At 41.1% G+C, this 141,030-nt stretch overlaps 7 protein-coding genes and 1 long non-coding RNA gene across 16 annotated transcripts; 6 read left to right on the top strand and 2 right to left on the bottom strand.

The window, feature by feature from the left end:
* Positions 1-3,151: 3,151 nt before the first annotated feature.
* Positions 3,152-18,790, bottom strand: SAR1B (secretion associated Ras related GTPase 1B). 6 transcript variants are annotated; one of them, XM_042789952.1, is made up of 8 exons: positions 18,545-18,642; positions 13,921-13,994; positions 10,233-10,352; positions 9,367-9,432; positions 8,730-8,833; positions 8,441-8,572; positions 6,888-7,020; positions 3,152-3,663 (listed from the first exon to the last, which is right to left on the bottom strand). In XM_042789952.1, exons 2-7 carry the CDS (start codon positions 13,976-13,978, stop codon positions 6,904-6,906), a joined length of 597 nt encoding a protein of 198 aa, XP_042645886.1. In that variant the 5' UTR covers positions 13,979-13,994; positions 18,545-18,642; the 3' UTR covers positions 3,152-3,663; positions 6,888-6,903. The 6 variants fall into 6 exon arrangements, with proteins under 6 accessions (XP_042645886.1, XP_042645885.1, XP_042645883.1 ...); XM_042789951.1 differs by having other exon boundaries at positions 3,152-6,659; XM_042789949.1 differs by lacking the exon at positions 18,545-18,642 and adding an exon at positions 18,723-18,790 and having other exon boundaries at positions 3,152-7,020.
* A 53-nt stretch (positions 18,791-18,843) lies between these two features.
* On the top strand, positions 18,844-44,782 carry SEC24A (SEC24 homolog A, COPII coat complex component). 2 transcript variants are annotated; one of them, XR_006165080.1, is made up of 24 exons: positions 18,844-19,010; positions 24,312-24,833; positions 27,153-27,320; positions 28,770-28,847; positions 29,180-29,343; positions 29,930-30,102; positions 31,119-31,221; positions 32,033-32,159; positions 32,509-32,618; positions 33,012-33,124; positions 33,791-33,909; positions 34,552-34,607; positions 34,922-35,128; positions 35,481-35,601; positions 36,139-36,297; positions 36,799-36,972; positions 37,346-37,456; positions 37,840-38,015; positions 39,520-39,657; positions 40,325-40,429; positions 40,570-40,662; positions 41,220-41,323; positions 41,694-42,062; positions 42,200-44,782. XR_006165080.1 is itself a non-coding variant. In XM_042789946.1 (23 exons), exons 1-23 carry the CDS (start codon positions 18,938-18,940, stop codon positions 41,806-41,808), a joined length of 3,309 nt encoding a protein of 1,102 aa, XP_042645880.1. In that variant the 5' UTR covers positions 18,844-18,937; the 3' UTR covers positions 41,809-42,158. The 2 variants fall into 2 exon arrangements, 1 of the variants encoding a protein (XP_042645880.1); XM_042789946.1 differs by lacking the exon at positions 42,200-44,782 and having other exon boundaries at positions 41,694-42,158.
* Positions 44,783-46,906: 2,124 nt separating this feature from the next.
* CAMLG (calcium modulating ligand) lies at positions 46,907-54,018 on the top strand. Its single transcript, XM_042790384.1, has 4 exons — positions 46,907-47,130; positions 48,498-48,952; positions 49,706-49,771; positions 51,409-54,018. The coding sequence occupies exons 1-4, from the start codon at positions 46,971-46,973 to the stop codon at positions 51,598-51,600; spliced, it is 873 nt and encodes a 290-aa protein (XP_042646318.1). The 5' UTR covers positions 46,907-46,970; the 3' UTR covers positions 51,601-54,018.
* Positions 54,019-54,452: 434 nt separating this feature from the next.
* DDX46 (DEAD-box helicase 46) lies at positions 54,453-80,265 on the top strand. 2 transcript variants are annotated; one of them, XM_033006131.2, is made up of 24 exons: positions 54,453-54,559; positions 57,099-57,287; positions 57,560-57,700; positions 60,668-60,785; positions 61,668-61,833; positions 62,133-62,284; positions 62,620-62,733; positions 64,362-64,527; positions 64,882-65,002; positions 65,355-65,530; positions 65,968-66,089; positions 66,923-67,001; positions 68,811-68,893; positions 69,592-69,756; positions 70,121-70,283; positions 71,254-71,447; positions 72,021-72,158; positions 72,819-72,968; positions 73,611-73,808; positions 74,355-74,573; positions 76,645-76,789; positions 77,461-77,534; positions 78,302-78,380; positions 79,979-80,265. In XM_033006131.2, the coding sequence occupies exons 1-23, from the start codon at positions 54,543-54,545 to the stop codon at positions 78,347-78,349; spliced, it is 3,138 nt and encodes a 1,045-aa protein (XP_032862022.1). In that variant the 5' UTR covers positions 54,453-54,542; the 3' UTR covers positions 78,350-78,380; positions 79,979-80,265. The 2 variants fall into 2 exon arrangements, with proteins under 2 accessions (XP_032862022.1, XP_032862021.1); XM_033006130.2 differs by lacking the exon at positions 79,979-80,265 and having other exon boundaries at positions 78,302-78,787.
* A 5,161-nt stretch (positions 80,266-85,426) lies between these two features.
* On the top strand, positions 85,427-98,614 carry CUNH5orf24 (chromosome unknown C5orf24 homolog). Of its 2 annotated transcripts, XM_042790257.1 has the most exons (3): positions 85,427-85,551; positions 93,917-94,346; positions 96,235-98,614. In XM_042790257.1, exons 2-3 carry the CDS (start codon positions 93,920-93,922, stop codon positions 96,273-96,275), a joined length of 468 nt encoding a protein of 155 aa, XP_042646191.1. In that variant the 5' UTR covers positions 85,427-85,551; positions 93,917-93,919; the 3' UTR covers positions 96,276-98,614. The 2 variants fall into 2 exon arrangements, with proteins under 2 accessions (XP_042646191.1, XP_042646190.1); XM_042790256.1 differs by lacking the exon at positions 96,235-98,614 and having other exon boundaries at positions 93,917-96,228.
* Positions 98,615-102,363: 3,749 nt separating this feature from the next.
* LOC116964930 lies at positions 102,364-103,521 on the bottom strand. Its single transcript, XR_004409038.2, has 2 exons — positions 103,159-103,521; positions 102,364-103,028 (listed from the first exon to the last, which is right to left on the bottom strand). It is a non-coding gene; the product is annotated as an uncharacterized LOC116964930 (long non-coding RNA).
* A 267-nt stretch (positions 103,522-103,788) lies between these two features.
* Positions 103,789-107,993, top strand: TXNDC15 (thioredoxin domain containing 15). The gene is made up of 5 exons (XM_042790457.1): positions 103,789-103,898; positions 103,992-104,377; positions 104,997-105,160; positions 105,361-105,491; positions 106,346-107,993. Exons 1-5 carry the CDS (start codon positions 103,847-103,849, stop codon positions 106,540-106,542), a joined length of 930 nt encoding a protein of 309 aa, XP_042646391.1. The 5' UTR covers positions 103,789-103,846; the 3' UTR covers positions 106,543-107,993.
* A 471-nt stretch (positions 107,994-108,464) lies between these two features.
* On the top strand, positions 108,465-133,471 carry PCBD2 (pterin-4 alpha-carbinolamine dehydratase 2). The gene is made up of 4 exons (XM_042790441.1): positions 108,465-108,542; positions 111,301-111,432; positions 129,922-130,002; positions 131,492-133,471. Exons 1-4 carry the CDS (start codon positions 108,540-108,542, stop codon positions 131,585-131,587), a joined length of 312 nt encoding a protein of 103 aa, XP_042646375.1. The 5' UTR covers positions 108,465-108,539; the 3' UTR covers positions 131,588-133,471.
* The last annotated feature ends 7,559 nt before the right edge of the window (positions 133,472-141,030 follow it).

Genomic DNA, 141,030 nt, shown 5'->3' on the forward strand with positions numbered 1-141,030 from the left:
GAGAACTAAAAAAAAAAAAAAAAACAGACTATAAATCAAAAAGAAAATCTTTTAGGGATGTTCATCAGAGCTCTTCAGAGCCAGCTGTCAACAGAGAGCAGTGAGTAGGAGCAAGCGGATGGGACACACTTTTTAAAAAACACTGAGTAAACATCTCATTTTGCAGGAACACCCAAACTTCTTTACACCAATGCTAAAAGTGTCTCTGATGCCAGTAACAAAGTATAAGCTCTAAAAAAAGGCAAACTATATTATTAGCTCTGCCTCCTTCTGTTCTGCCTAAATGCTGTTTCTCCAGGCAGCACCCAGAACTCCAGCTGCTCTCCCTACTGTAGCTGCACATCTGAATTTCTCCCACAGTATCTCCTGTAATTATTTATTCACCAGCAAAGCAAAAGCTACTAATTTTCTCTACTGCAAACTCCTTCTGATTTTTTCAGCCTTCGAAACCTACTATGAGCTCAGACTTTCACGAAATGTCCTCTGCAATTTCATGCTAATGCATCTCAGTAACAATATTTTGAAAAGATTTATTTTAAACATCTTGTGTGTGTATATATGTATACATATCTATTTACATATTATTGATATATTACATACATACACACACACAGAGCATAGAACAGAAGAGTTAAGTGGCACATACAGGAGCCTTCCTTTCCCAATTCCAATTTATTTGAACGTCAAGGAAAACTCTGCTCCAAGAAAGCAGAGAGAAAACAGCATTCAGGCACTGGGGCTGCGACTAATGGTCTAGGCTGAACTCAAAATCCAGCTCTGAGATTCAACAGGCATGAGAGCGCTTAAAACACGGGTTTAAGTTTTACAGCTCATGTTTATCTCTGGTCAGAAGTCAAGTGTATTAAACAAGTGACCTCCGCTTTGTCCTTGGCGAGCAATCGACTGAGGATCAGCAGTTTTCAGTGACTTAGCAAAAAGCAGTTTAACTGTAGGATACTGGGTGGATTTGAAAGTGGCCTACCAAACTCTGGCATTACCATAGCACGCACAGAGTGACTGAAGTACAGCTCCTATCACTAGGTAATTTCTCTCTCTCCCCTCTGCTTTCACAAGAACCAGTGTTTCCAAACACCAGCCCTGGGGTCAGCCCACAAACAGGCTGTGGCAGAGCAGCATTAGTAGCCCTGTTTATAATCGTTCTCCCACTTATCTTGCTGGCAAGTGAACATTTTTCAACCCAATTAATTTTTCCCTTCCTCCACTGCACAGCCAGGAACTCAGTCAAGTATTCCCTAGAGATGCTCGCACAAGCCTCAGGGCAGCCGCTGCGCCCCGGTCCCCGGTGCTGACCCGCTCCCTCCAGCCTGCTCCCTGCCTGATTTCCTGCCACTAGCAAAGATTTCAAGTTTCAGCAAAACTTTAGCAACGATTTTTAACAAACTCTAACTTAAAATGAATTCCAACCCTTGTCTCAAGAGCTACATTCTCACTGAAAAGCAGTTTCTTTGCTCATAAACCCCGTGTGCTACAAAACCTGAACCACTTCAGATCCTCTTGACAGGGTAAGATCAGGTTCCCCTCATTAGCTCAGCTTCCCCATCTGCACATACTACTGTGAGTGCCAGTCCTGTCCCTTCCCAGAGCAGCAGCTTGTCACAGTACACCCCTTGTCAACAAACCAGCTCTATCCCCTTCTGGGTTGGGGTGCTCAAGTATCATTACATTGCTAAGATCAGGTCTCCAACAGCTCATCTCTGCCCAAGTTACTGTCAGGGGTTTGCTCCAGCTAGCGTTGCTCCTGGGTTTAATCAAACTACCCTGACAGTAAAGTAACGCCTTCGTGGGGGCAAAATCTAACCAAACAATATAAATTCTTATTTGCCTCTGCCACAGCCAGGCAGTCGGACCCAATAGAAAGTATGATTTTAAATTCTCTGTTTACAATGACAACGTTTATTTACATTGCACATTTAGGAAAGAGAATCAGAAATTACAAGTAGATCCAAGCCTTGCACCCACTCTACACATTGCAAGTTTTTGTGCTGTTCTTTTAACTTGCTACCTACTAAATATTGTCATAGTCGGGTGCAACACAGCTGATGGAACAGTACACGCTTAGAGCAGCTTTTTTGCTGTAAATGCAGAGGAGGTGACCCAAAATGCCACCCATTTACACGTGGTTTGTGCAGTATGTTCAGCAGCTTGCATGTGATGAAGGCTTCTGTCACCACTCTAGGACACGGGCAAACGGTGCCCAGGTTAAGGGAGGCATTGCTTCCTTTGGTGTTGCTGCAAGAGCTCTTCTCATTCAAGCAGTGACCAAGTACGACCTAATCCCTCCGGACCTCACCTTCATCACAGGTTAAACAAGGTCAACATGATCCTTCTGCCTCGTAACAATATTGAGGGGGCATTAGGAGGTAGAAAGCTTCAAGATCCTGGAATGAAAGGCACAAGAGGCTCTAAAATATTATTAAAAATTTCTTACTATGGTGGGACACATTCCATAAGAAATGGGGTCATAAGAAAAACCAGGGATATGGGGTCATTAATGATTATTTTACCATAACTGCTTACCACTGAACAAATTTCTCATTCTAGTTCAAAAGGAGTCAAGAAGTAATTGGAAAAATGTAAACTAAGGAGAACATATACTTAGGATTGGAAAATAGTTCTCTATCACAGTAGGTTAACAGGCTTTCCCATGGGCTGTGTCAAACGGGGCTGAGTGGACTGTTTGATAAGCACCTACACTCAGTCGCACAGTCCCAACAGTGCAGATCCTAGAGGGCTGCTGGATTCTAAGGCAGTATCATTCCCCTGCGAGATCGGATCCTTCCATCTCATTTTAAAATTGCAACAAAGGAAACATCATCTTTTCCATGCTCAATGAATGTTCTGAGTAGAGGATTTGCTTCCATGCACACATGAACAGAAATCCTAGCAAAGAAGAGACTGAATTATTATTACACCCAGCTGAAAAAACCCAAACTCACTACCAGACCATGTATTAAGTCAGCACACTTTTTTCCTGGTTTTGTTAATTTGACAAGAATTACCTGTTTCAAACTCCTTTCAAATTCCAAGACAGAATTTTATTTTCTATTCTTGAAACTTAAATTTCAGGCATGGGATGGGACAACATAATAACAAACACCACATTAAGAACATGTGTAAGAACACTTTCATCTTTAGGTTTTCTTCTGCAGTTTATTGTATAAATGATGCTTTTAAACATGTAGAGCACTCACATTTCAAAACAGAAAATGTTTCACACTGAGATACTAGTGCAAAGAGTGGTTTATCTAAGTGCAAATAAGTTACATGTCCCCACTGACAGCCAGTGGATTAGGCTGTTTTTAATATAACTCCTAAGTCCATAACTAACAATTACATTACCTATACCAAATCTGAGCACGTTGTAGTCAATAGAAATACTGGACTTTGGTTGGTAACAACCAAATATTCTGACAGTACAAACAAAAGAACAACAATTTGACTCCAGGCAGACGTGTGAGTTCATGGGGATTGGACACCACCACCATCATTCTCCTGGCCTGACTTTAGTTATAAATAAGTGAATGACACATGTTCTATTTGACATTCAATTCTAATTATTAAAATACAATAGAGCTCACATGCACGCAGGTACTGTATTCCAGTGAATGACATAGGTCATCTTTGGCACATCACAGACAGTACCTGAATATGAAATACAGAAATATTAATGAAATAATCTTGATCTGGCAAGAGGATAAATGAAAAAGCTCAAAGATCCTTCCTATCTCCAATACCAATAGTTGCTGAAAAATGTATTAAACCAAGACTGAAATACAGCAGTGCCTCTTAGTTACACAATACATCCTAAACTCCAAGTTTAATTAAATCAAAGCAAAATAAATATTACTCAACCCAGAGATGCTAGTGTATGGGGGTCACTGCAGTGAAATACAGGCCACTTTGTCAGATGTAGTTATCTTAGAAATCTGTGTTCATTTCTCTTAAAGAACTGTTGCAATGTAAAAACAAAATGAGACGCTTCATAAATAACATTTTTTATTAACAAGTTTTCTTTTTCACATTCTTTAGAGTGATGTTTTATTGAAATCTGCATAGTCAAGAGTGAAAAAAAAATCATAGAAGTCGGACCCAAATGTGAATGTTGCTTTTTTAAAATTAAGTAAGCTGGTCACAATCATAGGAATGAGCAACCTCCATAAATAAATGACTGGGGAGACGTGGAGGGAATGAGGATGGAAACCACTAGAAAAAACTCTCATCGGTATATTTGTCTATTAATGAAGTCTTTACACAAAGACACACAACACCCATTCACATATGCACAAACAGAATGTAAACTACAGAAGATACTTCCTCTACTAAATGAAATGAAACAGAGCGAGATTATTTGTGTATTTAACTGAGTGTTGATCAGCTGTTCCCACAACAGGAACCATTACAATATCCAGGTGGATAAACACAAGGTCCAGATTTCTTCATGCCCTTATTACAACCACATTTAAACTAGCATCCTACAGTAGGAAACATGAAATCTGAGTGTTTCCATAAAACTAAAAATGACTTTTAACGCGCTATCACCTCTCTTCTTTTTCAATTCTTAATACTATCATCCATTTCCTTACTGCTAATGTTATTCACAGTTGGTTAGAAGAGCAGGTGAAGAGGACCTCTCGGTGCCCCCATAATGGCTCAGCCTGTGGAAGTGGTCTGCAGCAGAACACCTCCACCTCCAGCTTCATTTCCATAAGCACAGGCAACACAGTCCCAAGTCTCCCACATCAACACCACAATGTGATTCTGCAGGTAATATTTTTAATATTTACACCTTCTACTGATTCAGCTGTTGTTCTCTGCATTCTAACCATCATCAGAAAAGTCTAGAGGAAAAGAGGCAGGTCCCCTACGTAATGGCTGTAGGTAGTAAAGACTCATGTATTGTCCACATGCTGGTGAGGCCATTTCTTACCTCCAGTTTTGATTTACGCAACAGAGACACTAATCCACAGCTGAGAACTAGTTTAAATGCAGAATTTTCTTATGTTGGTCATTTGGAAAAGCTATCTGAAACCATCACTCTGAACTTCACCATGCACAAACTAGGCTTAACACTTTGCAAGTAGATTGTGCAGTAATAAACTTCAGTTACAATTTACATTAGTTAGGTTCTGAATTATTCATCTTATTCAGATGCACAATCTAGGACTGGGGGCAACTTATTATCAATATTCCATCATACAAGTTCAGATCTGGGCAAGGAATAAGTCTCATTTATTTGCTATGAGCCTATAGGTTTTAAATTGGATTCAAGCCCAGAAGGTCAACAGAGAAAGTTATTTACGAAATGAAACCAGTCAGAAATATATTTGCTGCCATGGATATTGGAAGCAAAAGGCCTAAAGTATTTTGGAGAAGACCTACAACAGTAAGTAAAAGGGATTACAGTAAAAAACACTTGCAGCAGAGTTTGTACTTGTACAAGGAGAAAACAAACTACACAGCGAAACTCAAACCCATCACGGTGAAATGGTGACTCCAGGGCTGAAACCCTACCCTTGTTTGACAGATTAGAGTAAAACATCCCCAGCACATGGAAGCACCAACCACAGCTCCACGGCAGCGTCAGCCAGCACCAACAAGATGTTGACAGACACATGTGCTTCAACACCCTTCCCTCAAAAATAACCTGCTTTCTCTTCAGGGAACTAATGCACTCAAAGACGGGAAAAAAACAGGCAGAAGTCTGGAAACAAGGACTGCAGATAACCAAATTTGACCCCAGAAAAATTTTACACCTGGGCAGCCAGCAGCTGCCACACTGGCTAGGTTTCAGGATAAAACCACAGAAAAGAATTCATCTTGTCCCAGTGCAAAACACCAAAAATAAGACTGTCCAATTGGGTGTGGCCTGATAAATTTTCACAAGCAGCACTGGTAATATTTTTTTTTTCCCCCAGCAATTTCACAGGCAAATCTTCTGGCAGACCCCAAATCTAATTGGGAACAGAATATTTAGTGCGATGGTATTCTTAATTTTTTCAGAAAAAAACTATTTCTTGTGTCACTTCAGGGGTTTAATTCAAGAGACCAGTAGAGTAAGACCACTTTTGACATTAGTTCAAGATTTACATTGGCACAGCTGACTGACATTATTTGTACTTTTTGAAGGTGGCGGTTACAAAGGCATCAGATTAGATTTTTCTTTTACTAATGCAAAATCCTTAAATAAATGCAATTTGGTAGTCTGAAAAAAACACCTTACTCTAACATACAAGAAAACTACTTTGTGGCCTTCTGTGTTTCAGGACAACATCCCACATGTACAGATCATGAGGCAGCCTCACTAGTTAAGACACGTTAAAATGAAACATATTCCATTAAAGTTGCCAAAAACTGGATTTAAATTTATTGCATGACGTTGCATAAGAAAGTGTATTATTGAAAACTGTAAGGCATCATGCAATTATCCATCAGCTAATTATTTATTATTCCTTGAAAGATGGTTATATACTCTAAAGTTATAAAACCAGTTTCAAAAAAGTACATAAAAAAAAATTTAACATAAGCATTAAATATTTTTCACGTTTGTAGTTTTTAGCTGTTAAAAAGTGCATTCAAACATACTGTACTGGAAAGTTGTTCTGACCAAAAATGGAGCCGGAGACTTGTTAAATTAAAAGCTGCAAAAGAATGTTGCATGGGATTAGAAAGCTCACAGGTTGTGGTACTTAAACTTACAAACTTGCTTGAAATAATTTTTCAATCCTCACACTTAGAGTTTAGCATACATGATATAATTACCTAAAAACGTGTATTTTTATAACTAAACAGTCAAATGAATTCAAGTTACGTACACTGAGTGATCAAATAAGGAGCAGACTTAATATCTGACATGGGACAGAACGTACTGATGCGATTTTGGCTTTAATCAATGTACTGTGCCATCCAGCGGAAGCCTTCTCCGTAGCCTTGTCTCTTTAGCACACTGCACATAAACACTTCTAGCGGCCTTGCGTTCAATTCTTTCAATGGTATACTGCCCTGCAGAGAGACAGAGGAATTCCAAGTTACAGTATGCTTATAAAAAGACCGCTGCTTCACAAAGACCTTTGCTTCTATGGAATGCCATTATTTAACTTGTGTTGTATACTGGAACTTTAGAAAATAAATTAATCTAAAATGTGTACGTGTTACTAAGATAAGGGTCACACAGGAAGCATATTTCCACGTGCATCCACATTTGGAGAGGGTGAAGTATGTGAAACCAGAATGCAACAGCAAGCATGTGCACAGAGAATTTGAGAGCTTATACTTGGTTTTCAGTTGCAATTCTCTGCTCTGTTTTTAATAGCTTTTCAACTAGATAAAAAGAGCATTCGCTACCAACTGTAGGAGTGACCATAGCAGGAGTGTGTGCCAAGATCAGCACAGTGCAATAAAGCTCTTGCTCAACTGGAGAGTCACAATGGTATTCATACTTCATAGACTACATGCAGTGTTGTTAAAACCAGGGTGAGATACTAAAAAAAAATAAAAATAATCAGTAGTAACTCTTTATAGCCCACTACAACTATTCTAAAACTAACTTGTGCAATTCTCTCTCATGCAGGAAACAAACAGGTAAAGATTTGTTCCCGCCCAGCCTAAACTCTGGCACAGAAGTTTAAGAGAAGCATCTAAGATTGAATAAACAAAGAGAATTAGAGGATCAGGTGCCCTCCTCAGCAGAGCCATGCTGCTGGTCAGCTAATGGGGACTGGGACAGCAGCCACACCGAATGGCTTTGTCAGCCGCACACAGGTGTCTTTCCAAGGGCAAGTGACAACTGAGCAACTTGTTTCTAGTGCCCTGTATCCAAATGTCTCCTACAAGTAGTACACTGTATTTACTTTAAAGTAAGAAGAGTTGAAGTATCACAAAGATCCATAACAGAAATCTGACTTGGTGCTACAGATGCCAGTAGGAACTTTTTATCCTCTCACAACCTACAAACTCGGACTTCTACAATGGTGTAAAACTGTTTCTAAGATTAAATAATAAATCGTACCAAGTCTGCACTTTAAATGAGAAAAGTCACTTACTGAAAGACTTTATCCAGTTTTCTGTTACAGTTCTCACTAGAACTATAGCCTCTGAAAACTTGCTCATAGTTTAAAAATACCACATAGGAAAGTTGAAATATTAAAAATTATCCTAAGTACAATTCAGTTTTATCTGAAAAAAATGTGGCATTGAATAGGATGTAAAAAAGTTGTAGTAGAGATGCATTAAACGTGTACACACACGAAGAGGCTCCAGAGTTCATTCCATATACAGTTATGTACCAAGTACTTTATAAATTAAAAACCATTTATTTTGTGTAGCTTGAATAAACTGGAGTCAAACAACATAAGGCAAATGAAGTCCCTAACAAAAAACCCAAAACCACAAAAAAGGGGGAAAAAAAAAAAAGGGGCATTACCTTTCCTGTTGTCTGGCCATACAGACCAAACATCTCTCGTAACCGCTCTTCACTGATGGCTTCAGGTCTGTCAATCTTGTTACCAAGAATTAGGATAGGCACATTAGCAATAGTTTCATCTGTCATTAGTGACTACAAAGGAAAGGAGAAAGGAGGAGACATTAATTTAGAAACTAGAAAGTCAAATAGCTACTACTCATGTCCAGGTGGCAGCAGAGCTCTGTTGGACACTGTGAGTTTAAGCTTATTTCTTAGAAGTTAAAACTTTCAAAAACTTATTTAAACTTACATCAAGTTCTTCTTTTGATTCAAGCAATCTTTCATGATCTGCACAGTCCACCAAGAACACAATGCCATTAATTGCAGGCAGATAGTTTTTCCACACTCTGCGAGCTACAGGGAAGATGTGAATTAAAAACAGAAGGAAATTATCCCAAAAGTCAGAGTGATGCACATCAATAATTAAGAAGCAACAGGGGTTTTTTTTTGAAGTCTTAGCTTATGTTGCCAGTCTTCAGGATGCAATTTCGTGTTTTACAAAGCTTGAAATAATGGAGCAAAAGTATCATTCCCTTTACTGTTATCACCACTCTATTCACCCCCCCCACAGTGATGTACCGAAAGTTTTTATGTTTCACCAAGAATTACGTCAATAAAGGTAAGTTTGAAGCATAAAACTTAAACGTAAGTGTAAGCAAATCAAAGTACAGAATCCTCTTCAAAATACAGGTATTAATCAAAAATTTCCGCTCTACTGCAGCTCTTGCCAAATTGTATTTGGAATTTGTGATAAGTGGTAGAGACGGACAAAAGAGCAGTGAATGTTTCTTATGCTGTCAAAGAGTGTGAGAAGTCAATATCTGCAGCAGAGTCATATTCCTGATCTGAAATAAATGGACTGTGGACAAGCCAATGTATTCACTTACCTTGAGCATGTCCGCCCAGATCAAAGGTAGTGAAAGTCATGCCAGCAATTGTCAGCTCTTCTGAAGCTAGAAATACACAGAATTATGTTCTCTGTGAAGATTATGCAGTGCATTGGAACAGCCTAACCTTCTAGCATGTAGATTTTACTTTCTTGGTTCTTCTCAGTATTTTGTTATTCAAAAAGCAAATCAGAGTAATACATTTTCTCTCTAAATCAATGACACGTTTGTTTAACAACAAAATGTTATTAACCATTAAAGCACATGTGAAATATCTACAATGCTAAGAATAGCAGAGAATATTCATACATTATTTATCCCTACACATTACACAAACAACAGTTGGCTCTGGCATCTGGTTTGCCACAAAGATGGCATTGCATGTATAATACTGTTCAGGGTTTCTCCTCTTCACATCCTTTCCCAATTTCTCACCTCCTACTGGGACTTCCCCAATCCACATTTTAAACCTCTGTTGAACTTCTGTGAGGCTACCAGGGAAACAACTACACAGTATCCACTGAACCAAAAAAAGTCAGAACAGTGGACATAAATGCTAATCTTCCAGCTTCATGGAGAAGCTTCTCCCAAACACTGCAACCCCCAATTTCCCACAGCTTCTGTAATCTAGGCTCTCAGGTCCATCATTCTGCTTGTTACTTGCTTCTGAATTTTTAATACAACACATTGAAATATCCTACAGACATCTTTTTGAATATGACTTGAACTATCTACAAACTGCAATCCCAGAAATTCCTTTGTTTCTCCCCAATTACACGGTTGGTTTTATGATGTATAGTCAGATCCTGCTTTTCCTGCAACACTTGAAATACTTCCTTGCTATGGAACCAGCAATATTAACTTACTGGGATGTAACGTGGGGACGTGTTGTCCCAGTCTGTCATCTTTGAGCATGTGCAGCAGTGTAGTTTTTCCAGCATTGTCCAGACCAAGAAACACTAGTTTGCCTGATTTCTTGTACAGTCCTAGAACAAAGAAGGACCTAATGAATAATCAGTTAAGTCAGCGGGAGTTCATTTCTAACACTAGAGATGATTTTGCTCCCAGGAACAAAGTGTTACAGTCATGGTACAAAATACAGACCAGCCAAGCTCCACTGTGCACTTTATCAGTGCCCTTTATCCATGTTCTCCTACTCGCACAAACACTTGCTCACACTTGCTCACGTGTCTGCCACACTACGTGCACCATGGCAGTTTACGGGGTGCTTAGCAGGATGGGGAGAGGCACATAATTCGTGCAAACGTGTCACTCATAAATGCATTTACATTATCTTAGGAAAACCACAGCAGAACAGGACTAAATTTTGCCAGTGTAGCTTACTTGACCCCAGCAAAAGGACAGTTTTGCTCACAGGTGGTGGAGAGGGGGGTGTGTGGGTACAGTGCTAACAGCAGGCTCTAAAATAGGGACCATCCTGGACCTGAGCAGAAGGTGTTTTGTTCAGCTCCCTCCAATTATGACAAAAAACTTGCTAGAGGCAGAACGAAAGTTCAGGCCTCAATCAGCATATTACAGAGAAAATGATTTCGACATCAATAGTCATAGTTAGTATAGGCATTAATTCTTTTATGTTGGTTCATATATTATTTTGGCAAAAAGTAACATTCACCCATACCCCCAGCTAAATTGTATGAATATATCCTAAAGGCATTGTCAGGGCAATTCTGACACACTTGCTGTCATGTGATAATGCTTTCATAACAGGAATAAGAAATTTTATTTTCACTGATTGTCATCTTTATAAAAATGCCTTTTCCCTCCCTTTTTTTTTTTTTTCCTCCTCTATTTGTAACCCAGTAAATGCAACAGTTGGTGCGAAGTAGAGGAAGGATGTTTAAAACATGAACACCGTATTTTCTTAAGTTTGAGATTATCAAAGGGCAATTCTCTTATAACTTGCCAACACTACATCCTATGCCAGGATTATTTTTCACTGCTTCAAACTGATTGACATTCAAAGTAAAACATTTTAAAGACAAATTAAATTTACAAAAAACACGTTATGTACTGAAAAAAATATTGAAGAGTTTCTTAGCTTTGCCTTTTTTAAGCAGAAAATCTTCCCTTATTCCCTCTTCAAAGACCTGGGGCTGGATATTACACACTGCACATCTCCTTAGGAGCCACTACTGACCCCACAACCTTCACGAGTGCTGAAGAGGGCAGAACACTTACAACAGAGGGTGAGGAAATATATATATACATATATGCTGAAATTACATTTCTTCAAAAGCAACACTGAGCTACAATCCTAACAGAATTCTCTCTTCTTTCTGTGTAAAAAGAATTGCAGAATACAGCCAGATATTGCAATGTGGGAGGTTTTTACATCACCAGGATGTTTTGCTATATAATGTCATAGTATTACAGTACTTTGCAATATGCTGAAGAAAAAAAATCTATTTTACCACCACTGCAATGATACAGAAACATTCTGTGGAGCACATAACCAGATTTTACTGTTAAAACTCAACTGTCCCAGTGCTGCAGTCCCTATGCTTAACTGCATCTTCCCCAGCACGACCACCACTGCAAACTATGCGCCAACACCCTGCGCTGCGCCTCGGGGCCGCGGGCGAGGGGCTGGTGGTGGCCAAAAGGGCACATCAACAGTCTCCCTGCGCGAGATGGGCAGAGGGAGCCAGTAACATCAACTTCTGGAGCCTGATTTTTTTCTTCTTATCTAATGTGTTATCCTCACAGGGGTTTTACTTGGTGGGATTTTAAGCAACGCTGCTGCAGAGGTGGCTGCTCAGACTGTTACAGGGGCATACGTGCCTCTGCCCCGCCGACCTTTACACCGCTGCTGTTTGCTCACCTCTGCCTTTAAACTAATCTCTGGGATCGCATTCCAGCGGGACATGTTTTGTAACTTGCAGGAATGAATATTCTTTAATATTCCTCAGCTTATTTAATTAATGATCTTTATTACTACAGGTACTGTAGAGTGTCTTCACAGGTTTTTCAAATATAACAACTCTTACTTCCCAAACTCACCCTCCCACATACCCAAATATGTATTAACTATTAAACAACAGAGTAGAGGAGAAAGTATTAATGCTTACACTGAAAGAAGGAGTGGGAAAACATTTCCATATATTAACTTATGTTACAGGAGAAACTCCAGTTCACACTTACCTTACGAGTTAAACAGAATTCTATTAAACCATAGTAAAACAATGATATTTTTATCACAGTCAGCCTGGAAATCCAGGAGCCTTTGCTCCCAAATCAGGTGGTGCTGCTTTCTCAGAAATATTTCACATTTTCCAAGTATCTTCCATAGAAACACAAAATGAAGAAACAGCAATGTTTCAGCTATTAGCTACACCAAGACCAGAGATTCTTTGTGCAATCTAAAAGTGTATGCGTGCAAAGATGTACTTGATAAAGTGATCTTATCAGCCTGCTGACAGGACAGCAGAGGGAACTGCAGGGAGTTTCCCAAATGTTATAATCAGCCTTCTTTAACTGCAAATGTAAATGAGAATTAAGTGAGAAAGTGTTTCATCTAGAAGAGGGACATATTGAAAGTAATTCTCCTTCCTCCTTCAAGCTCTGGTATCTTTTGCCAGAATTAGACTTTGCATGCACAGGAATGGGAAAGCGGGCTAGGGTGCAGTAATCACTGCTCAGCTAAGTAAGAGGAGATAAGAAAGTTTAGTCAACTTAGTTAAAATTTCACTGGCTAATATTTTAATAGTAGGCCAAGGGTCTAACATTCAGCAAAAAAGTTTAAACTTTCAACTGATAAAAGGCAGGTGGCACAGCTTACCATGCTTCCTTAATCTCAGACGCTTTTTATCCACTTCAGTAAAAATCCTTCAAACTTGTAAACTGCATCTTTTACCTATGTGATCTGCAACTCTGGTTCCTTTTTTTAATATCCTAATACCCCTTTTCCTCCTGGTTGTGCTTCCCCCCCCCCCCCCCCTTGTTTTGCACAAGGTCATATTTCACCTTGGATTGATAGGGATTGCAGACTCTTTTGGACAGGGAATACTTTCCCGAGGCTCTTCAGCAGATGCCAGTGAAGTTTCACACTGATCTGAGGGACAGCAGTCACAGAATAATGTGCTGCTGAACATGAGCAAGGGCTTCAATACCTGGCACTGATTTTTTTGTAGACAGTCCTTCATATTTGGATTCTCAAGTGATATCTTTAAGTGCAAAAGAACTGAACTAAAATAACTGAGTTCAGTTCTTTACAGCAGAGAAAAATCAGGAGAAACTCCACAGAAGTCAACTGAATTATACCAGCTTAAATGTGTTATGATTAGAAAAATCAAACCTATTATGTTCATGAAAGAAAATGTAATTTTTTCAGGAAGTTAAGGATTAACTTGAGTGGAGAGCATGCTCTGGAAATACTCAGTATTGATAAGCGAAGCCCTTGTTTGAGTGTTACTGAATATACATCAAAATAAATATTATTATTTAACCAGCATCTAGGTTTGAAGATAAGAGAGGTGAACAGGCATTTTATACAAGAATAGCAGAAAGGAAAAACCCCAAACAATAAAAACTTACCTAAAAACTGTAATACACTACTGAAACCACTGTAAATCCAATCAAATATGAAGGACATATCTGAATATTATCGTCTGAAAAAAACAGAAAAGATAATGCATTTAAGATCTGTCAGAACAGCACATTAAACATTGTAAGATATTTATAGGTAACAAAAGTAATTCACAGTCCTGAGTGAAAAATAAAAAACAATGCAGTTTTGGTAAACTGTACCAGGGACTAATTAAGTGACCCCACAGCACATTAAAAAATTAGTGTAGAGGCGGAAAACAGAATCCAGACCTTCTGATTCAACAGCAAAGACCTCTTCCTCCTCTTGGAAAATGCTAAGTGGACAGAAGCCTTTGCAAGAAGTAAAAATAATTTTCTTAAGTACAGTTTGGTGGATGTGTGCAACGTCCTACTGAAGATTTCAAATGGGATCTTCGCAACTGGGAAAAGTGGTGAAGAAGAGGACAATAGAGAGATGTCAGTGCAGAGTCAGTGCTCCAGCTGCCCTTGGGAGTTGCTGGGGTTTGAAGCAGAGGCAGTAAGAAGTGAAGAAGTTTTGTGAAGTTGAATCCAGAGAGGTTTGATACAAAATAAATCCCTTTTGTCTGCACGGAACCTGTCTGTTTGGCTCGTAATGGGAAACAACTACTTAGCACAAAGCACTGAAATTGTCGTTCAGACTGTGATCTCCTGTACTGTCCTGCACAGGCTGCCACAACTTAAACCTTAAATGCAAAATGTATGTTTAAAAGAAGGACTCTAGAATACCTTGTTTCCCACGGAATTCCTTCAGCTTAGATTAAAGAACAGGTTGAGCCAAGAGTGGTCAGGATGACTATAACCAACACTCTAGTTGTGCCATACAACCATCAGCCAACCATCACAGGCAGGACATCCCTTGCTACAGGGATGAAGCTCTGCTACTCCACAAATACTCCTTCTTTGTGGTATGGTTAAAAAAATATAAGGCTGCTATGCTCCTCCCTGGGAAAGAAGCAAGTTGCCAGGATAGACTGCACAGACTGATGAATTCAGTTGTTCCTGCCCTGGAAAAAAAAACCTCTGCCACCACCAGCAGGGCTGCTTCCGAACAAGGAGCCACGACGGAGGTGTCGGGGTAGCGCTGGCACACGTTGGGTGCCCAGGAGGACAGGCAGCACAGAGGAGGAACCACCGCTACTGTCGAAGCGATGCTTTGAGGTGCAAGAATAAAGCTCACAGGTTTACTAGACAGTCAGCAATTAATTTCTTAGTGTTCATCTTAATTTTCTCATTATCTAAAGTGAGGATAATCCCACTGCAAGCACCAGTTGGACAAGTGAATTAGTATCTAGAGTGAAAACCTCTTGAAAGACTAAAGGGCAACATCCTCAGAAGCATTTAGGCAGCTAATTCCTACTGGAGCGCACAACCCATGCTAACATCAGGGGACGGTGGAGTCCAACTATCCTCGAGAAAGTGGACTGTCCTGCTAAGTGCAGCTGGCAGAGGCACCCATGCTGGTGAGGGCTGTCTTGCCCCATTTATTTTGATGCTGCAGCAGTGCCTCGAGGGATCACAAGATGACTTCAGGGCAGCTCTGACCCTGGAATACAACACCCTAGTTAAAACATAGGTCAGAACCAGACCAAAATCCAGGCGTCTGTCACAGCAGTTACACTTGTGACAATGAACAGAGTTTCTTCACTACACAACAACAGGTATATAGGATAATATGGAAAGAGGAGGAAATAATATTTTAATTATGTTTGCTTACACTGGAACAAAATCTGTTCAGACAACGAAGCACTAGACTCTTGGTTTCTCCATGACTAACCCCGAAACCCTTACCCACATCCTACATTATGATCAGCTGCAACAGGCACAAGTTTTAAGAATACAAATCAAATACGCTTGTCAATGCATAAACACCCAGTTACACAATGTCATGACTGAAACTGTCCCTTGCATGGCTAAAAAGCAAAGGTCAAGAATAAGCAAACACGGCAGAACATACACGTCAGCAGATTTATTTATTGCTTGAGCAAAATACCCATCGAGGAAAGCCTCTATGGGGCTTAAAAAAACGATCGACTCAAATAACCTGCAAATCAGGGCAATCAGCGTGATGTAAGAGAAGCGCTCAGATTACTGAGGTGAGAATAACTTCACAGCCTTTAGTTGTATTAACCTTTTCCATCTATTAAACTTATGGAGAAAACAAAAAATCTTTACGCATTACAGAAAAGACTATAAGGAGCAAAATTCAAATGATTAAAGTGAGAACAGATTACTCTGCAAACACTTTAATCATTTGAAGTGGCATTAATATAGGTTAAATTCCCATCACCACAAGAAAAGTGGTGTTAGAAACCAAGCTATCCAAATACACCCAGAACAGCCTCCGTATCAGCTGACAGCACTTGAAGAAAAATACTTTTAAAATGGGGGAAGAATGGACAGCTAATTGTAAAGGCACACTGGTAATATTTGAATAGAGATATTAAATCTACTCTTACCACACAGGAAAAGTAACTACATAATTCACAGCAGTGTCAAATCAAAGCATTAAAAGGCCATAGTTGCTCTGCAGTGGTATCAAGAGCTGCTATGCTGCGAACACGTCCGAGTCAGAGAGCTGCACCGAACTGAGGGGAGAGCCAAGGCTGCTCGACAGACACAGACTCAAACTCTCAGGCTAGTGTTAAAAATAGCATAAAAGCAGAACAATGAAAACTCTGGCAATCGCTGTTCACAAGCCACAGTGAAGACAAAAATACCATTTTAGGGTTATTTCAAGGGTTCCCTTGAAAATAATGTTGCAAGCAGACACAAGGTTTTAAGGAAGAATTGTACCGGACACAACACAATCTTGCGATACCAACTATTTTTACAGACATCACCAACTTACTCATGCCTCCTTAACAAAAATACGAAAGTTAATTTTCTAGCATCACATCAACAACAGATGGTTATCACTTCAAAATGTCTCCAACAACTCTGGCTAATGTTATTTCATCAGCAATCATTCAGTAACTCCCGTGGAGCCCTGTGAGCCACTCCATGGACTAAGGAGATGTGTTTGCTTACTGAGGACCACTTCTGACTGTGGGGATGTGGAATTCCCACCCAGTGGCTTTGTCAACATCTTGAGCCAGACTCCTGAAGGAAACATTGCTGACAGCAAGAATTGGCAAGCAAACTCACTCACACTTCTTTTATATTCTGAAAAACAGGACATTTTTTCCTCTAGTTTTGACCTGCATTTTTCTAGCTAAAAATGCATCATTTCACTTCTGAACCAGTAAGAATAACACTTACTTCCAAAGTCTGTGAAACTTTAGATAAGAGAGGATATCAGGCTTTAAAAGACAGTTTTGAATCCCTTTATGGAATAATTAGGAAACAAACCAGTGACACTCATGCTGAACAGCTCTTGCAGTAACTGGAAACACGCTGTGCTGTGCCTGGGTGGGTACTGGTGGGTAGTTTCTCAGCAAGAGCTAGGAAAGAAACCTCTGTCCAACCTAACTGCACCAACCCTGCACCCCAGACAGTTAAGCCTGAATACAGGACCTGCGAGTAAGAGCTTAAAGTCTACTGCTAAGGGTCTATTTGAAGTTTTCCAAGTTATAATTTCACAGATGAACATTTTAACATTGTAAAATGTTACCACGGACAGCAAAAATCAAAATCCCTAAGAAACTCAGTGAATAAACTGGTATCTGCATTCTATAGTACAGTTTATTCTATGATATGAAATTGCACTTTGATGTAGTATTTCAAAAGTTGAAGAAAGGGACAGAGTTTGAAAATGAGGTAACAGCGCAGATTTTCTTTGGGTATTTTAAGTATTTTTTTGACAGCAAGTCGCCTTTGAGATTTCAGAAAGAGTAATCATCATACAGGTCCATTACTAATTGGGCTGAAACCCAGAACGATTACATGTTGAACGGTGGATGACTTCAATTTAATTATATTGCACCTTTTACTCTGAGACAGCCTATCTGAATTTTGCAAAGACCTCAGGCACACCTGAAACAGCCACCAGTTTCTGTGCGAGGACAGCACCACGACACCGGTTCCAGAGGGCACCTCACGCAGCTGTTCAGCCGGCTGCCAGAGCCCCACTGTAGCGATTTATTTATTAAAAAGAAAATAAAAATAATATAAAACCCGAAAAGTCATCATTTCTGAAGGAATACTAATAGTTATAATAAGCGTTGACAGCTGGGTCCAACGTGACAGCGGCAGCAGGCAGAGCTCCCGCAGGCTCCGGGCGATGCTCAAACGCTCCCCCCGAGACCCCAGGCCCCGCGGGGGCCGAGTCCGCGGCCACAGCGGAACTGCCGAGCACCCACCCGTGAAATGTTCAGGCACCGGCCAGTGCTCCCAGCCCCAGAGTGCTGCGCCAGGGGCGAGGGAGGAGAAAGAACAGAAAGCAGCATGGCCCCCCTCACCCCCACCTCGCAGCGCGCTGCCCACCCACCCACGCAGGGACCCGCGGGCAGGCCCAGCCGCGGCCGCTGCCGGCCCGGCGCCATGCGGAGCTCTCCCGAGCCCCCTCCGCCGCCCACTGAAGGCGAAGCAGCAAACCGGGACGGGGACCCCCTCCGCCCCGTTCCTCCATCACCTCCCCCCCCTCCGCGCTCACCCGCCGCCGCCACCGAGCCTGAGGTGCTGACGCTCCGCCCACGCGCGGCTCCTTCCGGGCCCGGTTCTCCGCTCCGCCCGCCCGCCCCACGGCCGCGGGGGCTCCCTCGACACCGCCTCTTCCCCCCACCCTTCCCCCGCACACACACGCGCGCACACCCCCACGGGCCCACCCGCACCCCAGCTGCGTTCCTGCCCCTTTAAGGCGCCGAGCTCCGCCCACTGCCGCAGAGCGCCGCTCCCGGAAGTGCCACGTGTACTCAGTGCGCCTGCGCGCCGCCCGGTACTTCCGGTGCGGGGCCTTTCCCCCCCCGCCCCGTTCTCCCCCCCCCCCCCTCCCCGGGCCGGCACCGTCAGACGGGCGGCACTGCCGAGCCCAGCCCAGCCCGCCGCCATGGCCCAGCCCGCCAGGCCCTCCGCTGGCTACCCCAGCCAAAACGGTGCCGGCCAGCAGCCCTATAGCAACGGTGAGTGCGACGCTGGGCTGTCCCGGTGGCGGCGGAGAGCCGCCGGGCCTAACCGCGGTGGTGGTGGTGGTGTGTGTGTGTGTGGGGGGGCTGGTGAGGGACGGATTCCCGCTCCACGGCGCTTCCCACGGCCCCTGCGCTCATTCTCCCCCGGTGCTGCGGGGGCTGTGGAGCAGGCCTCGGTGTTTTGGGTGGGGGGGAGGGTGACGGGAGGGGGAGAACCGGCAACTCCCGGAGTGGGAGCTGCTCGGCTGGGTGAGGTACAGCCGGGGGGAGCGGGCAGGGCCCGGGAACGGGTCAGTACCCCGGTTCCAGCGACGCCCTCCCCGCGTCCCGGCCGGCCGGTGTCAGGAGGGGAAGCGCGGCTGAATTAGGAGAAAAAAAGAATAAATAAATCGATTTAAAAAAACGCTTTCTGTCACCACCCGCAGGAGTGCGAGGACACGGGGGCGGCCGGCTCCGGTTCTGGGGGTCCCGAGGGGCCATGGGGGTTACCGAGGGAGGAGCAGAGAGGTTTATCAGCCAGAGTAAATCTTCATTCCAGCCTTTTTTTTTTTTTCTTTTTTTCATGACAGCTATCGCTGAGTTATTTGTGTGTGTCTGGGCCTACCAATTGACTAAGGTCCCTTTCAGAACCAGCAGTGTTTATGCTGCCAGGGGAAAAGGCCTGGCCTGAGCCCCCCGGGTGCCACCGCCGAGGCGACGGCCGCAGCCCCTGACCTCTGGGCGTGGGGCTGTACATGTGGCACTGTGGTCAGCGCTGGCGGCGGACACCTCGCTGAGCACAAGCTGCAGTGCAACAGGAATTTTTTTTTTTTTTTATCTTGTCGTTTATGTGAAAGTGATATTATCTTCTTCCGTGTGCTACAGTCCGGGAGTGTCTTGATGATTTTCTCCCCTCAAAATATTTTTTTTTTTTTTTTCAAAACAAGATATCAAAGGTGAAACTGAGTAACTTACTAGCCAGCCTTTTAAGCTAGGAAGAAAGAAATACAAGGCAAGCCTTGTCCTCCTATTTGTTTTCTTTGTACGTGTGGAAATCTGTGCTGTTGGAAGCATTTCCTGATTTCACATATACAGACGGCATCCTCTGCACTTGGTTCCTTAATTATACACTTGTGTGTTTCAATAGTTGTGCTGCATCATAAGCGATTCAGTCATAATGAGATCTTTTGATTTTTCTGTTTTATGCATGAGTAATTAAATGGCTTGACTTGTCTTCCCTCTCTTCCATCGCAGTGTGCTTATTACTTTTCCTTAAAGTCATCTGCAAAATGACATTTTACAAACAACTGGATGGTTGCTTGTAGAGTTAAGAAAGTGGGAAGCGTATGAATACAGTCTGAAGAGAGAGCCTCTATTCTGGAGAGCTTACAGTCTAAGCAGAAAATGTACAAAGAAAACGTTAGCTAATGGAGTGATCGAGTGGGATGATTTACAGACTGGCATCACTTTATGTTTGCTGATTTCCCTGTAGTCGGATTAAGCACATAATGGAAGTTCTGGAGAGGCAGTTGGAGGAGGAGGAAGAATTTCAGGCTACCCGGCTGTCAGGTGTATAAAAGAAATAAAGAACTGAAATTTAGAATTACGCAAATAGAAGGTAATAAAATTTAACAGTTGTTATGGTATGTTAGAGATAAGGTTTGGGTTGCTGACCTTTTGAATAAATTAGATTATTCAAGCATGGACTGTTCTTAGCATTGTTTAAAATATATGTTGAGAAGGTGCTTGCAAGCCTTGATCTTTACAGTAAAAACAAAGCTTTTAAAACAATCTAGAGGGTACTGAGCGCGCTACTGTGGTACTTATAGTGGTCTGCAAGGAAAGCAAGTGTCGACAGAATGATTAAATTGTTATATGGCTGTCAACTCTTCCTCTCAACTTGTTGCTTGCTTTACTGTTTGCAGGTAACTCACTGAGCTCATGTGTCCATGAAGGCAGTAAATTCTCACAGCAGCACCGTGTGCTGACCGGGAAATTGTTTAGCACGGAGCATCGGGTTGCTTAGCAGCAACCTTCCTCTACTTCATTTGTGTTTTTCTTTTAATAGGACCAGTATTCTATATTCATTTAACTGGAGGTTACTAATTTGCTTTCCAGTTAATAGTGCAAACAAGGAAGAGAAACAGTTCTTTTAGGACTGTTTTGCTCTCCCCATGTGGTATCTTAGTGTGGCACTTGGAGGTCATGAGATGCTTGGGAAACAGTTGTGTTTGGAAACCAGTGGGTCAAATTCAGTCGAGGTGGGTCCTGGTGGTGACCATGGCAGTTTGGTTGGGCTGTAGCTTTTCGGTGTGTTTCTCCTTGCATCTTCCTGGAGGTTGGAGAGGTGGTGGCTGGTGAAAGTGATGTACTAAATAACTGGCTTGGAGTAGGAGATACTGAAATTCTGTATGGCAGAAAATGCAACTTGAATCCTAGCCTGCACTAATATTTTGACACATTTTATAAAACCATCAGGCAACCTTTATATACATTCTGGTGCCATCCTGATCTCTTAAAAATGTTAAATGACCTTGTGTTCCTGTATAGGTGTCTTCACTGTTAAGTAGGTGGCCTTTCTTGTATTAGTAACTCATCTCTGTAGTCTCTAAGTGTTAGTCGTTTTGCTGGCTGCCATGCAAGTGATCTAGCGCTTCAGTCTACCCTGAACTCCTTGTTGGCTTTTGGCTTCACAGAGCAGAAAACCAGCAGCAGTGTTTGGGGAAAACTGGAGAGCCTGTATGCTCTCTGACAGGCCTTGGTAAAGAGGTCAGGTCAAAACGTGTACCTGTTAGCAGCAAAACAGCAAGGTCTGGGAAGTCTTTGTGGACTGTGAAGCCTTTTGGAAAGAGTTTGTGCCCCACAATGCTGTTGCTTTAGTTTTGTTGGCAGCTTTATGCAGGCTTGTCTTGAAAACCTGAACTGCGTGTTGGTTATTGAGACTTTTTGCTGTGCTTTTGACTTTAAAAATTAAAATTTGGAACACTGTGCTGTGGTGAGTTTGATTTTTAAAGCAAAATGCCATAGAAAATACCTGGTCAGTCAGTTCTGGGTTTCACCTCACTTCCATTGCAATATCCTCAAACTTATCCCTCACGCAGGGAAAACGGTGCGCTGGAGAATAATCCAAGTACACTAATTCTTGCTAGAGCTAGAGAGTCATGCTCTAAGGTGAATAATCAAGTTATGAAATTAATTTGTATTTGTTCTGTATTTTCCATATGGCTTATAGAAATGTTGTTATATCAGTGTACATGCTGATGCAGTCAGAAGGCCTGCTATCACATAAGAATTCTTCATCATCCTTAGAGTTAGCAAGTTTAATTTACAACGGATTTTGCAAATCGATTGTTGAAAACCCATCTGATACACTGCAGGGTAATTTGCGAAGGTGAGTCATAATTGTTAGCATTTTCATCTTTGCAAGCTTTTTGTTTAGACACCATTGATTTTAGAGAATTATCAATTACTAAAATTTATGAGCAGCATTGTAAGGACAGTCGAGTATAACTGGATTTCCTAACTGAACGATAAGTAGCATATTGAGATTAATGGGTGGAGAATAACATGGTATGTACTTTTTATGCACAAATAACAGAGGCAGTGAGGATGAGATCACTGGCACTGTAGTATTGCCTTGGCTGTGTAGTTAGTGTGGATAGGTACAATATTCAGTGAAGTAACAGCTGCCTGTGAACCGTAGCCTAAGGCTTTCTAGGGAATGAGGAGCTGAATGACTGGTGTAGTATTTGTCCTAAGTATTTCAATGTATTCTGCATTTAGCTTGATTTATTAGCAGAAAGGCCCAAGTTCAAAGTTATTTTAACTTGGAAATGTGAACTACCTCACCTTTTGAAATTTAACTAGAGTGAGAGTTTCAATAGGAAACCAGCTGTCTTTGTTTTAATGTTCAGTGAAATTCTGTGACTTCATTCTGGTGGCAGCTGTTTCCAGTACTTGTATGGTAAATATATATCCAGTCTCCAAGCTAATCTCTCTGGCATGTTTTTGAAAATTTAAGTGTTGAATCCCGCAGGCATTTCTGGTCTGGAAAATTAAGTGCTTTTGTTTATATAGGTTCAAAAAAATTGTCCAAATCTTAACTAATTCTGGAAATCTGGAAAGTAGTACAGGATTGCAAAGAAAAGAATCTTAACTCTAAACCATGAAGAGAATCTTCTCTCCTTTCAGATGTTTAACTGTGTATGTGGAATGTCTCCAGTATTCAAACTGTGTGCTTAGGGGGTGAGGGAAGCCACAATGTGACTGGCTAAAATAAGTGATACAACATTGGAAAGCGTTTTAGCCATTTTTAAGGAGTCGTGGCTGGCTGTGGCATGTATCATCTGGTATGTTCTGCTCAGAAGGATTTCACTTGAAAATTTATGGTCTCCCTTCAGAATGTCCATTTTGTAGCAATAGTACAAACAACCTCTAGTAGTGGCTTTTTTATCACACTGGAAATCTCACTACCAGTATTCTGTCTCTGTGTTCCCATGAAAAGCAGAAATCTGATGATGCTCTTGCCAATGTTGTTTACTGTTTGGAGTGTTATTAACCTTATTTCATTTTTTTTTTTCCTTCAAATGAGTAAACCGTAGTTTAACTATACCAGCCAACAAATACATAAATAGCACCATTAACCTATTAAGTTTTATTTTACTGATTGGTGAATTATTTTATGATGATACCCTACATTCCACATTTGTAACCAGTTGGCTGTTCACATGAGCGGTATGTGTATGAATAATTCTCTTACTAAAATTAACTGCAGAAACTTTCATAGATTAACTCTGTCACCTGAGAAATAGTCTAGTGACATGCTGAAACTGGCTGTCTGTGTCTTTGCCATAAGCTGAAGTTTAAGTTGCTGTCAATTGTCAAGTGAAACTGAGTTATTACGTAATGTATGTTTCCATTCTTTCTTCTTGCCTGTACTACTGCCATTTGTGTGGGAGAGTGCTCCTCTTTGGTCAACTTGCTTTTGGGTGTTTATGAAGATAGAAATAGTATTGTGTACGAATTTCAAGCCAGGAGGATGGATTGCGCTCAGTCACTGGAATGCTTAGTGATTTTGAGGCTACTGTAAAACAAAACAAAGATCTAAGTGTTGATAACAAAATGCTACCAAATTGATGCTCCCTGCAGCGGTACATCTGTGATACCTGATTAAAAAAAAAAAAAAAAAAAATTACGTTTATGCCTTGGAGACTTAATAAAATCCAAAGGAAGGCAGTTCCCAGGAGCATCTCTTATTTTTGGAATTAATATACAACACTGACTTTCTAAAGGGTTTGTTGTATTTCCTTCTTCCAGGTCCGGTTCCAAATCAGCTGATGCATTCATCAGACGGCCAGCGATATAGTCCTTTGGTTCCAGGATCATACTCTCATCAGATGCCAGCAAAGGTTCCTCCCCACCAGTCCTCTGGACAGTACAACTATAGTGGCTCTCAGAATGTTTCTCAATTAAACAATTATCAGGGACCCGGGCAGACTCTCAACAGACCACCAGTGGCACCTTTCTCTGGGTCGCCAGTACAACAGACAGGTCCTGGTCCACAAGTGCTGCTGCCTGCATTGCAAAACTCAGCTGCTATCTCATCTGCTGGTAGCTTTCCTCCTGGAGCTAGCCCACCAGTGCTTTCAAACTGGCAGTACAGCCAGACTCCTGTGAGTCAGCCAGTTGGGTCTCAAACAAGCCATTTGGCTCATGTGACGGGGACAGGGTCAGCTCAGCCACCGTCATCTTTATCAGGAAATACAAATCCTCCAGGAAATTATCAATATGCTGCTTCTCCGGGAGGTCCTCCACTTCAGAACAGCTATATGAAGCCAGGTAACCATAACTTTTCGATATTTTACCAGTGTGCATTTTTCAGTGTCCTTTTTAAAAAAAAAATATAGAATTGACTCTGCAGTAGCATTTTGCTTGTGGAACAAGATTGTCAAAGCAGCTAATTTGAGAAAATATACCTCACAAATACTGGGGTGGTTTCTTTGGATTAGAAAGGGAAGTTCTGTGCACAAGTCCAGGATTTCAGTTGGCTGAAGCAGGTAACTCCTGAACTGTGTCTCGTTGTTTTGGGAAGCTGTGTGTGGGTAATGTTGTTTCTGTGACTTTCACCATTCCTTGGGGTGGCTGTTGGAGCATTGGCATGCTTCAGTCAAGTGGGCACTTTGAGATTTCATGGTTGAAAACTGTAGTCCTGTTTAGTCAGTGTGGTCTTCTGCAGTTTAAAACTTGTTAGCCTTTCTGCTAATCACTTGATTCAGTTAGTTCTCTGAACAGCATCAGTTAGGTTGATGTAAACAACTTGAGCACAGCATGGAAAGAAAACTGAAAAGCATTCTGTGCCATTGAAATAGAGGCCAGTTCAATGGAAAGCTTCTTTCCTCCAAACTTGTCATTTTCACTATCTAATAATAATTGTCAATCTTTAGAAAGTATTCTGAAAGCATGAGACTTTGGTTCCTGCTGCTTGTGTGCTGGTATCTGCAGTGGTGAAAAGATTTTCTAACACAAACCAGCTCTATTATGCAACTTGTGATTATTATGGAAACAAAGTTAATACTCAGGTTTCTCTTCACCAAACTCCTGTTTGTTGTTATAGAGGTTTTTCTAACTGAGCATGCAAATACAAGTCACGTACAGAAATATTTTAAATGTTAAAGCAAATATTTTTTTCTTGTGAAGTGCTTTGAGCCTCATTAGAAATTTTTCTTGATGCTAGTTTTTTTTGTTATATGCCTGACTAATTTTGTTATGATATTCAAACTGTCTTAAACGCACGGAATTTAGGAAACTATTTCTGGCAGTTTATTGGAATAAACAATTAGTACTTCGGAGTTAATGAGGAAAATGCTGAGAAATTTTAGAAAATGGCATGGGAAATGAGAGCGAATGTCTGGAATGAGGGAATTCTTATATCCATTCAATGGTGAATCCTCCTGAGCAATTTCCCTAATAGTGTTTGTTTTTTTTGTTTTTTTTTTTTTTTTGGTAGAACTGTGATCACCAAATGAGCTAAATTCATTTTTAAACTCAGAACAAAGCTTTGCCAGCTCATTGCCTGCGTGGCCAACTTTGGACAGCTTCTTCGACACAGACTCTCTTCCAAGTTCTGTGATAGTGTTGCCTACATACAGCAATTATTAATTAGCTTTGCAGTATCAAACACTAACTGAACAAATGTAACTTCACTGGATGTGATTTTATTTTTCCCTTTTTTTCTTTCCCTCCTCCCTTAAATGTGACCATACTGTGCAGGTTCATGAAGTTGCATATTTTGTGCAGTGGGGAATTTGTCAGTATGCTTTTGTGTTTGGCTTATAGGCTTCTTTCTGTACTGTGTTGAGACCTGGTGATAATGGACAATTTGGCCTTATCTTTTGAAAGATAACTTTTATATTAAAATGCATTGGTGACTTCCTAGAGTTACAGGGCAGTTATACTGGCCTCTGGAATAATAGGGAACAAAGGGGTGGAAGAGCTCTTAGGATTTGGCATTACTTGAAGGGAAGAAAAGCAATTGGGTTTCTAAATGTATTGACTTGAGAAAGTCCTAGAATTTTAAAACAGAAGCAATTAAAAACTTCGCTGTGATTTCTAACATGGAGGGTTAAACATTTCAGAGCAAAACACCTCACATGCACAGCAAGTTTATTCAAATGGCACATTGCTGATGCTTTCCTGAGTGAAATCTTTTTCCCAAGTAATTTTACTAACTGTAGAATCTGTACGTTGCTGTTTTGCATCAGATTATTGAAATGGAAGATGAGCATCCTGTCAGAAGGAATCTGTTTAGACTCTTACTAGTTCACTATTCTCTGTTTAATATGGGGCTGTACTATAACTTTATAAAGTCTAGACTTAGTAATTGAAATTGGGATGCTTTCTGTACCTCTTGAAATTCATACCAATAATAGCCACAAAAAGCTGAAAGAGATCGTGGGTAATAGGTATAAGAACCCAGAATGAGAAAAGCATGACAGAAACAATCTGAAGTTTTGAAACCTTCTACACGTATGTTAGGATTTATGTATCTCATGCTGTTTATCATTTGAATAAGAAGAGTTCAAGCTGTGTGCTTTTGTGACAAAACTTGTGATGTTTTCAGTTGAGTGAAACTCCTCCTAGAAATTAATCTCTTTACAGGATCTGCACCTCCACCAGTGACTCAGCCTTTAACTCCACTCCACCCCCCTGCAAGGCCACCTTTAGGACCTCCACCAGTTGGTGGTCCACCTTTAATTAGGCCATCAACACTGATAGCAGGACCACCTAATACACAGTCTCTGCTAAATTCAGCTGCAAATCAAGAAGGTAAGAAATAATTTGCTCTTTTTACTGAATTTGAACATTACAACTTGATCTAATATGCAACCTTTAAAGTCAAGTACACTGTTCTATTAGACACTCAAATAATAAAATTGATACTAATGCAGCATAATTCTGTCTGAAAGGAGCAGGTAAGGACCTTGAAGGAAGTAAAATATTTCTTGTTGATGGTTGTTAATAAAATAAAAATAATTAACATTTCAGAATAGATTTTTAAGTGCCATTTGACATGTCCACAGTTGTCATCTCTTTTTAATTTGTAGTGTTTTAAAAGGATATTGAAATCCTGATTTCTCTGCATCCCTGACTGCTGTAGAGGACATAATCTGCATATAACTTCCTGTATTGTTTTATTCTGCAGGGAAAGCTAAAATATGGACCCTGCAATTCCTTGCCTGTTTACGTAGCTGTACCTTATTCTTCCCTTCTCTGTAAAATCACTGAAACATATCTTGGCTTTGTTCATTTTCTGAAGGTTGTTACTAGAGGCTGTTAAGTGTCAGCTGTTGAAGACAGATACCGGACTTTCTCGATGTCCTGTGGGCCCTGCACAGATATGTCATTGTTTAAGAACTCATCAGGGCTCTGTATCAGACCTGCAGTTGTATTGCGTTTAGTGCTTATGCTAGATGAGGCCAAGTGGTAGTTGGCAGTTTTATTTTTACATACATAGTTTGTTCTGTCAAAACTGTTGGTTCCTTGCATGTTCGGGTTGACGGTTCCTCGTATGTGGTAGCTGTGTGAGTGCAAGAATAGTATATTCAGATTTAGCTTAGTTTTGAACATATGAAATGCATTAGGAACTGCTTTTGCTTAGAAAGTCTTTTCTTCATAACGAAGAGAAACATTTCCAGGGCCCTGGAGGGATAGAAATGTTTAGTCTGTGAAGTAGGTTGACTGCTGCATACTAGCAAGATTCAGACCCTTTAATTGGGTCATCTTTGAAGAATTTAGTGATAATAAAATTAAATTGAGTACCTACTTTTCCTTAGCAATAGATAATTGGTTTTGTATATTTAGATATAGTTAGCTTACAAAAAGCTGTCCTTTGGGAGCACCCTCTCAATTTCAAAGTTTTCCTTATCTCAGCTGGAATTTACATCTTGACTGGCATGTGACCATGTCAGAACTGTTGGTGTTTGTTGAGCAGTAATCTTAAAAGATAATTCAACTGGGAGCATAAGGACTTCTGTTTTCCTTGAAAAAAGATTGTGGGACTTTATGAATGTCCTTTGAGGTCACATCAGCAGGACAAGTGTGTGTGAGAAAGAGGCTAGGATGTATATTTAATTCAGTTTGGTCCTTGAACAGAAACAAAGTAGATTCAAACTATGCTAATCATAATACCCAGCATGTAGGATTTCTTTGCAGTTACCTCATTACAACTTCTTAGTAACTTGTGAAAATTTTTACTGGGACTGTTTGTCTTAATAGGCGATACTACATCTGCTGCCAGTGATGGGTCTGTGGTCCAAAACAGCTACGATGCAATAGAAGGTGGTGGCCTTATGGGTAAGGCTTTGGAATTAAAAATGTTTGCTATTACCTACCTTTTTGTAAGAGTCTGGGAAAGACGGAAGTTTAGGTATTTATGTACAAACATATATACTTGGTTTGAAGTCTGTCTTGAAACTAAATATGAAATTAGAAGCATTGACAATAGACATGTCTGCCTGTAAGTATGGTAAAGCAGTTAAGAGCATTTTGCAAAGTTGGCTGCAGTTGTCAGCTGTTTACACCTAGAAACTAAATAACAAGAAAACCCCCTCCTGCTGTATTAATGCATTGAGCAAGCTGCTGTTACTCAGCAGTTAATTTTCAGTATTTGTCTTATCTGCCTTTAGCAACTCCACATCCTTCTCCTGCACCCCCAAATCTTAAGATGAATAGAAGTGTTGGATATTCTTACCCTACCTTACCTCCAGGCTACCAAAATACTTCACCTGGAGCACCAGGGATGCAAGCGTCTGCTTTGCAATATCCAGATGGATCAAAACATTTCCACCAGGTACAGATTGTCTGGTTTTTATCTCAGTACTACCCATGGTGTGTGTGGGTAAAGAAAAGTGATGGTTGGTGTGTGTTACGGGGTGCTGCTTCTACAGTTCACTGTTTGGTGCGCCCTTTGTTTGATATGGTAGACATAGTCTGAAAGGAAGGCTTTTGTTGGCGCCTTGGTACCAGTCTGGAAAAGCTGTGTGCCAGCTCTTTCTGAAGTGTTCTATCCTTGAATCTGTTCAAAATATTTTTCTTAACGCTTTCAGCTGCTTTTGGCATCTTTTTCTTTCCTTGGGCTGCTATTGTTACCTGAAGTATTTGGGTTTTTTTCGTGAAATTTCAAAGCTAACTGACCAACGCTTTTGCCACCTGAGCCTCTGTATTTCAAGAGCTTTGTAGCAAATGTATGCTAGGATTTACCTCTGTGTTATGTGCCCAAGTTCAAATTTATGTAAATATATAATTTTAATACAATGTCAGTTAATACACAAGCAACACAAAAAAAGAATCAAAGGGAAATAAGTTTGCTTTTTAAATGAACTGTGGGTTTCATCCAAATAATTGGTGTAAATTTCTGAAATTTTATTTGACTCTAGCCTGCCCTGGGCACTAATCACTTAACTGCATCTATGGGTGGCCTGAGTCTACAGCAAGAAGGATTAAGACCTGTGAACCTTCTTCAAGAAAGAAATATTCTTCCTACGACCCTCTTGAAGGCTCCTGTCCCAAACTTGCATGAAGACATCCAGAAGCTCAATTGTAACCCTGAGTAAGATTATCCATTTGCTATAATTCATCAAAATAGATAGAAATTCCTGCTTGTAAATATAACTCTTCACAAAGTATTTCCTTAATTTTGTGAGTAGAAAACATTGAAAATGGGCTTCACTGTGTTATGATGAAGGCAGTAAGTGGTTTAAACTTTGAAGTGGGGAAAATTATCTGTGTAGAAAGTACAGGGAAAAATACGTTGCTTGCAAGGCAGCTATAGATAGGTACAATACAAAAACTTTAGAATGTAGCTGGCAATGAGTATGATTGAGAGAAGATATAAAATGGGAGTTAAATCACTTTGAGGTACACCAAAAAGATTGTGAAGGCAGAAACATGAGTGACCTCTGTATTGAAGTAACCATTTAAAACAATGGAGTAAATATAATGTCAAACAAGGGGCTGGCAGTTGGTTATTCAAGTCATCTCTGAGGAGACCCACCAAACTGTATAACCAGGTACTCCTGCTTTGCAAGTCTTATGATAGATAAAGGAAATAACAGCATCTTTGTGAAGCTGATCATACAAACGAGCTGGGTGGGATTTGCAGAAGTACTGTGCACACCTGCACTTGTGGAAACCACTGAGTTCTGAGGTTCCTGAAATGACTGTGGGGTTGATTGTTATTTTTGTGTAGTTTCAAGACAACTTTTTAAACTTCGCTGGTTTAGATTTGTATGTAAGGCAACCTCAAAATGGTATTCCAGAATAGGACTTAGCGCATAAAGGTTTGGTGGAACTTTGAACATTGTTAGACTTAACCGTGAGTGGCTAAAATGGCACTCAATTCTGTGTAAAGAGCATGGATAAAAAAAATAAGAACTCAAAGTATGTATTGTGGGACAAGCTCAGACTGAAACAGAATGATTTGACAGAGTTGGAGAAGATCCTTTATCTGGAAACAGAAATTCATCATTATCAGCTCTAGAAAAATATAAAGGATGCTCTGTGCTACTGAAATCATCATTCTATTATCTGTAAGCATCTGAAAATAACCCTTTGTCCTCCATGTAGGTTGTTCCGCTGTACCCTGACTAACATTCCTCAAACTCAGGCCTTACTGAATAAAGCCAAGCTTCCTCTGGGGCTCCTGCTTCATCCTTTCAAAGACTTATCGGTATGACAAATATTAAAAACTTTAATTGCTGAAATGTCAGCTATGCCTGTATTAAAGTCCAGAGCTGGACAGTGAATTACAAAAGAAGGGCAAGTACGTTGGCTAATCTTGGCCCAGAAGAATTAACCTGGTAACTGACATTTCCTTGTTCCATACAGATCATTGTAACTTTTCTGATTTTTTTTCTGCCATTTTTGAACTTTCAAACCTTATTTTTTACGCAAAAAAACCCTCCCAAACCTCAAAAAGCCAGCAGCTTAGAGGCAGCACAACACTTGGACTGTGACAGAAGGCAACACATCTAAATTCCAATATTACTTAGCTTTATCTTACCACATATCAGCTGTAGTTATTGATTCCCTATACCAAACCTAGTACTAATTCTTAATTAAGAATTTAAAAAGTTAAAAGGGTTTGTATGTTCTCAGGTAGCCAGGAGACTTTGTGAATTTGGCAGTGCCTCTTCTAAAGATTATTTTTCACAATTTAAGGAATTTTTCTAAGATGTTGGGTTTTTTCTGGTTTTGGATCTGTATTGGTTGTAGGACTTGAATTTCAGACTCATGGTTTAAGACCAAGACACTAGAGTCTTGGAAAGGGAACCTGCGCAGTCAAATAGGTTAGAGCTCGGTTCTGACCAGTCATTTTATTAAGGAATTGTAGGGGTGCTGTGAGGATACGGAAATACTTCTTCCTTCAACAAGTATGCTTGGACTAGCTAACCAGGAAGCACAGTGTAGATAATGCTGGTATAGTAGGTGAATAGCTGGAGTGTGATGATGCTTTAAAACAGGAAGCTTTTCTTTTCCAGCAATTACCAGTGGTGACTTCAAGTACCATTGTGAGATGCCGTTCCTGCCGAACATACATTAACCCTTTTGTCAGCTTTCTAGACCAAAGGAGATGGAAATGCAATTTGTGCTATAGAGTGAATGATGGTAGGTTTTAAATGTGCTTATTGCTTCAAACTGTGAAGGTTAACCTTTCCCATCTTGGCTTTTGAGACTGTAATATTGTTGGCCATATCAGTACTAGGGATCATGGTCAGTCATGCTGGGACTGTGAGACATGAGAAATGTTTTCCCATGGGCAAAGACAGTGTTGTCACTAATGAAGCACAGTGGTCTCCTAAGGTACCCTGGGAGGTGACAAAGTGGCTGTCCCTACCTAGTGTAGTTCTCCAAGAAGTGTTTCCCAACAGGCACAAAAGAGTTGATTTATTTGTTTTTAAAATGCAGCACAGCTAATACTAGTGTGAAGTAATAATATATAAACTTTTCTGTGTAGTTCCTGAAGAATTCATGTATAATCCTGTGACAAGAGTTTATGGAGAGCCTCATAAAAGACCTGAAGTCCAGAATGCTACTATTGAGTTTATGGCTCCATCTGAATACATGGTAAGGCTTTATTTTTACTTTTAGTTATTCTCTCTTCATTTTATTTCCAGAGGGAAGTCAGAAAAAGCCTAGTTACAGAGGATGCTTTCCAGCTCAGTAGAACAGTTGCTGCCTCAGAGAGTCTGAGAACTCTTGGGAAGAACTTCAGACAGTTCTTCATTTCTGAACTTCTATGATGTCAAATTTCTTCTGTGTTTAGAATATGTTGGTGTTTGTAGGTCTTCTGGAAGAAGATTATAGTTCTAGAATTACCCAACAAGAGACAAATGCATTCAGAAGTTTGAGCTATCATCTGTGTGCTGTTTTAATAGAGTTTAAACTTGCAGTGGAATAAATAAATCCAACCTAATAAATGTCGTTTTGAAAATTAAAGGTAATCTTTTCTTTGCCCAGCTACGTCCGCCTCAGCCACCTGTGTACCTCTTTGTGTTTGATGTCTCTCATAATGCAATAGAGACAGGATACTTGAATACAGTCTGCCAGACCTTGTTAGACAATCTTGACTTGTAAGTACCTTTTTCTTAGAATCTCCTATTTTTGTTCCTCTTATGAAACTCGTGATAGACATCAACATGCCAGTACTTCCTGTCTAGAAAAGAAATTTCCTAACTCTGGCCAGCAATGGCTAAATTTGTATTAAAACATAGCATAAAGCTGTAGTCTTTTTTGCCATCACAACTGCACTGGTATAAAAGGTAATTTTGAGGCTTGTTTCTTAGTCTGACTCTTTCTTACCTGCTTCACCAGTCCTAAAAAGGAATAAACATCACATTTGTGATGTCTTTTGAACTCTATTTTTAAAAGCTGACATTTAGAGAAGTATTTGCTGAATGGAATGTGTACATCTAATAAACTTCTCATAAAATACATGCTGTTTGGACTTACATAAATGCTGCTTAGTATTTTTCAGCTTGTTTCTTCCTTTTCTCCCATTTCTTGTTACTGTCTTAAAAATTTGAGTGTCTGCTAGATGACTCTACTATGAGCTCCTTTTTGTTTTGTTTGTTTTTTCCTCCAAAATGACTTAGTCAAGCTGTTGCAGTGTAGCTGTTAAGCTAACTACTTGGTAACAACCTTGGACAGGTGCAGTGGATTGAAAAAAAAAAAAAAAAAAAAAAAAGCCTGCAGAAATGAAATTTCATCTTGCTGAACACCATATGTCTCATTTTTAGGCTTCCTGGGAACACTAGAACGAAAATAGGCTTCATAACGTTTGACAGCACAATCCATTTCTACAGTCTTCAGGAAGGTCTCTCTCAGCCTCAGATGCTTATAGTTTCAGATATTGAAGGTATGCAGAAATAAATTCTGTGATTAGTATCTAGTAATAACTGTTGGTTTTGACAGCCTTTTGAAAAAATGTATCTGGTGAGAATTTCTAGATCAGATCATTAGCATTTCTAGTAATGGCTTTAGAAGTAGCATATGTCTGTTCGTTTATGAAGCCCCTGATGTCTGAGCAATGCTGTGGCTGTTCATGACTTAAAACATGAATCCAGTCTTCCGAACTTCTAGTTTAATTTGTACAATTATCTAGATTTCTCTTATGATCCCAAATACTGATGCTTGGTAAATTGCTATAGATTCTGCAGTGACTGCAGCTTAGTGCTTGTTCTTCTGCCTTTAGTTTCAAGTCACCTTTCACTGTATGTTATAGGGCAGGGCAGAATGAATAGCAGAAAATCTTCACTATACGATTTTACTTCATAGTCTTGATTATCCTTCAACCCTGTTGATTTCTACTCTAGCATGGCATTCTAGCCACAGGTATGCTTTTGACCAAAAAAAAGAAATCCACATAATTACGTTTGAATGAGTTTACACACTGATACTGTGTTCTTTTTTAAATAGGTATAATGGTTGGCAAATACAACTGGGGGGAAGCTTGATGTGTGTTTAAAAAATAACTTAAATACTTTTATTTTCCTTCCAGATGTATTTATACCAATGCCAGAAAACTTATTAGTAAATTTAAATGAAAATAAAGAGGTAAGAACTACCTTAAATAACTAGTGACATTCACATATTTTGGCTTGATAATTTCTAGATTACTTAATGCTCTTTAACACCTACAGTTTAAATGCCAAGTCTGAAGTGGAAAAAAGTGGTATTTTAATTTATCTATGTGACTAAACTTTTGCCAACCTAAAGCAAGACAGTACTTGACTTTTGCTAGGGCTTTTTCTTTATCACTTTAGTATTGGAAGTGTTAATGCATGTTCATGTATGTTCAGCAGTCAGCTCTATAAAGAAGAAAACTCCAAAGATTCCTAGTCTTAATGCTTTTGTTTTCTCAATTGTAGCTAATTCAAGATCTGTTGAAGACCTTGCCACAGATGTTTACCAAGTCCCTGGAAACTCAGAGTGCTCTGGGGCCTGCATTACAGGCTGCCTTTAAACTGATGTCCCCCACTGGAGGTAGAATCTCTGTCTTCCAGACTCAGCTTCCGTCTGTGGGAATGGGAGCACTAAAGTCACGAGAAGAGCCAAACCAAAGAGCAACTGCAAAGGTTAGAGAAGCAAAAAGGTTGAGAGAACTGACTACCCTGTTCTGTACATCTTGGTGATTCTGGAATTGCCTGTTCTGGGTTAATGTTGTGGTTCTCTTGTTCAGCTAACCTTCCTTTGTTAAAGTAGTAGAAGGAACAAAAAACCCCCAAGCAATATAAATACAGATTAGTGAACTGTTTGTTTTTGTCAGGTTGGGTTTGGGTTTTTTTTGTTTTTGTTTTTTTTTTTTTTTTTTAGATACCAGTGTAATCAGTGATGGAGAATCTATTACTGTCCCTGAAAACAGGCAATAAATGTGTTTGATCTGTTTGAATTTCCATTGTATTTTGTAATACTCCACTGTATTAACAGGACATACATCTGACACCATCGACTGATTTTTATAAGAAATTAGCCTTGGACTGCTCAGGGCAACAGGTTGCAGTGGATTTATTTCTCCTTAGTGGACAATATTCTGATTTGGCTTCCCTAGGTAAGTCATATTAAGCTGTTTTGGGGCATGTAACTCTTGTACTTCTGGCAAACGCATAGAATCTACATTAACATTTAGTACATGAACCTAATTTGAATGAATCTAGTGTGTCAAGATGCAAATTCATCCTTGATGAGCAGTGACAGTGAATAGAATGTAATCTTTCAGTCTTTGCTGATTTAACCTAGCTGCTTTCATATTCTCCTTTAGTGAGTCAGGATTCTTGTGATCCTGGAATAAGTGGCTGAAATACTTTCCTTCTTTTATGTCTTTTAAACATCATTGTAAACATCTTTAGTCTAAACTTCATTAGCATTTTAATTATTTTTTCTCCATTTGACCAAACTTCCAAGTAACAAAGTACCTGTAATTTCAGGCCAATGGACATATAGTTGTGTTATATCTGTGTGTGTGTAACAGCTATTGGCAGGTGTGAACAGTTTAATGATTAAAGGAAATAATGCATTCAACTGGTGTATTTAAAGACCACAGCAACAACTGTCTGCACTCTGCCAACATATGTTGGTTTTGTTTCAGGTTGTATATCAAGATATTCTGCAGGTAGTGTCTATTACTACCAGTCTTACCATCATAAACACAACCCTGTCCAGGTGGAGAAATTGCAAAAGGAACTGAAACGCTATTTAACTAGAAAGATTGGGTTTGAGGCTGTCATGAGGATAAGATGCACCAAAGGTTTGAACGCAGTATTTTGGGGGGCGGGGGTGGGGAGGGGAGTGGATGTCTTCCGTTATTTGGGAATGTTTTGATTGGTGTTTTGGCTGTTATGCAAGCTTAAATGGTTAAAAGACAAAGATTAGAAAAGTAAAATTCAGTACTAGGAATGAGACCATTTATTTAAGACTATATTTGCAGGATCTTTACTGGCATCCAAGTGCCATTTTACAACTGTTAAAACTGGAAATTCAACAGGGGACTGTTTTTACAGTCTAGAGATTTACTACTATTCTGCATTGATTTGACTTTCAAATTCCTGCTTTCTGCTAGGCTTTGTGGATTCTGTGGATTAGTTGTCTGTTTGGGATATTTACCTTTCCTGAAGATACTTTTATTTCACTGAGAAGGATCTTAACATTCTGATACAGACCCATATAACGGTGATGGCAGATGTGTAAATGGTGTCTGTACGTCATGACTATAGAAATAAAACTGATTCAATACATGCTTATCTTGTAGGTCTCTCCATTCATACTTTCCATGGGAACTTCTTCGTACGATCTACAGACTTGTTGTCATTACCCAACGTAAACCCAGATGCGGGATATGCTGTGCAGATGTCAGTGGAAGAGAGTCTTACTGATATGCAAGTTGTTTCTTTTCAGTCAGCTCTCCTGTACACATCCAGCAAAGGTAAGACACACAGGTTGTGTTTGCTGCATTAACAGTACAGTATTCAGATGAGTCTCTTTGTGTCCATTTATCAGTTGCAATTCAGTTGCCATAACTTACACAAACTATTTTATCTAGTATCAAGGTTACAGTTGTGATGTGTTATTGCTTCTTCCAGTTTCTCGGGAAACTTAGTTCTGGTCTGAAAATAAGTAGACTTAACCTGGAAACTGAGACCTAACTCTTAGTAAAAGTTACTGGAAATGGCCTGAACCACCACTTGTATGATAAATTAGATTTTTTTTTTTTTTTGCTATTAAGTGAACGGTGGCATTTCTTGTATTGTTTCATAAAACAAGTTACGTCTGGAGACTACAGTTTTCTTTTCTTCCAGGTGAAAGGCGAATTCGTGTCCACACTATGTGCCTACCTGTTGTAACAACACTGAGTGATGTCTACCTAGGGGCAGATGTGCAAGCCATCACTGGGCTGCTAGCCAATATGGGTAAGCATGATAAGAGCTGGTTTGGATATGTGTGGATGATATCCCTAAAGCTCTGAGCAGTAATCCTCTGGGAAGTAATGTTAGAAGAAAAGAATCTCTCTGAGTGCTTTCTGAGTTGCAAACATAAGAGGTTTTTCTTTAATGCTTGGCTTAGGTAAAGTATCAGTACAGCTGTATGTAGTCACCTGGACTTAGTCTTAGTCTGGTGCATCATCATGGGCCCCCAGCTTTTTTTCTGCTTCACTTGTCTTCCTCTATAGTGTAGCAAAAGCTTATTGAGATACATGGAAGTATATTCTCAAATGAGAAAAGTTAACATATGTGACTGTATTCCTACCAAGGGAGGAGAAGCCTCTTATTTGAGATTTGCACTCTATTTTTAGCTGTGGACCGATCAGTTTCTGCTACTTTAAGTGATGCTCGGGATGCCTTGGTCAACGCAGTGATAGATTCTTTATCTGCTTACCGTTCATCAGTCCTAAGCATTCAACAACCTGGTCTCATGGCCCCCTACTCACTACGACTCTTTCCACTTTATGTCCTGGCACTCTTAAAACAGGTAAGAGTTAAAAGGAAGCCGTGCAACGGGATGATTGTCTGTTTGGCTGTCAACCTGAAGTAAAAGCTGTTTCTTTGATGTACAAAATAGCATCTATATTCTTTTTCAGCATTTTTGTATGACTCAATTTTGAGAAGTTGCTTGATTTAGATTTTTTTTTTTTTTTTTTTTTAATAAAACCTGCAATTTGCAATTGGAGTACTGAGATATTTTACAGATTTGAGGTCCTTTTTGCACAGAAAGTTCTCTCAGGATAACAATTAATTTCTCTGCACCTCAGAATTTGATGACTTGAAAGGTCAATGTAAAACAAAACCTATTTAATTGTTTTTCAGGCCTGGGTAGATAACACACAATTTTACAGGTGGTGAATATGTGTTTTTATCATGGAGTCTGTTACATTATAAAAAATTGAAGGATTTGAAGATTTTTATGGAGCAAATGTATCAGAGTAATGGACAGGCCTTCTGCTCTTGCCTGCAGAGGAGAGTGATAGGGTGCAGAGATGATGTTTAAAGGGTATCACTATGAAGAATGATGTAGTTGAGAAGCGGGAGTTTGGAATTGTGTATAAAAACAAAAGTATAAATGTTTTAAACAAAGGAATAGGAAAATACTAGAGACACTGACTGGTCTAGAGAATGTAGCAGGGTACTGATAGAGTGTTTTTTGAGGAATCTAATTTTTTTGTGTTTCTGGAGATGTAGACCCACACAGCAGTTCAGTGTGGATAAAAGAGAACTAGTTGGCTGGCAGAGGTAGGTAGCTGGCTCTTTCTTGCAAAAGGTTTAAAGCATTTCACAATATTTGCTCAATGTTAAGTATTTTTTGATTGGATTTTCCTGAACTGATACTAGAAATCATTTTGAGTGTTGGACAAGTTGGCTTTCTGTTCTAAAGATAATCTTCTGATTCATACCTCTTGATAAAGAATTAACCAGCATGTTGCTACTAGCATGTTCATACTGACATTGGAGGTTTTCCACGTAGAAGACTGTGTTTGACCCAGTCAAGTGGGAGGAGTGAGCCCTTGTTTCAGTTATAGCTGGGTTTTTTTTTGTCTCAACAAGCCAGGACTATATCTTTATTGTAAATCCAGAATTACCTAAGATTCTGTGCACTGAAGCCAATCGTAAACTGCTCCAATATTTTCTCTTTTAAATTCCATCAAGTAGCATTTTTGAGGTGTATGTTAGAAGAGGCATATTTCAAGACGCTTTCATCTCGGCTGTACTGCTCACTAGAAAGGACTGATGGTGCAAAGTCATGGTTAATTCTAGAACCCAGAAGTGGGAATAAGGAGACTTGTATGATTTGTATGTGAAACACTGAAGAGAACTATGGAGAAGTAAATTAGCAGTGAAAAAATACCATACCGTGAGAAAATACTTAGGGCTCATCTCTTAAGACTTAAGTAAGTTAGAAATAAACACTAGATGGTGTGCTAAATTCAGTTTATCTCACTTTGCTTTAACGGTCAAATTAAATGCCTGATCATTTGCAGAAAGCATTTCAAACTGGGACGAATGCACGTTTAGATGAACGCATTTTTACCATGTGTCAAGTGAAAAACCAGCCCCTTGTTTACCTCATGCTTATGACACATCCCAGTCTGTACAGAGTTGATAATCTCACAGATGAGGTGAGTATTTTCATTGCTACATGGTCTGTTTTTCTGATCCCAAAGACTTGTATGATGTGAAAATAAATTTTGTTTAATCTCACAGGTTTTCCACGTTAAAGCCACGTATTTAAAATTCATTGTTTCATATTTTCCCACTTGTTGCATTTATCCATTTGTTATTTGGGACTGGATTGAATTCTGAAGAGAAGCTGTGCTCTGGCTAGGGATAGATGGGGAAAGTTTTTTCCTAACTTATTTTACTTTTTGCCTTGTGTCATTATGTTGCACTATAAATCACATGTATGTGTGAAGACAGTATAACAGATGCTTTAACTTTTTGTCCCTCTGTAACTTCCTTTATTTTAAAATGTCGAAGTAGTTCTGTGAAGAGTAAGAGAACATAAGAGTCTGAATAACTTTAGAGATCACATCTTTTGTACATAACAAATCTGATACTCCAGTTCTAGAACTAATTAAGTTGAAGTACACCCTCTCTAAATAAAACATTAAGAGATTTATTAGTAAATTATGCACTTGAAGCATGACTTGAACTAAACTGAGAAAAAAGGTCCAGCTTCAGTATTGAGTGCATATGTCCTATTCTTATTTAACCTTCCCTTCTTGTGCCTGTTTTGATGCATCAAGATATGAACCAGTGTTTTTTTCTTTTTGCTTTTTGCTTTAGGGGGCTCTTAACATAAATGATAAAACTATACCTCAGCCACCCATTCTCCAGCTGTCAGTGGAGAAGTTGAGTAGGGATGGTGCTTACCTGATGGATGCTGGCTCTGTAAGTTGTGTGGTGGTGGTGATTTTAAAAAGTATCAAAATTTACTTGACGTGCTCTTTATGAGAACTCAAAATGGGTAGGAGACTGCTGGGGTATAGTTTTGCATTGGATTAATGTTGTTATCACTGGGTATCTTTCAGGTAATGTTCCTGTGGATTGGGAAGAACTGTGGGCAGAGCTTTATCAGCCAAGTCCTTGGAGTTCCAAATTATGGCTCAATACCGCAAAATATGGTACGTGCTTGCTTTGCTGTACACCAGTTGTACAGTGCTGCCAGAAAATTATTTTCACAAGAACTAAAATACCACTAATCAAATGTCAGCTCTCCAGTTATTATTCTCTAGAAATTCAGATTTAGGGAAGGAAATAATTTCTCTTACCACTCTTGGAGTTTTTCCAGGCTAAAACTTTACAGGTCTTCCCATGAAAACACAGTAAGAAGAGGCTGGCAATGATTAAGTTTCTCAGAACTGTGGGAGCAGACTGAGAATACCTGTGAATAGTAAGCGCAGTGGGTTAGTGGGAAATCCTTTGGTTTCTGTAATAAAATGGGTATTGATCACAGCTCAGTCATCACCGTTCTGATAGCCAATTGCTGATATCAGTTTAGTGCGCTTGACTGTTTCAAGCTGTTTCCAAGGAGACTGGACTAAAACTGTACATCACAAAATGTATCAGCTTGTGTTTCCTTTATACCTGATTAGGATAGAGTTTGGCTATTTTAAGTGTTTCTTTTACTGTTTTTCTGAAAAATATCGCATATGTATTAATGATACTCTTTGCCTCTTAGACTCATCTCCCAGAACTTGAAACTGCAGAATCCATCAGAACAGTAGCTTTCATTTCCTGGCTGAGAGAGCAGAGACCTTTCTTTCCTATACTATATATAATAAAGTAAGTATTTTTTAACAGTCTTTGTGCTTCTTTAGGGACCTCTTAATGATACATATTTGGATATCATATACTGAACTTTCTTAATGGAGTTTTTAACAATGATGCATGCTGTGCATAACAGATATGACTTGTTTTAAGTTGTCTCCAATTAGAATTTCACAGACTAAAAGTCACAGAACAATCTTCAGTTGAAGTAAATGCTAAGTATACTTGTTAGGATTAATCACAAGGGTTATTTGAGATCCACTTTTCATACGTCCTTAAGCTCCTGAAATATCTTGCCACTTGACCTGTACCTTTATTAATGCATTGCACTGTAGATCTTGGCAAATGTTTCTTTCACTTAAACAGTTGTATTTTTATTTTTAAGGGACGACAGTCCATTGAAATCAAGTTTTCTGCAAAATATGATTGAAGACAGAACAGAATCAGCCTTATCATACTATGAATTCCTCCTTCATATACAGCAGCAAGTGAATAAATGAAACACTAGCCTTTGGCTCACTTCTTTAAGGAAAGATTTTGCAGTAAAGAACGATTGTGCTTGTAATATCTTCATTTAAATCTGTGGCCTGAGGCAGTTGATGAGAAGTTCTCACTGTGATTTCAACGAACTAAAGCAAATAAAGGACCACATCTGAGAATCAAATGTGCAACTACATAATATTGTACCTTAAAAAAAATCAAACTGTTGGAACTGGTTGAGCACCTTTAATTTGCTGCAAATCATGTTTTTACTGTAAGTAGTTGCAGCATGAAGTACATTTACAAAGGCAATACTGAAAAGGTGAAATACATTTTGTAAAATAAAGAGTTCTTTGTTGTTCAAAATGTATATTTCTGTAACTCTTTGCATTTTTTTTTTTTTGCTGCTAGATATAAAACCTCACAAAATGATAATGATTTGCAGGGAAATTCTTTCTAAGTGCATCCAGTGATTACAGACAGAGCATCTCAATGTTCAACTTAATGCTTAAAGTAGCAATGAAGCAACTGTTCATTGGGAAACGAACAAATACTTATGAAGCATAGAATCCAGTGCTTGGATTGGATTATGGCTAATAGGACTAAAGGTAAGCTTAACCTGGACAAGATGGCTAAATTTGTTAAAGCTTTTAATTAGTCAGTATTTTAATTAAAAAATAGTGGGGAGCAGCCAGCCCTATGCGAAACACTTCTTTAAAAGTCAGTGGCTGAGTCAGCAGCAAAAGTAGACTTAGGTAGATGGCAAGCTTTGTTTTTATTCAGTAAAAGGAATAGTTTTAATTTCAGTTTTTGAATGATGTGGGAGGGGAAGGGCAAGGAAGGTTCCCTCATTTTTTGGTTTACTTATAGTAGACTTCTGGCTCTCGTTTACATTAACTGAACCTTAGGCCCCTAAAATCTTAGTGCATTTCTGAATCATGTATGACAGCACTTCAAACGTAACGTTTTGAGACAACATTGAATATTCTGATGTTAAAATTGGAAAAAAAAAAAAAAAAATGTCCAAAGACAAAAATATTATATTGCGTTTGAAGCTTTGTTTATGGTTTGAGACATGCTTGAAGTTTTCAAAAATTATTTTTTTTTACTGCAGCTATGTAATAAGTGTAGCTCCAAAGCCAGTGTGTACCAAATAAAAGCTTTAAATATACTCAGATCCCTGCCAGAGCTACAGATGGAAGTTGACATTGGACTTGGAAGTGAAAATTTATATACAAAAATATTTGAATCATTTTATAGAAGTGTATTGATAATTGTTCTGGTTTTGAGATTAAGCTATCATTGATAGCTACCAACATAGAGTATTTAAGTTACTGTATCCCTATGCCCATGAAAGTATTACATATGGAAAAACTTTGGTTTGTTTTTTTGTTCACCAGTGGTAAACTTAAAGGTCTTGCAAAACCTACTTCCCGGGGCAAGTAACTTGAACAGGTAAAACACAAGTGGTGAAACATGAACTGTGATTAGGCTAGTTAACTTACATTTTGTGATACAAATGTCAAAGGACATCATAGGGTAATCATTTGCTGCCATTTCAGGATGTAGCTGCATGTGACTGTCAGGAGTTGCCTTACTTCAAGGGAGGAGTTTCTTTGGGGAAATTGTTCTTGTCACTTGAGCACAAGAAGCTGAAGTTCAGAACAATGTCTAAAATAGCATGAAAATACTATTATAGAACCAATTTAAGCTTCCCTGTCTGCTGTCTTCATAGCAAACAGGAGTATTCTTACTTGAACAGCTTTTCAGAGAATTGCACAGTTTCTAGTCATAGTGAAGAGGTTTTTTAAGTTTTAACAGTCTGATTTTTTTTTTTTTTTTTCTGGGGGAAATGGGCTCATCATTTAAATCATAAATGGAAGCTATGCACTTGCATAGGTTATGACTTAAAACTTGTGTTTTGGCTATGTTATCACTCGGATGTTGAAAATCATCCTTGCATCCTTTGCCCACCCAAAGTCTGTTTCTTACTATGACTGTATTTTGCTACTATATCCCTTATTTTTTTTTTAAATCATAAACATTGGAGATGGCTTCATTGCTTTATGTACACCAGACTAATGGGTAAAGGTATCAGTCTTTGTGGCAATTAACAACTCGGAAGAAGAGTCCCTAAGTTTTACAGAGCAAAACATTATAAACAAGAATCAGATGAACCCTCTTGGAGTTCTCTTCATTTGGAAGAAATTCTGTACTGAACTATGTTAGTTTATTCCCTCACAGAGGGAAAGGCTAGCTGGTTCACCTTGTATTGCTGTAAGGGCAGTATGGGACAGACGAAGACACAAACCTACCTATGATGTGTCATTTTTACCTACAATTTAAAAATGAGGACACTGAAGATGAACTGCAAGAATAGGCAAGAGTGGCTCTGGTACTTAGATCTCAGCACGACAACTCTACCACTGCAAATGTACTCTATTTTTCTAGTTGAAAACTTTTTTTTTTTTAAACTATTTCTGTATTTGACACATTAGTGTTCGGCCAACATTGTTACCATCCATTTTCCTTTGCTTTCATTATCTTTTTTAATTTAATATATTTGAGTCTTAAGTCCATGTAGATTGTGTTGCAATAACTCGAATGATTCTCTTTTATTTAGAATTAATTTCTTAACAGAATTTAATCAAAGATACAGAATGGCTGTTAAATATAAGGGACCATTAAATGTGATTTTAAAGTTCTGTTTACTATTATGGATGTAATCCTTATAGTAAATTTAATTTTGTAAAGTAGTGTATAATATTGTAATATTAAATCTTTGTTTTCTGAACTCAAACATTTGATCTTCAGTATGAAGTTATAAATCTTCCCCCTTCTGAATTTGAGACAGGATTTACTTGTCCTCCTTTTTACAGTTTGTAATTTTCACTGTTTTATTCCTGTAAAAAGTCATTTGTAACACATGCAAATGCTTATTTTATCTGTGCTAATTTATCAGATTTGGCTACTCAATAAAATTAATTGAAAGAACTCATGCAAGTCCATCACTCCTTTCTTATATGTAAAAATAGAATAATGTATTTGATCACTTGAGATAAATACCATGTACCAACAAGTGATAAATTCTACTTTTAGCTAAAATGTAATACTTAGATGATACAAACTGAGAGGGGAATTTGAGAAAATTAATTCTAGGTGACTCAAACTTTTTTTCTGTCACTGGCATTTTTTTTGTCCCTCCAGAGCATCTCTGTCACTATTGTTGTTCAGTCCTACTGTGGGGTTTGATCTTTCAGTAAGCCCACAGTGGTGCGGTACCCCGTCATCTGGCTGGGAGTTGGTGTCAAGAGCCAGCTGACATTGATGGTTGGAATTTAACCCTCAGCAGAGTTCCCAAGATGGTGATCAATTTTGTTGTAGGTAATCCTGTATCTTCATCTAACACCCTATTCTTTCAACACCATTTTGTAAAAGTCATTCTATCTTATGCTTGCCGATTTTTTTATGAGCGGTCATCACTGCTGCTTCTGGTTCATCATACATAAGTTAATGCATGAGCTTGGTACTTCTGTAACTAATACTTCTGTATTTAATAGTTTTTGAATACAGAATTCTATCATTCTCTAAATCACTTAGTATCGTAGAAATACTAACTGGACTTGTCAGCACAAAGTTTTTCCCCAATACATGCATCATTCTGTCCTGCTGCTGCTGAATTTCACCGCTCTGGCTGGGCTCGGCGTTCCATGGGCAGCCATGCTAGCACCCGTCTTTGGAACTCCCAAATACAGGATCTTGACGCCGTGTACTGCTTCTCATGGAAGAGCCTGTGGCGCAGTCTGTCAGTTAAGGAGTGCAAGTCATTTGTTGTCAAGGATGTTGAAGGTAATTAGTTTGAAGTATTGATAGAAAGTATCCATGTCCCTGTCTTCAATTTGGTTTGCCTTTCAGGTACTTTTGCTATGCCTCTTAGCTATGTGAATGTTCAGCTGAGGGAAGAGTACTGTGGCCCAGTTTTATCACTTTGCGATGCAAGTAGAGATGTGATGGACTTTGTTGTACATAAATATTAATATTATGCCAACTCTTTCTTGCTAGAAAGAACCAAAGATGGTCCCTGGTTTATGATGTTACGGTAATTCTGAAATCTGCAAGAGGTCCTTGTTCCCTTGGGTTTTTTTCTGCAGTATGCATAGTCAATCTCTTCAGCTGCTTACTGTGTTACCAGCAGTGCAGTGACACTACACTGGGAATACGATTTCAGAAGCTGACCTGTGCTGCCTAACAGTCCCCTACGAGGCTTTTCCCTACACTGTGTACTCCTTTCATGGATGTGTAAAAACATCTGTGTATTGGAGTGCCAGCAAACAGCATATTCTCTTTGCCTGTTTGGAGTGTGCTCAGAGGTGACAAATTAACTTCCTAAATTCAGCTTTTCCAACAGAAAAATCTCAAAACCTGGCAGTGGGCTCCTCTGTGCAGTGATCTCTTCTGAGGAGCACAGATGGGGCTAGAAATGAAACAGCTCTGTGCACTTAACCTTGTGAATACATCTGATATTCTGCTGCTTTTGTATGATCACAATTCTAACTTTGTCGCTTTTCTAGTTATGGAGTGTTAGGTAACTACTACTTTGGTTAGAAACATAAACGTTCACTTAGAGTATAAGTTTCTACACAGAACACTGCTTTCAGATCCGCAGGGTAAGGAAAATGTTACCATCCTGGGCTAGCTTTTATACTGAAGTGTCAAGCAGAGTCGCCTCACCGCACGGAAAGTGGCTTTCCCAGGTTTACAGACATCAGAATTTTAAGCAAATGATGGCAGGAGCTGGCACCCGCGACCTAAGTCACGTCGCAACCGGGGTGTTTTTCCCATATCCAGCCTCTCCCCTTCACCTGGCAGGAACCCTCCCGCTACCCCGCCTCCCACTCAGCCAGCGGGAGCCGCCATCGCCCCTTCACGGCGCGGTCACCCTTGCCTCTCGCGACGTCACTTCCGAGGCCGGAGCGGCCATCTTCAGTGAGGGCGCCCTCCCTCAGCGAGCACGGCGCGCCAAGGCCGCTCCCGCTGCGCGGCCCGCTGTTTTCCTGCCCTGAAGCAAGGTGGCGGCGCTTGCTTCAGCGGCTGGGTGGCGGGAGGCGGGCGCCTGCGCGCTGAGGCCGGGCGGCCCCATTGTGCGGCGCTGAGGGAAACGCCGCGGCCTTTCCTGGCGGGGATGGAGGAGGGCGGCGGGGCGGCAGCGGCGGCCCTGGGGGCACCCGCCGGCCTCTCGGCCTCCCAGCGCCGAGCCGAGCTGCGGCGGAGGAAGCTGCTGATGAACTCGGAGGAGCGGATCAACCGCATCATGGGCTTCCACCGGCCCGCGGCGGGCAAGGGTGAGCCTTGTGGCGGGAGGCGGCGGGGCTGCGGCGGCGGCGTGAGGGCTCCCGGCCGCGGGGCTGGCCGCAGTGTCCGGCCGCGGCTTCCTTCTGCTGTAACCGCTCCCTGCGGGCTCCTCGTGGGACGGGAGCGGCTCTGGTGCGGCCTTTCAGTGAAGCACGACCTTCGCTGGTCCTCGAGAGGCCCGCGGATAAAATACATGTGTCATCAGAAACGTGCTGAAATCGGGTCTTGGGGCCTGTTGCTGTTCTTACATAGCGAGTAGACAAGCTGTCACTTCAAGTAGTTTTTCTCAGTTGAAGAAACAATCAGCCTCCCCCGCATTTTCATTCAGTAACTGCTTGCTTTCATAGCTGTGTTTTTTAAATCAAAGTTTTCTTGCATTTGGATAATGAGCAGTTATTGGGTGTTTGCGGTTGGCAGGCAGAATTTTCTTGCGGTTTCATAGGTAGGCCGTTTATATTTCTGTATGTACTTTGAGAAAGCTGTGTTGTCAGACAGTTCTCTGATTTTGGTTTATTGCCCATAAGCCATAAATCAGTCTCCTTTAATACTGAAAAATACTCCTTAAGAGTTGGTCCTTCCTATCCAGTAGGACCAGACCTGTTCTGCATGCTTCTTGGTTTGGTTTTGTTCTCTGGCATCACGTCTTTCACTGCAAAATGGGGGTTGACACTGCTTTGCCTCTGACAGTGGGGAAGAACAAGCCAAAGTACACTTCTATTGTCTGCTTATTTGTCAGTCTTTAATGCTCCTTCTGTGTGATTCACTTTCTGTAAATATTCTGTCTTTTTTTATGTTGCTCCATGTATTTGGAGCATCTTTCCTCTTGCACATACAATGTTTGCTTAAGGAAGTCCAGTGTTTCCATTTCTCCATTGCTGACTGACAGCTTCAAATTCCCACTTCTGTTGCACAGCTTTCTGTTTCGTGTCTGCCCCATTTCTAAAGACTGCCGTGCAATGCATGTGGTACATGTTGGGTTCTTTATAGGCTGGTGGAGGGGAGCCTAAAAGTATAATTCTGGTGAAGTTGATGAGCATTTTCAGTCTGGTCTGTTGTGTGTCCTTCCCTTTTCGTTACCGGAATCTGTGGTGTAACCTGAGTGTAAACCTTTCCTTTGATATGCAAGCAGGTTGTGCATCAGCTGAGCCTATTCCTTTTTAAAATGGGATTGCTTGTGTTCAGGTGTGTCAGATGGGTTTGTGATTAACAATTAGCACATTTATTAATCATAAATCTGTCTTTTCACTTTGGAAGTGGAGACATCAAGTCAGGATCCCAATCCAGTACGGTTAAAGTATTGTTTCATGTACCTGGTGTGCATAACTTTTTTTTTTTTTTTTTTTCCCCTCTTCTTTAGATGATGAAAGTCACACAGAATCAAAGCTTCATCACGAACAAGATAAATCAAACTCCCTTCCCATTCCTTCCGTTTCCAAGCGAATTGTGCTTGGTGATTCTGTCTGTAACATGGCAGGCACGGCTGACCATGCAGGCAGCATGTTAGACCTCAAAGGGGATAAGGACTTGTTCAGTAAAACTCCAGAGCTTGTCAATGAGGGTACAAGTGAACTGCGTCACCGTAACAGAGGGGAACTGCCATCTGAAGCTGCACCACGGCCACCTAGACATGGATTAGACCAGTACTTATCCAGGTTTGATGAAGCTCTGAAGCTGAGGAACCAGCTGATGCATGAGAAGCCAAGCCAAGAGAATGGGAATGCAGTGGAGGAGTTTGACTCTTTCCGCATTTTTAGATTGGTGGGATGTGCTTTGCTCGCCATCGCAGTCAGGGCTTTTGTGTGCAAGTACCTGGTGAGTTCAGGAAAATAAACAGTCCTATTCTGTTTTGCTAGTTTACTGCAAGCCTACCGTGAAGTACCCTTTATCTAGGGCTGAAGGCTGTCAGTAATAACTGAGTTGGGAACTTAAGAAACTATACGTTTCTGACAACTGTATTAAACATTAAAAAAAAATCCAACCTCTGAATTCTTTGAAATGGTGTTACCTAACATAGCCTCTGTATAACATCTGAGAGTAGCGCACTGGTCCATAGTGTTTGAGGAGCAGAAGCACTGGAACAGTTGCTGCAGCTTGAGTCCCCTGCAAGGTTATTCCCATCTTTGTGAGCGTGAGTCAACTGCTTTTCTAGTTCGAAGTCTACAAAAGAATAACAGGGTAAGAATAACAATAGTTTTCCTAAGATAAGCAGATCCTACTCATTTATCAATCTTCTGAAAAAAGCAGTTCCTCAGTACTCCAGAGGCGTGTGGCTGGTGCAGCCTGCCACCTCCTGGATCACTCCACTCATTTTTACACACTGCTGTATGCTGCTGCGATTTGAGGGTTTTAGGCTCAAGGAAAATAAGGCAGAACCTTATTTTTGACATTTAACTTGTCTAATTAGGCTTGTAGTATTCATAAATACTATTGCTGTTGTTCACAAATTATTTTTTTACCTACCTAATTTTCTTTTATGACTTGGGAAAGCATTCAATTTCTTTGTTTTCTTAGCTATTACTTACTATGACCAAGTTAATTTTCGTATATTCTTTTCTGTTTCTTCAGTCAATATTTGCACCATTTCTTACTCTACAACTTGCTTACATGGGACTGTCCAAGTACTTTCCAAAGGTAAAGTATTTTTTTAGAATAAGATTAATTTGAAATGTTTTAAATTTAAACTTGTGCTTAGATTGTATTGTTTTAGGACCAATGCATGTGAAGTATTATTCCCTTGTTTTAAACTGTAGAATTGAGAGTTATCAAATGCTCATAATTGATACTAGTTTCTAATCTTTCCAGATTTAGTACAAATCTTTTCTAGTAACTTGTTTAGCTGTAGCCTAATTAAAAGCATCTGACGAGGAAAGCCGGGTAGTTCTTTCATGTCTTTAGGAAACTTGCTTTTCTCTTAGACCATGCTCTTCTGTGGTTAATTTGCTCTGTCAGCAGCTGTTTTGTATGTGATACCTGGAGGAAATCTGGGAAGGTGTTCATTAAAAAATGAGACAGCCCTTGGGTTTTAAGGGCCCTGCATTCCATTGCTAGTATCAGTTTGAATGGCAGCTTGAAATGAGACATTTATTTGTGTGTGCAGCTTGAGGCTTATTAGCAAGATTTGCTGTATCACTTCCTTTATGTATTTAGACCAGTTAATTGTGCTGAACTATTTGTTTGGGTGATGGTTTTGTCAAGTCTACAGTGCAAAGTGGCTTTGAATGATGCTCAATCCATAGTTGAAAGGGAAAATTTGCATTTTAAAAGGAATAATAGATTACCTGTAGAGAATCAGAATGAATTGGCAGTACTTTTTTAGTTAAGCGTATCATTGAAAACTGAACTTCATAGTAGTAATTCTAAGGTGACATGTCCAAACACAAAAGACTAGAATTAGCCTTAGATTTGCACCAGCTCATCTGCTAGATCTTTTTGATCTTGTTTCTGCTGTCTTTAAAATCAGCTCTTCAGTTTCAGAATTTAAAGAGGTGGTTCCTTTCCACATCTTGATTTTATTGCACTTAGCCCTAGATGAGGTCAATCAGCTTGTTAGCCTTCATTTTTCTCTCATGAAACCTAGAAAGATTCTTGAAAGCTTAATTTAGATTGGATTAAGATACCCAGCAAGTGTCTGGAAATTACCAACATTTTCAGCTACTATCACCTTTTCCTGCCTCCCACACTTTGCATCCTTGGGATTCTTCATTTTAAGGACAGAAGAACGGCTTTCAAAAGGGCTTTTAGGCATTTCTGAGTTCAGCAGATAAAATTGCCAAATTGAGTCATACTAAAACAGAAAGAAACAGTTTTCAATTCTAAATATTTTTGTGTGTGTGTGTTAGAAAAGTAACTGGTTTTTGCCAAGTAGTGTGAAGAGATTAATCCTGTCCTGCCAGCAGAGGATGCCTGGCTTTGCTTCATACAGCCAGGTTGCCCTTGTCTGTAACTTCCCACTCCTGCAGAAGCTGCTGCACAGCCCCACTTTACAGCCTGGGTGAAGTAGGGATGATATCTGTGATTAATTTTACCCATTGTTAACCAGCTTCTCACTCAGCTCCCTTGGATCCATCACAGCATGAATCTGTAGCTACGATAAGTGTTGTGAATCCTGGAGCTTGTCTGGAGAGAATCAATCCAAACCTGCTACTCTTACCAATGAATTTGGAATGTGACTGGCTGTGTGTGAAATTGGCACAATATTTGTGACAGGTAAAGCAGAAGTGGATTATAACAGAAGGACTAACCTAATACTCTTTTTTTTTTTCTTTTAGTGTGAGAAGAAGGTGAAAACGACAGTATTAACTGCAGCTCTTTTACTGTCTGGAATCCCTGCAGAAGTGATTAGTCGCTCCATGGACACCTACAGCAAAATGGGAGATGTTTTCACAGACCTTTGTGTCTATTTCTTTACTTTTATCTTTTGTCATGAACTTATCCTGGTTTTTGGTTCTGAAGTACCATGATGTCTGTAGAATTCAACACAGTTACACTAAAGCTTTCTGGACTATATATCCTTTAGCATCTGACTGGGCAGACAGGTTTAAACCTTCATTAAAATTCTTACCTGTTCAAATGCTTGAAAGGAGCCTTAAATTCAGTGAGTTTGGGAAAGGAAGAGCAGAGTCCCAGACTGCCAGTTGTTGGTTCAGTTTATTTAAATACTGTGTCTACCTATTACAAATGTGAAGAATAGGATGCAAGTGTCAGTGGATGATTTATTTGGTCTAGATGATGCCCTTCTCAGCCTCCTTCATAAACATCTACAAAGCTGCCTTTGTTCTTTTCAGTGAGAACAAAGATAAGAGACTTCCTATCAGCAGAACCATATATATATATACATATATCCAGTATGACTATAGCTGACAAGAACTGCTCGTTTTGTGATGTTCCCATTTTTTAAAGAAAGCTCTACATAAAAGAAATCCTTGTATTCTGTTTAAATTCAGAATGTTGAACAAAGTAGCTGCTTCTGGAGAATGTTGGTGAAACATGCCACTGTTGTCCTAACGCTTGCCTTGCTATACATTATTTGTTGTGATTGTGATTAATTTCATTTGATGATTATAGTGCTAAACAGCTAAGCAAAACCAACAACAAAAAAGTCCTTTTGCTTCCAAATGTAATTAATCAAAAAGTAGGAGGAAACAAAATCATTCATCTCACCTGTTTGTGAGTTTCCAGCAGCCTAACCCTAGTGTAGCTCATACATGTGCTTCCATTCTGATGCCTTTTCATTATTACTGTTCATCTCATGAGGAGAAAGTTGTATATATTGGCAACCAACCTCCAGTATCAAAAGTTTGCTCTAGTATATGTAAAACTTACAAGGGAATTTTTTTTTTTTTCTAGCTCCTTGCAGGATTGCATAGCACAACTTTCAATACAACATTAATTTTTTCAGTTTGTCTCTATTACCAGACATTTCCATGTAAACAGAATCTTAACTCCAGAGGAGTTCTGCTCCTGCTGTGCAGTACTACAACCCAACAGTATACAGTCTTTGATTCAGCAGTTACTTAATTTAACCTTTTTGGTGTGTTCTTGAAATTGCCCCAGTGAAATCACAGTAGACATTCCTGTTTAAATCCTATATACTACAAGTTTCAGTGAAATAAAGCAGTGCACCGAGTTGACTTCCACATGAAGATCTATGTGTGAAGCGAGAATATAATTTTGAATTTCTTTCTGTGGATGTCCAACCGCATGGGTGACAAGACAAGTAGAGATGAGTCCTGTCACTGGATAAAGCTGCAAGCTAGTGAGTGCTTTTGTTTTCATTCTCATACGAATTTTGCACAGTGAGAGGAAGGAAGTGTCATTCCAAATAGTCAGTATAGACACTGATAATTGTGAAAATTTCCATTGAAGCTAAATTTGATATTATTTTCAACTTGTAGTTTTCTGCCTAGAATCTGTACTTTCAGGTATTCTAGGCCAATGCCTTTTCTTAGCGTAGAGAAACACCTATGTATCTTGGTATTTATCTGCATAAATTTTTTTAGGGAGCAAAAGTGTTTGATTATTCCTCTTTAAAGTAAATAGCCCTGCTTTTTAATCCTTTCTGTTAAAGCTTCCTGCTGTAATTTTAGCACTGCATTTCTGCCTCTTAAGTTAGGTATGTTTGTTTGTGGCATGAAAACAAGAAGCTTACATTTGGATTTGACCATTTTTATGTTTTTACTGATTATTTTACAGTGAATATCATGTTACAAGTGTCCAGGACTGGGCTGCAAAAGAGTCTGACTTAGGTCTATTAGCACCAATATTTATTCAGAAGCTTTAAATTTGTTTATATTAGACAGGAATTTCAGCAAATTGAAATAGTGGTCATTTAAATTAAGATTGAGATATGTAAATAATGAGTTTGCTCAAAAGTTGTTCTCTCTATTTATACACTCAAACGTAATACAAATTAATCGCAAAAATACCATGTACTAACATCTGGAAAAGCAATGAATTTTTAATCTGCAACATAAAAATCTGAATCCTTATCAGCTAAATACTAAAAAACTAGCTGACCCCACCAGCTGTATGTTCACTCAACCTTTTGCACTATCCTTCTGTTCGAGGAAAGATGAAGCGGGTTTTCTTACGCGGTGAAAGAAATCTTGCTGTGAAGACCTAACCTCAAACTTTTCAGCCCGTAAACACTGGGATTTGTTCGATGATGTCAGGGTGGGCTGGAGGAATTCTGCCTGCCCCTGGGTGAAGAGGCGTGGTGCCTGGAGGGGCTCATGCCAAATGATGCTTCTTCCCCTTTGGTCAAGAAATTATTCCTTTTAATTCCATTTTTAACTTATCTCTGTTCAGGTACATAATTCTATTTAATGTTTATTGCCAAACTGATTGTTTTCTATTAAAAGTATATTTGTTACCCCCTTCCTTGGCCGTTTGTCCTGGCTGGGGAAGAGGGCTAGGGGGTGTGATGGGTCGCCTCTCTCCTGGGCTGGGCTGTGAGGACGGGGCTGGTGCCTTTCCTCGGGCGATTGCAACAAGTGTGTTGGCGGGCAGCTGCCCGTTTTTGGGGTGCTGCCTGTCACTGCCTGTTGCTGACCGTTTTTGGGGCGCTGCCCAGTTTGGGGTGCTGCCTGTCACTGTCTGGTTTTAGGTGCTGCACGTTTCAGCGTGCAGCCTGTTTTTGAGGCGCTGCCTGTGTTGGGGTGCTGCCCGTTTTAGGGGCACTGCCTGTTTTTGGGGTGCTGCCCGTTTTGGGGGCACTGCCTGTTTCTGGGGCACTGCCATTTTCGGGGGCGCTGCGCCCTCCAGGCCGCCAGGGGGCGCAGCAGCCAGGCGGCGGGCAGGAAGCGGGGGGGGCGGCAACTTCCCGCCGCTCCTCTCGTCGTCCCGGGCTCTGGGGCGCGGAATGGCCGCCGCTGTTTAGCGCAGGGACCGCGCCGCCGCCGCCATGGGCCGGGAGTCCAGGTGAGGGCAGCGAGGGCACCGCCGCTGCGGTCGGCCTGGCCCCGTTCCGGCACTCGCGGCTCCCTCAGGTGGCGGCGCGATGCGGGTGGCTGCGTGAGGGGGGGAACAAAGGGCGGTGGCGGCGGGGCCTCCTGGCTGGTGGGCACGGTGAGGGCCCCGGGCCCGGCGCGGGAGCGAGGGGCTCGCTGTGAGGGTAGGACCGGGCTGGGCGGCTCTGGACTGCGGGCCGGGCTTTGGGCAAGCTCCCCTCCGTGCTCCCCGGCTCCCCTCCGCGCTGCCGCGCTCGTCCCCGCCGCCCACCCCTCGCAGCAGCCGCCGGGGGGTCGTGGCCGCGGGTCTGGGCTCGGCGCGGGGTACACACGCTTGGTTGCGGTGCTTGGCGTTGGGTCCCGAGTGCCGGGGCTAGCGGGCACGGACCCCCGAGCCTCTCCGAGCCCACCCGCCCTTCGCTGGCTTGCTTTGAAATAACGGCAACGGTACAGTTCGCCGGGAGGCTGTTTTTACCTGGATTAGACGTTTTTGCTTGTTCTTTTTAAGTTTATGCAGGATCACGTATCTTTTGTCCTCTCGCAACGGGTATAAACACCTGATAAGGTGCTGTAACTAACTCAGCAGTAATGTGATCGTGTGCTTTGTGTGTTTCGGATCAAGCCTATGCTGCCAGATGATTTGGAGCTGCTCACACATACCAGGCTTTAAACCCAACTCCCTAATTTGCAAAGTGCTGTTGTGGCATGTCTCTCTTTCCTAGTTTAATCTAACCATCAGATTTTAACACTAAAACTGTGACACAGTAGTCCCCACATGCAGTTGTCCCTACACTGTAACACCTTCCTAGATCCCTACCTGAGATTTATCTTGAGAGGCAGATGAATTGAAATTTTTAACAGCTGGCTTGGGTTCAAAATTAGTGATTCATTGAGGAGCTGGGTACTCCCATAAATATGTCTAAATTGGTTTAAAACTAGCTAGGGCAGCAGTTGTTGCCAGCAGGACACCGTTAGAGACTCGGGCTCTGCAAAATCTCCTGGGAACTGAACGTCAAACTGCTGACACTCAAGCTAGCAGGACACCCTTGCTTATCACAGTACAGCTTCTCTTCTGATAGTGACAAGTTTTTTTTATGTTTGGGTTAAAAATAATGTAAAAAGTGAGTTTAAACTTGTACTAATCTTCTGTTTTAATACCTCCAAAAAGTTTTAAAAGTGAAGAAGTAGTAAGGAGGTGAGAGTGAATGATGGGTGAGGTGGGCTGCATGTGCTGGAATTGATGTAAAGAAATGTTCATCAGGCTGGGGCTTTTGAAACCTGAAATCATGTACTCAGCTTTATTGCACACTGTAGAGGAAGACTTAAAAAAAAAAATTAGTTTTCTAAAACTAAAAGATTAGAAAGAGGGGAAGTATGGAGCAGCTCTTGTGGCATTTTGTGACTGAGATGGGAAAGAAATTAGAGCTATCGCTGACGGATGTTCTTTGCATTCAGTTGTACTGCTGATAGGCAGTATATTGATATGCTGCTACTGTACTGATTCTAAGTGTACATGGCACCTAAATATACCAAAGTGCTGAAATAATCTGTATTATTTTTAGTGCTGGTACTGTTGTAATACAGCCCTGGGTGACTGGTGGGAGGGAAAGAAGGAGGTGGGTGCTTGAGGTCTTACCTTCTCTGCTTCTTCCTGCTTCCCTAGCCTGGCTACTAGGCTTGTCTGGAGAAATGGTGTGCAGGTCCTGGGCTACAGAGGGGTGAACAAGGGAATTATTCTGGTGTAGTGACTGAAAATGAGGAGTGGGAGGAAGAGGAGATGGTCACAGTTGAGGTCCCTCTGTGACATTTACACTCAGTTGAAGAGTTTCCTAGAGAATTCCTAGCCCTACTGTCTGCCACAGTGTGGTTGGGATAACAGAGCATTAATGAGGGGAGAAAAAAAGACTCCCATCTTCATCACACACCCCTCAAGCTAACTTCTTAAAGCTTCTGTTGTGACATTTGATGATGTGGTATAATTTCTTGTGATGTGAATATCGTAACACTGACCACAGCTGTGTCACATATGCTCAGGGTTTTATGCTTATTTATTTGCAGTTTGGCAGCTTTTCCGTTGAGCAGAGGTATAATTTGCCTAGCTTACATTAAAATTTATATATTGCAAAAAAGATTTTTTAATTTGTTCAACAAATTTTGAGATGACTTCAGAGAGTCTTCGTCTTTTCCTGTGTATAATGGAAATCAGTGAATTTCTAAAAAGGAAATTGTTATTAATGTTCTAGTGTTCTCATGATGTGCTTATATAGTAGTACTCCAAAACCAAAACAAAAATATAACAAAGTAATCCCTCTAATTTCAGCATCATTAGGCATATGCGTATATTTGTTAGTTTGGCAAAAGGGTTACAAATGTTTAGAAATTTTAAAAGTCCCAAGAAATTAAGATAAGTAATTATTTTTGGCCTGTCCACCTCAATATGACAAATATCCTTTAACTGCAAATTGTTCTCACATTCATGTTCATCACGTTTTTGTGAATTTCCGATGCAGGCATTATCGGAAGCGCTCTGCGTCACGTGGGCGCTCTGGTAGCCGTTCTAGAAGTCGTTCTCCATCTGACAAAAGAGGAAAACGTGGAGAAGACAGACGCTCTAGAAGTAGAGATCGAGAACGTAGACGTGAGAGGTCACGCAGTCGGGACAAGAGAAGGTCTCGATCGCGTGACAGAAAACGTCAAAGGTATGACTTATCAGTTCCTATCAAAGCAGATAAAGATGCCTGTCATCTGAATATTGAGGACTATAATTAGTTACTTTACTGTTGTTTATGATAGATTTTACTGTGCTCAACGTTTTTCCTTGTTAAATGGTTTCTAGCTGCTACTGCTGGAGCTTGTAAGCTCTTAATGGTCTTGATGATTGTTGGATTCCCTTTACAACCTGTTCATCAACAGCAGACTAAAGTTATACTATGATCACGTGCTAAATAAATACAAATTTGTTCTGTGGCAGACGGTCAAGAAGTAGAGAAAGGGAGCGGAGCCGAGAGAGAAGAAGATCCCGGAGCCGAGAGAGGAGGCGCTCCAGAAGCAGAAGTAGAGGTAGACGGTCTCGATCCTCTAGTCCAAGCAAGAACAGGAAAACAGAAAACAGGTATCTGTGTTCTCTAATTACAATCAAAGTCATAGTGACAAAATATCATAAAACTGTTGGTAGCATGGAGGAAATCATCAGGCAGAGCTATGTAAAGCTTTGGTTTGTAGAACAAGGAGAGTATTATGTGAGTGTACTGTTACGATCTTTTCCCTTTGCTTAATGTTCTAACATAGTTTGTTGTGAGAACGTCTCTGTAAAAAAAAAAAGATCCAAGTTGTAGCAGCTAAAAAAAGCAGTTAACTTTAAAATTAAGACTGAATTTAATTCTGGAAGTTTTGTAGTGCTTCATTGTTATCTGAGGTTCCAGTATCAATAAGTAATATTTTGTGCCCCAGCATGTATGCCCAAATTAATAAAGTACAGGTACTCTCTAGCACAGGCGTTACATTGAAGTATAACTTTCTTTAAACTTGTAAGTTAGTGGAGAATAGTAAGTTTTGGTTACCAGACCTGCTCCAGTGCAGTGTTCTCAGTGATGCACTATATCATCTTTTTTCTCAGATAAAGCGCTTTATTTTTTTGGAAACATCCAGGGGTTTTAAAAAATGCAGGTGGGTAGCAGCAGAGGATCTATAAACAGCCTCATGGCTACATCTGTAACAGGAATTTCTAACCTGTTAAAAGTGCCACTGACTGTACCTGAACTCAGTGTTCACAAAAGGTGTTCTAAAGAATGTAAACCAATCGTGTTTGGAATCTGCTTTTTTAAGTTATATTCTGCTTTTTTAAGTTATATTTGTGCAGAAAAACAAAGCATATAGAGTAACACTTCAGAGAAGCTCAGGAAGTCTGCTTTGGTAAAGCCACTGCCTGTTTATCTGCTGCTTGTTGAATTCTGTGGGTGTGTTTAGTGCTGCAATCAATATGGATTTGACAAGTACTGGTCTTAGGGGTTTACAATCGAATATAAACTGTCTAGTAAATAGACTTAGTAAAGAGCTGAAGCTTAAACTCTTTTAGATGTTGACTTCAGAAATGTTTAAAGGTTTACTAGAGGTCATGTTCTTTTTAACGTATTTTAATGGAATTTTCAGATATAATTACAAACAGTATATAATCATGCTATACTGTAAAATGAGTGGGAAGTCCGTAAGTTATAACAGCAGTCTATATAAAGAATAAGCAGGTTGATGACAATCTAGAATTTGTGAGAAGCTGGAATCACAGTCTTTCGGAATAAGCGTATAGTTTGTATTAGAATAGCCCAATGAAAAAGGCTTGATGAGATTTAACTGGCTAAAGTGAATTTTACATTTATTATCATGAGTTAGTGCATGTCTGGTTTAGATGCTTTTTTTTTTCTTTGTTTTAATTGGAAGCAAGTAGGTATAAAAAAAGAATCTGTGATAAATGGGTTTTGTATTAAATGCAAGTCTGCACGTTACATTTGAGTTACGTAAGTAGCTTTTCCCAGGGTGAGGTGTTTTTCTGTCTTTCAGCCAGTACTGTATGCTCAGGGGGGATGTTCAAACTTCTATGGCAAGATGCTAGATCACTTTACCTTTCTCTAGAAATTAAACAAGAAATTTTTAGTGTCTCTTAACTGCTTTTTTCAAGGAGGTGTAAAATAAACAGCAGAACCATTGGAGTATCAATTGTAAGTGTTCTGGAAATAAAGTCTTCAACTTCCCCCCTGTGTAGAAGTGAAAAGAACAGAACCAAAAGCATGTGAACTGGTGGCTTGCAATAGATTCTACATTTCTAGTAGTTAAAGGGAATATTTCCATGGCATGGAAAGATTCTCTGGGTGGCAGTGTGCTTTGCAGCATATTTGAAAACTGTTGTGGTTTAGGCCTGATTGGCAGCCAACCACAATGCAGCAGCTCTCTCTCCCTTCCCCTCCGGCAATGAGAAGGGACAGAGAGCCAGGCTTGGGGTTCAAGATAGGACTGGGATGGGGGAAAATCCCCCTTTTATGGTCACGAGCAAAAGGCAGACTCGTTAGGGGAAGAAAAAACAAACATACATTTATTACAGACACTAACAACACATAACAGAGTAGGACAGTGAGAAGCATTGCCACATCTTGAGAACACCTTCCCCCCACCCCTCCCTTCTTCCCGGGCTCAGTTCTGCTCCCGATATCTCTACCTCCTCCCCCAGTGACGCAGGGGCAGGGAATGGGGGGTGCAGTCAGCGCTGCCACTTCCTTCATGTTCGGTGAGGGGAGTGTCCGGAACTTGTTCCTCCTGCTCCATCGTGGTCCCCCTCTCACAGGAGACAGTCCTCCACAAACTTTCTCCGACTTGAATTCCTCCCATGGGCCGCAGCGTTCCCCACACTGCTCCATCATGGGTCACTAACTTCCTCCGACTGGATTCCCTCCCACGGCTGCAGCCCTTCCCGAGCTGCTCCGGCGTGGGACTCCCCCACATGCTGCAATCCTCCCAGCACTGAATTACAGCAGCGGGGCTACCTTTTCCCATGAGACCCCGGCCTTCTTTGGGCACAGACCCTTGATCATCTGAGCAGGAGCAACAGGCCACAAATCAATGTCTGCTCCACCGTAGATCTTCATGGGTGGCAGGGGGGGGCCGCCCTGCCGTCTCACCACAGGATACAGGGGGGGTCTGTGCTCTGGCACACCTCCCCCCTCCTTTCTTCCTCCGTTCCTCCACTGACCTTGGTGTTCATGCAGCTGCAGCAACTCCTCCTCACAAGTCCCCCTGCCCATCACCACGTCCCTTCTTAAATACGTTATCGCAGAGGCACAGCCGATTGGCTCAATTTCCCAAACAGAAGTGGAGCTGACGTGGAGCTGGGGGAGCTTCGAGAAGCTTCTCCCAGGGGGCCGCCCCTATAGCCCCCTCCCCTGCCACCAAAAAACTCCACCACTCACTCAACCCAGAACAAAAACATAAACTGTAAAGGGTGTTTGTAGTTTTCGTTCTGTCTAGCACATGTGTATCCCCCACCCTGAGAAAAGCTGTAATGTTCTAAGAAATCTTTGATCTTACCTTCCAGATCAAGATCTAAAGAAAAGACAGAAGGTGTGGAAGTTTCTAAAGAAAAGAAAAAGGACAAAGAAGACAAAGAAGAAGAGAAGGATAAAGATGCTACCACAAATACTGTGGCCACTGAGGTAGAAGCTTTTAACACTTATGAATTCAAAAGATAAGAATTTAAACCAGGAATTAAGTTAGCCATAGATTACTGCATTAACAAAAGAAAATCTGTTTTTTGAGCTGGACAAAATCCCCACTGAATGAGAGAGTATTCTCTTCAGTAACACAGACTCCTGTCACGGGGTATGTTTCCAGTTCTTGGCATAAGAAACATTCTTCTCAATTCAAGGTTTCAAACTGCTTAGACTGTGAACCACAGACAAGTGTGAAGGATCTGTTATTTTTCACATATTAGGTGTCAGTAAAGGAGCTGAAAATTTTTTTGGCCTCTAGACCCAGGCAGGGATCAAAGAACGAAGGGAGAGGGAAGCTCACTTTTCCTTGTTCGTTGTCATGAAAAGGTGTGCCTAGATGAAGAATTCCCAAACTAGCAGTTTCAGCTAACTTCTAAACCAGCACATTGTCACTAACCCTCTTTTGGTAATAGTGGCCGTGCTGTCAGTGAGGGCTCTCTGGGCATAAGCCACTCACAGGTTTCTGTAGTAGAAGGACTTTTGGAAGTAGAGGGTAACACGGTAATTCTTTAGTCTGTTATGGATCAATGGCTAAAATGAGTTGAACCTCACTGGTGTGTGTTACAATACTTTTCCTAGTAAATAAAAGAAAGTTTAATTTGCTGTTATCTTAAAAATTATATACCAGCTACTATCATGAAAAGTAAAATAGTCACTGCATTTCTTACTTGAAAATGTTATCGTTAGAATTTTTCATTTACTTCTATTGTGATGTTTGTGGATGTCCAGACTTCAAGGACATGCTCACACAACAGTTACATTTATTTGAAGAAACACAGACTAAGGCCATTTATTTTCACTACTTGATTGGGTTTTTTATTATAGAATTTTGATCAGAACAAACTGGAAGAAGAAATGAGAAAACGAAAAGAAAGAGTGGAGAAATGGAGGGAAGAACAACGCAAGAAGGCTATGGAAAACATAGGAGAACTGAAAAAGGAAATTGAAGAGATGAAACAGGGGAAAAAATGGAGTTTAGAAGATGATGATGGTATTTAACTTTTTATATATAAGTTAAAATGCTTTTGTTCCTAAAGTTATTACATTAACTTTAAATCATTTAATTGCTTTTCAGAATGTGAACTATAAAATAACAAAGCCTAAATCTGGTCATGGCCTCAAATGCTTTAAAATGCAGTTGAGTTTAACAAACTGGAGAGATTTGTATGAGGCAAAATGATACAGTAATAAAATTGGACTGTAGTTATTTGGGTAGACTAATAACTAACACACACGAGCGCTTCTCTCTTTCCCTGTCTGTTATATTCCTATCTTTCTTGCATGTATTAGATGATGAAGAGGAAACTGCAGAAGGAGAAAAAGAAGGCAATGAGGTTGAAGATGAAGAGTTAGATCCTTTGGACGCGTATATGGAAGAAGTAAAAGAAGAGGTCAAGAAGTTCAATATGAGAAGTGTGAAAGGTGGAGGTGGGAGTGAAAAGGTAAAAATGCTATTAAGGTTTCTTTGTCTTTTAAAAATAGCTTTGTGTTTTAATATCAAAATGACTTTAAAAAAAAAAAAGTGGGGAAAATGCAAAAGCTCAAGAAATAAGTTAGATGCACTTAATGCCTGTTTGTATTGACTTTAATTTCTTGATGTTTGTATCAAGCTTTTTTATCAAGCATTATTCTGATAAAATTTCACTGAAGGTAGTAAAAAAAAAAACACAACAACCCAGCTTAATGCATTCAGAAGTACAAATTTTCTGTATATTTTATATGGTATGTTTTTTGTTTTCTATGAAAGTGCAGTAATTTTCCTTAACTGTTCTTGTAGAAATCTGGACCAACTGTTACCAAAGTGGTAACCGTGGTGACAACCAAAAAGGCAGCTGCAGAGTCAGAAAAGAAGAAAGGGGAGCTAATGGAAAATGACCAAGATGCAATGGAGGTAATGAAAGTGTCTTGTATTTCTACTATGAAAAGGCAGTGTGCCTCTTATAAGAGGCATGAGAACAAGGGTAGTCCTGGGATCTTTCCATCTCATAGGAGCTAAACCTTTAGTTAGTTAATTTGCAGAGCCATGGTCACAAGATGGTTGATCTTACACAATTTCTTGTTACTTGTACTGGTTCGGTTTTGTTTGGGGCTTTTTTGTTGGTTTTTTTTTTTTTTTTTTTTTTTTTTTTTAGAAATCACCATTTTAGCTTTATTGCTTAGAGGCAGTGTTATACAGATGAGAACTGTATGAGTGGATCAGGTCGTTGCTTTGTTCTTAATATGAGTGGGCTGATGTATGTCCCATGTAGCGTGTGTTCACATGTTCACGTTACTGAAATTGGGCAGGTAGTCCTGGTGATCCTGTGTGTGAATGACCCACGAGCTAGTAGAGAGCGTTTGTGTATGCAGCTGCTCAGTCTGCACATTCAGTTCCATGTATCTGATCTGAAAAAAGTGTGTTACTTTTCTGCTGAGTTTCTTTGTAAATATAAATATGTTAATTTCCAAAACACCTGAAAGTTACGGATCTCAAAACACTTCATAAATCCTAATGAGACATCTCTTTTAGCACAAATGAGAGGTAGATGTTTTTGTTTTACAGTTTAGGAAACAGTAGGAAGGAGTTTGATTCTGCCTAGGGCTATAAAATGCTATGGCAAGTCATGTTCTAGCAGACATCACCCTAAACCAAATTTATGTGCATTTTCTGTTTTACTAGCTGTAAATAACAAATGTGTTTTAGTAGGAGAAGTTGGTATAAATAGATAATTGTCAGCTGTCTTCTGTGGATGTGGGTTCAGTGAATTGGTAGATCTCCCCTTAGTCTTTAGTGTGCAATTATTTGCATGTTGAAGAGTGGCAGATGAGCATGATTACTGAATTTTAACAAAACAGTGCTCTGGGATTCTCACGGAGCCATCTTGCTCAATGATTGGACCTGAACTTACCAGAATTACTCTTTGTTCAAACTGCCTTCATAAAATGCTTTCAGGAGAACATGGAGATCTTAACGTGGTTGTGTGTGGTGCTGTAGGCCTGAATAGTTTGCTAAGGGTGTGGGTACGTTGATGTCTGGTAGGTCTCAGTGAGACAGCCTTGCCCAGGTCGTAGCGGAGGTGCCCTGCTAGCACTGTGGCTCAGCTAGATCAGGCTGAGCTCTGCGTCATTGCAGTTCCAGTGTGGTTAGTGCTTAATTAATTTAAAGCTGAGTTGGGTGCATCTGTCACAACTGGGATTTACACATCAGTGGTATGCTGGCTGGGTTTTTTTCCTTAGTATTTTCTTCTTACTATTTCTGTTGTATGGCAGTGATTATTTCTGAATGACAAGGCTGGTAGTTAGTACTCATAAAGTCATGAAAGTGCTATGGAACACAGTGAAAGTTAAAGTTTGGGAGAAACTTGAAAGAAATAGATGAAAGAACAAGTGGGGCTCTTAAACTGGTACTGGGTTTTCAGTATCTGGTCTGCTAGGGTAAGGAGTAATTTGCTTCTGAGTAAAGTTCCTATATAAATGAAAAAACAGAGCCTCTCAAAATACCATTCATACAAATTTACACACAAATTATAATCTATACAGTATTCCTCAGAAGAGGAGGAAGTTGATCTTCAGACTGCCCTGACTGGCTATCAAACCAAGCAGAGAAAGCTGCTAGAACCAGTGGATCATGGAAAGATAGAATATGAACCTTTCAGGAAAAACTTCTATGTTGAAGTACCAGAACTAGCTAAAATGACTCAAGAAGGTAAGGAACAATACATCCAGAACACCTTGGGTACTATTAAAGAAAAGAATGATGGATTTGATGTACAAAGAAATGGCAAATTCTTTTGGAATATAAAGAACATTTGGACCAACTTGGTGTAGAACACTGAATTAGATCACTATTATTCCTAACTTCATGTAATTGTTTATGAGGCTTCGATTGAAAAATTTGCCCGAGTCCTTTCTTCCTACCTCTTGTATTTATGCATAACAAGCTAAGAATGTTTTTCTGATGGTGTTAAAATTAGTATTTCACGTTCAGGGACAGATCAAGAATATTTGATGGTAGAGAAATGTCAAGTTTGACTTTGTTGCAATGCGCACTCTATTTCAGAGGTGAATGTGTACAGACTGGAGCTGGAGGGAATTACAGTCAAGGGAAAAGGCTGCCCCAAACCAATAAAAACCTGGGTACAGTGTGGTATTTCCATGAAGATTCTCACTGCCCTCAAAAAGTAAGCAAGCACTTTATGAACTATATCACGCTTGAGTTTTGCTCACTGTGTTCTATCATATGTTTATGAGAAAACCCTTTTTTTGTTGTATAATGCAACATGCCCATGTTTGTAGGTGTTACATATATAGTCATCAGAGTGTTTATCACTCAGTATTGAACTACTGTTATGAACTATTCCTTCTGCCATTTGTATCATGTTTTTGCTGCTCATTTTTATGCTATGGTTTTTGAGTGGCACTGATATGTATATGTAAATATGAATATGCATTTTTTTTTTCAGCATGACTTTGTGATTCACATCTGTCAAACCCTATTTTGTTCTTAAAATATCTTTTTTTCCTCTCTTTAAGACATGGCTATGAAAAGCCCACTCCCATTCAAACCCAGGCTATCCCAGCAATTATGAATGGGCGTGACTTGATTGGCATTGCTAAAACAGGAAGCGGAAAAACTATTGCATTTCTGTTGCCCATGTTCAGACACATTATGGATCAGAGAGCTTTAGAAGAAGGAGAAGGTCCCATAGGTACAAAGCTTTTGTTTTGGAAATTGCTTTTGAAATAAATAAAAACTCAAGCATATGCTTTAGAAGGGTCTTCAGTTCTTCTCTTGGTTATAGGAGGAATGCTTACTTACTAATGTTTGTTAGTGAGTGGCTTTTTTTTTTTTTAATTTGGTTAATGATCACCATGCTATTTAATGTTGTTTGTGATCACTGTGCCGTCTAGTGTTGTTTCAAGAGCACTTGCATGTTCTTATATCTGGGAGACCTTACTCCATTGATTTTGAAACTTTGACCAGATTTCTACCCCATCCTCATACTGTCTTCTCTTTTTCTTTAAATTACATTTTAAAAATACATATAAGTAAACTGCTGTAAACATCATTACAAAAGATTAATTTTTGTTGTATAACTAATATCTCTTATGTTACAATGTATGATGAAAATACTCTGCTTTTCAGCTGTCATTATGACACCTACTCGCGAGTTGGCTTTGCAGATTACCAAGGAGTGTAAGAAATTTTCAAAGACACTTGGGCTTCGAGTTGTCTGTGTTTATGGAGGAACAGGAATCAGTGAACAGGTACGCAGAAGACATACCTTATTTGTCAAATAACTCTCGAGCTTCCTTAGTTAATATTACTGTTGCAGTAAATTTGGTTCCTTTCTCTTTTGCATAAATCCAGTACATTTGCAGCCTTCATTATGGATTTTCTCTGTGTGAATGGTAGTAATGCAAAAGCTTAAATGTTTGCACATAACTTAGCCTTAAACGTACTGATCTTGAAAATTCTCAAGTGTGGTCCTTAAAAGTTCAGACTGTTTCTTTTTATGTATGTATTGTGCATGGCAGTAATGAAACTACTAGTGAGATGTGATAGTTTGAAAGTTACTGAGAAGCTATATTTTTGTGAGAGTTTCCCCTCAAGATAACACAAGCCAGAAAATGGTAACCTTGGTTTATTGCATTATCAACTATTGCATGTTAGAATAATTTAGAGATTAGTTTCAAGAGGTTTCCCCACTTCCCCCCTCCTCTGTGTTTATGGAAACAACAGGAGTGACCATCTGTGATGGAACATGGTTTATTTAGTATCAGTTGTCTCTGATATAACATGTGACATTTCTTATGGGCCCTTAACTGTATAGAAGTCATATTCCCATTATAAATACTTCAAGTGGTAGTGATTTAGGTTGTCAGAGGTTGCTATTTTGGAAAGCAAAGTTTTCCAAAGACTTAAAGAAATTGCTAAATAAAATCTTTAGATAAACAATTCATGTTAGTAGAACAGCTGTATTACAGCTGTATTACAATGTCTGTTGTTTTATTTTTTGCAAGGTGATGCACGTTTAAAAAAAAAAATACACAAAGCAAAAACCCACTCTAATAGTTTGTTTGCTATGTTTTAAAATCAGATAGCTGAACTCAAAAGAGGTGCTGAAATTATTGTTTGCACACCTGGGCGTATGATTGACATGTTAGCAGCTAACAATGGTGAGTAGAAAACCTTTTCCTATGGAGAAATTTTGTATTTGTTGTGTAATTCTAACAAATTCAAAAGATCATGTATTTTGATAAATGGTCTTATGGAATTTTCTTATATCTCTTCAGGCTGCACTATCTAGCTATTGAGAATATATAGCACTAATAATAGGTTTAATCATATATTGGTTTGACTTTTTGGGGGAGGACAGGATATACTACATTCTTGAAGAGTTTCTGAGAACATTTATCATTGTTAAAATGTGCTGGTCCAAATTTTTTAACCTCAAGTCATTTAGATAAAGGTGTTATAACAGTTGATTGTTTTGTTTGCCCATTGATCCTTTATTATTATTGTTAGTGTAGCTCAGCAGTTACCCTCTTTTACATAAGAGTGCCTGACTGACTCTGCTTTTATCTGTTCGTTTTAAAAAACAGACAGACAAAGAAGCCCTCCCTAAATAACCACTCAAAAGTAAAAGAACAGACCTTATATCAAATACTGAGATTGATTAAACTGAGCCACTGCAGCTTTAAGAGGTTTTGTCCTAGTGTAACCATTGCATGCTTATTAGATAAAGTTTTATTATTAAATTATTCCACATCAAAACCTCTACTAAACTGTTGACATTATTTAACTTCTGTGGAAAAAGTACCTTCAAGACATATAGAACTGGGCTTCCAAGACTTAAATCGTCAAAGGTAGGTACATTAATGCTGTTCCCAAGTAATTTTACAAAGTTATTATTTGGGGATGAAAGTGTTAAGATGTTAAATAGATACATAGATTTTAAGAAATACTTATTTTGTTCCTTAAGTATGAATTCCATATCTTAAAGAAAAAAATGCAGCGCTAAACCTCTAAAAAGTAATTTGAGGATTCAGCTACAATTTGTTGAAGCTGAAAGGACCAAATTCTACTGTAGTTTGTTAGTCACAGGTCTGAGTGATAGTTTTAGAAAAGGTGAAAAATCTGTTCCATTCTGAGAGCATTTGACAGTGTCGCTCCACAGTTGTGTGGAACTGAATGTGTTCACATGTTTATATCATTTGAGAATATGATTCTTAAATCCTTCTCATGAAAGGGAATCTCTTAGCTATTTGTTTGGGAAGGGTGCTAATTATCCTGTCCATCATAATTTCAAAATGTTCACAGATATACAACTTATTTTATTTCCAGCTGTCCCAGAGTTTGGGGTGGTTCTTAATTGTAAGATTAGTAGTGTTTACTGGGTAGGTTTTAATCTTGATATATTTGTTTTGAAAAGACCGCTTACTTTGTTTTATGCATATTATTAGCAGTTAACTAGAATTAGTATGTTTATCCTCAAATAGTTATTTCTAGCTCCAAGGAAGCATTACAGATTATATGTATAAAAGGATTTTTTCTGAGGCTGCAACAGTTAGCACTGGACTTTGCCTTCCACACATGCGCTGTAATCTCTAATATGTTTTTTTCTAGGTGGCGCTGTCAGATAATGGCTGATGTGGCTCCTTGCTTCATCTCAGTCTTAGTTTTATGATGTGTTTTGGCGAGGGCAGTTTTCTGAATTTTACAGGTTCTTCTGGCCCTATGATGGTATGCAAGAGAAGAGTTTGACAAAATAAAGGGCCTTGTGCATACTTACGCATTTCCCAGAATGTATATGTGATTAAAATGAGAACATTAAAATTCACATTTAGTGAATTTTTTTAAAAATTAATTAATGTCTTTGTTAGAAGATAGTGAGACTATATAGCATTTAAAAAAAATTATTCCTGAGGGAAACTAGATTTCCATTTGATTTTGTTTCCCATGTGTTTTTTCCTCTCCTTTCACAGGTCGGGTGACAAATCTCCGTAGAGTCACATATGTTGTACTTGATGAAGCAGATAGAATGTTTGACATGGGTTTTGAGCCTCAGGTAATTAATGACTTGAGTAATATTGCCACAACACGTTATTTTCCACTTAAAGGATTTTGCTATGCTAAATTACCTAGATTACATTACTACAGTTTAAACTAATTTTACTGTTATCCTCACATGCTTTGTTTTCAATAAATTCTTACATAGCTTAGATTTTTCCCCAATATACTATTTTTTTTTTACATGCTTGTTTTGGATACTTGTGGCTATATTGTAGCCCTATGTAATCCCTTGATGCAGATGTCATATTAGTAATTGTAGCCTGCTTATAAAGTCTTTGATGTCTCCTGGCAATATCATGCAGGAGGCAGGAACAAAATGTTGGAAATGTTGGTGACATATTACTTGCTGGCAGCTTTGGACATCCAGTAATCTTTCAGCTGTCATCAGGCTATATTGTCCTCCAAAACCACGGAAATTCCTTTATTTCATCTCTTGAGCTGTAGGTTTTCTGACGCGTATCTTAAGATTTCTGGTGGGCTGTTGTCGGGTTGCATATTGCCACTCAACTTCCTTTTGAATCCAGCGTCTTCCAACGCCCGCACATAGATCCCAAGAGGAAATCTGTAAAGAAATAAATGTTTTGTAGTCTGTGTAGTGCAGATACCACCCAACTTTAAAGATGACAGTTCTGTATGTGTATGAAGTTCAATTACAGCACTTGGGTATTAACAGGGAATATTCTTTTCAACCAGGTTATGCGCATTGTAGACAACGTCAGGCCTGATCGTCAGACTGTCATGTTCTCTGCTACTTTTCCCAGAGCTATGGAGGCATTAGCTCGGAGAATCCTGAGTAAACCTATAGAAGTGCAGGTCGGAGGCAGAAGTGTTGTCTGCTCTGATGTGGAACAACATGTTGTGAGTATCACACACCTGCCTTGCTTATCTTCTTATTTGCTTGCAAAAGATTATTTCCAGTGATACTGAATATAAACCAATATACCCACAGAGCTTTTCTTTTTAGAAGTTTAGTGACCTTACTAAACATGAACTCAGAATAAACGTAGCAACCTAATCTGCAAATGCAATGTGACTGCTTTTATAAAAAACCCCTTGGTTTTATACCACTAAGCTGAACAGCAGTTTTGCCATTAGCTGTGGAAACAGCCTGAAAAACTCATCTCCTGTTCCTGATTTTTATTTTTATGCGCCCTGAATGTGTTTAATGACTTAAGATACAATTTATACTCTTTCTGCTTTGCTTTTGAATGTCTTTTCCCAGATTGTCATAGAAGAGGAGAACAAGTTTTTGAAGTTACTGGAGTTACTGGGGCACTATCAAGAGAAAGGATCGGTTATCATATTTGTAGATAAACAAGAACACGCTGATGGGTTGTTGAAAGATTTAATGAGAGCCTCATATCCTTGCTTGTCTCTTCATGGAGGTAATCTTCAATCTCAAGGATTTATATTAAGAACTCCAAACTAGAATATTGGTATTCAGTAGTTAGAAAGAGGTTATTTAGTTCCTGTATAGTACCAATTACTATTTCTTCCTGAGCAGGTTTTGCTTTATAATTGGGAAAGATATTTTGTCTGGTAATTTGAAATAGACGTGATAGTTTTCCATAGTTACTGTTTATTGTTTCCTGTGAGATGTCATCACATGCCAAATCTTGTTTCTGTGCAACAGGGTTGTTACTGAGAGTTAACACCTCTCAGGGAATATTACTAACTACTTGCTATTGTAGAGTAGTGAATGCCATTGTGAGAGTATTATATGATATTTTTATTTGAGATTCCACAATAATAGCAGCTGTTGTTTCACTTTTCTGCCATCAAGTAGTAATATAACGGAAGTAGTTTAGTTAGCAAGAGGAGGAAATCTCTTTAGAATATTGTCCATCTCAGAGTATTTTAAAACTTTCTATATATAATGCTCTTAAAAATACAGTAACCAATAAGTACAAAACCACTGTTCATTTAGTGCAACAGTGGAAGAGGGAAAAGTATTCTCGGTCTGAGATTCCTGTTGCCTTTAGAGAACAGACAGGCCTCCATATGAGGTCTCAATTGAATATATACAGGCAAATAGAAACTCATTAAAGAAACTTTTAATGATCTTGTTATGGAAAAGCATCTCTTTGTAGTGGAAAAACTAGAAGTTTTGTTATTCTCCATAATAGACTAAGAGATTTATTATTCTGGTGAATGTATTTTGCCTTATTAGATTACTTTCTTGGTGTTTGTTAGGCTCCTTTTTGTGACGTTGAAAGTAAACACTGTGAATGTATTGAAATTTTATTTGCTTAGGCTTTCAGTTGCTTGAAGTCAGAGGGTGTTTTGACCTGTGTACAAATTCTTCTGGTTAAAAGCAGAGCATTATAATTAACTATTTTGTCTGGTTTCTTGCAGGTATTGATCAGTATGACAGGGACAGCATAATTAATGATTTCAAGAATGGAATTTGCAAACTTCTGGTGGCCACATCTGTAGCAGCAAGGGGCTTGGATGTAAAACAATTGATGCTGGTGGTCAATTATAGCTGTCCCAACCATTATGAAGATTATGTGCACCGAGCAGGCAGAACTGGACGAGCTGGCAATAAAGTATGTGTAATCAGTTGTCTATTTCAGTTATTACTGATAATGTTTCCTTACTTTATTGCTGATCAAGGTGTTCCCAAGGGATAGCTACAGAGGGAGTGGTTTATGTTATTGATGGGAAGAGGGTTTTCCTTTAGAGTGCATCTAAGGTTTTTGAGTGTTCATGTGTAAAACATATTCTGACTTTTAGCATTATGAAAGTTGGAACTTACGTGTTCTTCTGATATATGAATGTTCTTTTAAACCCCATTTGTGGCTGAAAGTTTGGGTGTTTTTCACTGTTGGAAACATGTCCTACTAAATTTATATGATTTTGTTTTCCAAAACTTTAACTATGACAAGATTGAAAGGAAAGACTTGAGTTTCTATCATCTCTGGTTGATTACCACTGTATCAGCTTCCTGGGAAATCGCATTATTTGTTCTACATTCCCACTAAAAAAAGTTTATGCATGAATAGCATGATTACTTTTATTGACCAGAACAACAGCATTTGTGCCAGGGTGCTTCAATAAATTTAGAGATAAAGTGTCTTTAGAGATTTTTCTTTATTATCTTCTAAATTAATTTTGACCAGGGGTATGCGTATACATTCATTACTGAGGATCAGGCACGGTATGCTGGTGATATCATTAAGGCTTTGGAATTGTCTGGGAATCCAATTCCTACTGATTTGGAGAAGCTCTGGGCTGACTTCAAAGACCAACAGAAGGCTGTAAGTAATTCTTTCTTCTGTAGTGGGCTTTAGTCTGGGTTTAATGCGTATGCACGGGGGTCCAGTTGTGCTGTATACATACATGAGTCATCTTACTGGCTTCATTGGAACACATATGTATGCTTAGGTAAGTATGTAAGTGTTTTCAAGATTGGGATCTTGAATGTCATTTACAGGACTGTTCTTGAGAATTTAAATATTGCCATCTGGTATGTGATAGAGAAACGTCTGCTGTGTAAGGGGCACTTTGGCTTTTATCAAAATTCACATAAAAGATAAGTTCTTTCACAGAATTTGTATTATTATTTCTAGATCTCTCGCCATCAGAGGATCTTGTTCATGCTGAGAAGAGTGACTTCGGAGTTTTTCCGATATAAAAACTGGAGGATTTTTTTTACTGCATTTGAAAAGCATTTAAAATGTATACCTACAGAAAATCCCAATAGTGTATTGTTTCTGTCTGCTGAATTAACTTAGCTTTTTTATTACACCTCATTGTAAAATACAGTCTTTAAATTGAAGAGCTTTCTAAATGTGCTAGGGTTTGCTTTTTAAGCTACACAACTTCAAAATTATTTGTGTAATTTGATAGTTACTTTATGACTTTTGGAACTGGAATTTTAAACTTCTAAGTATGAAAATATGTGGTTTTGTTTTCAGGAGGGAAAGTTGATTAAAAAAAGCAGTGGATTCTCCGGCAAAGGTTTTAAATTTGATGAAACAGAACAGGCTTTGGCTAATGAAAGAAAGAAGCTACAAAAAGCAGCTCTTGGCTTGCAAGACTCAGATGATGAAGATACAGCTGTTGATGTAAGCACGTGAAAATAAGATTTAAATTGTTTAAGGATTTCCAATATATTTGGGTTTTCCCCAGTAGGTTACATAACATGTTGCAGAATGCATGGATTTTTGTTACTCCATGTCCTACACTACTGACTTAATTAGTTAAATTCCATGAGTGGATCTGTATGTATTCGTCGATATAAAAAAATACATAGATGTGAAGATCAAGATCTTATGAAGATCTTGAAATCCTCTTTCTGACTTACTGGTATTTTATACTTAATGTATGTAGTTATGTAAATATCACAGAAAATCGTTTCTCTAATATTAATCTTGCATAAATGAAATAGAATGATTGTCCTTAATTACAAACATTTTTTTACTTGCAGTGTTTTACAGAAATCCATAGTAGCCTTTTCAATTTCTAAATCCTTATTAGATTACTTTCTTAGTGTTTGTTAGGCTCCTTTTTGTGACCTTGAAAGTAAACACTGTGTTCAAACTTTTTCCTGATCCTTTTGTTCAGATGTAGTTCTGGGCAGGTTTCTACCATTTATATGAGATTTATTTATTTAAAAGCATGTAAACTAAATGCACAGTAGTGTTTTGTTTCTTGATGATAAGATTATCTAACGGTAAATGCAGTGATCTAATTGTTATTTTCTTTAGATCGATGAACAAATTGAAAGCATGTTCAATTCAAAGAAAAGAGTAAAGGACATGGCAGCACCAGGAACATCAAGTGCTCCTACACCATCAGCTGGGAATGCAGAAAAATTGGAAATTGCGAAAAGATTGGCTTTGAGAATCAATGCCCAGAAGAATCTTGGAGCAGAGGCACAAGTATTGGTCCCCTTCCATTTTAAGGTCAGACTCTTTACAGAGCAATTTTTGTCTTTTTTCTTTTTTTTTTTCTTTTTTTTTTTTTTTTAAATGTTCAATTCTTTGTTCTGTGTCTGCCTATTCATTTGTGCTGGACTAACTCAGTTATAAGTTACAGGATTTGTAATTGAGCTAATACAGTAGTAAGATTTAATACAAAACGGGAAATTCTTTGTCTACTCTGGCAAAGAGTTAATTCATTAGTGATAAAATTACACAACTAGGTTTTGTCTGCTTAAGCAGAGTTGCAAAACATCTTTTTCTGCTGAAGCATGTGATAAACAGTCCTTTTAGATTTAGGCTAATACGATGTAGAATGTTCAAAGGTATTTTGAGCTGAAGATACAAAAGACCAGTAAGATCTTTTCTCTGCAGGTGTGAAGGGAGGTATTGAGAGGAAGGAAAGAGGAGAAAGTTTGGAGAATGTATTTGTTATGTGGACAATTATATTTCATAGAAAGCTTTAATGAAACTCTCGTCGATTTATATAGGACTCCTTTTGATTCTCAACACAGACCTGTTTTTTTACAGGATGTGATGCAGCAGGCTACAAATGCTATCCTAAGAGGAGGCACAATTCAAGCTCCTACCGTATCTGCCAAGACCATTGCAGAGCAACTGGCTGAGAAAATCAACGCTAAGCTCAATTATGTACCCATAGAGAAGCAGGAGGAAGAGAAACAGGATGGAGGACAAAATGAATCCTTTAAGAGATATGAAGAAGAATTAGAGATCAATGACTTCCCACAGGCAAGTAATCATTGTGCTATAATCAAGTGTAAATGATCATTATTTAACAAAGGCTATCTTCATAGCTCAGGCTATGCTTATACCAATAAAATATTTTGTGTCTCTTATCATACCGAACTGAAAATACTACATTATCTGTGATTCTCATCTTACAGGTACACAATGCTTTGGGCATACTCCAGAGAATATTGACAAAACAAACATTCTTTATCATACAAAAATCTTTTCACCCTCTGCTGCTGACTTCTCTTGTATCCAGATCTTTGACACTGGCATTTTATTTCAGAGGCCACGTTGCTATGACTGATACTGCTCTTCGCTTTTTTTATTACTTGGAGTATTTTTGTCATTCAGAATACTGATGCTGTAGTCTACCTCATCTGCTATTTTGAAGATGTATATTCCACAGTATCAAGCACAAATTCCTTGTATTTATCCTTGAGGTTCTGTTCAGGTTTGCCTTATTTTATCAAATTGTTTTGTTATTAGTTTGTTACCATTCCCTCTCAGAAATCCTCTTAATTCTTACCCTGAGCGATTTCTCATTCATAGAACATTTTCTAAATTTTATAAATTTGCTAAGGATCCTTCTAACCCTTTAAGGATACACTTGCTGGGTACAGAACATTGCCTGCTTATAAGGGCTAGACAAGTAACTGTTCCATTGTCTGCATGTGTGCCTGCATATAAATAAATTGTAGATATTTAGATTTTTTTTTTTTTTAGAGCTGCACTAGAAGAAATATAGCTCTCTTCCGATCCTCTTTTTGTTCTTCAATATTTTGTCATAACTTTTCTGAAACACTGATGTGTATATGGCATTTCATCAGTGAGAATCATCACTGCTCGTTTATGTTCTTGGAAAATCTCTACAAGGGAGAGGGACTCATCTTGTGCTGTATACATGTATAATACTGAACAGAGTATAGATCTGAGGTGACGGAGATAAAGTAAAGATAAAATGGTCACCTAAAGCAATAACGACAGCTGACTGTAAGCTGTTTTTTATAGAAGCACTACACAACCATTCCATACCATCACTTGTAACATAGCGTAGAGTAGCCTTCCTGATTATGGGTGCAGTCATTTCTGAGAGTCATATTAATGCTGATAAGGTACCTCTTGTAGAGAGGACATGTAACAGTCAGAGTTTTGATTCAGGGCCATACGACTTGCCTTTAGAGGCTCCATGCCAAAGCTGGCTTTCGGAAAAGCAGTGGTTTAAGGTAGGATACACAGTATGTTTGCTCAACCTACCAGAACTGAGAAACCAGATGGGCTCTGGAGAGGATTGTTCTTCCTGTCAGAACAGCTTAGCCTTCACACCAAGGCAGTGTGAGCTTCCCCAGTCTTGTCCTGAGTCCTCTGACTTTGAATGCCAGAGCTCACCGTGACAAAAAAATTGTCTCAATCTACAAGTAACTTCCACCAATCTACTAGGTACTTTATAGTAATTTCATTGACTAGGTGAATGGGTTGCATTTATCATAATGAAGTACTTTTGAGGCTACTGTAGAGATTTGGGACAATTTTTACAGTGTTCTGAAAAACAACTGTCAGTGTTTATTTCTTAGGCTTTATTTATGGAGATTTTAAGGTTTACTTATTTTTGTCTTTAACCAATTAAGTGTGTAGAAGTAAATAGCATCTATTTTGTTAAAGGGAAGTACTTGCACCTGTTGACAGTATATGTTTGCCCTTGAAGTCTATTCCTGTACAAAAAGTGCTAATTAATATACTAGATTGATGCTTCGAGAAATCACAAGAAAAAATTACAAGTTTTAAACTTCCATTGTAGCAAAATGGAAGGTCTTTACAGTTCTTGCTTCAACAGTACTATGCATCCCTTCTCTTTTCTCCTTTCATAACTTTATCTTGCTGACACAAGAGGCAGATTTTTTTAAATATACTTGCATAAAAATGACTGGCTAGAATGTCAATCTACATTTTTAAAGTAGAATGTCATGAGTGATTTTCACAGCTCTTGTCTAAGATGTCAACTTACTGTTGGTTCGCCATTTTGTGTGATGCCTTTCTCCTTGTTGATCCTCACATATCCTTTACCTTGCAGACTGCCAGATGGAAAGTTACCTCCAAAGAAGCACTACAGAGAATCAGTGAATATTCTGAAGCTGCTATTACAATCAGAGGAACTTATTTCCCTCCAGGCAAAGAACCCAAAGAAGGAGAACGAAAGATTTATTTGGCTATAGAAAGTAAGTGTTCTTTTTATAAATGTTTGAATTAAAGGTATGAGTTGAGTTTTGTGATTAGACATGGAATCTCTGTAGTCATAGTGTTTAGATACTCAGTTATAGACCCACTGCAGTTACTTTACAGTTGCTAAAGAAACACTCATTTGTCTTGATACACACTTTGTAGAGTGATCCATGGGGATCACAGAGATGCTTCTCCTCGGAAGACTGACCTGCCACAGAACAACATGTATGGAATCAGTTTGGAGGAGAGGGAAAGAAAATATTAAAAAAAAAAAATCAGAATGAGCACAAAAATATCTGTGCCAGTGGGAAATAAGGAAGAAAATTGAATTACGTGGGTTTTGGCTGTTAAAGGTCTAAGAAATCACATCAACTACTACAAGAAAAACTTTGCAAATCTCATGATGGTTGAGTAGAGTTTTTCTCAAAGAAACCTCTAATCCTAGGTATTTCTGAATAGTCTGATTTATGACTGTCTCTTAAATATTTTCCGTAAAACAAAATGCAGTCTACCTGTGGTAGTCTATACAATACTAGAGTGTTCTTCAGCATATAGTTGAGGATATTGAGCAAGTCTTACAGTGTTTCTGAAAATAGCCAGCAGTGTTTATTCTGTAGGCTTCCCATACAGAAAATGTTTTAAGATGGTAATATTTTTTTGTCTTCAGGTGCCAATGAACTGGCTGTACAGAAAGCAAAGGCAGAAATCACACGACTTATAAAAGAGGAGCTCATCAGATTGGTGAGTGAAATATCCAGAATGCAGAGGGAAAGTGCCTTAATTTATGCTTTATGAGGTTGATTTCTACAAATGTTGACAGTCTGGCACACGTTTTTATTAGTATCAGGGAATGGGACCTATAGATCTCAAAAATGGTTTCATTGAGCAGCCTAGAAAATATATGAGACTCTTCAGTCAGCCAGACATACAGCTATTATCCAGCCAGCAGATGGAGATAACACATTAACAGAGCTTTTTGAATGAAGACCCCTTAAAGAGTTAGATCCCAATAAATTTCCTAATTTCAGCACCACCAGGCAGGAGAGAGGAAAATTATTCTCCTCATTTTAATACTTTATATGTGTTGAAAGATTTGCTTTGCTGTAGTTTTACAGCATACCCAGTTAATAATCAGCTGTGTTCAACATACTCCTTTTTCAAATAAGGTATTGTCTTGAGAAATCGTATTTTGAGTTCTGTGGTTGAAGAAGCCTCGGCTTTCACTAGAATAACCTTCAGTGACACTACGTTAGAATTGACAGTGTTTGGCTTTTTCTCTTGTCTTTCAAATCAGCAGCCAATTCCAGTGGTGCTGCTGAGCCACTATTGATAGCTTTGTTTCTTTTTCAAAATTGTTGACCTTCCCATAAAAATGTTTTCCAGAGGAAGGAGATTGCTAAGGAACTGCTTATTTACATGTAACGTGGATTTATTGTTAGTGGGGTTTTATTGGAATTCATTTATCCATTTTCACTTTTAACTGTGATTATGCTTTCCTTTATTTGCAGCAAAATTCTTACCAACCAACCAACAAAGGAAGATACAAAGTTCTATGAGTATTTGGAATTATCTGTCTGCCAGTGGCTGGTGCGTGAAACTTTGTGGCTTCTGTTGTTTTTGCTGTTTACACTGCTTATTGTAAATTAAGAATTTTTTATTTTGTCTTGCAAACATTTTTTAACAGAAAATTGATACTTGCTGAAACATCTTAATTCTCCCCACTAAAGTTATCAGTCTTAAAGCAGAGCAGTTTTGGCAGAGCATGATTTAATTTCAAAGTGCATTTTATATACTTTTCATCATAAAGAATATAAAATAAAACAGATTTTAATTTTTCTGACAGACTATACTGTTAAGTAAATTAAACAATGTTGGGATTTGTGTTGGAAATTGTTAGAATGTACCTGCTTCATATTGTGGGGATGGTTCATGCCATATCAGTTTATACTGGAAAAATGATAAAACACCAGAATAAAAGCAGGATTTTCTCCTGATCCATAGCATCTCTCTGGCTGGTTCCACACACATTCGTTCCCTGTACAAATGCCCGCCTAAGGTCAGAGAGTCTTGCAGTGATCAGAGTAGAGAATTTTATCCAGAAATACTTGAGGTCTAGTTTTAAGATCTTCTTATCCTTTCCACATCCCATTTTGTCTTTATCATCCAGGTAATAGAATAACTCTTTGGGTTTTTTGTAAAGTGAAATGTTTTGTAGTATGAAAATAGTTTCCTGTTTTTTTCTAAACATCAGAATTTTAGGATTTGATTTTTTTTCCTCATTCTCTGACATAAGAATGAAAGCCTGTTTAGTTTAAAAATAAATTCTCAGAAAAAGAGAGAAACCTCTTTTGTAAAGAAATATGACTTTGTCACTTTTTTATAGTGTTCTTATATATACATTTAATGTGATTTTCCCCCCAGGGTTGTCGTCTTTATTACTGTTAGGACGTGGCTTTAAGTAAAAATGAATAATGATATTTATAAGTGAATTCCACAAATATTGAATATCATTGCAGTCAGTAAGCTATTGGGACAGGCAAGACCTTTCTTTTTGAGGTCTCATCCCCATAACCATTAGTATTCATGATGGACACTTACTACTCTTAAGCATTTAACTTTTCTGGCTACTTATCTGGAGCCTAAGCAGTAGCAATTTGAATTGTCTCATTCTAGCAGCTGCAAGACTTTCAAGGTGATGACTTTCAAAAGGACTTTTGTAGAAAGCTTTTCTTACCTGACACACTGAGAAGAAATGTGTCATTTTAAAACAGCTGTGTATATACTGCTTTAACCCTGGTGAAGACAAATCACACAATCTGCATCATGGCTGTATAAATTCACTTTTATTTCCCAATTTCAGGTAATTTAAATGACTATTTCTCTTTGCATACAACTATATTACTCTAATGTCAATGTACCTTATTTGCAATACAGGAAAGGAAAGTAATTATACCAACTGAACAGTATACATTTAGGATAAGAACAGCCAGTACTTGCCAATATTAATACACTGAGTAGAACAAAGAGAAGGAGCACACACAGTAACACTTCTCAAAATTTAAAACACAAATCTCAAACTAAAGCCGTACTACTCCCATTAAATACATCTGGTTTCCTTCCGTTAGGAACTGGGTTTTGGTATGTTTCATACAACTTGTTTGTTGAATTGTTTAACTTTTTGACAGTGTCCCCCCAAGAAGAGTGACAGATTTTGGTGTATTTAATGAAGAGCACTTTCAAGTTTGGACAGCCTGACACTTCTTTAAAAATCTTGTTTCAAAATGTTCATATATATATATTGGTATCTCCTAAAAAAGGCATGATGGAAACATTTTTGTGACTTCCAGCTTTGCACTGTTGGATTTCAGAGATGCAACAATGTATAATCTTTAACTTCCTGGGGTTTTTAAATGCAATGTCAATATTCCTATGTTTTTTAAATTCCAGCAAAAATAAAAATAATTTCAATGTATATTTTTCAGAAACTGTCTTTCTGAATAGCTCATCTGTTTTCTTCACTTAATTGCTTCTGTGGTTTTTTTTTCCTGTGACAGTAACCTCATACTTTTTGAAGTAGCGTGATGTGTACAGTAACTAGTGCTTGTGTTTATCTGCTTGAAATGCAATGAGATGCAGCTCAGACTCAGTTAAGAAAGTCACAGTGAAAGTGTTTGGATACATGAAAACAGGAATGAACTGCATATAAGCCAGAGGAGAAGAAACTCTCAAATAAACAAACACACAAGTTAAAAATAGTGAAAACAAGATGAGAAGTTTGGAGAAAACACAATTAAGTACTGAAAAATGTTATATTTAGTTCTGTCCAAGTGTGTCCATGGATATAGACAAGATCTTTATAAACATCACAGTTTGGCTGCTTTCCAGGGAATCTGCCCTGGACAGATTCCTGTCACTAGTTGTTGGAAGAGCATAGGGATGCTGTATATCTTTTTTTTTTAATACACATAAGCAGAGCTTGTTCTGTTATCTCTCCAAGGTGATAGGCTACCACCTTTCTAGGTTGCCTTATGCTTTCAGTGGTATTTTGGGTGAGTGATACAAATACTTGATACTGGATCATGAGCGAGTTCTTCCTTGCATGTTGCAGTAATGCAGTGCTGACATCGCGCAGTGGTGGTGGTGAGGAGTGATACTCTAGGGGTGTTGCCATTCCCAGGAAACAGGACACTGACACTTTTGGGTGGCAGTGAGGTAGGAAAGAACTGCCGTGGAGGTGCAGGCCTGTGAATCTGGGAGAGATGGTGAACCCCGAGCGTGGCTGGAGGCAGGGAAGGGGAGCTCTCTTCCACTGTTTTCTGTGGCAACCTCCACCACAGGCTGAGGTCCTGGCCCCAGAAGATCTGCATCGGTGGGCAGGGGAAGGAGAGAGCTGACTCCCTTGTTCTCTGTGCAAGCAGCCCGTCAAAGATTTAAACAGCAATATTCCTCACCACATCGTGAAGGGTTAATAAGGACATCCCGTCTACTGTGGCGGCTGTTTGTGTGCGAGGTCAAGCTATCTTCTGTATGCACGAGTGGGCAAATAGGCAGAGGTTTTGCTCTGTGCCCTAGCCAGGAAAACAGAGGAGGACTATATCCAGTGTTCTAGGTGGGGAAAAAAAATTCACAGCAAGATGAAAAATGTGTACAATCACAGTTCAGAATTTGATAGTATCCTAACTATATTGCACATCATTGCCACCCTTTGTTTTGTTAAATAGGCAGCTTAAGACCTACTTCACATTAGTTTTTTATGCTGTAAAAGTTGTAACGAAAATGTAATGAGTGTAGATTACAGCCCGGTGTGTTCCATAGCTGTTCCCTGTCCTGGCTGCTTCAGATTTCACTTGTATGATTAAAGCAGGGCAGACTATTTAATGTGCCTTTGGCTGCTAATTGAATAAAAGACTCTGAGGCTGAAAGTGCCATCTGTAGGAGCTTTTCTCACTCACGTCTTTCAGGTGGAAGACAAAAAAAATAAGATTAAGCAAAGCTTTGCTAAAATTCTTCCACTGTAGTAGGTGAATGTAAAACAAGCACCAAAGGGTGGATTTGGGCTCTTCCTAAAAGAAGAAAAAGAATTCTGGAGCCTCAGGGAGAGACTTGGGTATTTCAGTCCTTTAGACACGTTTACATTCGTAAGAAACAGCAGTTACTTCAGCAAAAGCAGTGACAGGGTTAGACAGACAGGTACGTGGATCTGTTCTTGGGTAGCTCGCCAGAATTAGCTTTTCATTTTCTGCCATGGACACATACGATTGATGGTGTGTTGCTGAACGCTGCTGTTAAGAGACCTTTTTCTAAATTTGCTGGAAGACCCCTAAATAGGCCAGTATTGTGGTTCTCGGTGGGTGTGAACATTGGAGTAAAACCAGCCCTTGCCACAAGCTGCCTTGCAGCGAGTTCCTCGTGAAGGTCGTGCGCGGTCCCTTCGCTTTATCCCAGCGTGAGCGCTGGGCCCTGTGTGCGCGTTCTGGCCTCCTCACGTGACACTCGAGGAATGCACTTTCCTTTGATTATTTTTCTTGACCCAGATCTCTTCCAAATATGGTCTCAGCTTAAACAAGTTTGTGTTCTTAGAGCTCGGGCACTTGCAGAAGAAATTCTGGCTTCCAGCTCACTGTGACTCTATGGGGGGAGTGGAGGCAGAGAGCAACCTAAAAATGTAAAGATAAAAGGCACACAGCTGGACTCTAGTTTGTCCCAAAATGTATATTTTGGAAAATGTTTATACAACGCTAGGCAGGAAGATTTGTTTTCATAATTTTAGCTACAGTGGAAACAATTGTTTTTAAATAAATGACCATTAGTCTGAGTGATTGCCACCCAAATATTGCTTCTCTGAGACTTCTCATCTGAAACAGACTTAAATATTTTCCTTTAGTCAAACTGAGAGATACAAAATTGTCAAGCTGACCAGCATAAGCAGAAGTAAATTAATTAGGATCTCAGAACTATGTAGTCCTAGTGAGCTAAGAAATTATTAATAACCTACTGTGGAGTGAACATATGATTCTTAAGTTATTTTATACTTTGGCCATTCTAAGTACAAAGCTCATCATCACAAACATGTTTCTCAGAACAATAAATAGCACTGGGCAAGTATTATGAAACTGTCGAGCAAGGAAAACGTTACACTTACGGAAAATTCGTAATCTTAACTAAAAGCTACATTTCATCTGCCAGTGCACCGTAGCAATCAAGTGAATTTGTGGAAATTGTCAGCTCCAGTAATTCAGTTAGACAGGGGGTTGTAGCAGTTACAGTACTGAATTCTCCCGGCTTGCTCAGCACAGTGTGTAGCTGAGGACTGGCGAGAAGCTGCGGCATTGGCAGGAGAAATTTGTGCTTTCAGGCTTTTCCTCTCCTTGAGAATCTGGAATCCACCGGTAAGATCTCCAGTAAGGGAGGAAGAGAATGAGACTTTGCAGTTCAGTTGTAGGAAGGGGCAGCATTTCATTGCATCTTTTACCTTACAGATAATTAATGTAATCATTTGCTACTGCTAGCAAGAGCAGTCCTTTAGAGGAAGAAAAGGAGGAAGCAGATTCGCAACGTCACAGCCGTGCTTCAGGCCCTGGGGGGCTTTCACAAAACAAGACAGTTGCAGACCAATTTATCTTTTGTTTGGTTCCTGTTTTTATTAGCACAGTGTGCAGAGGAGGAAACCGAACCCTGTTGCTACCAGATTAATATTTGAGCACTGTGGACACTGGAGCTGGCTCATCTGGCGTGGGTTTGCCTGGAGCACGACACAGCAGCCACACAGACCCAGCACCCTCACGGAGGCACGTCCAGCTCCAAGGTCAAACGTTTCGATCTCGTCTCGCTCTGCCAGTCTGCTGGCAATAGCCTCAACAACAGCCTGATTCAGGTTTCACAGCTCCCTGGGATGGAACCTTTCACTGCTTCACATTACAAGTTCACTTCTCTCTGCTATCTGACCGCTTCTGCATTCTGTTGAGATCACGATTTCTTCTAGATAAATCAGGAGCCTGAGCCCGGCCTGACTTCCAGACTAAGATATTAAAAGGAAAATAACGGGATTCAAAAGAGGTATCGAACTCTACTGCTTCCATTTGGTAGCAGCATTTCCAACAAGAGTTAAAAGCAGCAGAAAGATGAGGTTCGTAAATAAACTGAATCATTTCCTAAATTAAGCTAAATAAATGCTGCTTTTCCCTGCTGCTTTCTTATATTGCAAGTGAGGATTCCTGCATGTATTAGGAAGCACTGGCAAAAAAATGAACCATCGTCTTGGCAGGATGTTTCACAGCAATTTTCGGCCTGAAGAGCTCCAAGTATTGTAGAAATGGATTATCACAAGGTTGGAGTACAGCAGTCAGCTCCCCAAACAACAGCAGGAGAGAAAAATATTTAGAAAAAACAGAATTAGCCATTTGTAAAAGCTGCAGGTTCTTTTTTGCCTGGTCTTGCTTGTTTTTATTTTTCAAGACCTCATCTAAATAATACAGTACATCTTTCAGACTCTCTCATATGTCGGTCATGTAAGGATTTACATGCTCATTTAGATGCTGTGATTTTAAGGTGTATATGCTGCGGTCCATCAGCAGCCCAAGGGTGGTAACAGAGGGCAGGAAGGTTTGGATGAATATAGGGTGGCACTGATGCTGTTATGGTCATTAACAGACCTGGATAAAAAAAATCTGTGGGTTGTAGCCCTCCGCAAAGTGGGCTGTCACACTGTTTCACTAAAAGTGACCTTGAGACAAAATGTTAGTGCTGGGCACCTAAAATTTGTGTTGCTATGGGATCCCTTTGGAAATAGTGGAATTGCTGTTCACAAAGGTATAAAGCCTTGTTTATAGTGAAGTGCCATTGCAATACTAAACTCTTCAGAACATAGATGGATAGAGCAGGGCAAAATATTTCATAATCAACAGTACTTCATTGCAGCTGCCCTGAGATGCCAGTAGCTAATGGTGCATGGACTCAACCCTGTATGAGTTACACTGGAAATGGCTGGGGTCTTCATGACAAAGTCATTAGTGAGAGAACTAACATAATACATTATTTTAATATAATCCTGAAGCTTGGCTGTCCTTTAATGGATTGCAACGTGTGCACTTCTGGGACAGAAAATTGCACATTCCACTATCCAAATGAAAACAATGGAAGCACCAGGAATCCCGAATCATGAATGTGCATAACCATTTACAGTATCTAACATACAGAGGACACAGTCTATGGTTTATTTTACCACACAATAAATCCGTAATTCATCCTCAGCAGCCAGATGCAATGTCAATAATGCTATTCATGTGGTAGAGAAGAATAACGGCTCAGTGCAAGCACCCCCCTGCCCTGTCACGGAAGCCCAGGGTGACGGGGATGACTCGCCTGCGCTCAAGGCTACAACACGCCGCCCCAGCCGACCCCCTCGCCTCACCGTGGGTGGGAAAGGAAGGTGCTCGGCAGAGAAGCCGGCCTCCCCCGCAGCGCCTCGCACCTCCGCGCAGCGCCCGCCCGCAGGACAAAATGGCGGCGGGCGGCGGCCGCGCAGCGCCGGGGAGGCGGGAGGAGGAGCCGCCCCCGCCCCGCCCCGCCCCGCCCCGCGCACGCCCGCCGCGCGCCCCCGCGGCGCGGCCCCGCTCGGGAGCGCGCCCCGCCCGCCCTCCCGCCCGCGCCCGCCGCAGCGCCGCTCCCTGCAGCCGCCCGGCGGGGTGAGGGGGAGGCGGCCGCTCGCTCCCGCCCGCCCGCCCGCCCGCCGCTCCGCAGGCCGCCCCGATCCCCGCAGGTAGGTGCGGGCCGGCCCCGCGGCCCCTTCTCTGCGCGGTGGGAGGCGGCGGGCGGGCAAGATGGAGACGCGGCCGGCGGGGGAGGGGAGCCCCGCTCCGCTCCCTTCCGCCTCCAGCCCCGCCGCTGAGGGGGATTCCCTCCCCCCCCCCCCCCCCCCCCCCCCAACCGCGGCTCCCCTCACGGAGTGTGTGCGGGGGGCCGCCTGCGCGCCCTTCCGCGGTGCGGGAGGCCGGCCGCGCAGGAGAGCTGCGCCACGGCCGCCCCGTCCCGCTGTTCCCCCCGCCCGGGCGGGAGGGAGCCGCGCCGTGCCCTGGGCTGAGGGTAGGAGGCCGCACCCTGGGCCCGAGGCGGGTTGGGGAGGAGGGGGGTTGTTGGGACGGGCCCTGTTTCTTGCCACCCTAGCAAGACAGGTGACACGCGAGGCGGGGGACACCCCCCCGAGCGCGGTGCCCGCCAGCTGTGGCAGTTCTGTGCTGCGCCGCCGCTTTGTCCCCTCCGCTGGCCTTTGGCCTCTTCAGGTGGCGCTGGGGCCTCCTGCCGCGCCCCAGCCGGGCCTCTCCGCTGGGCCCAGGAATAATTAATTCCCTTCAGCACCCACCGCTCTGGTGCGGGGGGGGAGGACAGGGTATGTGCCGTGCTTTTCGCTTCGGATGTGTCTCCGTTGGCACATGGGATCTTCATGCATGTGTACAGCCTGTAAATGTAATTCCTTGACATACCTAAGCAACGCATGCCTTCACTCACCTGCGTGTCAGGGTATCTCGATAGCCTCTGATGTTTTCCTTCTGCACCTCTTTGCGTTCTAGTGTAGCACGTGTGAGTGGTGTATATTCTTGCAGATAGTTACCGATAGTTTAGTACATCATTAATTTGTGCATAGCCCTTCTGGGTTAATTAATTAGAGAATAGTTGCACCTTTAATTTGCATGCATTTCTCTATGGGCATATCTCTAAAGAAAGTAACAGTTATTTTGATCCACATGTTTTTTATTTTTGTAAAATGAAAGAGTAGAAGAAACACTTGGTTCGTCTATTTCTTAAATTATAGTTTATTTCTATTTCAGTCTTCAGATGCCACAGTTGCTCTTCCAACTTCTTTTTTTTTTTTTTTTTGGTCTGTATCCCTATACTTCAGGTTTTAGATGCAACCTTCAACAAAAGGTCACGAGTGTTTGTCCATTGACCACTGTTGAACAGATTCAACAAGTGGACTTTGTCTTTCTGCAGTCTAGCATCAGTACGCTGCAGAGGCTGCGTTTGGGTGTGTTGACAGGTGTCCGGAGCCTTTTGCACTAGTCCTGTCGCAGAGAAACACTGTGGAAGTGCACATCAGGAAGGAGATGTTTGATTCATCTCTTAAGCTTCAAAATCCTTTTGTGGGAGGTGGCTAGGGAAGGAGGAGAGGGTAGGTGAGAACACCCACGGAGATGAATGAGCACCTCTTACTTCTCCGAGCTATTGTTCTAGGCTACAGCAAGGTCTGTTCCCTGGGGAGGAGAGCGGGTGGGTGAGAACACCCACGGAGATGAATAAGCATCTCCAGCTCCTCAAAGCCATTGTTCTAGGCTATGACAAGGTCTGTTCCTCTTTACCTGATAATAGCTCCTTGAGGTGAATGGACAGTTTCACAAACACTAATAATCCTTTCTTTATAAGATCTACCTCTGCCTGCTCTGTCATTCGTATGCATATTTGGATTGCCTTGAACTTTGGTAATTACAAAACCACAGAATAATCAGGGTGCAGTTTCACAACTGTACTTTTCTAAGCCAGTCTATCTGGCCTGATGGCTGATTGATTCTGTGCTGCCCCATCCACAGCTATGGGGGTTCTTTCCCCCACCCCCATTCCTTGTGCTGTGGTTGGGACTTGTCATACCTTTCATTCAGGTCTTCTAAGTCCATTAGGTTGTCTATGTCATCTTTTTGAGGTCTGATGAGTTTTATAAGTAACTGGGGCTAGGGGCAAGCGGGTCAGTGGCAGCCAGTCGGTAACGTGGCTTAGACTGACCTGGGACCTCAGTCTGTCTCTGCTTCTAGTAGAAATATGTGTTTCTGTTCCTCCCTCGCCTCCATGCCAGCCAACTGTTGCTATGCCAGCCAGCTGTTGCTTTTGCTTTCTTGTTGGATTAGTTTTCACCTGGGTCAAATCCCTGGTATTGGTTTATCTTGCTCTTGCACAATAGTTAGTGTTGGCACAAGGAGCAGGAACATGGGAGAAGAGGAAAGTGGCAGATCATCCCGTTTAGAAAAAATGCAGATTCACAGTGGTTTCTATTGATTATGAAACCAAATTGTCAATTGTGTCAGTATAACTGGAGGTGCACAGTTAATTAATAACTTATGTGATTTTTCTTAATTTTTGTGAAGTTGTCAGCCCTTTCAAGAGTCCTGTTTCTCATCATCACGTGGTTATGTGGGCTTAATTTTGGGGTGGAAGAAGTCAGCTGACATTCTTGCTGATTTTAGCATCTAGTGAAACTCTGCCCTTAGATATGACTTACTTGTTTTTGAAGGTTTGAAAGCCTAACAATAACTTGTTTGCCTGGTTTTGCAATCAAATCATGAATGATCCCTAAAAGCTCACAGTTTTCTTGACTCTTAGCCTAGCTAGTGCCTGACAACATCTAATCTTTGTGAGAGCAGTGCTGATCTCTGTCTTTAAAACAAAGCTGGTGCTTAGGCTTTGGAGAGCACTGTTTCTCCAGGGGCGCCTGAATCAAAACACTTGAACTCCCGGAGGCACAGAGGTGTGCACCCGGGTTGCAGTGCTCTGGTATGGAGCAGGAGGTGCAGCCCCTTTGTGAGGGAAGGCTCCCCCTCCGCCTGGCACGTCTGGGGAAGAGGAATTTGAAGGGAGTGGGTGTATCTGCTCCAAATAACTCTTCCCTTCCGTCCTGTAAGAAAATGACCCTGGGTCACTAGGGGAAGGACTGTGCTTCTAAGTTCTTGTATTGCTTGGGAAACTTAATTTCTTAGTCTCTTTACATTAAGAATAATTGAGAAAAAAAACTTTTCAAAAATACGTTATCTCTTCAATTTGCTTTCTCATGTAATAGCTCTAGGGAGTCATTGCTGTAAATAAATTGTTTCTTCTATTTTGGCTGTTTTTAATATATTTTACCTAGTGTCAGATGATGAGAAAAATTGTATTATGCTATCAGCTGCAGAAAGTGCTTCATAAGCACAGTTGGGAGAAACTGGTTATCTAGCTTCAGAAGCAGATTAGATTTCAAATATAGGCTCAGGTGTTACAGTGTGTGTTGTGCCACTGATAGGATTTCATACTTAGTATTTTTAAAACATTTATGGGAATACTCAAGGTAAGGTGCAACATTGTGAAAACGAGCAGTTAGGAGTTTTTAAAAATTGGGTAAGGCCCTACTTTAGCAAGAGTTAAAGTGTAGAAAAAGAGCTGACAATAAAAGGGACACTTGAAAAACATCTAAATTGATACAATTCATTCTTTTAACTGAGTGATGAAAGTATTTGTCACACCCACTATCCTAAGAGGGAAAAGCAGAACCAATACCATATCTCTGTTGCAATCTTGAAGGGGAAAATACAACTGCTGCAGCGTGAACTCTCTGCCTGCAGAGAAAATGAGCCCTGTGGTATTCCCCAGAGCCTGCAGCCCCTGCGCTGTTGGACATGACATAGAGCGTTCTTTATGCAGGGATCTTGAACAGAGCTGGTCCTGTGCTCCACGTCAGCAGTTTTAATGGGTAGAAGTGACATTCAGAGTACTACTGCAGAAATAATACTTGTAGCTGCTTGTGTTTTTAGGTAGTATGTCATGTACTTTGTATGTGTTGGATGATGATTAAAATCTACTGCTACAGTCTCCTACAGCTCCATCAATACTGTTGCAACTATTGCAAGCTCTATATTCAGAAAAATTAGTGTGTTTTATATACTAACCCTCATTAAAAGCAAAATTGTGCCTGTTGGCAATAGCAGTTTACCTTTCCTGGTATTCATCATTTGAAAAGCTGTAATATAGATGTACTTCCAGTTTTGTTCAGTTTTGCTCTGATTCAGGCATGTTTTACCACAAGTCAAAAGCACTTGCTGAGTCAGGTCTGTTCTGGTGCTAACCAGGCTGTAGTTACAGAAAGCAGGCTCGAGTGGGTGAGACCAGAGCAGTTGCCTGCTTATGTTGGAACTGATTACTGTGTTTAATGCAGAACAGATCCATTACCCAGTATAAAATAGCTAATGAGCAAGTGCCTCTTCCAGAGGGCTTACATACTTTCTCTGCTCATCAGTTTTCATCTTGTCTTCGCTGGCAGCTAAATTCTGCCCATGAAGAGGGCAAAGGGTGTGATTTTCAAAAGCTAAAGACAGTATCGTGTCACAACTCGAGGGTGTTTTTATGTATTTTGTGTAGTCAACAAGACATGAATGGGGATTTTCTACATAGTTTCAATCCTAGAGAGAGATGGGCCATACCAAGTAATGGAAGCCTCAGCAGTTGTAAGCTAGAAATGTGCGGTACCTTAACCTGTATTTAGGGATACAAGGATGCACTCTGTCCAAAACCTGTAATATCACTGGAATCAGGTGAAATTTCTTAAGTTTCTTGCTTCATCTGTATTGCCTATAATATGGTTTTTGTTTCATCTCCCAGCAGAAGAAAGCAAACAATATCAAGCTTGACTGTGAAATACAAAAAAATCTTAAAGGCAGCCTTGTACATCATGTATTGACCCATCAGTGGCCTGGCTGCCATCTGAGCAAAACAAAACTTCAGACTCGCCTCGCTAGTGCTGTAGCAGGTTAACTTTGCAGGGGAGTCACAGTGCAGCTGTACTTTAAGAGGAGGGATCATTACAACGTCCAGAAATCCCGCCGCAGCAATGCTTTGCGAGTTCCGGATGAATGGTCCTGTTTTTTTCTTTATTTCTAGCAGCAGTGGAGCTTCTGTGCTTCATTGCATGGGAAGCTCTAATGCTGCCTGTCTTTTCCCAAAGCTGGCTTATCCAGTTGTCTCCTCCCTTCCCCAGCATTTGTATAGAAATAAATTCCCAGATAGAAAAGGATCCATACAAGATCTTAACTTTTTGTTTACACAGAGACATTCAACCAGTCAATTGAATCAGTTTAAAAACTGATTTAAGCAAATGTCTTTTATGTGTCTATTTACAGGTGTAAAACAAGTAAGTTCTATTTTGCTGGAAACTTTTCTGTCTGGTTTTATTTAAGAATGCTTGCACACAAAGTTGTATGTGTTTGGCTATACAATTTAGCTAGAGTGTGATTTTTTAAATTGGCATACCTTTGCGTTTTATACCAATTCTCATTTATGCTGTATATCTCCCTGCCAAGAAACCTGCTTCCACTCTACAGATAGACTTACTACATTCTTTTATTCCCCACTATAATGTGAACAAAGTGGAATTATGCTGGAGATGTCCATGTTAGGGTAATTAAACTCAATTACAGATTTTCTTTTTAAAACTTTTTTTAAAAAAGTCTTAAATCAAAAACCACAGAATACAAACCGTGGCTACTACTTGAAATTTTCATGGTTTGATGAGAAACGGTACAGAGAGGGGAAAAATAAAAAGCATTAAAAAAAGTTCTGCTGGCAGTCTTCCACCGAGATCGTGGGTTTCTTTTAAGCTTCCTCTTATACAAAATTTTAAGCAGTTACTGATTTGTATGCCTTTCTTCCTTCATCAATTACAGTGATACTGGCTGTTGCCAGATGGAAGGTAAACTAGCATCAGCCAGGTTCTGTATGTAAAGCTAGTGTTTGTCGAGAGCTCTCAGGGATATTATAGTAGACACAAAACACATGCATGTGGTGATAGAGCTCCAACATTTGGCAGTTACAGCAGGGTATATTTACTGTCTAGGAGTACCAGTGATGGCTCTCCCCAGGAAAGATGGATGGTGTCGGTAGGAAAAATCCCCCTGATTGTAATGAGGAGAAAAAGCAGAGAATAAGAATGTAACGTAGGAATGAGTCTGAGCAGTCGTTGGTCTCCTGAGACATACCAGGGCCCCCCACTTTATTCAGTGCTTTTTCCCTGCTCTGTGTGTTCCTCGGATAGTGGGCAGCTGAACTGATCCTTCTTTGTGGCAGTTGAGCTCGGAGCAGCTTTTTGGGGCTGAAGCCAGTATCCCTGTGTTTAAAGTGAGTACCGAGACAAGAATGCTGCTAGCTGCTCCAAGTATCCTCTAGTGTATCAACAAACAGATGAATAGCCTTTCAGAGCCGCTGAGCTTACTTTCTCAGCAGCAAAAGTACATTATCAAGCCACTTATGTTTTTAATTACATATCATGAAAAATCTCAGGTATTTTTTTGTGATATTGTGGGCCCTATTCTAGTGGGGTTAAAGGAAGGTAACATTTATTTTACTGCTAATTGTAGAAAACCTTAAGCTTCCTTTTTATTGCTGCATAGAAGAGTCTGTTTGGTCTCTTGACCTGGAGCTTACTTTCTTTGTTCTTTGCTACGCGCAGGCTTGCTAATTATTCCTAGCTGTTTGTTTGCTAGTCAACACCTGCAATAACAGTGGTTTCATATTTGTTCCACTGTACTCCATGCCAGAATTGGAGCACTCGGATAATCTCTGCTAGAACAATCTAATATTTAGACTGTACTACTATCATAATTTCACTATTTGACATAAAACCATATTCATATATTTGCACAAGAGTAATGCATACACTGTAATGTGCATTTGACAAGCCAAGGTAAATTGGGTGTTACAGCAGGGAATGTATCCACTGTAATCAGAAGAAAAGGACATGGGGATTTACTCTGGGTAAATAGGTCGTCTCTGCTGTATGCTTTTTTCCTGGCTGAGACATTCATAACTGCCAAATAAATTCAGTAATCAATGGTAGAGTTTAAATTGGGTTGCTGTAGGTGATATTCCAGAGCTACTGCAGGGAAAATACCATAAATCTTCTAGACCTTATCTACTGATTTACCACAGGAAGAAATATTTCGTGTCCTAAGCATGACTGTAGGGTGCAGAAATACTCCGACATGCCTGATATTGATTGGCTTAATGTTGTCTTCATCATGGCTAAATATTATTGTCTTGAACTGAGTATTTGCAGCTTAAGTTGTAGAACCAATATAGTTGAGTGGATGAAAATATTGTGTTGCTCCTTGAGTGCCTTGTTGGCTTCTTACAGTATCGTCACTATTAAGAAATGTGAGACAGTATCTGTGCAGTTGGTATTTAGAAGCATTAATACTACAAAAGTTTTAGAATGCCAGTAATATTGTTAATTGTTGTGATTCTGACCCAGTACATATGCTGCAGGGATTTGATATGACGGATATAAGCATAACCAATTTAATTAGAAATAGTTGCTTGGAATTCTGACAGCAACCATACATGGTTTCTAGCAGCTGGACATCAGTTTGTCCATTGGAACCAGGATTAGCCTGCAGTAACACACGGGTGAGAGTCACCCTTCTGCCATCCTGAAGATAGGGCTTTGTTTCTTGTTTAAACAAGTAAACCTTAGTAAACAGTACAGCTCAAGTTGGTTTTGTCTGAGGAAAAGAGCAGGCTATATAAAACAGTTGTTGACCTCAATGGGCCACATTTGTTTTCCAGAACGTTTGGACATGTGTGACAACATGCACGTCTGTAACAGGAGTCGTGTTGTTTTTTCCAAAGTTGTTATCTTGGAGCTGTCATTACCAACGATTTGTACCTGCTCTTCTACCTAGGACAGCAGTAGCATTTCTGCAATCTAGCATCTTGCACTTTGTCATAGATTCATATCATACCTGTGCTTTCCCAACTATGGCACCATTGTCTTTGCTGAATGCCTTACCTGTTTCTTTCTTTCACATCAATTGGGACAAGAAATTACAAAACTGATGAGTGTTTTATTAATTTGCTTTGGCTAAACAACAACAACAAAAAGCTTTAGGAGCCTATGTCTACTAAATCAAGAGTAATACTGTGTTTTTCCTTGGCTCACAGCTGATACGTTAATCTTAAACAGCTAGAATTTAGATGAGATTCATTTAAAAAGGTTTGGAAATCATGGTGGGTGAACGGATATTATATCTTGGTTGCTGAAATGCTGTTCTTCAATTCTTTAATATATTTCTTCCCTAATTACACCTATCTGAATAGTACATGGTTTAAACTGTCATTTCTAAGTATGTGCAAAGGATACTGTGCAAAACCTCAAGTGAAAGCTTAATAAAACTAATTTTTAAAAGTAATTTACTGACATCAATACTGTTTACTAAAAATTGACAAAGTAGTAGTTAGGACTAATTTTAAGAAATAGAGGTAGCTTTTGAAAGATTCTCACTTGTGGAACACTGCATTATTATTATATATTGATACATATTTGTCTTTCTTATTTTTGGTAGAAAATGATGCACCCTGTTGCCAGCAGTAATACAGCTTTCTGTGGGACTGGCAAGAGTTCTTGCCTTAACGAAGACAATGTGAGATCTGCCGATCAGTTTGACTTGTATGCCACGCAACAAAGTAAATACAGCCACGCAGTCAGCCACAAACCAATTGCATGCCAGAGACAAGATGCGTTGAACGAATCGCACTTGCAGACCACAAGTGGCAGGAATATAGAGACAAAAGACGAACTAAAGAAAAAGAAAAACCTCAACCGCTCTGGTAAACGTGGAAGGCCATCAGGGACCACAAAATCGGCAGGGTACCGAACCAGCACAGGTCGACCCCTGGGGACCACCAAAGCAGCTGGATTTAAGACAAGTCCAGGCAGACCCTTGGGTACAACTAAAGCAGCAGGATACAAAGTCAGCCCAGGCAGACCTCCAGGTAGCATTAAAGCTCTATCACGGCTTGCAAATCTAAGTTATACTTGTGGCAGTGCAGCTTTTCCCTATCCTATGGTGCATAACAGAGGAGTACATGCTGCTGGTGAAACTAGTAGCAAAATGAAACAGCCTAATGAATGAAAGGAGGGAATTGGTAACTCCTTACTAATCTGCTTTACTCTGAATTTTGGCATGTTTCTTGCTTTTTATTGTAGTATTTGCCTAAGTCTTGAGTTTCTGCATTTTTCTTTCATTCAAATAATGCCATAGCCTATGGGTGCAATTCAGTAACTTTTAAAGCAATGTTGAGAAGGCACTGGTTTAAAGGGTTTTTTGTTGGTTTTAAATCATAATTTATAAGAAAGTCTGAAGTGATGCATTATGCCTTCGTGTTGATACTGAAGTAATGTCCATGTCCCTAGTTTTACGTTCAATTTCTGGTAAATCTATTTGTGTGGTTATGCATTAAATAATTGAAGTAAGGAGGACAGAATTAGCTGGCTGTTGGTTCACGATGTGGCCTATCCCACAATAAGGAACTTAGCCAGATGAGTTCCTACTTGATAAGAAAAATTGATAAAGAAAGCAGCAAGCTACATTTTCACTCCTGCAGGAGCTTCTACAGACCTCAAATAGATACTTAAAAACTTAAAAAACAAACAAAAAAAAACCAACCTTTTTTTAAAGTGATGATTGCAGGTGGCTTTTGTTTCTGGAGTTGTAGGATTGAGTCGATTTCAACTAATGCTCCGAAAATATTTTTGAAAATATTGAAGAAAAATAAGCATTTGTACAGCGCATTACAGCTTCACAGCGCCTTATTAATACAAGCTAATTTGCCTTTAGGTGATAGCTGTTCTTTTAGTTACGCTGTTACAGGATTCTGCTGTGTAATTTTGAAATGCCTAATAGTATGTGTACCAAACCACAAATAATTCTTTGAAATTTGAAATATTTTATACGAAATTAAGGACTTCATTCTAGTTACACACTTGGTTAATATTAAACAGTATGTTCTTAAATCTGTAAATAGCTATTTACACTGGGTTTTGCCTTTAAAATCTGTGCTTAGGTGGCGACAGTTTAATAGCTTTTAAAGTATTAATCTATAATGTTTACAAATTAAACTTTTTAAACAGACACTGTTGCCAAGTTTTCAGACTTACTTTTGCCAGATATTCTTGGAAATACAGTTATTTCATTGTTTGACACTTACACTATATTTAAGTTATGGAAGCTTATATATCTACCAAAGGACACCATTTTCATGATTTATAAAAGCAAACTGTATAGCTGATGCAAACAGGATGCAGTTTAGTGCACTGCTAGACCCCAGATATAAAGCAATTCATCTATGCATGCAAGCTGGAAAAAAATGTTGTTGGTTAACTATAAATACCTTTCTTGACTGAAACTAAAACCTTCCCTCCTTCCAAAAGAAATGTTCCATTTTTCACCTGGGTGTGTTTAACTTTTTAAGTGTGAGAGAGTGTGTGAGTGTGTGTGTAAAATACTTTAATCTAGACTTCAAAAAAAATCAGTCCTCAATGTTGCATATTGTTTTTCTAAATTTATTTTACTGGAATTAAAGCTTTTTTTTTTTTTTTTTTGTCCATTTGGAGGAAAGTTTACATTTAAGTTGTTTCATGTATAATATGACATAATGACAAATTTGTAGCTTCAAATATTTGGGGAGGGGGAATATATAGAGTATGTAGATTTGGGGAAGCATATTTGGGTTAGTTGAGCCTGTGCTGAATGAGTAATGATGCTGATATTTTTTGTTAACATAAATGCTATTCTGGCCTGCTGTCATTTTGATGAGAACTCTTGATTTCAGTGATGACAACTTAAGAAACAGATGTCATGTTTCATACCTTTTTTATCAGGAAAAAAGCAGCAAGCCTTCAGGTGTTCCAGTGATGCCTAACACATATTGAGCTGGACTTTATGCTGTACTTTACAATAGGTGTGTTGAATTGTTTTGGGGGAACTCTGTATGCACTGGCAACTAAGACAATGAACCTCAACTATACTGGATGGCTCCTTAGTCGATAGATGAACTAATGGCAGCTAAACTGCTACTAAAAAATAGTTTCTTCATGCTGAAGCTATGAAATCCAGTTATACGTTCTATTCCTCAACAAACTCGCAAGTCTGAAATTTAGCAGTCTGTCTCAGAACGATGTAACTTCTGGCACATGCAAAATGCTAACGTGAGTTAATTCACCCTCAGGATCTGTGTTGTATTGGCTGTTTTTAATCAGATGATTTTTCAACAAAAGACTGCTTTAAGTTCTTTCCTGAACTCAGCTGGGAAAGCAGTCCTCTTCAGCTGAATGTAATAACTGCAGGAGTGTCACACCTCGCTGGCAAGGAACATGTTGCATGTCACCACTGTACCTTGGAGAAACTCCACTTCTTACCTCCTCCTGTTTGCTCCTGTTCCGTTTCTCACTTGTGCATCTACTCAATGGTGCTGTGCCGTGTGTCAGGAGATAATGCAGATGTATTGCTGTTCTGCTAGTATAATGAATTTTGTATTCAAGTATGCTGATGAAATAATGAAATCATCTAAGCAATTTCTGTTCATTACAGTGTTTATTAATTATATCAGATGGAATATAATCCCAGTAAAAAATAATTAACGTTGTCAATTGTGAAATGATGAGCATAAAGTAGAAAAGCGTTCAGAGAGTCTGTAATGGGCTGCTTGGCACTCCTCATTTAGCAAGGAGACCAGAAGTGCACTGCTGGGCATTTCCCAATTCTGGTTTATTTTATATCTGACTATAGTTTACTGGTGCCGTATAGTGAGGGGAATTAAAAAAGAAGTTGAGAGATTTGAAGTGAACTAGAAATGGAATTTTCAAATACTTCTGCTTTTCCTGTGTATAATCTGCAGAATACATTGTGCTTTTTTCAACACTTTTCTTTCTGTGGGAAACACTGAAACAGCATGTTAATGCCTAAACTTTATTAGTACCAGTGGGGAAACTGGCCTTTTCCCCCCATAGTATGAAAACATTACTTGTAAGGTAAATTGCTTATTTTATATTATATATCATAATTCAGCTATTCATAAGCTAGGATCACTGTTGTGTGTTAACACTGTTCAGAAGATCTACATGTCAAGTTTGTTTTTTAATAACTTCTTTTAATTATCAAGTTTCTAACGTCTTATTTATACATAAATGAAATGTATTAGCTTGCTATTATTCCTTAATAATGCTATACAAGTTCACTGTTTAATATACATATAGTAACTACTATTCAGTTTCTGATTAAATTTACTTAAACTTTAAAACCAAATAATTTTGCTACTATAAAGTCTTGCACTGGACATACTCAAGATGCTAGCAACGTATTTTGGCAGAAAAAAATAAGATACCATCAGAAGTGGCTGACTTTGGTATCAAAGATAGTATTTTTAAAATCAGCAGTTAGCTTTGTCATTAAAGCAATGTTCTTTATATCTTGGATTTAGTTTAAACTAATGAAAATAACCGTGTATCAAGAGCCATTAAAGATCTCTGTTCTGAATGAATTTATTTTCATTTTGTCTGAAAGACCTTAGAGTTCAGTCAGGACAAAACCAAGCATTGTCAGTGAAAAGTGATGTGTCTGTGAAAAGAATTACTTGGAACTACAATACACAGAGTAATTCAGATGAGAATTTAACTCCCTCCCCCATTTTTGAAGAGCTTTAAAAGGCAGAGCAATGTGAAGTCATTTGTCCGATGGTTTCATTAGCTGTGACTCTGCTATTCTTTGTTACATGTATAATAATGTTTCACATTATCCTTAAGAGTTGTCAGTTACAACAGTTGATAACAATCATAAACTGAAGACTTCATTTCTGACCACAAAAGTTTATTCTTCTCTATTTTAATGCATATATTTTAACACTGCTTAAATATATTTATGACTTTAGTAGAGACTAGACCTTCCTCTTTGTGATTTTTTTTTTCCCCAAATAGAAGAATCTGTATTCTCAAATTTGAACCACTTTCTGAAACTTTAATCTTTCATCATTTGCTTTTCCACAGGTTTACTTTGGGGGAAACAGTAATCTGTTAAATAACTAGTATCAGCACCCCGTCCTCTGCTGTAAAAAGCCTGATTAGATACTGTGTATGTTTTTATGTCCATGAACTTGAGCTACTCGTGTGCAATTACGTGTATGGGAATGGAGTAGTGTTCATGATCTGTATTTACATCATCATATGGATGTATATTTATTAATAAAGTTAATACTTTAAAACCTAACAATTTTTTTTCTCTGGGCTTTTTTTAATACCTTTTAAATTCTGGCTGAAGATGCCTGTTGATAATGTTACCAGACCAATAGCCTTAGCCCTTCTCTCTGGTAAATGGAAGTGCTCTTTGTTCACCTGACATCTCATAGTTAAGTGACTCAAACTGGCACTGAAATGTTTTGGTACACCTTGTACAGATTTCACTTCAAATCCCACAGCTCGTTGTGTTTGTCCCTTGCCTCCCTGAAGCGTAATTGAATCCGACTGCGATAGACTGAGTCTGTTCAGGCCTGTGTGAACTTGAGAATGCAGACAGGACTGGTGAGAGTTGGGAGGCCACTGTATTGTGTGATTTTTAAATTGAGTAGATAAGCGCACCTGTTCAGTATGCTTTGCTTTCTGAATTTCAATGTGAGATGTGTATTGCTTGTTATGGGCAAGTCCCATATATATGAATTAAGGCAGAAAGCCAGTATGAACTGCAAGGTATCAGAAAACAGAGGAATGTTTATTTTTTAATGAGTTGAAAATGCTGCTACAGTAACTTAATTGTTCTTATCCTTTCACTCAAATACAAGAAGACAGGAGGAAAGGACTTACAGCTATGTACATACGAACAGTAAGCTGTTATTTTTTTTTTCCTGTTGCACAAGGAAATCAAATTGAGAGTACTCATAAACTAAACTTTGCATGGAATGGTGGTCATTATTCAGTATTCTGTGATGAATAAGATGTATTTATCCCTGTATTGTAGCAATATTCCAATTTATTTTTGTTGGTAAGGCGTGCTCTGCATACCACCCAATGGCTCCTCTTTTTTTTTTAACTTCTCTCTACTGAAGTTTTTCAGTACCCTTGGGGGAAGATGGGCAGTCCTACCTACCAGAAGCTGCAGTCTAGACTGCCAGATCTGCATCCTTCACTTGCTCTCCAGCACCCTCTGTTTTCTCTTCCATGTATTTTCAAAGGCTGGGAATACATCTAGTGTTGAAACGTTTTAAATGTCAGTTACAGTTGTTTTGCAGATTTCTAAGTTGCTTTACCTGAAGAAAAAATCCAATGCCTTTTTTTTTGTTGACCATTCTGGCAATTGTAAATATTTGGCTTTCAAGGTGAGTGGATATGTTCAGAACAGAGTTCAGCTACAGCCTGCTATGTCCTAGTCTAAAAATCAGTTCCTGGATGTGATTCCTTGGGCAAAATGGATTATTTTCTTGGTTGTAATGAAACCTTAAGTATTAAATATTAAGTCAGTCATAAATTATACTGTACAGGACTACAGGATTTTCAGCTGTGTTGGAAGTTGCTTGACTGCTTCTGTGGCTGCCACATTCTCTGCCATGTAATGAACTGAACAGTAAAAGTTGCAACACAACCTGTTCCCTCAGTACACAGCTGGTGTGCAAGGCCAGGTGCAGTTTGTGATTTATTTATGCTGACAGACTAGCAATGTTGGGGTGTCAGCTAGGCAAGCTGGACATCTTGAAGGAGTCTTTAGGATGGTTTTATCTTTTAATAATTTCATATATGTGTATGATGAGACACCAAGGCTTGCTCTGGGCCTGGACTGGCATTTTTATGCGTATGTACCTCCCTGGTGCAATCTCTTAAAGTAGCACAAATAGTACAGCGTGAATTAGTGATACCATACCTATTAAATATGCAGGCTCAACAGAGTGTGTTTTTGGACCAAGACAAATGGAGATTGTTCTTGACAGTTAATCATTTAAATCTGTAATGCCTGAAAGTAAACGACTGACTCGCTGCCCTGCATTGCATGCTATTTTTATCAGGGTTCTGCCTGTGGCTCTGTGTTTATTGTTTAACATTTGAGAGAGGTGTGGCCTGACCATACAGAATTGGCAGACCAAAAGCCCAAATTCCAAAATTGGAAAGCCCAAAACTGTGTTCTGGAGCTGACCTAGGGATGGCAATGCCTCGTTTTTGCCATCGGTTAAAAAACACAGCAAAAGTATCTGCTTATCATGCAGGGTTGCTGGAAGGAGTCATTAGTTAACAGCTTTTAACTGCTTTGAAGCTGAAGAATGTTGTGGAATTCTTAAGTGTTGTTTAAATGATCTGAGGCAGATAAATCTTCCTGCCTTTTATGTTGTTTTTTTCATACCACAAAAACTTGTTCTAATTAATGTAAAAATATCACTGGAACAATTAATGCAAGTTTGATTATTTACAGTAGCCCTTTGAGATATGCATAATAGTAAAATGTGTATTTACTGCTTCAAGTGGTCATATCTTTAAATAAAAATATTCAACTGCAGCCACAGTGAGAAAACAAAGATTACAGTGTGACACATCCCAAATTTAGATGTAGGTTTAAGTTGCCCAGGTGACCTCAGCCTGTGCTCCTGAACTGAATGCTTGTCATGTTTTCTTCTGCCTCATCTTTGCACTATAGAATACACAAAATGTTGTAGCTGTGAGGATGTCAGGATTATACATGAGTGGAAACCTTGATCTTGGTGAAGATGCTGTTGTTCCCTCTCTGTCCCAGCCCATGTCCTCTTTCACTCCTTCTCTTGCCATGTTGCCTGCGAAGGGACATGCCCAGTGTGACTGAAATCTGGGGGAGAGAAGTCCAGCTGCAGAAATACAAGTTGCATAAATGACCACCAAGTTTTGGTGTTTATTCATGGGTGCAACAAAACATTCGTATCTTGCAGATCCTTCTCTTTGCTAAGTTTCAGATCATTCCCTGGCAAACAGAGCTTTTTCTAATGTGTCCAAGATTTTTGAATAGATACAAAACAATTACTTTTTTTACTAGACTTTTTCCTGAAAACAGACATTTGGCGTTAAAAATCAGAAAAAGGGAAGCCACTGAAAACAATTGTGCAACAAAACTGGAAGGCATTGTAGGAACTGTGCCTTCTCTGCGAGCACTGGGATAGTGTGTTTTGATTTAGGTAGGATAAAGCCTAACTATTTCTGATTCTTCGGAATTCATTTGTGTTCCATTAATAAATTACTTACAGTCACCATAAAAAAAGAATAAAATTTTGCACAAACCTTTTGTTTTGTGTTACGGGAGGAAGGCTATTATGTTAGGATTAAATCCCCAGAAGTGTCTCCAGTGGAGGTATGCTGCCAGAAAGCTATCTGTTATTTTAAAGGTTTGGAATATCATCACCCGTGTCTGAGACCTGACCCCAGCCTGGGCGGTAGCTGGGGAGACTCTGGGCCCTGACGGCACAGAGCTGAGAGCTGGGAACCACACGCAGTCCTTGGCCAGAAGGAGAATTGTTTTCAAGACAAAAATGCTGCTTTGTTCAAACTCAAAGATACGGACAACAGGGAATGAAGTGGGTTTTTCCCCCCCGAGCAGGCTGCACCAGCATGGATTCCTTATATGCTTTTGTTTTTAAGCTTGCTTGCTCTGTATTTTACCTCTGTGCAAACCTCATGTTTTATATTGTTAGGCTATTATGTCCTCAGTATTAATGCTTATGCAAACTGGACTTTGAAAGGAAAAATTTCAAGCAAGAAAAGGTGTGCTATAAGAAAGGACAGCGTTGGAGAATCATCCCCTAGTAAAAACCAAGACAAATATCCCATTTCTGTAATAAAGCTGACACCCATCTTCATTTATACGCATGTAGTGTTTTCCTTGTTTGTTTTCCCGTGTGTATGGTTCATACTCTCCTAGGCTGTGATTTTCACTTTTTGAACAGATGCAAAATTTTGGCAAAATCTGACTGTGCGGTGCTTGCAGTTTTAATGAACACTGTAAAAAAGGGGGTATCAGCTCTTGAAGTACTGTGTTTATTTTCACAATGCCCCAGATAGTCACTATTAAAAGTGAAAGCAAGTAAGAACTAATTCTGTGACAGGAAGAACATTATCTTACTTCCTAAAAATACATACCAGAATATTTATCTTGCCTTTCAGCTGGGGAGCTTTGGTAGATACGCTGAGGGACAAGAGCTCCTTTTTTCTTTCTGGCTTTAAAAAAATACATCTTTAGTTTGCAGGCTTTTACCCTTACCCCAGCCTGGCTGTAGGTTGAAGTTTAGTTTTCCTGTGAGAACACATCTCAGAGTTGAATCTGTGCTTCTCTACAGCGAGTGGGAGTAGGCGAATCCTTCGGCAGGCAGATGTGGGTTAGGAGGTCCTGGTCACCACAGGCCCTGAGGGCTGCGATACTGGCTTGTAACAAAACATGCTTTTGGAATGAATTAGGGGGTGTGTTTGTGTGCTCTCTCAATTACCCTTCAGTCATAACATCCTGTCCAGTCCTCAGGATGACATTTCCCTTGTTGCAAGAATTTTCGACCTGAACTAATTTAAGTCAACAGCGAAGTGCCCGCCGACCTCCAGCAGCGTCAGCGGATCAAAGCGTCCCGTGCAGCGCGTCGTGTCGTGCGGCCGGCGGTGGCCTTGGCTGCTGGGCCAGGGGCTCAGTGGGGCTGGTGAGAGAAAACTTGGTTAAAACCAAACTGATTCGTATTTCATACTGGCAGGGTCTAGGGCCTGAGATAGATTCTGTCTTGTTGCCTTGCACTGCTCTCCGAGCCCTAGCAGTTTCTCTCCCCTCACCTCAAAATCTTTTGGAGCTTGCAGAGTCAAAATATTTTGGAGCTGGGAGAGGGTGGCTGTGGCGACCATGTCACTGTCCCATCAACTGAAAATCTTCTAGAGCTTGCAGAAAGAGTCTGTTGGCGAGCGTGTCCCTGTCCCCTCACCTGAAAACCTTCTGGGGCTCGTAGAAGGAGTCTGTTGGCGAGCGTGTCCCTGTCCCCTCATCTCAAAATCTTTTGGAGCTGGCAGAAGGCAGCTGTGGCGAGCCTGTCCCTGTCCCCTCACCTTAAAACCTTTTGGAGCTGGCAGAAGGCGGCTGTTGGCGAGCGCGTCCCCACCGCCGCGACCTGCGCTCCCTCCCGCTACACGAGCGTAGAGACAGCGAACGGGCAGAGGAAGAGGAAGAGGAAGAGGAGGAGGAGGAGGAGGAGGAGGAGGAGGAGGAGGAGGAGGAGGAGGAGGAGGAGGAGGAGGAGGAGGAGGAGGAGGAGGAGGAGGAGGAGGAGGAGGAGGAGGAGGAGGAGGAGGAGGAGGAGGAGGAGGAGGAGGAGGAGGAAGCAGAGCGCAGGCCGGGCACCGCCCCCGCCAAGATGGCGGCACGCTGGGGCGCGGCGGCGCGCCGGAAGTGGCGCAGAGCTGCGGCGGAAGCGGCCGTTGTCCGGGGAGACGCCGCGCTGCGAGGCCGGGGCCGGGGCCGGGGCCGGGGATGTGGCGGCTGGTGCTGGCGCTGGCCTGGCTCGGGACCGCCCGTCCTGTGGGTGAGAAGGGCGGGCTCGGGCGCCGGGGCAGCTGCGGCGGGTTCTGAGGGGGCGGGCCTGCATAGCGGGGCTGACATCTCCCTCCCGGCGCAGGGGCGGTGGCGGAGGGGAGCTCCGGCGGGCAGCCCCGCTCCCCCGGGGGCGGCTCGGCGCAGGGCGGCGGCGGCGAACCGGTGCGGTACCGGACGGCGGAGATGGCGGACGCGATGCTGGGCAGCGGGCTCCCCGCGGTGCTCTCGGTGGTACCGGGGGAGGCGGGGTGCGACGCAGCGGCCGGGACCGACGGGTGCGGCGCGGGGAGCGGCCCCGCTGTTTCCCCCAGCCAGCCCCGGGAGCCGGCGGCGGTGGGGACGGCGCCGCCCGCTCCCGCCGAGGAGTCGAATAGCACCGACAGCTCCAGAGCTCCGAAAGTGAACTGCGAGGAGAGAAACGCAACCGGCAGCGGCCGCGCCGCGCTGCAGATCCTCAACGTCTCGCAGGTAAGCGGCTCGCCATCCCCCCCGCCCTACTCCGCACTGCTTGGGGGTGGTTTGAATTCGACGTCGAGGTGGTTTAGAATTCGGTTTGGGGGTGGCGGGAGGTGCCCCCTCAACACCGTGTCCGTGTTTCTGTCAGTGTTGGGCTTTGGGAGTTTCCTTGTGTAATGTCCTCGGGGCTGTTGAAAAGAGAAGGTGTCTGGGCGAGGAGGTTCTTGTCCTCCTGAGCAGAAAAAAAAAAGCTCAAATGGTGATGCAGCTCCATCCACACGCCCGTGTGTCTGCAGTGAACTGTCAGCTCTCGTGCTGTGTGGATTATTAGTGTCTCCCTCTGAAATTGTTAATGGAACTTATTGCCAGTGCGTGTTTCTAGGTTCTTTCTTGTAATGGTTATACATACATATATATATATATATATTTTAGGTAATAAACTTTTAAAACTACTTATAAAAAAGGTTAAATACAATTCCCCATCTGTTTTGAAAAGGTTAAACAAATGTGCAGCAACTTGATCAATATTGTCAAGTATCTAACTCATTGCTGGATGATGCATTCCTACGTAGAACTTAACACTGCTAAATATATAATTGTCCATGTTTCTTTTTCTTCTGTTTTCTCTAAGGACCTGATGGAGTTCTTAAACCCAAACAGCAGCGACTGTACGTTAGTCTTGTTCTATACACCATGGTGCCGCTTTTCTGCCAGCCTGGCACCTCATTTCAATTCTTTACCTCGAGCATTTCCAACTCTTCGCTTCCTAGCACTGGATGCATCTCAGCACAGCAGGTAACTTACACTTCCTGTGCTCTTAGCATCAGCTTATTTCTGCTATCAAGCTTTGTGTTTTTAAAACAGGAGTGGTTTTTTTATCTAAAGTGACAATTTAATTTAGTAAAACTGACACTTCCTGTACCATGACTATCTCTGTATCTTCTTCCAGTGGGTTTCTTTTCCTTCATGCTTTGTATTTGCTTTATGTCCACCAGTTTATCAACTAGATTTGGAACTGTGGCAGTACCCAATATCCTCCTTTTCCAAGGTGCTAAACCTATGGCTAGATTTAATCATACAGACAGAACGCTGGAAACACTGAAAGACTTCATTTTTAATCAAACAGGTATGTAAATCAGCCCTGATGTGCCAGTAGAAAGAATGGGTTTGTTTTTAGCTCCAAACTTGGTTTTCCTCTCCCTGCACTTTGGTCTTTTAAAATTAATTTAATGACCCTGAGAGGACCCAGACAAAGTTTGCTGTAGTGAGCTGGATTTCGGGGCGTGCTGAAAGCAGAAACTCACCTCGTTGGGCTGCTGTTGCAGAGTAGGGGGAAACAGTGGGGTTAAACTAGAGAGGGTGCTAGGAGGATTGAGATTATCCTCCTGCCCAGATATTTAATTTGGGAATACAGGCAGATGAACCTTGGGATCATTGGCAGTGCCATGTAAGGCTGACGGCAGCTAAGACGTTTTCAGGTTTTGTGCTGGAAGAGATAAAAGGATTCCACTTTGCATGATCTGGTTGTCCACGTTGTGAGCTCAGCACCAGCCAGCACTCTGTTCCTTCTGTGCTTCTGTAAAGAAAACCAGAACAAACCAAAAAACATATACAGGCCTACAAGATCCTTCATTAGAGGCCAGAAATTATTATGTTTGCTAATACAGCAGAAATACTCAAAACAACACAAACAAAATAAACCTCCACAATAAAAATACCCCTGCAAACGTACACAGGGCTGTGCTATGAAGGTCAGAACAAGCCTTCTATTCTGAAAATACACATAAAAATCAATGTGTTTTCAAGTAAGTAAACTGTATTCTGGATACACGTTAACATACAAGGACTATCTCGCCTAAATTTTAAGTTGAACTGTACAAGTGCCTTAGCCGGAGAACAGGAACAAAGCTCCAAACAGAACCAGCATCTCTGTATTTAACAATTATTACTGGTGTTGATCAGGTTCTTTCTTTTTGTTAGGGATAGAAGCTAAAAGCGACGTGGCTGTGACTGAGGAAGACTGGGAAGGCCCCCTGCCTAGCGTTCTGACGAAAGGCATAGACTGGCTGCTTCTCTTTTCTTTGCTCTTCCTGGCTAGCTTTGTCATGTACGCTACTGTTCGAACGGAGAGCATTCGGTGGCTGATCCCGGGACAAGAGCATGAACATCAGGAATAATCCAAAATGTTGAAATAGGGACAGAATTGCCCGCTAAGTGGTAAAGCAGGAATCTGTACGGACTAAAAGTACGTAAGAATAAACTGTTGAATTTGTTGGTTTTAATTTATAATCTTGACTAAAAAAATCTGCTTTATTTATCAACTACAGAATCTGTAAAAAGCAAATTTGAGGCGATTAAGGTGGTAAGTAAACAAATATGAAGAAAATAGGAACTAAAAAAGTGTTTGTTAAGCTGTTCTGATCAGTTTATTTTTCATGGACTTTAATGTAAAGAGGTGATACAGTTTCACTTTGCTCTTCTGAAGAGGTCCCTGCGCTTTGTAGGTTTTTACAGCATGTTGGCCTGTACGCGTGGCCCTGCTCGGCACAGGAGCCAAGCTGCCTCCGCTCTGGTGCAATCTGTGGATCTTCTTTTACAGCTCCTGCAGATGTATGAACTATAAAGCTTCTATGTGCACAACGTGGTAAGCACTACAGAATTAGGGTGTATTTGCCCACAGAGATCATACTCAGTTTTTGGCTCATGTCTTCCTGAAATACAACATTTTAAAGGAAAATGGTGGTGAACAGTGATATTGCTAAATTAGTTTGACTGTCAGTAAAATGAACGATGAAGAAAATGTTTTGAAAAACAGTGTGCTTCAGATGAATTCTTCCACTGTATACCAGCAGTAACAATTCAAAAGCGTGTGACACAACCCTGGGCAGGGTGACAATTTCCCACCATGGGTGCTGGGGTTAGATGCTGCTTTACTTCCTCCCTGTGCTCTATGAGTTTTGACCTAGTGACAGTTCTCTGTAAGATGTAGAATAACTACCAAAGCTCACCTCATTCATTTTGTGTGTGTATATACAAGGTATCTACCACATTCCTGTAGAATTAAATTGCATTCATTGTCCTTACTCTTTTTTAAACAAATCAAGTTTTTAGTGTGACCTTTTAAGCCACTTTCTTACAGGAATAAAATCATGCACCTTCTGGAGTATGGATCATCTGCCTAAATTAGAGAGACGGTTTGGGATTTATTTAAACTTCTATTAGTGTGCTTGCTGGTTGCGCAGTCTACAGCTGAGGCTACATAAAGAATTTACGTGGTTTTTAGTTAGTATGGAAAAGTTTGAGTAAGGTATAGACTGGTATGTTTTGTGTGTTTTGGATTGATTGCATAGCATTTATATATGGTGGAGGCTTGCCATGCTACCCTACTAGGAAACTTTAGAGTGCAAATTTAAGCTAAGAAACAAAGACTGCTATGATTTATTGTTTGACAGAGCTCATATCCCTGCACCATCATTCTTCAGGTATTTTTCTGGTGGCTGTATCTTTCACTTTTGGAAAGCTGAGGTGCTGTACTTCAGTGTGTTAAGGAAAATGCACCGATAAAACTTTGGTGTTACTTCCTAGTTTTAGCTTCAATATTTTATTAATAAAGATTCAGGATTTTGAACGTTCTTGCCTCTGCCATTCAGTTTGAGAGAGGGCTGGCTTCTCCCCAGTCATTCTCTCCATACCTCTGAAGAAATACCGATGTCTTTAAAAACGATGCTGCCTCCGCTCCGAAAAGTGCCGCTTTCGGTGCCCCCCCGGGGACCTGCCCTTGCTCAGAGCTGACCGGGAGCGACCCCCGGGGTACAGCGCCCGGTGCTCAGGTCCCACCCGGTGCCCGCTTCATCTCTCCCCGGGGGGGCCGCCGTCCCTCCCGGCCGGTGGCTCCGTTACAGCCCCCCCGCACCGCAGCACCAGAGGAGGATTGGGGGGGGGGCGGCTGGTGGTGGCAGCTCCCTCCCGCCATTTCTCCGCGCTCGGTTTCGCTTTGCGGCCTCGGGGAGGGCCGGGCGGTGTCGGTGTCGGCTCCTCCCGCTGCCCGGGCGGCGGAGGCGGGGCCGGGGCCGGGGCCGGGGCCATGCCAGGCGGCGGGGTCGGCCTGCGGCGGGCGCTGCTGGCTGCGCGGCGGGCGGCGGCCCGGGGAGCCGGTGGCGGGAACTGCGCTGCCATGGTGAGGGGCGCGGCAGGGCCGGGGCCTCCGGGCTGGGGGGGGGGGGGAGATTGGATTGGGGGTGTGTGTGTGTGTTGGAGGGGGATATTGGGATGGGGGGGGGTGTGGGCGATATTGGGGTGAGGAGTGGGTGGGTGTGGATATTGGGGTGAGAGGGGTGTGTGTGTGGGAATATTAGGGTGGGGGGTGTGTGTGTGGGAATATTGGGGTGGGGGGAATATTGGGGTGAGGGGTGGGGGGGAATATTGAGGTGGAGGGGGTGTGTGTGGGGAATATTGGGGCGAGAGGGGTCTGTGTGTGGGGGGATATTGGGGCGAGAGGGGTCTGTGTGTGGGGGGATATTGGGGTGAGGGGTGTTGAGGGGGGCCAACCACTGCCCTGGTGCTTGGGGTGCCCCCACCCATTCCTCCTTCCCCGCTTCCCACCGCCATCCCACCCCTTTTTTTTTTTTTTTTTTTTTAGTTATTTTTTTACTTGAAGCTAATAACTAATTGCACACGCAGGTTTAGACCCTCACCCCTCACACTTGCAATATTTTGCGCTACATTTTTTTATGCAATTAATGATGTTTTTTTTTGGCCCCTGAGCTGCTTCCCAAGGAGCGTTGCTGGTTACCTGGGTTAATCCCTCCACACGCCGGTGTGTCGCGGGTTGGGTGCCGTTACCTTGTGTGCTCGGTCGGTATTTGCACGTAGGTGCCCACGCCGTGCCCTGTGGCGCTGTGGGTACGCGACTGTGAAAGTGCAAATGGCATTTCCCACTTTTTCCTTTCACAAGCAAGTTCCTGCTGCTTTCTGCTGCATTTCTGAATATAGTTGGGATGAACTGGAGGGACTAACTCAGGACGTGGCCTTTGCAACCTATTCCTAAGCAAAATCCTGCGAACAGTGTGCTCCAGGGCCTGCATCAAACTCAGTTTCCATATTTCTATTAAAACTATGATCTAATTGCAAGTCACAGCATTGTCTTGTTGATGCCTGAGTGTCCAGGCGAGGTGTGGGGAAGGTAACTGCAACGTCCCTAAAACCAACAGCGAGCCTCTCTGCTGCCAGCCAGGGGAATGGACTTTGTGCTGCCTCCTGCTCGCAGTCCTGGACTTTGCTATCTCAAAAAAAACCCACCCCTGTGATTTTTTGTAAATTAGCCTACTAATTTCATCTCATGCCAGATAAAATAATACATTTCAAGACAGCCGTTAGCTTGGGCAATTTTTATATATGCGTGGAAAAAGAAGAATGTGAGAAATTCATGCCTACAACTGCGGCTATAGCAATAACAAATCCGATATTTGTATTCTTGTAAATCTAAAATTGTGTTTGAAGCCTGAAGAGCCTAAATTAGTTCCGTTCAGGACCTGCAAAACCTATCTGTCAGACTGGATGTATCCAACTGAACACAAACGGCGGCAGTGATGCTGTTAGATTGCTTTAATCTGTTTGGGGTTTTTTTTTTTTTTTTTTAATCCCTTATTATTGGTGAAAACGTTGTTCCGTGGCCGTCCTGCATCTTAGAACCTTGCTGAGGTCACATTAATTGTGTTAATTCTGCTCTGCTCGGGCTCGCAGCCCCATCTGGTGGCACTGGGGTTGCTGCCGGTCTCTCTGCGTTGCCAGCGCCGATGGCAAAGGCAAAAATTACCCTGAGCTGCTCAGCTGGTGGTGGGTGCTCACAGACCTCCGATGCCTTAGTGAAGCCCTGGAGCAAAATTGCTCAACCCCCTCCTGGAAGTTCTCACTACGCTCTGCTAGCTGCTGATACAAAGACCAAAGCAATCTGAATTTTGTTCTACTGGGGAGAAAGGTTCTTCCCATTAAAACATTGTGTTTATAATATGAATTTGAGACCCATCTGTTAGAATATATCACCTAAGTAATCACTCATGCCCTTAGTCTCTGCTTTTAGGAAAAATATCAAACCTCTTCCAAATGCCCCACAGAACTTACCTCTGGGTCTGGCTCTGGGCTGGTGCATGGTTCAGGCACAGATTCAGCTATTTAAGCAGATAGTGTAATCTGGTGCATCCATGTTCTCAGTGGCTTCCAAATGACTCCTTTTGCCTCAAATAAGGCCTATTTTAACATAGGTGCTTTGCAGAATCTAGTGCTTATGCCCGTAACTTGTAACTTCTTGTAATTGTGTCTGTATTGTCAGGGCTTTTTCTTTTCATTGTTAGTTAAAAAGCTTTTTGTTGCTTGTAGGACTCCATAGTGCATGCTAGCTTTAAATCCATTCCTGCTTTCTTAGGAATAGTAAAGTACAAGCTAGGTAGAATACAATCTCCCATTTTGCTTCTGTCTTTTGAAATAGATACTCCCCAATATCCTCTTTAGCCTTATAATTGAACATTTAGGATATAATGTAAATAGTCCTTTATTTATATGACAGAGTGGAATATTTGAAATTAATTCAAGCGTTACAGCATCTGGATAATTCAGATGAACAAGGGATGGGCACAGGTATGCTGGTATCTGTATTAATTCCTGTGAAACAGCCTGTTATTTTTTGCTGGTTTTGTACAAAAGCATTTAGCCACACTTAATTGACCAAACAGAAATGGTGTTTCTTGGCTGGTTTAAGTTAAGGTGGTCTGTGGAATGATAAACAGTAAGAAACTATACAGTGAATTTTCTACCTCCTTATCTTTCTACAATACCTAACCATAATTTCATTGTCTGGTTTTCTTACCATTATACAAAAGAGAACCTCAGCCTCACTCATGTCATGTTTCGTTTTGTTTCGTTTTGTTTTTTCTCAATAGTCTTCACAGTCTCACTGGTTGACGACAGAGGAGAGGAACCAAGTTTTACCTGATCTTAAAGCTTCAGGCTGGTCTGAATTAGGCGAAAGAGATGCCATCTACAAAGAGTTCAATTTCAAAAATTTTAATCAGGTAATTATTGTTATATACCACTTCTAATATAAAAGAAATGTAGTTGCTTTAATTTCCATACGATTCTGATGGGAAAATATTTCTATTCAGAAATTTGGGAGTATCCTTGTGGGTCCAAACCCTCTTGGGTTTGCCTCAATAGATTGTTCTCTGATTCTGATCTCATTAGGTGGAGTAAATGATTTCTGTTTTGTAGTTGTTAATGAGATTTGTTCTAATCTTACAATTTCTTGATTATAATATTAGGGTCAAGGTCAGGGTCAGTACTATGTGTTTAGACAAATAATATTTAGTCCTGATTTTTTTTTTTTTTTCATCACTAGCACTTATAAATAAATGCTGGAAGTATGTAACTGGCAGACTTCGGGGTTCATTTTTGTCAGGGAAAAACTCGAGAAAAATGGCTAAATATAAGAGCAGAAACTTTTGGCAAATCAGGTGGGGAAAATATGGTACATTTCACCTTCTAAGCAGGAAGACAGAGTTCTAGTATATTCTTGAATGAATCGTAGTAGCTGATCTTGTAGCGTCTTCAGCACAGCAGACTTCTGGTTAGACCTTTTTGGGTTTTTATTTGGAGTCAGGATCCTGAGCCATATCTCAAGCTCACAAGAACACGTCTTGGACATCAGCTACAAACTTGCTTTAGAAATACTGAATTTATCTAGAGATCTGTAGTCAGCTACATTCCCCCAAAAAATCGCTTTCTGAGGAATCGTGGCACCGCTTAGAAAAAAGTCAGGTTCCCAGAGCATGCTGATTTATTTCTGAAGGAGAGGTGAGTGCTTTCTGGGGTTGTAGGGGAAACTCAGGGTTTTGTTGGGGCAATGGCTCTTGCTGAGCTCGTTCTTTCCCCCACTACAGGTGGGACGCAGCAAGCTCCAGGCTTTGCTGGTGTGTGTGAGGACCAAGAGCTGTGCTGTGAGATGCTTATTTACATGGCTATGCCTAAACCCAGGCCAGGAGATTTTTTAGGAAATCACAATGAGCTAGATTAACAACAATTTGTAAGGCTGGCTCTGTTTTTTGTTTTTTGTTTTTTTTTTTTTTTTTTTTATTTCAGACAGTAGTTGTCACCATAAGGAAAGCCTGGGTGGTAGAGAGAAGGTGTATGAGGTGGTCCCACCTTCTCTGAGCTGATCAAAAGCAAAAGAGAAAACAACTGCAGAAAAATCCAGCTCGCAAGCAGGATGGTGCTGGTCCAGGGAGCACACCCGGAGCCTTGAGTACATTTTTTCCTGGGTTGCACTTCAAACCTGAACGTTAATACGGAACAAATAGAACTGTATCAGACGATTCAGAGAGCAACAAAGGAGGGAAGCCCATGAGAGGGAGCTCACATGAAACCTTGGTGAGATGTTCAGGCAGCTCGGAGCTGGAGCAACCAGGAGAGGCCAGCATGTTTGACAACGATGAGATAGAAGTATCCCTTGGAAGAGTTGAGATTTTCAGCCTTTGCACTTCGAGTATTCATGAAACGGCGTCTTTGCCAGGCCATGGTCAAAGTCTTTATTGGTTCGGCACAACTAGAACTGACTTTTTTTTTCCTCAAAGTTAATTAAAAAGTGGTTTTGCACACTATAAATAAATAAGTCAATTTGATCAGCTAGACTTAGGCAGTGTGCCAAGAGAAAAGTGGGTGTGCTGTACCAGCAGATACCTAGAATACCCATTGCTTTGGCAAAAATTTACAAAGTTGTGTTTCTTTGACTGGATAGATCTATCTTACAACATAGGTGGGTATACATGTGTTTTCCTAATTTAAGAAGCACATATCGGTACAGGAAGTTGCATATATTTAAATATGCTCATTAGTGAGTGATGATAACGTACACATTTATACTTCTAGTACATGTCATTTTAGAGAGGGTACTCAAAAAATATTGCCACTTGAATTGTTTGGGAGACACTGGTACAGTCTCTTTCATTCTTGGTTGCCCTTCATGGATGTCAGGTAAAGCACAAACAAAACCAGAGGCTGGGAATTGGCTTCAAAACTGACCTTTCTGCATCCAGCCGGGAGAACAAGCTGGGCAGGTGGGTCCTTTGGGCAGCTCTGGTTGGATCAAGGTTATACGCGAGGATCTGAGGGCAGAGGTTCACCTGCTGATTTGTAGGAACTAGCTGCAGTGTCCCCGTTTGCAGCTGTGGAGGGCAGAAGCCGGTCCTGTTACCGTAGTCCAGGAAAGGGCTCAACGTGCAGATCCCAATGGGATGTTCAGCGCTGGTATTAGAGAACAAGTATTTGCCTTTCGATAAGTTGAAGCTGAAAGTAAATTAAAAGTATGCATGGATTCTTATTGATGCTTATGTTTATAATAACTGTTATTAAATACTGTGTTTATTATGACCTAGGGAACAAATGACAAAACCAGAGTTATGTAACTGCATTGTACTTTGGGAGAATGTAGCCCTACAGTGGAAAAAAAGTGAACTTGTAGGTACAACTTCTTTCATTTCATGTAATAAATATTCTGTTTACATTATTTAAAGTGCAAGTATTTAGTAAAAGTCAAAGGACTGAGAAATATCATTTCCTTGGTGATCTTCCTGCTGCCCTTTTACAAATGGCATAAAATCAGGTGTGTATAAAAAAAAAGAGTAGTTGAGCTGACATGAAAGGTATTTCAGATTTATGTTTTGCAGATGATATTGGTATGATTCATGTATTCATTGCTTTTTTTTATTGCTTCTCTCAGATAATGCTCATGATGCATGGAAAATTCTGTGGCTTTAAAATCTATGCCAGGTTTACAAAGTCTGTGTATGTCAACAGATGTTAAGAATATAAACACAACTTTTATTATAAAGTCGTGCAAATGTGTAGACATGAGCTTGGTTTATGAATATTATTTTCAGCATGAGAATGAAATGGAACTTCTGTGAAACAAGAATTATTTAGATTCCTGAAGCTTTCAGGCCAAGATTAGCTTGGTTAAAAGCGATCAGCAGTAGGCTGCCTTTGTAAAGCTGACAAGCTAATGACACTTGTGGTTTATGGAATTAGTTTGTAACCCAGAACTTGAAAGCTCTGCTGCTGTTTGTTAGTCTGAAGATACATTTTCATGCAAATGGGCTTTGGAGGTACAATTCTCTGAAACAAGCTGGAAACCAGCCCGGAGTCCCAGCTGGAAGCCCTTTGTTGGTTATGTGGCTGTGGGTGCCCACCACACACCAGTCCTGGAGTGCTGGACTGGGTGACGTTGGTGCTGGGTGGTGGTTGCTGCTTCATGTTCCCATCGCCTTTAGCGTGAGACAGGCTTCTGGTGGGCGTGTGTTCTGAATCCTGTCTAAAATATAAAATACACCAGCGGTGGAGAAAAAAAAAAATGCAAACACAGCTCAACAGTAGAGGAAGAGCACTTTGTCTAGAAGAGCTGTGCTGATCTCACCGATGCATCCTCTCCTCCTCACAACTGCTGCATGTGATTGCCACTGTTGAACAGCAGGTGGGCAGCAATGAGTTAAAATTATTTTGCCTCCGGGACCTTCGCTTGGGTGGGTTTGCTCAAGAGCCCCCTGGTTGAGTTGCTCTTCCTGAGGATGGTGTGCTCGGTAGAAACCTCTGGCTGTGAGCAAGGTGTCGGAAAGCGGGTGGGCTCGGACCACTCCAGGGCAAGCTTTGAGCCCTGCCATGTGTCTGGGTACTGGTGAGCCTCCATAAACCTCCCAGCCACACCAGGGAGCTTATTCAGGGCCTTTTTCCCTGCCTGCAGGGAAGGGAAAAGCAGCTAGCGAGGCTTTCGGGCCACTGCAGAGCATCAAGAAGACACGCTCTTGTCTGCTCATGTCTTTGCGCTACTGAAACAAAACGTTTCTCTTCCAGCTGTGGAGCAAGCCCTCTGCTTCCAGTCTGCCCAAGCGAAATTTGAAAAGGGGATAGAAACTTAATTTACGCCTCCAGACTATGCCGGTAACTTCTCCCAATTATTGTTCTGCAAACTCAGAAAAGAAGCTGCAGAAGCATCGGGACTAATGTTAAAAGTTGGTCATTGGGGCAGGGAAGGGTTGCTGAGGACCTTGATGTCCTGGCTTATATCTCAGGAAGTTCCTGGAGTTTTCTCAGCATTTCAGGTCAGTACACCTCTGGAGGGGTGATCCTGCAAAGGGGACAGACCTGGCTTAAAAATGTGAATTTCCCCTCTAGTCTGGGTGGGCAGCTGCGAGGGGCTCCGGGTGCTGAGCGCTCCCTTCGGGTCCCTTACCCAGCTGCTCATTTTCACCAAATTTGCAGGAACATCTTAACTCTGAGACTTCCATGTCTCTTGTCAAAGTTGGTTGGATTTGACCAGAGGGTTTAAGGGGCAACTGCCTGTGTGATTGCATTTCCTTAGGTAATCACGCAAAGGCAGAAAATGCAGTTAGGAAATTACAAAGGTGGGCATGTTTGCTGATGGTCAGGTTCAACATTTACAGCTGCTTTCTTTTATAGGGTAAGTTTTTAATTAAGGCTGGTTTTGTATTTTTTTTTTTTTTCAAATCATGTAGAAAGTCTCTGTAAGACCTCTAACGTCATTTTATAAAATGACAGGAAATCAAATGCTCTAAGAGTTTTAAAAGCTATTTTAAAGACGTTTTGTGTTTTGGGGCTACAGGACACAGGCAAAAGATGTGGCTGAGTGGAGGGGACAGTAAAGAAGTGCTTTGGGGCACTGTATGCAGTGAGAGTAGAAGCATGTGAGTTTTGTTGCAATTGTGGACTCTTGATTTTTGAGAACATATTAAAAGAGCTGCAAAAAATCTAGAGCTATTAAATAAATTATTATTCTCACTTTGCATTTCCTTACCAAATTTGCTAGCTCTCTTGTTTGAAGCCCAGGGGAAAAAAATCAGAGAGTGTTACGGTAGATGCCTTTTTTCCTCTCAGTGAAATGCCAATTATTTTCTTTTAGCTGTAGGGAGACATGCTCACATTTGCTCCTTTAAACTGATCATCCTTGTTGTATTATCACCGTTACACATCCGAATTAATTTGGTAGATATGCAGTGAATACTCTGTATTTGTTTTGATGGTGGTACTTGGTGCCAGTCCCTGTAACGTAATCTATGTCGATATTTCCTTTTTCTACCCCTGGCATGTTGTCTTCTGCATTGATCAAAGATTGAAAAATGTTTTTATATATGCAGGCAGTGCATTTCATTGCCTCTTTATGTACTTAATCTTTTGCCTGTTTGGCTGAAATATGTCCACGCCTTTTACGTATTGAAAACATAATATCCTTTAACCTACAGTCTGCAGAGTTAAAATGAATTTTATGTTAAATATTTGGTTGTGGACCACATCTCCAGCTTTTTATATGCCACAGCGGTCTTGTGGGTTTTTTTCTTCTCCATTGTCTGATAGTGAGGTCATTTTCAGTCCTCTGAGAAATTTTATTCCCAGCCAGATGCGGGCCATATATTAAAAGTAGCACCTGTGGCTAATATCACAGCAGCTTACCATAAATTTACATGGTAACTAGGATTATATCTGTCAAGACTGTTAAAAAATGTCTAGATTTAATTTGATTTCCAGTATTGAAGGAGCTCTCCAACATTTTGCTTCATAACTATATTTTAAAAGTTAAAATCACTCCATTGTTAAGTTTTATAGCACTCCCAGTGCCCATTAAGTTGATTTGTTAAATGGGGGTCAGAATAAAGCAAGTTGGCTACAGGAGGATCGGAAACCAACCCATTTGTGACAAATTTAGTCTTCACGTGTGAATCTTCTCAGAGCTGGGGGACTGATTGGATTCAGGTGCAGCTTATGTCAGTTGTGTTTAACCTCAAAGCCTGAGCAGCCTCAGCCCCAACTGTCACTTCTGCTAATCAAAAGACGAACCTGTTTTCATTCCTTTGGGGGGGAGAATTGCTATTGTTGCTGTGGCATCGGTCTCCTTGCTCTCTCTGCTAGTTTTGCATTAGATTGCTCGTCGAATGAAAATAAATTATATTTTTTATCCGCCTAGGTAGGTGCTGGTTTTCATATAGTCTTTCCTAAACTGCTTCATTTTCCATTATCCTTTGAGTCCTCTCCCATATGCTATGATTTGTGCACCTGCAAAGTTATGAAAGTATTTCTTGTGGTAGTTATGTTGTTCACTAACTTCCCTGCGTTTATGAATACAATAACTGGTTTACAATAAATCAGAATTATTTATGGGTGGATTTACGGAGTTGAGAAGATGTTTGTACCTGAAAATAATGAATTTCTGGCGTATCTGCCTGTTGACATTTTCCTTTATTAGAAACTGATAGTGAAGTTTTTGGGACTGACAGAGGTTAACCTGCAGGCTGAAACGCAGTGAATGAACTGGCTCAAGTGTCTCAGAGCAGAGCACAGTAAAAATATATGATTCCTGGATGGTCACACCTTCCTTGAGTTTATTCTTGTGATTGACTGAGTAAATAACACTCTCGCCTCTGAGTCGGCGGGTCAAGGTGCAGCTGTAGGAACTCAACGTGGTCCATCTGCCCGCAGAAGGCAGGGACCTCGGGGCCTGGGTGACACCAAAGGAGAAGTTTTGGGGAGATGACTGGTTTGAAAACTTGTGAGTGTCCTTCCATAGCCTTGGAGGAGATGACACCGGTGCCCTGGTCAGTGTGTCCTGTGTCCAGTGATGCTTCCAGTTAACTGGCAGCCAGCGGTGGGAAATTCTGCAAAGCTGGGAAGTCCGTAGTGGTGGAAGTATGTAATTAGGTTGAGGCTAGGCAGAAATTAAATCCTTGGTGCTGGGAGTTGGGAAATAAAGGATTTATTTTCTTCTCATGGCCAACGTGGCTGACGGGGTACAAAACCATATGTAAAGTCAGCCAGTGCTCCAGAATATTTTCAGACCAGTGTTTTGGACTTGGCAACATTGTTCTGTTTCAAATAGAGTTGCCCTAGTGCGTCAGCAGCCTCATGTCTTTTAAAGTCTTTCACAGTTATGATTTCCTTATGATTGGGAACCATCATTCTGTCCTTCGGTCCCTTCAATACAACTTCACTGTTGCGATGTGTATGAGAAATCTGTGTCTGATAAAAGTCAGGCAGGTGGTGAGCAGCGGTTGCTCCTCTTCGTATCGCAGGGTATCTCATCTCCTCTTTGTCTGGGTACAGATCCCACCGCCCTCACGTCCCACCTGCCTGTGACAAGTACCATTACAGTACTGGTGTCACCATTATAATTTCAATATGGCCCTACCACCGGTATCGGGCCGCAAGGATTATTTAAAGTGTCATGACATTAATAATATTTAAATAAAATTAATCACATTTAAATTGAAGACTCAGAGTAGGCATGTGTCCTTCATCTCCTTCATTATGCAAGATGTCCCATCCCAGGTGTTGTAGAAGTTGCATCAGTTTAATTTTTCTTGTGACTTAACTGTAATTAGGGATGCTCATGTTCTTGATGAGCTAAGTCATATTTCTCCCTTGAATAAACCATTATTTTATTGTTTACAATTACTGGGAGTGGTGGCGTTTCTAATGGCTGAATTTTCCCCACCGAGTAGACCTGTTGTGTCTCCATTTAAGCAGGCCACTGCTTAAATCTGCCGAGCTGACCTTTGGGCTGCTCTCCAGTTGGCTCTAATACAAATGCTTTCCTTAAAAGATGGATTTACTATCACTCAAGTAAAAATTATTACGGCATTTGCCTTACGCTTGTTGCGTGCATTGATCTGAAAGTGCAAAAGAAATTATTTGTCAAAATGCTTTTTGGATTTCACAAGCTGTCTGGTAGATTTGGAGCAGAAGAAATGTTTCTCCTTTTTTTTTTTCCAGCTGCACAAATTGATTGTTCATTCTGTTTGAATTAAACAGAATAAATGTTGTATCAGCCATGCAGCCAGTGCTGCCGTACATTCATACTGAAAGAGAGAAAATGTGAGCAGGTCAGCTTGATTTTAACTACTGTTCAGGCTCTTTCCTTCTTTAAAATACCTTTGGAAAACAAGTGAAAAGCTCAATGGGTTTTAATTCAGTTGGACACCTTTGGGAAAATGCAAGTAAGACAGATGCTGCCTTTTCTGAAGAAGATGGTCACTCAGAATAATTTTTTTACCTTTCAGTTAAGGAAACCTGGTATCTTGCAAATCTTTTTGCATTAAAATTTATTTTTATGGGGGTGCTGGAAAGATGCTGATTAGATGCAAACAGCACATCTCTCTGTCTTGGTTGTTTAACCTCTTGCATCCCCTTGCTTTTGAAATAATGCCTGACTATGTTTTCAAACCATAAATTGCCTTTTACACCAGCAGCTCTCACTTTCTCGTACTCCCATGGAGGAGAGGCACGCTGATTGGGATATTATTCTTTGCAGTTGTAATTAAAAATGGACTCTGACTGGCAGAATAAACTAAAATAAAACTACAGCGCCCCTATTTAAAAATTAACCATTACTCACCAAAAGCACATCAAACCCACTTAGCGGACATCCGTTAATCCCGCGGTGAGCCGTTTCAGGCTTTAATGCACACTGTTTTACACGTTAAGGGTTTTGAAGTCGCGGGCCAGCGCTGACCTTTCGCATCTGCTCCTCTCGCAGTAGGAATCTCCGCTCGCCGCTCCCCGTCAGGGTGGATTAACGTGACGAAGTGCAGCGCTTCTGCTGGCTGCAATTTCGGGTTTTGATCAGAATTATTTCTTTCACAAACAATCACGTTTGGCTAAAACGTTACATCTGCTCTGAAAAGCCACTGGCAGGGCCGCGGTTTATCAGGGTGAGGCGAGGGTGATTTTTTTATTCCTCTTTTATAAAGCTGCAAACCCGCTTCATGTATTTGGAGTGGGGAGAGCTTCCCTTCTTCCCCTTGCCCTTTTTCTTCCCTTAATTTTGTTGGGCTGAGATGAAAAGTTGCTTTGGGCAACCATAAAGCTGGCTGTGATGTGTTGGAGGGGTTTGGTGGGGAATGTGCTGATGAGTGGGGAGCCCCGTGCTGAGTCAGTGCCTCACCATTGGTTTTATTTAGTGCTAAGGGTGCTTTGTAGGAAAATGGTTTTTATTCCTAGGATCAGAGGGGAAAGTCCTGATTTCATGATCTAGTGTGATTTTCCTCATGCTGTGGTGAGAATAACAGTAGGTGGTTAAATATGTGTCTGTGTATGACTAAGGTGTCCCTGGTTGGGAGAATCTTTATTCCGTGATACAGTGGGTAGGTGCTTGTAGCAAGCAAAAGTACCGTTAGCTGTACGAGCCCAGGATGTTTTGTGTACACATGTGTCTTGTAATGCCCAACCTAATAAAAAAGTCAGAGGTGTACAAAGGGTTTCCCTTTGTGGTGTGCTCATATGAATTTCTAAAAGAAATTTGACATTCCCTGGAGGACTCTGAATTCGTATTTATCTCCTCTTGTGAGCCCATCTCTCTGTTTCAAGATGTACTGATGTATGAATGGAGTGGGTTGCCCAGAGGAACCCTTGTGTCTTAGTAAGAAAACAACCAACAAATAAGCCATGGAACCTCTCGAAACATTGCACATTGGATGTACACTACCACTTCCAGGCATGTGCTTGGAGGACATGGAGGGGTCTTAAGGTAGTTGAAAATGTTAAGTGTAGGCTGTGTATCTAAATTGTTGGTAGTTAAGTGAGCCTCATTCTTAATAATGTAACTTAATGTAGCTGCCTTTGTCCATTTCTCCATGACCTGCTCCAGCCATTCTTCCAAATACCAGAGACAGGAGATGAAGCACAGGCTTAGGTGACCTAAAGATCCCACAGGGATCAGTGGGCATGGCAAACCAGGCAAGGTACCCAACTGCTTGGAGGTTGAAGGATGCCCTGAAGAGAAACATGTTGTCTGGGAAGATGCTTGCGCTCTCCTACTCTTTTTTTTCCAAAGGTTCTGTCACTTCTAGACTTGAAATGTCTGTCTGAAAAAATGAGATTCAAATTTTATAGTGCAATATAAATTAAAAGCTGGCCTAGGTAAGTCTCCTGCTGAATTCACTGCCCCCATGTGTCATCTACTCTCTTCTACTATAAGAGGCATCCATACATGAAGACCCATTTTGACCCTTTCATCAGCTTGGTTGAATGAAATGATTCCCTGACTGGACCTGCAGTAAATGTTCCTTAGTTTACTTTATTTCACAGCTTTAGGTCTTTTTAGATTCTGGCTTGGCCAAGAGGGTGATAGGAAGACCTCTCCAAATTCCTCACACCTCCATTGTGATTACTCTGCTGCATGTTTGAATTGTTGACCTTGTCTTTAAAAAAACAAACCAAAACAAAAAAGCTGACAGTGTAGTGGGTAGGATAGTGGAAGATGAAATGGTCATGAGATCAGCCACTTCTTCTCTTAATCCATCATAAAGCAATGCCTTTCTTATCACTCTTTGATGTTTTCTTGGGATCATAAATGGCAAAGATTTAGAGGATTATCAGAGGCAGAATATGATTGCTGTTGGATACTCAGCAGAGAACATCTTGGACATTAAACTAGTAGTATGTGTAAACTTGGCCAAAAGACCAAGGAGAATTTTGTCTGAGCTCTCTCTTTGTTATCAACAGCATGTATGGCATGTGAACTTCACTTTCATGTCTACAGAATGAAATCATTCCTTTGCATACAAGTAAAAAGAAATATTAGGGAAAATAGTAGTATTTTGTTCTGCTATAGCCAAATCTGTTCCATCCACAGTGTGGTGCGATGGGATAATGAACTTCTCTGTTCTTCTACACCGTACTTGAGCTCCATAAACGTCAGAGGATTTGAGCACCTTTTTGAAGTGGAGCATTCACTTAAATTAATTCTTATTTGGTCTGTTTTACAAAAACTTCATGTCATGGGCTGGCACCATGCAATCGAGGATGGTTCTTTGCCCAAGCGGCAGCGTCCCGGTGAGCAGAGTCTTAGCGGAGGGTTCAGGGGCCTGAATTCCAAACGTTGGGACTGGGGAGTAACTGCACCTTGTTACTAGTTTATTTTTATAGTGGTTTGTGTGATGGCTTTATTACAGTACAGCCAGGGGTTTGATTTGCTGGGCCAAACATTTGCTTTAACAAGTAAAATTATCATTGTTCTTTCAGTTGCGCAGCCAAGACAGTTTATTATTTTAAGTGACTGATTGCTTTAGCAGGTGCTCAGTTAATGGGGGCTTCGCTGTATTATTTAATGTTTTTAGGTAGGGTGCAAAAAGCTTGTTTTAAAAAGTCATGTTTCTTGAAATAGCTATTTTATTTGGTGTAAACCTCTTAAGTGCAACCTTTATATTCCATTTTTGAGCACAAAGCACACAAAAATGGCTTGGGAGGTGGAGAGCCACATTTAGCAGAATGCATTGCTGGAGGTTTTCTTCCATGTAGTAGTTCAGTCGTGAAACCTGGATTGTTTTAATTATTTTTCTTGAAAATCTAATTTAGAGATCTACATTTTTTAATAAATAAAATAATACTTATGAGTCTATGGTTACCTAGAGTGCTAAGGAACTGGAACTGGGGAAAAAAAAAAAATTAAAAGGATTTATTTTGAATATTTCTGTATGAAGTGATATATCACAAATACCGTGTGACCTTGTTCCAGGTTTGATTGGTATTTAGGATGTCTGCTTACTTTGCAGTAGTCTTTATGTGCAGCTATAATTATTTACCTACAAGCAAAATTAATGTATTTTGTAATATGGTTGTATGGACCCAGTGGAGTTTAGGCTTGAAACTTCTATCACTCTCAGAAAGAAGTTTTTATGCTGCCTTAAGACATGCCCGTGTTCTCTCACTTCTACTGCATAAAGTCTATAAATCTTTTGGGTGGAATGGGTGATTGATTTTGGTGTGAAGTCTGTTCATTGAATCACTGAGAATATTACCTGCTTTTTGTTCATGAAATCCAGGTGCAATCAGTTACTGTAATAAAAATGAGAATAGGAAAAATGATCTTCAGCACCGAGGCTGCTGGAAAAGTCAAGATGTGATGAGGAAGAAAGTAATAGATATAACATTTTGTGTCATATTATCACCAATAAGAGAAAAATTGGCCTAAAATCAGCAGTTATGAAAATCCTGATATAAACAGGCTTAGAAAAGATAGCTGTGGAGATCACACACAGGGGTATTTCACACACTTGATGAGCACGAGGAGAAGAGGAAAGCAAAGCAAAGCAAGGACAAGGCTTTAAGAGCAGGTCAGTGTTCTCCACCTTTCTCGCTGTCTCTTCTCTTGCACTGATCCGTGTCCCTTGGCCTTAGCAGAAAATTTATATTTGAATCTTGGATGGGGCAAATTACGCTTGCACCTGCTTTACAACAAAGTGATGTCATAGCTTAGGTCACTGCTGAGCTTGGAAGGTGAAGCCTTTGTCTCAGACCTCTTTTGGGGAGCTGCATCTTGAGCATCATCAGGACCATGTCGCGTCTAGTCTAGATTGTGCTGAGCGAGCATGAAGTTCCCTCCACCGCGAGCGGCTTGGGCTTTTCCTCGGACAGCATTCCTGAAATTGCCTTCTGTCATCTCCTGCGGCTCTTGACATTGTACCGGTACCTGTGTGAGAAACGTCCTGTTGAGGAAAGGCCATGCCTCTGAGCTCCACTTCTCTTTGCCTCCATTTATTCTTCATGTTCTTCAAATTGGTAAATCATATGACAATAAACAGAAATACCCTCAATGAAGAGCGAAGGGGAAACTGTTGTTTATCTGGTCAGGTGGTTTAGATTAGCCGTGATGCTGGTCTGTATTATGTTACTTTAAATCATAGTGTCCCAACAGGACATAAATTATGAAGATTGTTACAGTATGTTTCATCCAATGTAAGATCAACAAATTGGAATAATTTTTTTAATAGGAAAATCAGTGCTTTGGCAAGGTTATTGTTGAAGAATTTAATTTAACTTGAGCTTTGCTTGCATTATTTCTTAATATATAAAAACTATTTGCATAATGTATGAAGTATAAACATTTTTAGAATCAAAGGCAAGAATGCCTTTTCCAAGATTACATAGAGTGGCAAACTACTTAGAATAGATCAGTGTTTGTGCTTTTGCTGTCAAAAATGTTTGATATAGAGCTGGTGAGCTAGTTTCTTCACTGACATAATTGTAAACAAGTGTTGGGAGACAGAAACAGCGTTCTTTGTAGAACATGGTGTAAAGGTTTTCACACACGCTGCTGCAGATCTAACATGGAGAGCAGTGTTTGAAGCTATAATGTGAATATAAATAGGTAACTTTTTTTAGAGCACAAGGCAGCATTTCACTTTTGTATAAACGATGTGTGCAGATAAGTATGGGGGTTGTGAGCAGTCAGCTCTGGATTTTAAAAGAATATTGTAAGCGCGGAAAAGCATAGACAATTGAGTTGGAAATTGTAGTTGTGGGGTTTTTTAGTTTCACATTTTGTTATGAAGACAGAAATGTCATTTCAGTATGCGCCAGTATGTCTGTAGTATTCCTCTTCTATCCTTTCCCTTTATTAGTGCCCTTCAGAGTTAGGAGCACTGCTTTCCCCAGTCCTGAGCAATACTTGGGGAATGGGATGGTTGGCTGCATTCACAGTATTTTGCTGCTCAAGCTATTAAAGAGGAGAAAACCAAATCTCTACCAGTGGTTTGTTAGGTGTTGTTCACCTTCAGACCCTGCTGGCTGCCCATGTCTGGATGGGCTGGGGTGGAGGGAGTAGGGAAACGCGGGCACAACGCCTGAGCCGGCTTGTCTGTGGTTTGCACTCTCACCGGAGAGATGGGGACGTGAATAACCTGAGTTTAGCTCAATTCTGGAACATGATTTAGTTGCATTCTTAAGGGCTGTCCCGCTGTTCTTGGAATGATATTAAAAAGGAGGAAGAGCAATGGAAAAGTGTTCCCCTGGTTTATGTCACAGATGAATCCAGACAAGGCCAAAAAAAATTATCTAATGCCACATGGATCCAGTGTCCCCAGGGGTGGTTCAGGCAGGCTGATGATGCCAACAGGGAAGAATCGCAAAATGGGTACATGGTTTTGAGAATGAATAGCTGTCCTCCTGTGCCGCCTAAATACTAGTTGGATTCCTCTTTTTTTGTGTTTTAACCATGTTGTCACCTTCAGATGAAGAGTGTGGCCTCGTGAGATGATTTTTGCCTATTTGTAAGGTAAAAGTCTTAATGCAGTAAATAGAATTAAAATAAATAAAACCCTGCATTTTGCTTGAGAACACAACAGAAAATGTCATGAGATTAAGTTAAACATTCATGACTAGCTAAACATAATTTAAAATAGCTTGACATTAAAGAGATTTTTCCTTTTATCTGCTGGCCCATAGTTCACTGTTAGGTAGTAATGTCAGCTGGATATGTGAAAACTTCTGCAGTTTGGAAGGGAACTTTAATGATTTGAGTTTATTGCTGTTACAAGTGTCAATCCGCTAAGGAGAACACGTGCAATATACTGGGTATTTTTCACTTGGGTGAATGGAAGACAAATGTGTGACGCGTAGCCATCTCTTGCCTTGTATGACAATGTCACTATAACTTGTTTTCCTTATTCATTTCCCACTGATAAATGATACAGATGCAGCCCGGGTGGGTGGGGAAGGGAAGACAGGTAGCCCTCGCACTGCAGAAGGTCAAGGTTAACGCTACCTCCAGAGTTATAATGACAGATGGGAGGCAGAAACATTAATGTACTTGTGATTAGCATATGGTTTCCTTGGCTGAGGGTCCGAAGGATTTGAGAAGCCTGGGTATGTACTTCATAGCATACACATTTTAAAACAAATAAATAAAAAGTGTGTATGGTTATATTGTTGAGCCTTTCAGCTGTTTTTCTTGAGTATCTCCACTTCTGAGTCAAGTACTGTCAGCTGCTTCGTTCTGGAGATGCACGAGGGTAATCCATCACTGGGGACTCGCGGGTGGATGATGTATTAGCACGACATATCGACCTGTGTTCCTTTGATGTGTAACTCATCAAGATAATGTTGGCAAGCATTGTACAAAAGCAGCATGTTTAAAAAGTATTAAGATGAATTGATTCCTTGCTTAAGAAGTGTGAAAGGAGGAATAATGGCAGATTAGCTCCGGGATTGCGCCATTCTCCTGGAGCCATGCAGCGTTGTGCGGTGCAGAGGGGCGGATGGAATTTCATCTTTCCTCCCACTTCTGACAGCAAAGTGTCTGGCCCTGGTTTTCCCATTCTCAGGCAACAAAAGTTGTGTTAAGTCTTATTTTGTGATAGTGTATTTTGTCACTTTCAAAAGCAGTTTGGCTGGTCCCAAAACATTATGTGATAGCTGAATTTTTTAAAGTTTGGTTTGGGTTTTTTTTTTTTTACTTTATTAGGTAAACTTACTTTTCTAAGAATAGCCCTGATTCTTATTGAGACATAATATGGCTGCTGGTATTTAAAAAAACATTTTAGAAGTGATGTTATGACTGAAACACTGTCAGTTTTTAGTTCCTTCTTTCATGATCTTACAAGATATGAAGGGAAGAGACATCCTGATGTACCCAAGGCATTTCCTTGTCTGTGCAGGTTTTCTTCACTCATTTCTGCTTCTGTCACTCTTTGTTGTAGGGACTCTGAAGTCTGCCATCACTTGGGTGACACAGTGTACTTGTTTAGAGTAACCTGTATGTCTGGATGTTATTTTAGCCCAAATGTCCTAAAATGATTAGGCTGAAAATGTTTGCCTAATTATGCCTGTTACTGAAATATTATAAAGTATTGTGATATTTAATACATCAAAACCTGTTTTGATACTTCTTTATGGCTTCTAGAAAATGCACAAATCCTTTCTTTCTTCTCTTTATATTTTTGAAGAAAAAATCTGAAAAAGTTGTCATTAGTGGCCAAGGGGCTGCAGATCTCTGTTATTAATATAGTGAAAGTCAAGACTGTGTTCGATCTTAGTGTCATGAGTAAAGTACTTGTCCCACTTTCATCAAGAAATGTGTGATGGTCTGCTAAACTCTGCCCACCAATGCAGTCTTGACAATGATCTTGCACTGCAGACTGCATAATAATTTTCATTATTTTTAATTAAAGTTGAAGAAGTGCAGACTGCTGCTCAAATTAAGGTTGGTTGCGTTGCCGGAATGTGGTAATTACTTTAATTGATCACAAGATAGTTTCCTTGATCACCAATTAGACCAAATTACCGATCAAGTTTCAAGACGTGAAGAAATGTCCAAACTGATTTTATGTAATAGTGTTTTCATATCTAATCAAATCTAAATATCTTTTCCTTCCAGAGCCAATTGTATTTTCCTTAAGAAAGGTTATGGCTCTACAAATATAAAGGTGATTCATAAACAATAGCATTCCAATTCATTTAATTAGCAAAGGAAGTATTTAGGACCTTAATGGAGATTGCGTTGGTGAAATTGCTTGGTAGAACCGTAGCTCATTTTCTTAGTGGGAGATACTTTTTGTGTACAATTAAAGTAAACTAAAACGCAAGAAGTACTTTGTTTTGGGTAATGTGCAATGAGGGAGAACGCCTCTGAGCAGAGCAGGGATGCATGAAGGCGGGCGTGGCTCGCGGGTGTGTGTGCTTCATCCTTCGCTCTAACACCAGATTGCCCTGGCTGGGCCAGTCGTGGTCAGCTGGAGCAATGAGCAGCAGGACCTGTCCTGGGCAGGGTCCTCTGCGCCACAATTAATTCCTTTTCATGACCCGCATAGCCCCAAGTTGAGTACTCTTCAGGAAGATGAACAGTTTTTAAGGCCGGTGTCCATTTTATCCACTGGAGACTTTTTAATGTCTGCAGGGGAGGAGGCAGTGGGTTGCTGTGGTGGTCCATTGTTCGGGAGGATTTGGTGGTCCACTGATCGGAGAGGATTTGTCATCACGAAGTGTGAAGGAAGATCTGCAGAGCAGTTTAATTTAATAGATTCATTTGCTTGCGTAGTTCGCTCTGTCTGCTTTCCGTTGGAGCAACAATTATTGTCACACAGTCAGTGACTTGTTTGTGTAATGTAACCTGTGTATATACATAGGTGGGTTTGTTCCTGGGATGGACAGACACTGATAGAGGGTACATGAACCTGGTAGGGGTTTTCATAAATTTAATCTATTTTTTCCCTTGCCGTTTGTTTGTACAAAGGCAATCGAGTTGCAGATGCATTGCTGTTTTAAACTTTTGGGGACATTTCTGTGTATAGATTGCTGTACTGGAAATAGCATTCCTATTAAACCCATGGACACTCTAAAAACATTTAAATCAAATATCACTCAGCTCTATTAATACCAAAGTTTTCCAAATCATTGCTAACATCTAATGCACAACTTGCAGCTTTCTGCTTCAAAGCGTGCTGCTGAAACATTTGCAAATTTTTAAAAGTAATTGTTCACTCGAAGTAAAACTAAACCAAGCGAGAGCTTCAAGGGAAGTTAGATTTTCCTGAATTTTGGAATGCTCTTGGGTCAAAGAAAAAAGCTTTTTAATTGCTGACAGTTTGGCGATTTCCAAATGACAAACCTCATTGGAATGATTTTCTCTGATTATAACGTTTGCATTCATTTGACTGGCAAAGCGACTAACAAAGTCATACTTCATCCAGGCACCAATTCTTTTTTTACTTAAAGGTTTTTGTAATTTGTGAGAGGAAAAAAGACTTGAAACTATTATCAACCATTATATGTTATTCATTGACCACATGTTTGTTTGAAATGGCCATCGCTTGGTGGAATGTGGGCTATATACATTCTCTTCCATAAATTAGCACTAAAAAACTACCTAAATCAGGTAGAGTTTTGTTGAGCTTGTTGTATTATAATACAAACCAGACTATAACATGGATGTTACTTTAGCTTTGCATGTTAATTCAGGCCCTGAACCCCGATGGATGGAGCTCAGTATGAACAAAGTCTACTGACTTAGAGGCGTCCTGCTCATGCACCGAGGCCCTTTGGGCCCCGCTATGTAATTGCATTCTTGATTTACATGGACATTCTAATTTTCTTTATAATGCAGTGATTTGCTCCTAAGTATTTTGGCAAGGGCCTGCTATTATTTTCTTCTTGAGCCTGTGATAAAAGCTGCGTCCTGGGGGAGCATGCCGTGCAGAATATAGGGGCAGAGGATTGAGAAACCTATTTTAACTCATTTTAAGGGAAAATATTTTCTCATAAAGGAGAGGGGCAAACCCACCTGCCGCCTTTCTCCCCCAGTAAAATAAATAGCAAAATAATTACATGAAAGGATGTGTTTCTGGAAGCAGTATTAGTAATACTGTGGCATGACGCTTGATTAGAAATAGCGCATTTCTAAGATGCAGGAAGGGATGAGGGGTTTGGGATGGATGTTTAAAATCACTGTTGGATGTCAAATATAAAATAATTCCTCTCATGCAACGGCTTTGAATCCTAGAATGAGTAGCACTGAGCAGAGTGATTTGCTGGGGTCGGAGGGGGATGATTTCAGCCATCTCAGGAAATGCATTGGTGGCATGAGAAGGTAGAATGCTCCTTTAACACACACATAGCCAAGGTGCAGCAATCTGGAGCATCTTCAGGAGTTTTTGAGATTTTGGAGTGAATCTTGCAGATCAGCTGCCAGTCCTGGCAGGTGGAGGAGTATTTTCCTCTGCTTTTTCTCTCCTTAGGCTTTCGGATTTATGACGCGCGTTGCTCTACAAGCAGAGAAGATGAATCACCACCCGGAATGGTTTAACGTCTACAGCAAGGTAACCGTGTTCACCAGCCCTAGTTACAGGCATGGCAAGTTAAGGAGACCAGACCAGTGGCCTATTCTCTCTGCCTTTTTTTGTAGCTTATATACAAGATAAGGGAATGGAAAGAGGTTGTGTCTTCATAAAGAGATTTGAGATTTTAAAGAGATGCTGAGATATTTGTATCAGTGGGGAACTAAGGATCAAGCTCTTTGCAATTGCTGCCAGCTGGTTGGTTTGGACCTGTCGCTTCACCTCACTGGCTGAGATCTAAAAATAAAAATGAAGCCTATAAACTCTTATTTAGCCAACCTGAATAAATTACTGTTTTGAAACTACTCACTGAGTCTCATTCCTTTCTGTGCAGCAAGTCAGGAGCCCAGCGGTGTAGGGTAGCAGACTGTTGTTGTGTAGGTGCCTAAATGGGAGCCTGACAGTCTCAATTTAGGTTTGATTTTTTTAAAATTGTAGGGTCCTATGTCTCAGCATAGCAGCTTATAAAATTTATTCATAATATTACCTAACTGATGGTGGTCTTGTATTTACAAGGGTTACAAGGTATACTGCAACCCCTGAATGAAAGGTGCTGTGTGAAGGGGGAAATTATTGCTCTCCCCATATTTTCCTTTTCTAATGCTTCTCATTGCATTGTATCGAGTTGTTTGTTTTAGCAATTGGTGAATACATGGCAATCCCACTAAAAATATACTAAAAGGACATATGGACAAGCAGCCTGCAGCTGGGAACCACCACCCCCAGAGCAGGACATCCCCACCTCTCCCCCATAACAGAGGTATCGCAGCACAGGCTCTTCCTCATCACCCCTTTAGGTCACTGTGTTTAAGGGGACATTAAATGATCACCGGACAAAGTCCTGATCACCTAGTCTTCATGATTTTCTTGGCTTTCCAGAATATTCAGAATTTATCTTTTTTTTCCTCTTCTCTCTCCCCAAAATCTCAGTCAAAGGCAAGACAAAGTAACGCCCAACTTGTCATCTGGCTTAGTCTAAACAAACCCGTGCAGGCAGCTGTGTCATAGCAAAATGCACCAGTCCGTTTGTTTTTCTTTTTGAAATTAATCTGCAACAAGCTTAGCAATTTTTTCACCTTCAGGGTGCTGGTTTTTAACAAAATGCATGAGCCCCTGACTTGGCTGTTGGCAGCTTGGTCACTGGCCCAGGTTCTTCATGAAACTGATCCGTGGAATTTAAATGTAAAGAATGAGTTATTTAATTGGACATCTCTTCTTGGATGAAACCCAAGAATGCAAAGCCTGTTTCATTCTGCGAAGGGGCTCGCTTTGGTTAGACTTCAGGCTCTGTTAAGCCTCCTCACCTACAACGTCTTCTGGTTTACGTGAGCAGTGAGTGCCCAGCTCGCCTGGAGCATCGTGTAAAACCAGTTCACTACAGGGACATGTGATGTTTGCGTTGAATTGCTGCTCAGTTTGCCCGGCAGAGATCAAAAAGGCTTTGTAACCCCTTTCTTTTCCTTTCTGACAGGTTCAGATAACTCTGATTTCCCATGACTGCGGTGGACTGACCAAGAGAGATGTGAAGCTGGCTCAGTTTATTGACAAAGCTGCTGCCTCAGTGTAACTGGGATGTAAAATGCTTTAATACAGTGTCCACCAATATTTTGTATTTAAATGGTATCCCTCTTTCCTTGTAATCCTGTTTTCACAAAACCCCTGAAACAAGATACTTTGTAAAAAGAGTGGTTTAGCTTTGTTGGCCTTTATGACCTTAATCTTGAGACCCCTCTGGATGCCTGTGCTTGTCCTTTGCCATCGCTGTCTCTGTGTGAGGATGTAGCAGATAAACCAAGTAAGTTTTCAGCAGTCTTTTTCTAGAAACTAAACCAAGCTGAAATGAAAACAGGAGTCCACCTGCACGTGTCTGTGTTCCTCGAGCCCGTGGGAGCTGAGGATGGTGGCAGCTGCCGTGGGACGCTGCACCGTTCTTGCCACTTCCCTCCTGTAATTTGTACATCTCTGCACTTTGAACAATGTCAGAGCAGCCCAGCCGTGTCAGTCCCCTCTGGTGTGGTACCTCCATCTCTGCCAGTGACCAGTCCAAGGGATGCTGGTGAGAGCCGTGCACGCTGCTGCTGCTGCTTCTGTGGAGTTGCAGCTCAGCTAGCAGTTGTAGCTTTGCATTTCGGTGTTTTTTCTGTCCTTGTCTGACAGCTCTTTCAATCCATCTGCCCTTTTGGCACCCGCAACCCAGCAGCTATATCCAACAAAAGCGTTACTGCATGCTTGAGAACTGTTCCCCGTCTGAGGTGCAGGACTGTGTCCTGCAGTTGCTGAAAATTTTAGCTCTGGTCCAGCAAATACAAAAAAAAAAAAATCCCAGCGAGCTCCCAGCACTCATATCATTAAATGAAGCATGCGCTTAAGTGCTTGGCTGGGCCGGGTCGGTCCTCAGCATCTTGCAGGATTGAGCTGTTATTTGGGTTGTGATGCTCCCATACCTGCCGGATCGGGGGGCAGCTTGGCTGGGGGCCCAGAGCACCGGCCAGAGCTGCCGGCGGTGAAGGAAGCGGCATTAGCAAGATTCTTGCTAAGCTGGGCTCAGCTGAAGCTATGCTCACCCTTTTTTTTTTTTTTTTTTTTTTCTTGTAGCTACAATTACTCATTGCAAACATTGTTCCAAGAGCTGGAGATCCCACTGACGAGGTTTAAAATAATTTCTTCTGTGGTTTCAAAGTCTTTGTTTTTATCCTGTGATCCTCACCGAGACAGATTTCCACTGCCGGCAGGGAGATTTCAACCTGCTTAAGGCTCTTGCAGAAGGGCCTCTCGCTCTGCAATCCTGCTGCTGAGTGTCCCCAGCGTGCACCGTCATGCCCTGCGAGCAGCTCTGGGTGCGGAGCTCCCGGGAGATTGACACCTCCGAAATGCCTGAGTGCATTGCTCGAATGACACCGGCGGCACAGCTACCAGCTACCGAGATGTGAGATACTCGAGTGCCAAAATCTATATCAGCTGTATAAGCGAGGTGTGTGGTCTCTCAGATATTTGGGATGCAAAATGCCACTAGCTGCCATGCAAGTATTCATGTCAATAAAATGAGAAAGGTATTTTTTGTTAATCCTTAGCGAGTGCGCTGTCATGCACTAATTGATCGCAGGAAACAAGATAAGATGTTGGGGTTTATTGTTGGTAACCATACTTGGGATATCAAGTTAATACCTAAAAAGACCCAAATTCAGACTACGTGCTCAAATGTTCTTTGCTTCCAAGTGCCTCTCCCCAGTGAAGCGGCGGATTTCCCTGAAATGGTTTGAAAATGGTCACTGCTGTGAGGAATTAATAAAGCTAAAACAACCAACCAGGCTGTGGTGGCTCCTGTTACTGGTGGCGAAGTGAAACAAGCTTCACCCAAAGTTTTGACAACATCTCTAATGAACTGTGAAAACTCTGTTGTTAGAAATTGATATATAACGCATGCAGTTTGAATAAAACCAATAAAATCAAATTCCTCTTTTGAATTTGTTTCTTTATTATTGTACATATGTGACAAAGCTGTTTAGTTTTAAGATAAATTTAAGATAAATAATATTTAGCTACTGGGAGGTCTTTGGTTTAGAATATTGATATTTATTTACATACTCCGAGGGAAAAAATCCCCACCGACTAATTTAGCATGGGGAGCTACACTGTCCAGCTATGGCATAGAGCTGTGCAGCCGTGGCGGTTTGAGGATCCCTGACTGGCAAAGAGGCAAAAATAATCAGAAAAGAGGAGGATGGCTTTGAAACACTCATTGTTTCTAGGTCAGTGCTTGTTTAGCCATAATTTCTTGTTAACTTCTGGGGCATCCTACACACCTTCGAGTGCCCTTGGTGAGCGTTGCTGTGCAACACTGATAACAAAAAAATAAAAATAGTGAATAAACGGCTTTTGCTTTCTTTTCCAGCGAGTGCTGACTCCAGAGGCAGTCTCCTAAGTGGACTCCTGGTTCCGTGGATGCCGTGAAGAGGTTTGTCGTGCTGCTCACACCCCAGGTTCCTTCAGGGTTCCCGGGCTGTGCCTTTGCCTCCGGCCCCATGTGGTTTTGGGTTTTGTTCAGCTGCCGCTGGTTGTTCCCCGCATTGCTCGGGAAGCGATGGCACTCTCCTGGGCTCTGATTTCACCTTGCAGGCACCAGGGATGTCTTTCATTATAAAAGCACCTTTTACTTTGGGTTGGTTTTATTGGTTTGCTTTTTTTTTTTTTTTTTTATTTTTTATTTGGACGGGATTCCCAGCATTTCTGAAATGCAACCCGAATCTGCAATAGACACCGGTTGAACTCCCACCTCCCGCCCAGCATCCCCAACTCACCACTCTCCACAGAGGTGGGCAGGGGAGCCCTGCGATGCTGAGGAGCCCTGACCCCCCTTCACGTAGCTCCCTAAATCCACAGCAGCCAGCTCGTAGCCCTTCCGTGCTCCTGCATCTCCCCAGCTCTTCTCCACCCACACACGTGCTGCTGGTGTGTGGTGAGTGCAAGGTGCTGAGGGCCACGGGCAAGGGGATGCACAGTCTCCCCGACCGAGCTGGAACTTCACAACAAATTTATATAGCAAGGATTTAGTGACAGGTGCTGGATTTGGGCCAGGAAACTCAGCCTAAGGCGCCTTTGCTTGTGAAAAGCATCGTCAACTCCGCTCTGAACAAACGTAGCCGGAGTGCGGGGTTTGGGTCTTTTCCAGGTGATGGCATCGCTCGAGCTGTGCTGCTCTGTGAGGATGTGGTTCGAGCAGCTGCCCAAAATTCGGCTTCTTCCTCTGTGCCGGCTTCTCCTCGGGGGCCCCATGTGCCTGCGAGGTCGCAGCCCAAAGCGGGACGGTGCTGCTCCTGTGAGCTAATTGCGTTTCCCCGTTGGCGGCCAGGTTTGGTTCATGGCTAGCAGCCACTGGGTTAAATATTCCCCTGGAGTGTTTGGGGGTTTTTTGCTTTAAGGCTGATTGTGGCTTGAAGTATTTGGCTAATCCATCGTGAAACAGCTTTCTCCTTGCAGGTAACTTCCCCACGTTGAGACCGATTTAATTCCATGTGTCTTCCCACCAACCCAGCCCGTGGCATGTGGGAAATGCTGTCCCTGGGAGACCCTCCAAAGGTGCTCTGTGGCCACAGGAAATTAAAAAGCAAAAACTCGAGGCTGAGAGAGCAGAGTAGAAAAGATGCCTGCAGCATGCTATGTGGTTGGGACTGCTGCTTGGGTCCTGTGAGGCTGGAGATCACACCTTCACAGGACTGTCTCTGAAACAAGGCCAGTGAATAATCCTTTCCTTTCCCCAAAGTGGGAGCTCAGGTCCAGTAAACTGCAAAAATCATATTGAAAGGGGCGGCGTTGGCATTGGATGCGCTCCAGGGCTCTGGGGACGGGGTCCCACAGGCAGCTCTGCAGGAACGTGTTAGAAAACAAAAGTCTGTCTTGGTTTTGTGAGTTAGGGCTCAGTCTGACTGTGCTGGGATTCCTCCTGCCCTTCCTCCTCCTCCCCCCGGCTTCCCAGAGTGGAGGCTGAGGTGTGGTGAAGTGGCTGAAGAAGAGGTGGGATTTCTGTTAATTAATCTCTCTCATCAGGAGCAGTTTGGGCATTAGAAGGCTAATGAGGCTGTGTCCTCACCCAGCTGCTTCTGGAGCCTGGAAGGACAGACTGGCATGGTTAATTTTCAGATGCTTCCCTGTTGTCTGTGGCACAACCCCAGCTCCAGGATGGGGCTGGAGGGATCACAGCATCCCCTGGGATGTGTCTGGGCTGCTGTGCTGGTGGCCGCTGCCTCTGCCTTAGCCCCACCTGAAGCCCCAGGGGCTTCAGCACGGCAAAACCGTGGGGCAGATCCCAATGGACTGGAGCTTTCCCTTGGTTTACATCCCCCAGATGACTTGGCCCCAGGTCAGGGGTGTTTGCAGTATCCCCTGTTTTCAGTGCTGAGCACAATTTCTGGGGTTGCCCTGATCCCCGCTCCAGCACTGCCTTCATGCTCAGCCTAGCAGCCTGCCAGGCCCCCAGTCCCATTCTGCCTTTCCCTTGTCCACAACTGCTTTTCAAACATGTAAAATGCAATTTTGAAAGCCTCACATTTTCTGCAGCTTCCTATAGATGTGTGCATTTCCTCTGGCCTTTTCAGCCTCACATTAATGAAGGCATTGCCAATTAACTGAAGCTAATGAGTTCTTCTGCATGAGCCAGTTTCAGTTTTTCACAATTGTTTGCTCCAAGAAACAAATATTTGTGGCTTACTTGGGATTAGCCAAACGTGTGTGTCCTGGAACAAGTGCTCGCACAGCGTCCAGACTAGCAAGCACAGAGATGCTGAGTAATTGAAATAAATTGGCAATTGTTAATACTCTTTCTCCCAAAGAACCAAGGCAAGAAGCAAACGTGGATGTGAGTTATCCCACTGACATCAAAAGCTGTGTTTACGTAAGCGCTGCTCGTGCTAAAGATCTGTTGCAGAGTTGGACCCTTTGGTGAGGAACTGACAACTCGTTTGCAAATGAACTTTGGAAAGAGTCCAGGCACGGCTGCCAGCGGTCCTCTGGTTAGAGCCAGGCCAGCCCATGCAGGCTGTGGGGATGCTGGAGCCCCGGGAAGGGTCCTCAAAAAGAGCAGAGGTTTGTGCTTGGGCTCCTGCACCCTTTCCAAACCAGTGGTGGGTGCACGAAGGAGGATTACCCCCCTAAAGCTCAAAAGCACACCTTATCGTAGAAGCACTCGGCTTTTTTTTTTTTTTTTTTGTGAGACACTAGTGCCAGGCTGACACGATGGCATGAAGCTCCTCTGTGGGGCTGGCAGTGTTTCACCGCCGGCTGCTCCGGAGATGAACCATTCCCCCAGGATGCCTGCAGGGATGGCGCCCAGCACTCACACAGCATCATCCCAGCTCATCTCCTCCCCCAGGTAGGAGTGGGTGTATGCCTAAATCTCTCAGCAACACAAAATCAGTAAATTAAGAATAATCAGCGTCTGCTTGTTATACTGCTAATGCAGAAATTTTGTCTCTCTGGGACCTAGGCCCTGCGCTTGCCTGTGTGGTTTCTTCTTCTGGAAGTGACCTCAGAAGGTGCTGATGTCAAACAGCAAGTTTGCCTTCCCACCCATGGATCACTTTGGGAAGGCAAGGAGCACCCACCTATTTCATGGAGCCATTGGGGACGTGGCACATGGAGTATCCAGACCCTTCCCAGAATGGATGAGTCACCTCCAATTTCCTTACCCTTTACTTACTTTCCAGATCCTTCCAGCATCTGTTGGAGGCCGTTGCAAGGTGTGCTGCTGGCTCAGGTACACATGGAGCAAAGCCCTTTGGGTGTGGAGCTACCCCCAAGGTGATGCCTAAACTGTGGGACCTGCTGGTTTAGGTTCAGTTCAGCCTGGGTGAAGAGAGGACTCGGACAGGAGTGGGATCTCCACCTGGGTCTGGCTTCTGGGGTCTGTCATGGGAAAACCAATAAAAAAAGGCAGCAAACTGAAAGAGCTACCTCCAGCTCTGCCGTTGCTTCTCATAAGAGGAAGGACACCAAGTTCTGTGCCTCCCTGCACAGGTTGTGTAGCTGCAAATTCATGATGCTCATGAGCGGCATCATCTCCTTTAATGCCATCTTCCTGGCTGTGGAGATCTGCTACTGCTGCCAGTTGTGCTGGGGTACCTTTTTTGAGGTGAGGCATGGTGGCACGCTCCGATGTGCCACGGCCAGGAGGGAAGGGCTGGAGGGGATGGGGGTCCTGCCCCTGCAGCCTCTCGGGGTGGCTGCCAGTCTGCTGTCCTCCCCCGTGCCACTGACTGCACCAGCCCAGGGCCTGGATGAAATGCATTTCAGCCTCAGATCCCTTCACATATTCAATAATTATCATTCTTAGAATGCAATTGTTTGGTCCTTTCCATGGCAGCCCATTCCCCTCTCGTGGTTTTAGCACAGCTAGTTTAAGCACCCTTTTAATACGCAATTTTCACATTGAAAAATCCCTCTTGGTCACACTCCTTGATTTCCTTGTCTTACGCAAGCCAGCTACTGTACGCAAACCTCTGAGCCTTAATTATATATCCCAGTAATATATAGCCAGGCCTGGCTAATGTCAAGAAACCCAGTCATGAGCTTTGGAGGTTTCCGAGAGCTCTGGCTGCGGGACCAGGCTCTGTGCAGGGGAGTGAGCGGTGTGTGCCGGGCTCCGAGGGGCCGGTGGGGTACGTGATGTGTTGGGATGCAGCCAGGACCCTCCCGTGCTGGGCAGTGACCCGTGATAACGACTGCGGCGGGGGGAGCTTGGCTCGTATTTGAAATGGTCCCTGCGGGCAGAGAGATGTTTTGGGGGCTATTTAATATGGAAGTGCTGGCTTCGCAGGCAGGGTTTGGCAGCCACAGGCAGTGGCTTGGGCTCACCCCCTCCTCTCTCCAGGCCACAGATGTTTTCTCCAGCACTGTTTACGCCACCGAGCTTTTGCTGAAGCTCTACATGGATCCCACCACCTACTAGCAGAGCAGCTACAACATCTGGGATGCCGCTATCCTCCTCAATGCTTTCCTCCTGCACGTCTTGCCCATGGACACCACCACACACACCCATCTGGAGGGGACAACCAAAGGTCTCCAGACCCTCCGCGTGCTCAAGCTCATCAAGTACAGCAGCAGGATGAGGGTAAAGCACTGCTCACTAGTGAAGTCACAGCAGAAAGGGGGGATCCCGAGCCCAGGGGTGGGGGGAGGCTTTGCTGTACCCAGGTCTCGGGGGGCTACCTGGCCCAAGAGGGGATGATGCTTGTGGTAGCTCATGAGTGAAGACAAAAACTAATAATTCATGATTTTTTAAGAAGCCCATAGCTTGGCCATTGGCTTTTTCCCCTGTTTCTCCTTCCCCCAAGGAGAGGAGAGATTTTCTTTTTTACTACAACAGAGTAGACACAAAAAAACCCCCCAAAACCTATAAAACATAGGTCACGTCCTATTCTTGGTCTGTGTGTATTTTTCTCTCCAGCACACCATCTCCTACTTAGTTTTGTCCTGACGACTCTGGAGGTTTGTTTTTCAGCAAGGAGCTTATGTGGGCAATGAATGCTCAGCCAGCATTTCTGCGTGTAATTAATTGGCTGGGTAGCCCACCAGAAGTGGGATGTTTATGGGCACAGGGCTCTTATAATGTTCACTTCTGAGCCTTCATTCCTCTAGTTTGGATCGTAAACTTCACTTATCACCAGACTTTTATATGTTAATTATTCTGTGTCGCTGGGAGAAGGGAGGACATGTAGAAGCGCATGAAATAATGAATGGTTTAGGCATGGGGGATCAGATGCTCCAGTTTGGTCTGGCTGATTATAAGAGAGAAAACTGATGCATGGCAAAGTGGGGAGACATTTAAATCAGGATAAGCATGTGTTTGTTGGTTTGAGCCTCATGCTATGCATTCATGGGATTCACTGCCAGAAGATGCCCTGTCTGGGCACCATGAAGAAGAAAACCTGTAGAATGAGATTTGGCACCATTCCCCCCTGAGACGCTTAAAATGTTGAGGTGCTTTGAAAAAAATCCCACTTGGCACAAATCTTCTAGTTTAAGAGCCTAAATGCCTTTGAAAATCTGAGCCATGCAACACTAGGTTTTGATGGAAGTCGGTGGGACTTAACACCTAAGGGACTGGGGCCACTGGGAAATTGCATCCTGGCTTTGGGTGAGAATGCCTAGAATGGCATTACTGGGGGGAAAAAAATACCAAAGAGGAAAATTCTTTAGGCTCCCACAGTCCCTTCCTGTTCCAGGGATGCTATAAATATCCTGCAAAGCCCAGCCGCGCCGCTGCTTTCCAGCTCCAGGGGTATTTGGTTCTCACCTTTACGTCCTGACCTGAAGGGACAAATGCCCTGAGCTGCTTGACATCTCAAGACACACCACCTTTGCCTAAATTTGTTTTAAAATGTGATGGGGCTGTCTAAATGCATTTTGCTGAAGGTGCAGGAGGTTGCTTATGCCTCTGTGTATATTGTAATTTATTAATTGAAGCCTAAATTAGCCCTCAACAGGTTAGCAGTATTTAATGCAGAGAGCTCAAACATGCAACGCATTCTTGGCACGTTTCCCTTTATTAATTAAAAACCTCTTTAAAACACTCTGCCTTCCACCTTGGAGCAATAAATTTCCACCTTGAGGAAATAATTTCCTTGTTGTATTCCATACAGAGACGTTCTGTTAGCTGCAATCCCTGTTTTAGTGTAGGCCCCATTCATCCTTATTTCAATTTCAAAACAAACTTTGAAAATGCTAGGTTGTTCTTTAAAAAAAAAAAAAAAAAAAAAAAAAAAAGAGAGAGAGAAAAAAAAGGAAAAAATTGACTTTTCTGCTTTTTTAAAAATATATTTGGGATTAATTCCGATGTAGTTTACTGCCTGTGCAGACTGAGAGCCACAAAGCTCCTACTTAATAAAAACTCACAGGACTCCACAGTGGTTCCCAAAGCAGCCGCAGAAGCTTTGGCAATCGAAAATGTGGTGACGGTCCCGCACGGGAGGCACTCGCCGGCCTGCAGTTGCCGGGAGCTATTTACGGCCCTCCTGTCACCCCCAGCTCTGGGTGGCTGGTTTTCTTTATGACCACGTGCCACAATCCAAACCTGCCCAGCGCCGTGACATAACTTGGCAAAAATGTCACCTGATTTGGGGGGTTGAATGGCTTTTGTTCCCCTGCTAGTCCCAGGCTGTGCCTGCCGGAGAGACCTATGTGTGCAGGGAGGCAGGAAAACCCTCCGCCGGTTCCTCCAGGAATTTGTACCAAACTCAGTGGGTTTAAGGCTGATCTAGTTTGGGTTTTCTGAGATGGTTCTGCAGACAACAACGCAGTTGCGTGTGTTGTCTTGGCGTTGGGTGCTGCCCTTCCCTGCTGCCCCATGTGTAGCGTGGTGGGGCGATTATCTGGAGCAGGCACGGCTTGCAGAAGTAGGGAACCGCTGCAGGAGTCTTGAACCCATCTGAACAAGCTCAGGCTGTTGGCAGCTGGAGGAGACTGGGAAGAGCCCCTCGCTCCAGCTCTGCACAAACATCCCCTCCAGTAGGTACCATC

This window comes from Tyto alba, unplaced genomic scaffold (assembly GCF_018691265.1).
Source record: "Tyto alba isolate M040663 unplaced genomic scaffold, T.alba_DEE_v4.0 Super-Scaffold_17, whole genome shotgun sequence".
Taxonomy (NCBI): Eukaryota; Metazoa; Chordata; class Aves; order Strigiformes; family Tytonidae; genus Tyto; species Tyto alba.

Bases quoted from the DNA above. Each gene is read 5' to 3' on its own strand.
- SAR1B (XM_042789949.1), bottom strand. From the start codon at position 13,978: ATGTCCTTCATATTTGATTGGATTTACAGTGGTTTCAGTAGTGTATTA. The intron at 8,834-9,366 runs GTAAGTGAATAC...TCTTCCCTGTAG, and splicing joins TCTGGGCGGACATGCTCAAG to CTCGCAGAGTGTGGAAAAAC. The intron at 7,021-8,440 runs GTAATGCCCCTT...GTCTCTCTGCAG, and splicing joins ATGGCCAGACAACAGGAAAG to GGCAGTATACCATTGAAAGA.
- CAMLG (XM_042790384.1), top strand. From the start codon at position 46,971: ATGGAGGAGGGCGGCGGGGCGGCAGCGGCGGCCCTGGGGGCACCCGCC. The intron at 48,953-49,705 runs GTGAGTTCAGGA...CTGTTTCTTCAG, and splicing joins CTTTTGTGTGCAAGTACCTG to TCAATATTTGCACCATTTCT. The intron at 49,772-51,408 runs GTAAAGTATTTT...TTTTTCTTTTAG, and splicing joins TGTCCAAGTACTTTCCAAAG to TGTGAGAAGAAGGTGAAAAC.
- DDX46 (XM_033006131.2), top strand. The intron at 65,003-65,354 runs GTAAGCAAGCAC...CCTCTCTTTAAG, and splicing joins ATTCTCACTGCCCTCAAAAA to ACATGGCTATGAAAAGCCCA. The intron at 65,531-65,967 runs GTACAAAGCTTT...TCTGCTTTTCAG, and splicing joins AGAAGGAGAAGGTCCCATAG to CTGTCATTATGACACCTACT.
- CUNH5orf24 (XM_042790256.1), top strand. From the start codon at position 93,920: ATGATGCACCCTGTTGCCAGCAGTAATACAGCTTTCTGTGGGACTGGC.
- PCBD2 (XM_042790441.1), top strand. The intron at 111,433-129,921 runs GTAATTATTGTT...TTCTCTCCTTAG, and splicing joins ATTTCAAAAATTTTAATCAG to GCTTTCGGATTTATGACGCG. The intron at 130,003-131,491 runs GTAACCGTGTTC...CCTTTCTGACAG, and splicing joins GGTTTAACGTCTACAGCAAG to GTTCAGATAACTCTGATTTC.
- SEC24A (XM_042789946.1), top strand. From the start codon at position 18,938: ATGGCCCAGCCCGCCAGGCCCTCCGCTGGCTACCCCAGCCAAAACGGT. The intron at 32,619-33,011 runs GTAAGGCTTTAT...TTCTTTGCCCAG, and splicing joins TGGCTCCATCTGAATACATG to CTACGTCCGCCTCAGCCACC. The intron at 36,973-37,345 runs GTAAGACACACA...CTTTTCTTCCAG, and splicing joins CCTGTACACATCCAGCAAAG to GTGAAAGGCGAATTCGTGTC.
- TXNDC15 (XM_042790457.1), top strand. From the start codon at position 103,847: ATGTGGCGGCTGGTGCTGGCGCTGGCCTGGCTCGGGACCGCCCGTCCT. The intron at 104,378-104,996 runs GTAAGCGGCTCG...GTTTTCTCTAAG, and splicing joins AGATCCTCAACGTCTCGCAG to GACCTGATGGAGTTCTTAAA. The intron at 105,161-105,360 runs GTAACTTACACT...TATGTCCACCAG, and splicing joins GATGCATCTCAGCACAGCAG to TTTATCAACTAGATTTGGAA.